The sequence below is a fragment of the Caloenas nicobarica genome, chromosome 7 (genome assembly GCF_036013445.1).
Source record: "Caloenas nicobarica isolate bCalNic1 chromosome 7, bCalNic1.hap1, whole genome shotgun sequence".
NCBI lineage: Eukaryota > Metazoa > Chordata > Aves > Columbiformes > Columbidae > Caloenas > Caloenas nicobarica.
The window spans coordinates 36,772,502-36,894,397 of record NC_088251.1 but is presented as its reverse complement, the minus strand read 5'-3'; the positions used below and the strand labels follow the sequence as shown (position 1 = coordinate 36,894,397).

The 121,896-nt window shown below is 45.1% G+C and overlaps 3 protein-coding genes across 3 annotated transcripts; 2 read left to right on the top strand and 1 right to left on the bottom strand.

The window, feature by feature from the left end:
* The first annotated feature begins 1,585 nt into the window (after positions 1–1,585).
* PAPSS2 (3'-phosphoadenosine 5'-phosphosulfate synthase 2) lies at positions 1,586–28,861 on the top strand. Its single transcript, XM_065638837.1, has 12 exons — positions 1,586–1,606; positions 15,841–15,946; positions 18,307–18,542; positions 19,219–19,357; positions 19,619–19,737; positions 19,854–19,967; positions 20,395–20,506; positions 23,792–23,997; positions 24,790–24,925; positions 25,646–25,914; positions 26,552–26,781; positions 27,177–28,861. The coding sequence occupies exons 1-12, from the start codon at positions 1,586–1,588 to the stop codon at positions 27,316–27,318; spliced, it is 1,830 nt and encodes a 609-aa protein (XP_065494909.1). The 3' UTR covers positions 27,319–28,861.
* A 1,512-nt stretch (positions 28,862–30,373) lies between these two features.
* Positions 30,374–44,986, bottom strand: ATAD1 (ATPase family AAA domain containing 1). Its single transcript, XM_065638819.1, has 10 exons — positions 44,756–44,986; positions 42,558–42,733; positions 41,777–41,875; positions 41,388–41,508; positions 39,788–39,988; positions 38,479–38,585; positions 35,589–35,678; positions 35,001–35,051; positions 32,278–32,414; positions 30,374–31,843 (listed from the first exon to the last, which is right to left on the bottom strand). Exons 2-10 carry the CDS (start codon positions 42,717–42,719, stop codon positions 31,723–31,725), a joined length of 1,089 nt encoding a protein of 362 aa, XP_065494891.1. The 5' UTR covers positions 42,720–42,733; positions 44,756–44,986; the 3' UTR covers positions 30,374–31,722.
* Positions 44,987–49,418: 4,432 nt separating this feature from the next.
* On the top strand, positions 49,419–95,682 carry PTEN (phosphatase and tensin homolog). The gene is made up of 9 exons (XM_065639137.1): positions 49,419–49,583; positions 65,236–65,320; positions 67,577–67,621; positions 72,210–72,253; positions 75,581–75,819; positions 80,658–80,799; positions 82,739–82,905; positions 90,956–91,180; positions 92,097–95,682. Exons 1-9 carry the CDS (start codon positions 49,505–49,507, stop codon positions 92,280–92,282), a joined length of 1,212 nt encoding a protein of 403 aa, XP_065495209.1. The 5' UTR covers positions 49,419–49,504; the 3' UTR covers positions 92,283–95,682.
* Positions 95,683–121,896: the final 26,214 nt, after the last annotated feature.

Here is a 121,896-nt window from a genome sequence, read left to right as displayed (position 1 = left end):
CAACCCCAACCAGCCTGGGGTTCTGTGGTTCAGTAATGGTGAAGGACATGTGGCAATCGTGTGATGAACACATACCAGGAGATGCCCACAACTCCTACGCTCAAATGAGGTTTTGTGTGTTGGACCTGGAGAGAGCTCTTGCTCTTGCGGGCATGATTAGAAAGTTCTGTCCTCCTCGCGGAGAGGCAGCACTCTTTGCATGGTTGTCCTCACAGCCTGGGGCTGCATCCACGGGTGGATGGGTGGAGGAGGCGGTCGGAGAAGTGCTGTGCTGGATTGTACCTGCATCCCCCGGTACACACAGATAACGCCATGTGCAGAATTACACACCCACAGGGGATGTTTCTTCCTTTGTCGCTTAGAAGGGTGGAAAATGCAGGTTTTTTGGCAAAACTGTCAGGCATGGGCTTCTGTTCCCCTCGCCTGCTGAGCTTTATGTGTCTTTGGACTCCTGTGTGTTTCTTTCTAACCTTCGTGGCATTTTGGCCAAACGGCTGAGGTTTGTTGCTGCTTGTTTTTAGACATTATGATGATTTTTCAACATCTTTTGTGTGGGATCCTGTTGCTCCCTGCTCTCCTCGAACACATGGCTGGTTCCTGGCTGGGAGCAGGACCCATCTTTATCTGGATGATGCTGCTTTTAACCCCGTGGGGTGCAGCTGGGCCAAACACCCTCATTTTGGCCCCAAAAGGGGCTTTTCCCTGAGGTGGAGACCGCATCTGGAATATTATGTCCAGTTCTGGGCCCCTCAGTTCCAGAAGGACAGGGAACTGCTGGAGAGAGTCCAGCGCAGCCACGAAGATGTTGAAGGGAGTGGAGCATCTCCCGTGTGAGGAAAGGCTGAGGAGCTGGGGCTCTGAGCTGGAGAAGAGGAGACTGAGGGGTGACTCGTTCATGGGGATCAATATGGAAAGGGGGAGTGTCAGGAGGATGGAGCCAGGCTCTTCTGGGTGACAACCAGTGATAGGACAAGGGGCAGTGGGTGCAAACTGGAACACAGGAGGTTCCACTTAAATTTGAGAAGAAACTTCTTCCCGGTGAGGGTAACAGAACACTGGCCCAGGCTGCCCAGGGAGGCTGTGGAGTCTCCTCCTCTGCAGACATTCCAACCCGCCTGGACACCTTCCTGTGTAACCTCATCTGGGTGTTCCTGCTCCGGCGGGGGGATTGGGCTGGATGAGTTTTCGAGGTCCCTTCCAACCCCTGACATTCTGTGACTCTGTGGGCTGCCGTGGCTGAGCCCGAACCCACGGGGGGAACCCCCAGCAGTCACCTTAAATGCAGTGTTACGTTCGTGTTGGTGATCCAGGGGACGCTGTCGCCGGGTGTTACCCGCTCGGTCGCAAGCGGCGTCTGGACCCGTGGGGGCGCCGGACCCCGCTCCGCCACGCCTTCCCCCTCGGCCCTGCGCAGCGTCCCTCGGCGCCGCTCCCCGCCCGGGGCTGCCCGGCCTCCCCTCGCCGCGGGCCGGGCAGGAGGAGGTGGCGGGGGCGGGCGCAGGGCGGGAGGGGCCGGCCCGGGGCTGCGCTACGTGTCGCGGCAGCGCTTATAGCCCGGCCCGGCGCGGCCCCGCCGCCCGTCACCATGTCGAGCCGGCAGCACACGGTAGGGCCGCGCCGCGGGGCGGGGGGCTGAGCGGCCGTGGGGGGCGTCCGGCTCCCTCTCCCGAAATCCCAGCACCGCTGTGTGATTTACGCGAGGCTGCGCCGGGGGGACGCGGGGGCTCAGGGCATCGAGCCCCGCGGGTGGCGGCAGCGGCCGGTGGGCACCGTCGCTCGTCTCTTGGGACGCACCCGTCACCTGGCAGGAGGATGCTGAACTCATCGTGGTGCTGAGGATGGACGCTCTCATGGTCCACCTGGGTGCAAACGCGCGGGCGAGGCGCGTGTCCCGCTGTCTGGGCAGCCACACGTCCGTCCGCTGTCGCTTGGGCGAGTGTGCCATCCTGCACGGCCGTGCCAGAACGCGCCGGCTTCACCGCACCGGTCCCCACCGCCCAAGCGAGGACAGAGGTTGGGTCAGCGACAAGGCTGAGCAACCGCCTCGCTTTTTGGGGTTCCCCTGCCCAGGTCCCACCTGAGGGTAGGAGCTGATGGGACAGCCGCCACCACCACCGGTCGGCTTCCAGCACTGCTGCGGGGCCGGTTTTTAAAAAATAATAAAAACCCAACACACAGCGAAGGGAAAAAAAAATAATAGCCGGAGCATAATTCAGTTAGAAATTAAAATTGCAAATTGCAGTCACAGCCAGGGAGAGTTTTCCGCTTACCAGCCACCCTCCCTTCTTGGATTTGGGATGTGAAGTCTGCGTCCCTCTGGCTGCATATTTTCCATGTTTTAAATCAGAACCATGAAAAATCTTGACATAAGTAAGTCTCCTGGGCTGCTTTTGCTGGTTGATTTTTTTTTTTTTTTTTTAACCTCATCATAAATTTTTCAGATGGATTTAATGCCTTTTGAACATACCGGTAATCTGTCCGGGTAGGAATGCAGCCAAAACCACACGTAACAAAGCGTGCCTGTGTGGCAGGGTGTTCTCGGAAACGTAAAAACCTGTGATTTAGGGATTATTTCAGGGAAGGGAGGTGCAAGACGTGAGCTGTGTATGGGAGTTTTGTTTATTGCTGTGACAGGAGAGAGACGTTGCTGAACTTCCAGAATAATCCTTCTCCTTTGCTTCCAACCTGGGCTGGAAAAATGACCTTTATAAGCAAGGTTGTGGCTGACCTTCGTACCGTGACAGGCGAAACTGATGCTATCTGCTTGACACCTGTAGGCGTGTTTTCATTTGCTTACCTGCCAGGTACGCGATAGAATGAGAAAAGGCATGATTTCACTAATTACCAGAGGTTTTGGTAATTACGATGAAAGAGCAATGACACCCCATTAGCGATCCTCCCGCTCCATCGCCAGGGAGGTGTGTCACCCAGAGCGTAGATGAAGTTCTCGCTCTCAGTGTGGTTTCAGCAGCTCCTCAGTTTCAACCGTCTCAAGCGGATATCAAACGTACGGGGTAAGGCGTTTCAGTTTGACAGAGGTCTCTTAATCAGCACAATTATTTGCTTACGCACACGGTTGATTGGGTCCGGTCTTGGTGCAGTTACACGCTGCGGTTCAGGAGGGCTGAGGCATCGGCAGCGCATCAGTGATTTTTGCCTGGCGAAGGAGCAGGCGGCAGCACAACCTGTTCCTGCAGCTGACAGCCTAAATGCTGTAACTGGAGAGGAGTTTCAACGCGGTGCTGAGCTTGCCGTGACACCTTTGGTAGCTGCAACAGCTGAGGTGGGTCTGTCGGAAAATGAAAATGGGATGCACAGAATAATTTGCCCTAATGAGATTCCTATTAATGCAGCAGATCGTCCTGTTGCCCCTTACTTAATCCCAGTATTTAATTCTCCCAGTAACATGAATTCTTACTACTTACAAAAATCCTTAGTACTAATAAAATCTCAGGTTTTAGCACTTCTTCATAGCACTGGTGATGTGTTAATCTTTCTCCCACAAACAAGGTTTTGTGAGGCTGGATGTTTCCAGCATTATTTGCTGTCTGAGAATGTGTCAAAAATGGGTTTTGCAGGTGATGTTGATCAGCTGTCAGCTTTTGAAAGGCGCGGTAGTGCTGGCTGTCGCGAGACGGACTGGCTGTGTTATTTGACTGTGCTCCTCATTTTGGAAACTGGATAATTATAAGCCCAGGATTTAAACCCCAAATTCAGCCTGAATGCTCTCTGGAATTTTAGGCTATTTTGAGGATGTTTTACTTGCACACTCATTTATTAATAGAAGTTTATGATGAGGTACAAAGAAGGAAACTTAATTTTTTTTTTTTTTTACTTCCGTGTGTATCATCCTTCAAAATGAATGTGACACCTTGATTCTGCTGAAGACCTGAGACTCGGTATGCAGGAATTGCTGGTTGGTACGGAAACGTTCTCTTGGTTTCTGCTCATGACATTGCAAGAAGCGTGAAGTCCTCTACGTGCCGGGCAGCGTCCTGCTGCTCAAAGACCTCATTGACAGAGAGCATTTATTTCTGGCCAGTTTCAGGGTTGACTTTTTGAGGAGAAGCACGGTTTTTAATGACGACCTTAAAAACGTTCCTTACACAGGCCTCCTGTGTGCCCCGTGGCGAAACCCTGCTCCCAGGAGTAAGCACACCGCGAAGCGACGGCAGCGAGTAGCGGGGAGCTGTGGGACTGCCCTTGTTTATTGTGTGGGCTCTCGCACAGCGCGGCATTCAGGGCTGAGCAGCTCCTGTAGCCCCGTCGAAACAGCGGCTCATTCTCCCGACACCTGCGGCACCGCCGGTATTTCCGCAGCTCATTCCCTCTCCCCGCCCAGCGGTGTTTTTACAACGAGCAGGAGGGTACAGACACAGCCCAGGGGAACAGCCCTGCCCTGGAAGGGCTGGTCGCTTGCTGGGGTGACTTGGCCACGTGGCTTCCATGTCCCCATGGGCGTGTGGCAAGTGCCACTTGACATGTCTCAGGAGATGGAGGTGTTGGGAACCGGCTGCCCGAGTCCTGCCCCTGGCAGTGGGTGGACATCGTCCTGGCTGGCTGCGTTCCCTCAGCTCGCTTTGGGCATCTTTAAGCTGCTGAGGGGACAACGAGAGCCCGGTACCGAAACCAGTGAGCGCTACAGCTTTGTCACCTGTCTGCGCTTGTACCAGTCTCTCCTGGGAGCTGAACGGCCTGGCGTGTGGCATCCCTCGCTGTCACCAGGAGGCTGCTTCAGTAGCCCAGTGGATCACAAAGCTGTAACTTCTGATAGTTCAGTTTTTCACAGAATCACAGAATGTCAGGGGTTAGAAGGGACCTCGAAAGCTCATCCAGCCCAATCCCCCCGCCGGAGCAGGAACACCCAGACGAGGTGACACAGGAAGGTGTCCAGGCGGGTTGGGATGTCTGCAGAGAAGGAGACTCCACAACCTCCCTGGGCAGCCTGGGCCAGGCTCTGGCACCCTCACTGGGAAGAAGTTTCTTCTCAAATTTAAGTGGAACCTCCTGTGTTCCAGTTTGCACCCATTGCCCCTTGTCCTATCATTGGTTGTCACCGAGAAGAGCCTGGCTCCATCCTTCTGACACTCGCCCTTGCCATATTGATAACCATGAATGCGGTCGCCCCTCAGTCTCCTCTTCTCCAAGCTCAAGAGCCCCAGCTCCCTCAGCCTTTCAGCTTGCATAAGGCTTAATGTGCACAGTTGCAAATGACAGGGTCTGATTTAAAGGTAATTTAACGTGTAAAAAGAATTTAGATTTTTTTTTTTTTTAAACTTATTCCAAGAGAAGGGAAAAAACCCACAAGATCAAATGACAACCCTGAGGAGATTCGCAGAGGCTTAGTTTCTTTGCCTAAAAGCTGTTCTCATAATGAAATTCTGCAGCCACAGGGCAGAGTTCGGATGGACTGAGTGATATCACTGGCTGTGCAGTAACATACGTACAGCCGCGTCAGTTTAATTGTAAAGCCACACAAGATAAAACGTTCTATTTAAAAAAAAAACAAGCCACGTGTTCATGTCCCAGTTGACAGTGCAGCAGGCAGCAGAGCCCTGATTTCAGGGAAGTGGTGTGGCTTCTCGGTTGAATTACTCAAGACACTGTTTCTGGTGTTTTATCCAGGGATTCAAAAGCCTTGGGTTTGTAGACAGGATCTATATCGTGAAACATGGTGCCTAACTCATTGCACTGTGACAGTAAAAGGTTATTGTTTTCTAGTTGCTCATTGCGTGCTCAGTATTTCTTGGTTTATTTTCTGTTGTGTTTTTTGCTTTCTGCCTCTTTTCTTCACAGATCACAGAAAGGTCAGCAGTTTATGTATCTCAATATGTTGTTATTTCGACCTCTTGTTTCCTATAGCTCTCCTCCCTTTTCTCCCTGTTTCTTTTGAAGTCCTTTGCCATTAAGAAGTTACCTTTCCAGTCTGTTACCCTCACCTTGCTGTTTCATTAGCTTGTGCTCTTTGGTGGGGCTGCCAGTGTGCCAGACGTGTGTTTATTAACCAAATTCTGCTCTGTAACAGCAGGCATGTTCAATTTGGGGAATTCAGGGAGGGAAAAAGCCAGAAAAAGTCCTTGGTGGACGTTCCCTGGTGGTGCTGGTCGGCACGGTGGGTGCCGTCTTGGGTGCTGGTTGGGACACCTAAACCTGACCATCGTTTCTTCAGCTCCGAGTCAAAGCGTTTTGAGTCAGGATGTTGATTCCTGTCCTGCTGCTGGACTCCTGGATAAATACAGCCTCATCTGGTTTTCAGGTTGCACCGATTAAATCACAGCAAGTAACAAATCTGTGCTAAAACCTGTAACTTGGGAACAGGTTTCCATCCACGCTCTCCTTGGACAGCCCCTACGCATGATTTTTAGGCCAGACGGCAGATGATTTTGAAGACCCCGTATTACCCATACATGTGCACTGCAGCTGCGGCTTTGATTTAGGCCACGGGGATTTTGTTTTTCTGAAGGGTTTTGAAGAGAAGCACCGGGATACTTGCATTATTTTACTGGGCTGATGTTGATCCTGGAGGGTGCCTTTAAATGTCCTTTAAAAATGAAAAGACCTTGCCTATCTGAAACCAGGTGTTTTAGATAAACTTGCAGCTGTACGCGCCCACAAAAGATAAGTGTTGTGCAGAGCCCATATTAATGCTCCTAACGATATGCCCTGCCTTGAACTTGTGCTTTGGTCACAGGGCTCATACACTTTGTTATCTTGAAAGTCCATTACAAGAAACACCGTGTAATTCTTGCTACTGTTAATCTACTGTTGTCGTGAGCGAGGTGACTAATGATTATCTCTGGTTTAGCTCTGAATCACAGCTGTAGGAAGTGAGAAACAGTTCCTTAATGGGCTCGCAGCTTAATAATTTCCAAGTGAAAATCGACTATCATTAACAAAAGGAGGGGTGCAAAAAAGCACGGTCACAGCATTTGGCGTGGATGTGTGTCACGAAATGGGACGCTGGGCAGTTGGGATTTTGCCCGTAGGGCTGGTAGCTCCTTCCCGGTGCTGCGTCCCGTCCCTTGCAGAGCAGTTCTTTTTCATTTACTTACAGCTTGGCTCAGGTACAACTATGCGTGTCGAAAGTTTTATCTGCCGAGTTGGTGCCAAAATGTGTTGGCCTATTTGGAGAGCAGAGCTTGAGAAAGGAGCTGGTTCGTGTACAGTTTGTTATTTTTTTTAAAACGTGGTTTCACTTTAGATACAGCACTTTGGTGGTTTGTTGAGGTTTTTTGTGCATCTTTAGAAAACCACCATTTGTACCTACATTTCCAAGACTTTCTGACCTTGAGGTCTTTGTGGCCTCTCTGTCAGAACAAAATATTTTCTTGGATATCAAACCATTTTTCAGCTTTCCATCGTGGTGCAAAAAAGCATGTCAGGCAGCAGATCATTTTTCACGCCTGCCCAGCCCTTCTGATGGGAGGAACATTTGTTTGTGTTGCCAGTGGGTGTGGGAAGAGGGAAAACCCCTCATTTTAAGAGGAGGTGGGTGCTGTTGCAGGGGGTTGAGTTGCGTGTTTGCCTCTGCCAGGGACCCTGGGCATGATGCTGGACGAGTCACCTCAACCATGGCTGGGGCAGCTCGTTGCATCTGCCCCCGTCTTTGCAAAACTGATTTGTGACCATGGGGATGGATATGAGAAATGTCGAGCTCTTGGAGGTGCGGCCTGAAGTCCAGGGGAGCTGCTCTTCAAACATGTCATTTTTATAGTGCTTAGATATTGCAGGAGCTCAAGTCTTCATCTGCTGTTTGCCTCACTCACTGCTGCTCTTCTGTGGCTGTAAAATTGGGGTTGATACCATCCTCGGAGAGATACAACTCTACAACTACCTGAAAGGAGGTTGTAGCAAGCGCCAGGACAAGAGGAAATGGCCTTAAGTTGCACCAGGGGAGGTTGAGGTTGGATCTGGGGAACAATTTCTTCCCCAAAGGGCTGTCGGGCATTGGAACAGGCTGCCCAGGGCAGTGCTGGAGTCACCATCCCTGGAGGGGTCGAACAGATGGAGATGAGGTTCTCAGGGACATGGGGTAGTGCCAGGGCTGGGTTGATGGTTGGACTTGATGATCTTAAGGGTCTCTTTGAACCAAAATGATTCTGCAATTCTATGATTCTATACTGGGAGCTTGCATGAACTTCTGAGCGACCAAGTAACAATAACCCAGGTGCACAAGTAGATGGGGCAGGAAACCTTCATGCTGGTGTCTCCAAACTCTAGCCCCTCAACTTGGCTTATGCAGCTTGTTGTGTTCAATGGTATGGTGGTGAAAACAGCCCTGCCTTCAGCCAACAGAAATATTGAGGGGCCTGAGGAGGTGCCGAGCGAGGGAAGGTCTGTTTGGCCCCATCTGTAGTTTCCAGCAGCAGCCGAGAGCTGGGACCAGGGAAGGGCTTACGGCTGGGACACCACGGTGCACTGTCTCAGCTGCCATTGATTTACAGCTGGAGGTGCCAGAGGTCTTGCCTTTTTTCCTGATAGTCCTTGATGAACTTTCCTTCCGTGAATTCATCTGAAGGACTTTTTCCAGCCAAGTGAACTTTTTGCCTGCCCAGCGGAGTTTCCATGTTTAACCGTGTCCCGTGTGGTGCTTCTGGCTGAGTTTCCCCACAGTCCTTCCTGCTGCTGCTTTTGCAAACCTTAAAAAAAATTGCTGAGGTGGACAAAGATTGACTATTGCAAAGTCAAGTGCATGGGGTTCAAGCCCCCACCAGCTTGGGCTTGCGTCCAGCTTTATTCTTTCAGGAGGCTGCCAACATGTCCTGTAGAGAAGAAGTGACACAGGAGGATTACTTCTTTTACAGAAATATATATATATATATATATTTTAAAACCTGGTAAAGCTGCTTGAAGTTGCTAGAGTTTCTCAAAAGATACAGGATTTCTTTCCTGCGAGGGATGTGATGGGCATGATAAAAACAGGTGTCTTGTCCCCATACAGTTTAGAGCCAAGATGTGCTCTGTTCAACCTGTGCTAGCTGGGAGGGTGGAAGGAGATTCTGTTTTCTTACTTAGCAGAAGATGGAGCTGGTGTCCCACCTGCCTGCTCATAGCCGTGGTTAGATGTTGGCCTCCAAGTCTGAAAACCTATTGCAAACTGAGCTAATAGGGAGACAGAACTTCTCAATTTTGCTCGCGGTAATTTGTGTTAGAGCAGCGGCGCCGGTTCGGCTTTTAAAGGTAAGTTAATGACGGTCCTGGTTTGTTCAACCGATCTCTGGAGCTCTCAAAAGGAGGGAATGGTTTTGATAACCAGCGATATTGCTCTGACACGCTGGTTCCTGGTGTTCGCTGGAGGACCCTCTGGGTCAGCCAGGCCCACGTGGCATCTCTGAACACCAGAGCTTGGGTTTTTGGTTGTATCTTACAACTGAACAAAATTCAGCTGAGCTCACAATCTCCTGACGCTATACTGCAAGTTTTCCTTTGCATGGTATTTGGTGCAGGAATCCTGTCTGTCCGTCTTGCTCGTTTTAAAGGACAAGGTGCCTGCAATGCCACGGTAAGAGACGGGACATGTACAGTGGCTTATTTGCCATACAGAGCCACCACCCGTTAATTAAATTCTTAAATCTCATATTCAAGGGAAAAAAAAAATATTACATGTAAATACAGTTCCTATCTGGACACTTTTTTGATACTGAAGTTAATGTGTAGTCAAAATGCCTACCCTTGTCCTCCTTTCCTCATCTCTGAAATCTGAGGGGCTGATACTCAGCTTACCATTTCCATAGCTCGATATTTTTCTCCAAAAGCAGGTACAGAAGCGTGGCCGTGTGCGCGGGGCGGTTTTTCCTGGCAGGGGAGCGGTGCCGTGCTGCTCTGATTCAGTCCCACGTCTCTCAGCTGATGTCGGTCACAGGCTACACAATCTTTGTGTTCTCTAACTGATCGCCGACCTTCTTGTCATGTATTTCCCTTCTACTCTGTTTTCTCAAAGGTTAAACAGACGTGCTTGTTCGCTTTCTAGGGGTGTTCAGTCCCCAAACTTACCCATGCTGCAGTGAGAACATCATTTGTGTTCCCCTCTTTTTGCAGAGTGACTGGTTTGTGCATTGAGGGTGATCCAGAGCAGCCTTTTAACAGACCCAGGGCATCAAAGCAAAGCAGTTCTCCTTTTCCAATGTCAAACCTGTTGTTTGCAAAACGAGCATAAGCCCAACTGCTGAAGCGTGTTCATTTAGGGAGGTAATTTAGCAGAACTGCTCTGAGTATAAAAAATAGGGCAACCATGGAAGGATTTCTTGTTTAAATTGTTATTTTTGGCAGTGGCTGACAAGACGCTTTGTTTGGCAAATATTTTTTGGCTATGCAGCTGTCCCATGTGATTTCTGGGATGAAGGTGGGAAGATTGTTTTTATAACATCTGTCTCAGCCTTGCAAATTCGTCCCAAAAAATGCAGGAGCACAGGATGACCCACTGGTTTTCCTGTGTTGAGGAAATTAGAGTCGGGACATCATCTAATTCAGAGATGAAGAAACACCTGATCTGGGTGCCTTCAGACAGGCAGAGTTTAACGCCCAACCTGCTGATTTGGAGTTGCACAGTCTAGAAATCAAGTGTCTGATTTGCAAGGTGACTCGAACACAAGCCTGGTTTTATCGAGGTTGGGGTTTTTTTGTATAAAACTTGATTGTGGCAACCCGAAACGTTCAAATTTATACTAAGAGAAAAATTTTTTAGCTGTGAGCAAAAATAATGTCTTGCTAAGAGCTCAAAAATTCCTTTGGGTTAAAAAAACCTCCCATCGCTGCGTCTCTCAGCTAAGGCTGAAAAGAAAAAGCAATGTTATTTCTGCTTATGTACAGGTGGCGGTAGAGGAGAAGAGTCCCAGGAAAGAGGGAGGACAACATGTTGGGTGCTGGAGAAGTCCCGCTTCTCCATCGGGACCGGTGAGCTGGGCTCCGAGTCGTGATGCTGGAGTCCTGGGAGGTGAAACGGGCAAAATTTCCAGGGTAGTTCCATCTTGGTGGGGTTTTCGCCCAGCAAGGAGCGGAGCTGATTTTGAAGCATTTACCACTTTGGTCTATTCAATGAATCGAAGTCAAGTTTGGGAAAAGTCTGTTGGTTTAGGGATACAAGAGCAAACTCGGGATTTCAGAGACTCTAAGGTTTCTCCATCGTTCTTCAATATGACCCTAATAAAATCTTTGCTTCCTCAAGCAAAACGTCCCTCTTTCCTCTCTTCCTCCTTTCCTTTTGAGTATAATTTTCTGCTTTTCTGCAGCAAATGACTCTTTTGCAGCAAATTTTTCCCCCATGTTGGTGATGGATGGACACTTTATCTTCTTGATGACATCAGCTCACGCGTTTGGAAGAGCAGCCATGGGAATTGCCCTGGCAGAAGAAAATAATTTTGTAAGGAGAAGCCCCATAAACTTAATTTTTATGCATCAGGCTCAACTGATAGGACAAAAGATTTTTTTTCTTTAGTAAGGTGGCAGGACTTGAGAGGGGATTTTAACCAATAGTTAGATTAGCCCTGCTTAAGCAGGTGTTTGACTTTGAACTTGAAAGCTTGCCTGATCATTTTATCATTTTAAAAGCCTATTTTACCATAGGCAAATATGATCAGCTGAAAACATTCCGAAATCCTCTATTTCTTTTAATTTTTATTTTTCCTCCTGAAGTGATGTCCAGGCTGCGGTGCCAAAGTAGGGCGTGTATTAAATGCTTGGCTAAAAAAAAAAAAAAAAAAGAATCGTATTCCTAATGATGTGAGATAGGCCTATAAATAAAACTGCAGCTGGGAGAGTCCTGACCCTACCGTGGCTGTTGGGTCAGGGTTTCCCTGGGGCTGTGAGATGCCAGCTGGATGCTGATGGTGTCCGTAGGAGACTGGCCCTTCTGCTGAGCGAAGGTTGGCTCGAGGATGGTGTCCATGCTGTGGGGATCTCCTGAAGATCGTGCTCAGCTCCTGTCCCTCCTCCCTCGTTGCCACCCCCGGGCTCTGGCACGTGCTTCTCACCCTGGTCCCGTTTGCTTTGCAGCCGTGGAGATACTGGCTGGAGAAACAGGTAGGTGGGGGCAGGAGATGCTGCCTCGAGTTTATACATAGTTGAGTTTCTACTGGAAGGCAGCAAATCATCCATATAATCCCTTGGGACAGCCCTAGATTTGGTTTGCCTAGTGCATTTTCTATTAATTGTCCAGTGGTTCAGCTCCAAGCAAATAGCCACCAGATATGGCACGTTGAGCTCTCAGGTGAGAGGAGAAGATGCTCCCTGATAACGCCTCTCCTGGGGGTGTTCAACTGATGTGGGCAAGCACAGCTGCTCCCTTTCAGGGCCAAATACCTCAGGAGGAGCTGAGGTTACTTTTCCAGATGCCACGAATCGAGCAGCGGTAGCTCTCAGAGCCGGGGACACTGACGGTTCCTGGTTTCCAACAAGTCTGTGGTGGACTCTGTTGTCTCAGAAGTCCCATGTCTTTATTCAGGAGGAGCACTAAGGAAAAGCCTCTGCCTGCAACCTGCTTTCACAAAGCAGAGGAGCATCTTATCCCACCAGGGCAGTGTCCAAAAAACCTTGTCCCTTTTGGAAGCCAGGCCAGGAGACACTTGGCAGGTGGCTCACTGCAGACTGATCTTAAAGCCACCTGAGATCTTGGCGTCTCCCAGTTTGTCACCCTCATGGACAGGTTCAGTGGGAGAGAAGGCCAGAACGAGAGCTGGGATTTGGCTTCTTGGGCCGCTGCAGCCTCAGCACACGGTTTGCAGCCGTGTCTTCGTTTTTTTTCCTCGTTTCCTGGATGAGGTAAGGCAGGGTGGGCTGAGGAACGAGGTCATGCAGATGTGGCCTGTTGAGCAGATTTCCAAGGAAAGGAGAACGTCCTGCTCAACCATCTGGCTGGCAGAGGTTTCTCTGCTCTTCTTTGGAGACGCTGCTGTGTCATTTATTGCCTTGTTTAGGGCTGAATTAAAGAGGTTCCTCTGCCAAACCTCACTTATTTGATCTAGACTATTGCAAAAAATGCTTCCCAGTCTCCCTAAATCTTCCCAACATTCCTGAATGAGTGTGTTGCGATGATGGTTGCGTTATCTCTTTTAAATATGATTAGTTTACAACGGCAAGGTTAAAACCACGTGAATAAAATCATCGGGAAAGTCCCACAGCTGATGAAACCCCGTCCTCTGCTTATCTCTGCCTCCCAACTTTCTCGCAGCATATGCTCTTTCTACATGAAGTCTCTCCAGGGTTTGCTCTCGAGCTGGTTTTTGGTGGTGCCCTGGCTCCGTTTGATCGTGCGTCAGCTCTGCCTTCCCAAGCCGTGTCCCAGCTGCTGGATGATCGGGTGGGAAGTTGGTGTTTCCTGCTGAACAGCCTGTTCCCGGCCCCACGAGCTGCCAGCCTGGCCGTCTGCCACGTTTCTCTTTGCCTTTCTTTGCTTTTGGCGTAGCTGGTGACGAGAAGTTGAGTCGGGGTGTGGCAGGTGGTTTCGAAGAGTTTATCAGCGAGATGAGTATCAGAGGCAGAAAAATCAGAGGGATTTGGTACCGTCCAAAGCTCCCGGCAGGCAGGAGAGGTCTGGCAGCGTTGCTGGATTGCTAAAAGCCCCCCAGTGGTGCTTTCCCAAGCTCCAAAATATGCCGGCGTGCAAAATAAGAGCTCTGAGGTGCATGCACAGTGCAGACTTACGTCGCGGCAGCGCGTCCTTTTATCATAACATAACAATCTCGTTACGTCAGCCACATACGAATGTGTTAGTTCCTGCATCTTCCCGAGGCACGGACGTTATCGTAGTTCGTCTCCTGCAGGACAGATCCAGCAGATCAACGTTTTGCGAAAGCAAGCGTGCGGCTGGAGCTCCTCCTGATGCAGAGGGCGCGAAAAGAGAGATTTGAAGCGTGCAGGTTCACTTCTCCATGCAGAAATATTGGCCTTGTCTGTTGTGGTTTGCAAACAAATTGCAAAATACCCGCTTTTATGGTTTTTTTGGAGTGCTGCACGTGAGGAGGGTGTGATCGCGGGCAGGTTTCGCTGCAGGGCTGAGGGATGGCAAGCTCTTGGGAAGGCGAGTTTGGGCACTTGTGCTTTGCTGAGGGTCCTTGGCCCCACGACAGATCATTTCAGAGCGGTGCTGGAGCTCAGCTGGGAGTAATCACAGCAGATGCACACCCATGCACCTTGGGAGAAGGGACTATTTTTGGCTGGTGCATCTTCTGTGTGTGCTCATTTAGTCCTGCTGCCGAAGCCTGAACCCCTGGGGACGAGTGAAAATTAAACCACAGTGGTGCTGCCTCACCTTTGCAAGCTCAGAATGTTCAGACTTTTGACAACCCCTTGCAAAAAACCCCACGACAACCAACCAAATAAAAAACCCCAAACACAAACCAGAACAAACCACAGAAACCAAACCTTGAGCTGCTTACTTTTTCTCTTCTGAGTCACCAAGATGTGTTGGGCTTGCTCACTTTTTCAGGATCAGATCTAGAGAGGTTTTGGGGATTTTGTTTTGCTGTGGTACCCGGGTTCTGCATTTCAGACAGCATCTCGTTCATCCCCTACACTCCAACCCCCAAATAATTGATTTTATCTTTTGAAACAACTGCAGAAGAGATGGCGAGGACCCATTCTGGTGGCTGCGGCAACGAAAATGGGAACTGAGAGTCCTGGAGCCAGAAAATACATTGCTGGGGGTGTTTGAGGCAACAGCCCTGGAAACCTTTTTGGCCCAGGACTCTCTGTCAAGTCATACGGTGCTGGCACGGGGTGGGAATTGGTCACCTCGGGCCAGAAATGGGGGAATTGCTTCTCTCTCTGGTGCAATCCCACAATTGTGGCACCGAGTTGCTGGGAGTTCGCCTTGGAGGAGAGATTTATGACCGTTACTATGATTATTTTGGACATGGGTATTCTTACCAGGATGTTAAAATGTTCTGGAGTGGGGTAGCCGTTCGGTGTGCCCACAAGCAAACCCGGATGGCGTATTTGCAGATGCAAAGAGACTAATTATGGAGGCTTTCCCTAAAATTAAATTGAAAATGGGCACGAAATTCTGTGTATAGTTATAAATCGCTGTGATGGGAAACTGGTCTCTGCTGGGATGCTGGCCTCTCTGAAAGATAATAATAAAATCAGGTGGGGAGAGGAGGGTGGTTTTTTCTCTTCTGTGGCGGAATAATTTTCACCCAGATTTCTGGGCAGGCAGAGCCCTCTGTTGCATACAGAACACTAAGTCTCCAATAGATGCTTATGCCTTTGCCGAATCATGTTAAAGCATTAATGGCCCAGCAAGCAGGGAAAAAAAAATTCAGGCTATTTTGCTAACACATTTAAAAGTGAGCTTTTACTTTATTGTCTCTCCTATTCCTCTTTTTTTTTTCCTTGCCAAATTTTTTTTCTTGGACAAATGAAAGATGATCACTTCCCTGCTGTGACTTCAAACATAGAAATATTTATATAGTGAGATGTAAATCGTGGGAAAGCCACTCTTGTACTGATGATATGAAATGGATAAACCTACGTTCGTGATCTGGCTGTGGGGGAAAATATTTATATCCTCTCTCCCTCTTGAGACTTTTCCTTTGGCTGCCTCGGTTGGAAACATAATCCTGACAATTAGTAAGGTCTTGTAGATATTTTATGTGCAACAAGTCTTTGTGGAAGTGCCGTTGCCGGAGCTGCAGCTGCAATTAGTAGCAGCCACGTTACGTTAAACACAGCGAGTAAATTACCAAAGGCATCTATTTTCTTCGCCGTTTTCCTTTTAGTACCAGTTTGCTGCCATGCAGATTTTTAATGGATTTATGTTTCTTTCCCTTACATGTCCCAGCTGAGGTTTTCCTTTCGTATGGAGACCAACGAGGTAACAAAAGTGTTTTGCTTTGTTTCCATAAGGGATCAACCAATGTGGTTTACCAAGCCCATCACGTCAGCAGGAGCAAGAGAGGACAAGTCGTCGGTACCAGGGGTGGATTTCGCGGCTGCACCGTTTGGCTGACAGGTATTTTCGGCGGGGTGTGAGCACGCAGCTCCACGTGTGACACCCGCTTGAGCACGTGAGCATGGCCCGGAGGATTTGGGGATTTGGGATCCGCGGGAGACGTCAGCATTGCTTGTGAACTGGGAATTGCAAAACGTTTCCACGTGGGAAATGCTGACACGTGGTGCTGGCACAGCAAGATGTTCTCCCTGGCAGCTGCTGGCCGTAACTAATGTTTTTATGAATTTCGTGGCTGTTATCGGGCTCCTTTGAGCATGTCAGAAGCCCTGAGGATTGCGCTTGTTGTTCCCAAGCGTGTGGCTCAAACCCAGCCAGTCCTTGGCAGTGAAACCTGCCCAGCGATGTTCTCACCTAGGTTTGCTGTGTATAAAGTCACCTTGTGGGCAGCACAGCATCGTCTTGTCTGAAGAGTAAATACTCCCAGGCAGCAGATTGCCCTGGAAGCGATTCCTTGCATGACCATTGTGGGTTTCTTACTTTATTTCTCATCTCATACACCTTCCGATGTGTTGCCCTTCTGCTTCGAAAGATAAAGTCACTGGGGATTAGGGATTGCTAGAAATGACAATTGCATTTGTTTGCTCCACTAATATTTACACAGCTCTCTCTTTTGCTGCTTGTTCAGTTGTTTCTTTGCTTTTTAAATATTGGTATTTTCTTTGATTCCTGGAGGGTGTTGAAGACACGTACTGGGAAGGGTTCCTAAAGCCATTCTGGTTTGCCTTCGTGTCAGCTTATGTGCTAGATATTGGATTAAAACACATTTCTGGTTTGTTCTCCTCTTTAATTGTGAAAAGAAGGCCAACACCTAACCACAGAGTCACAGCCTGGTTGGGGTTGAAGGGACCTCTGGAGATCACCCAGTCCAACCCACCTGCTGCAGGGTCACCAGAGCAGATCACACAGGATCATGTCCAGGCAGGTTTGAATGTCTCCAGAGAAGGAGACTCCACACCTGCTCTGGGCAGCCGGGTCCAGGCTCTGGCACCTCAAAGGAAAGAAGTTTCTCCTCATATTCAGATGGAACCTCCTGTGTTTCAGTCTGTGCCTATTGCCCCTCATCCTATCGTTGGGCACTACTGTAAGGAGTCTGGTCCATCCCCTTGACACCCATGCTGGAGATATTTATCAGCATTGATAAGATCCCTCTCAGAATCTGCTTTAATATAATTTCTGAAGCAAAAAATCCTATTCAAGGAAATTTCCTTTTTCAAATATCACTCAAAAATCTTGTATCTGAAAGGTCTGAGCTTCTCTGGCTGATGATGATTCTTTAAAATACACAGTCGTCTCCTAGCTTTCTATCAATTTAATTTTAAGAGGCTGTATGGAAGGACATTTCATGGCATGGACTATATGGATTAAATGGAAGGGCATTTGAAATGCCTGACATTGCCAGCTCAGGAGAGCCATCGGTTAGTCTGTTGTGCTACAAAACCCAAGGGAACCCCAAGGGAAAGGAGGAGTTTGGTGCTCCAGGTGCACTTGCTGATTTCCGACACCACCAGTAGCGAGCGGATGGAGCTGGGATGGGAAGCAGCCACCTTGGTTTGGATTGTTTTCTTTCTGGCTGAAGATGTGCTACTTGTCTGCATAACCATCCTGCTCCTGCTCGCACCAATCTGTGTGTGCTGCTCCTGTGTCCGTGGATGCAGAGGGGTAATCGCTGCTGGAGCCTGTCCCACCCCACACAGTTGTGGGAAGAACTTCTCCTTGGGTTCATAGAATCATAGAACAGTTTGGGTTGGAAGGGACATTCAGTGCTCGCCCAGTACCACCCCTGCCATGAGCAGGGACATCTGCACCAGCTCAGGTTGCTCAGAGCCCCGTCCAGCCTGGCCTGGGATGTCTCCAGGGATGGTTCATCCACCACCTCTCTGGGCAACCTGGGCCAGGCTCTCACCACCCTCAGGGGCAACAATTTCTTCCTCATGTCCAACCAGAGTTCAGTCTGGGAGATCAGTTGGCTGTTCAGAGGGGGAACAGGAGGAGGAAGATGCTGAGAGACGTACAGGCAACAGCGTTCTTTCAAGCATCCCCTACTCACTGGTACCTGTATGTCCCACCATGGCTCAGCAAGAGGTACTTTTGCAACACTGCTGGCTGGAACCCCTCCAGATATTGGGAGGTAGCAGCTTTTCTCACGGCATTAATTCCACCCCATCAATAAGAATTGCTGGCCATGGCTCTGTGGTGGTAACTGCTAAAATGATGAATCCAACTTCCCTACCTCATTCCTTACTTAAAGCAACTTCAGACAGAAAGAGTTTCGTTGCCAGTGTCCCAGGAGGTGTGGCGTTATGCTGCTGTTTTCAGTCTTTTGACCTCAAACCCCATCCTCACTTTTTTGTCTCCAACAGGCCTTTCTGGAGCTGGCAAGACAACCATTGGCTTTGCTCTGGAGGAGTTCCTGGTCTCTCATGGCATCCCTTGCTACTCCCTGGATGGTGACAACATTCGGCACGGCTTGAATAAAAACCTGGGTTTCTCGGCTGGGGACCGCGAGGAGAACATCCGCCGCATCGCGGAGGTGGCCAGGCTGTTCGCCGACGCTGGGCTTGTCTGCATCACTAGCTTCATTTCTCCTTTCGCAAAGGTAAACTCGCTGTGTCATATTCTGCTTTTTCTGGGCAGCCTTGATCTCATGATTGTTCGTACTGAAGAGAGTTTTACATAAAGGACTTGCTATCTATGCCATCAGGCGCTCTTTTAACTTCTTCTCTATTTTTTTGTGAAACACTGACACACAGAACTGCACGCGATGAGTACGGATTTCCGAAGGGCAGTTTGACATGACCTCTTTGAATATATTCAATATTATAAAATGATGAAAATCTGAGAGAAGTTTTAAAATCCCCCTACAGAGGCTTCTACCGTTAACTCATTAGGATGCAGAAAAGAGGCATAGAAACAATAGCTTGTCATGGTGCTGTCACTGGTCTGTTTGAAGGAGTATTGATTGTGGTTTTATGCTTCCTGAGAATACCAAGTAGCTGCTGTTATCAAGTCGATGCAAGCAGTTCCTTTTTTTGACACAGGGCAGATAATTATTCACATTCTGAAGTTCTGCTGTCCTGCTTAATGAAGAAATCTTCTTGATGTTTCAGATAGAAAAACCTGAAAACAGTTCAAAGTTGTAGATTTTTAAGTATATTTATGGGAAAGGGAAGGGAGATGAAAACCCCTGTGTCAAATTCCAGGTCATATCATGTAGTAGGAAGGTGCTTGCTGCAATTCGGACGCAGCTGATTTTCCCATCTTTCTTCGAACAGGATCGTCAAAATGCACGGAAAATCCACGAAGCAGCTGGACTTCCTTTCTTTGAAATCTTTGTAGATGCTCCTCTAAATATTTGTGAAAGTAGAGATGTGAAGGGCCTGTACAAAAAGGCAAGAGCTGGAGAGATCAAAGGTATGGAAGAGCGAGCTCCTATTTTTCTTTTTGCTTTCCAGAGCATTGGAGCATGTTGCTGGGGCTCTGCACGTGGAGCTGGGTCACCAGAGGCTCTTTGTTGTGCACAAGGGTGTCTCGTTTCCCTAATCTTGCTGTCACAAGTGTCACTTGTAGTACGCAACGTGATCAAATGCTCGCTGGTTATTTCTACAGTGCTCTTGGCTTAAGGACACCAAGTATTACAGTAAATTAATTTAATTTGGGTTTAATTGCCTGTAGGATTCACGGGGATTGACTCAGACTATGAGAAGCCCGAATCTCCTGAACTGGTGTTGAAAACGAACGTTGCATCGGTGTCTGAATGTATTCAGCAGGTTGTGGAGCTCCTCCAAACAGAAGTACGTCATTTTTATGCCACCGGCAGCTTGTAAACCTGCTTTGGATACTGACTTTTTGGTGTGCATTTAAAAAACAGCACGTTGCTTACAATTGCTGTCCTGACTCTCTCTTTCAGAACATTGTGCCTCACGGCTCGATTAAGGATGTTCTTGAGCTGTTTGTACCTGAAAATAAACTCAGCAGTGTCCGAGCCAAAGCGGAGATGCTGCCGACCGTAGAGATCACTAAGGTATCATCATGCGTGGATGCGGTTGCTGTTTATCTGCTCGAAGGGTAGAAGCTTTGACGGGGACGTTGCTGGCGGGGGCTCTGTTCCTCTGCCACCTGTGTCCTTTTGTGGCTGTGCTTTATGGCGAGGTACAGCGCGGTCCCGATCCTCAGCTGTTTTCTGCCGTGTCCCCACCTCGTGCTGTAGCAAGCCAGGGCTGTGTGTCTCCTCTGTTGCATTAGTACAGCCCACAAGCAGTTGTGCTATGAAAGTACACAAGTTTGCCTTAAAAAACCTCCAATCCCCCCCTCCCAGGGCTTTCTTCCCCTTTATGAATATCTTACATTTAAAGCAAAGCGACTGAGAGCGCTGCCGCGGCAGAAGGGAAGGCACAGCGACCTCCGAGCGTGCCCTAGTGACACGAGCGTCCTTTTGGTTTGCTTTGCAGCTGGATCTGCAGTGGGTGCAGGTGCTGAGCGAAGGCTGGGCCACTCCGCTCACCGGCTTCATGCGCGAGGCTGAATACTTGCAAGTGATCCACTTCGGCACCCTGCTGAACGGTACGAACCCCCGCGGCACCCGGGCAGCTTTTCCACTGAATGCTCGGCCCCGTTCTCCTCCTCCTTTCCTCTCACGTGTTAAATGCGAGTGGGGCTGGGAAGCCGCGCTCCGAAATGCACCAAAGGGTACGAAAGGTGACAAAGATAACCGTGCTTTGGCCAGGGCACCGGCTCACGGCTTAGACGTCTCGCGTGGCGCTGATTAAACATTTCAGCAGCCATTGTGTAGCTCTTTTCATGCTGGGTTGTACCACGGTAAATAGAAGAGCAAACCAAAAGCCAAGTAAGCACGAGGCTGCCAGGCTGGATTTGAGGTGGGAGGAGGTGGCTGTTCGTGGAAACAGGAGCAGAACCTGTTTTGACTTACTTTTTTCCCATTTTCTTGCTTATCCATTACCGTGACTTGAAATAAATCAGATTTACCTATTCATTAGCAAGATGTTAGAGGCGCTTCACCCCTGGAAAAGGCAGAGCATTCTTGCAGTGATCATCTACAGCTGAGACCAGGGCAGTGGAGATTTCTGCCCCGTTTCTCAGCTGTAGGTGCCATCACTGTGACATCGCAGGCACATGGGACACTCACTTTGGGGTCTGTAGGCCCAAGAGCGATCTGGGATCTTGGTGAGCGAATCCCTTTGAGTCTCGCCCCTCCTTCTAGAGGATCCGATGGTGGCACAGGGCGGTGACTTTCTGCTGTCACTAGGATTTGGGCACCGTCCAGCAGATGCAAAGCTCTGGACTGGTGACTTTGGACTGGAGGAGCGTCTGCATGATGGCTTCTGCTTTCGAACATGTCATAGCCTTTTACCTGCCCAGTGTGTGAACAATGTTCAGAAGTACACATCCTCGTTATCAGCCCCTCATCTGTGGTCCTTGAGCTGCCTGTTGAGGTCACGGAGGTGCCATCATGACCGTGTTGCTCTGGGGCTCTGCACTTTGCACCAGAGGCTCATCTCAGAGAGATTTGGTTTTGAGGCACTCCCCCAAACCTGTTGGTGTCACTGAGCACAACTCCTCCAGGGTCCACGGGCATACGGTTAGGGTTTGTAGAGCTCCACAGGGTCAGGGGCAAAGCCCAGGACATCTACTTTTAGTGGGGGATTAACAAGGTCTTTGTAGCAGAGGACATTAACGTCAGTCTCAAGTCCACCTCATCTCCACGGAGGTCTCCAAACTCAACATCTGTGTGGTCAGGCCTGCAGAGTGACATCTGAGCAGGAAGGAGAACATCTGAGCAAGAAGGTGAACATCCCTGTTTTGCTCGGAAGAGCTTTAGGAAGTGGTGGAGGGTTTCCATCTCAGGGGGCCGAGGCTGGGGTGCGGCATGGCCAAAGAGAGGTTTGAGGCTGCTCTTCCCAGACCCATTGGTCCAGCCTTGGGGCTGATGTTTTTGGCAGCTCCAGCTGTGCCTGGAAAGGCTGTGATCAATCGTTTGGGTGGACTTGTGCAAGTTGGTGCTCCTCTCACTCAGACTTGCAGCACTAAGTCCCAGCTTTGTGTAGGGGCACCATCACCACCGGGAAGAAAGATGAGTCTGGACTTTGGTTGTAGCATGGAGGATGTTGGTCTCTTCTCCCAAGCACCAGGATGAGAGGAAACAGCCTCAAGTTGTGCCAGGGGAGGTTGAGATTGGATCCGGGGAACAATTTCTTCCCCAAAGGGCTGTGGGGCATTGAAACAGGCTGCCCAGGGCAGTGCTGGAGTCACCATCCCTGGAGGGGTTGGACAGATGGAGATGAGGTTCTCAGGGACATGGGGCAGTGCCAGGGGTGGGTAATGGTTGGACTTGATGAGCTTGAGGGTCTCTTCCAACCAAAATAATTCTATGATTCAATGATCGCAGGCAGCGGGAACACCGCAGAGCCCAAAGCCTCGCACTGAGTGTCGCTGCCGGCTGGTGCAGCCCTTGTTGGACGGGGAGGCCGGGGCAGCGCCGCAGAGAACCACGGCCGTGCCAGCACCAGCCGGCCTGCGGTTCGGCTGGGGGGTCTGAACGGGCAGCTTTGGTTCTTGAAATGGCTCCTCTAACTGGTGCCTGTGGGTGGTAATTGTCTTAATTGTGTTTGTGTTCTCCCAGGAAGGAATCGCTCTGTAGCTGGTATGTATATAACTCTTGTTAGGTTTTACAGAAATTACTTCAATTGGTTTTTTTTCGCTATAAAGTAATTTTTTGAGATTTACAAAACAAAAAGAGAATTATTAAGTCTAGACACAACCACAGCCTATTTATGATTCAGCCGACTACAAAGTGGCATAACACACCCCACGTCCTACCAACTGATCTTCACAAAAATCCCAGTCATGTAATTTTGTAATTACCTTTACTGGAGTGATCTTTTGGGTTTTTTAACTCTGCCTCTTGTGTTTGGACATGGGGCATGGAGATCCTCAGCTTCAACATCATTTGTTGGTTCCATAATCCAGCTTTTTCCATGCTAACTTTATTGACTGATCATCGGTTAATATCATTTAAAGGTATGAAGTTGATATTGATTGGTTCCCATGTGACTATAGTTACGATTATTCATGAAGGTGCTTGAAAATTTCTGGCAGACGAATGATACCTAGTCATGAATTAAAAATAAATGAAAACATTTTAATATTTTTTTTTAATCGACATCATAGTCAAAATCCTCCAATTAAAAATCTTGAGGGTCCAAAATTATTTCAGTCTTATCAGAACAAATTGAATCAGTGATTTGTTTGTTCTTGTTTGGGAATGGAAACCCACGGGAGAGATGGATTCTGCTGTATTAATACTGGGATATCCAAGGAAGAATGGGAGGACTTAGATAAAACCAACACGACTTCAAGGTATTCAGAGACAGCACTGAAATTAGAAACCACACGTGGAGATGTAGACTTGCTGCATGCACACAGAAAATAGATTAAAAATGGACTCCGGAGAGGTGTAAAAGGACTAACAGTATAGAGATATCCAAAAGAAAAAGAAAAAGAAACAAAGCAAAGTGTGATGGTGTTTTGATGGAAGAGGCGGGCAGGGTGTGAGATGACCTGGGGAACACCAAGCCAGAGCTGTCGTAATAGAGGTGGTTCTCCTGGCAGAGCGGGAGGGGTTATGGCCAGAGTTGCATTTTCCAAGTATATTTAAATTTTTCAGAGGCTTTCCAACAAGGTAACTGGAGAAGAATGATTCTTTGCAGGGAGACGGAGAGCGCAGAATGTCGTGAAACGCCCCGGGTGTCTTTGTGACGTCCCTGGCCCGCAGGCGAGGAGCTTCCGTATTCCACTAACGTCTCTCAAATCCTCCCGGTCTCTCGCCAGACGGCATCGTCAACCTGAGCATCCCCATCGTGCTGCCCATCTCCACGGAGGACAAGGAGCGGCTGGAGGGCTGCGAGGCGCTGGCGCTCAGCTTCGCGGGTCGGAGGGTGGCTGTGCTGAGCAACCCCGAGTACTTCGAGCACAGGAAGGAGGAACGCTGCGCCCGCATCTGGGGCACCACCTGTGCCAAGCACCCCCACGTCAAAGTAAGTTTGTCCCCTTCCCGCTCTGGGAAGCCGGGAAATGCGGGCAGGGGCTGGAGAGCTGAACCTTCCCGAGGTTCTGAGGGCTGCGGGTGTCCCGGCTGCTCTCCAAGCCCAACCCCTCGCTGGGAGGCATCGCGTCCCAAGCAGGCAGGACTGAATTTTTAGGCTGGCGAGTTAATGCTGCGCTCGCTGCTTAGCGAGATCGTCGGATCACAAGCACGAGGTGAGAGGGGAAATGAGCGTGCTGCTGAGGAGCTGCTCCGCTCACCCATGCACCTTCACCACTGTGCCTCCATCCACATGGTTTTACCACCACCTTCAACGTAGCCCCCAAAGTTTTCCTGCGACGATCTCGGTGATGCTCCTAAACGCCGATGCTGCGGATCACAAACTCACACTCCTTTTAGCTACATTTTTCTCCTCAATTTGGCTGTTTCATACAAGCAGCCGGCCAGGGCATTGTGTTTTTACAGCTTATCTCTTCCCACTGACTCTCTGGCAGAATGAAGAACATCATCCCTTAGAGAGCTCCAGGTTACACCAGGTGACTTGAGGTGCCTACTTAAAAAGGCTAAAGCCGTGTTAATTCTTTTCCCCCTAGCTTCACCTAACCCTTTAAATTATTCAGCAGCAATTGCTCACCCTGCAACAAGCTTATTCCTCCTGCATATTCCCACGGGGAGGGCAGATCGTGCTGCAGGCGGAGTCAAGCCTAACGCTTTTCAAAGTAAACCAAGGGAAAATGAGATATTTTGCTGTCCCTTCTATAATGCCCGTGTGTGTAATTCACAGATGGTGATGGAGAGCGGAGACTGGCTGGTTGGTGGAGACCTCCTCGTGCTGGAGAAGATCAAATGGAATGACGGGCTGGACCAGTACCGCCTGACACCGCTCGAGCTCAAGCAGAAGTTCAGGGAGATGAATGCTGGTGAGTGCCCTGGCTTAGCACCGGTGACACAGCTCTTCTTACCCAGCCTGGCACCGGGAGATTCCTGTGATCTCTGGTTACTTGCTCTCAAGCTCCCAGCACTGGCCAGGTTGCTTCTGTTTGCTCCCAAAGCGGGACTATTTGGGCATAGCAGAAAACGTGATGTGGGGTCTCCGTAGGGGATGACGGTGCTTGTGGTGGGAAGTGTCCTGCTCGTGTCCTCCCTGGGGGGTCGGAGCTTCTCTTTCTGCACCCTGGGTGTTTAATTCTCCATGTCGATGTGCTTGGCCTTCAAGCACAGGGACAGCTCAGGTGTCTGTCCCAGCGGGGTGGCAGGTGTCGGACACCCACGCTCACTTTGGGGAGAGCGTTGGCCTTCCTGAAGGTGCCATCGAGCTTGGAGAGGTGGCAGGTCACCGATGAAGCCAGGGAACTCAGTGGAGGTGTCCAGTGGTATCTAAAAACATTGTAGGAGAGCTGCTAGGACTGAAATCGGCCCCAAAGGAACCACGCGCAATGAAAATAAACTTGGCAAAGCAATGAAGAGGTGCTGTACGTGTATGAAACTCTCATCTAAAGTATTTAAGGCCTTGCTTATGTGAAGACAGGACACACATCTAATGACATACATTATCTTACGACTCTGTCAAAATCTGTAATGTGCAAATGACATCTGCTGGTCAGCGCAAGCCCGTGACCCTCTGAACCTTTTCCTTTTAGATGCCGTCTTTGCATTTCAGCTGCGCAACCCCGTCCACAACGGGCACGCGCTGCTCATGCAGGACACGCGGCGCCAGCTTTTGGAGAGGGGTTACAAAAACCCCGTCCTTCTCCTGCACCCCCTGGGAGGATGGACCAAAGACGATGACGTCCCGCTGGAGTGGCGGATGAAGCAGCACGCGGCGGTGCTGGAGGAGCAAGTGCTGGACCCCAAGTTGACCATCGTTGCCATCTTCCCCTCTCCCATGCTCTACGCCGGCCCCACGGAGGTAACGTCACGCCTGTCGCGGGGCTGCCGGCTCCCGCACAGCCCCAGAAGCCCTGGGGAAGGGAGCCGGGAGCCATCGCCTCGCTTTTGGCTCCCTCCGTGCTGCCCCTGCAGCCATCTCCCCGCAGAGCTCAGCTCTGCGGGCCCCTGCACTGTCCGGAGAGCTGGGGAGAGCGGGGTTAGAAGCAGATGTTACCACCCTGACTTCTTTCTGCATTGGGCGGGGATGCTCATTTGTTTTCTCCCGGCAGTTTCCCTTCTGTGCGTGAACGGGTGGGTTGAAAGTGGTAGATGCTGAACCTCCTCCAAAAGAGAAAGGAGAGGGATGCGTGGGCAGCCTTCGCGGGGCTGTGTTTGCATGTTCAAAAAGCAAACCGCTACCTCCGAATTGGAACGAGACCAGTTCCCGTCCCCGGTGTTTCCCTTGAAATCCACATCCTTAGGAGAACTGCGATGTTGCATCAAGCGGTGGAAGACAAGTCTGGGCGGCCTGGTCACGATGAGAAACTGCGACAAGGCTGCTGACGTGGCTCCTTCCTTCCTTCCTTCCTTCCTGCCCGCGGAGCGCCGGGATCTCTTTTGCATCCCAGCTTTTGCGGCTGGGCCCTCAGCCCGTGCTCCTCGTGTCTCCGTTGCAGGTGCAGTGGCACTGCCGAGCTCGCATGATCGCCGGGGCCAATTTCTACATCGTGGGGCGCGACCCGGCGGGCATGCCTCACCCCGAGACCAAGAAGGATCTCTACGAGCCCACGCAGGGAGGGAAGGTCCTCAGCATGGCACCGGGCCTGACCTCGGTGGAAATCATCCCCTTCCGGGTGGCTGCGTACAATAAACTGAAGAAGGCCATGGATTTTTATGACCCCAAAAGGTAACACGGGCAGCAGCCTCGCTGTTTCTTCAGCCTCCGCAGTGCGCGCGGTTTGTGATCGCGTCTGGTTCGCAGCTTGCCAGGGGAGGGGGAGAAGCGGCCGTTGTTCTTCGGAGGGAGAGGAGCGGGGGAAGCGCCCGCGTTCCCCTCCCAGAGCGACGCCAGGTCGAGGATGGGTCATGTGAATCTAAAGATGCGCCTTTGTAGCCACCAGAAAGGATGAGAAGCGCAGCTTGGGGACAAAGTGGCCGTAGCAACACAGCCCCTCGCAGCTGGAGGAGCACGTTACCTACAAGCCCAGCTCCTGTCGGAAGAGCAGCCCCGTTGCTGCCGATCATACACGAGGCTGCGGAGCCGCACGTGCTGATTTCAGCCCTGTCTCTGTTTTGCCGCAGGCACGACGATTTCGACTTCATCTCGGGGACGCGCATGAGGAAGCTCGCTCGCGAAGGCGAAAACCCGCCAGACGGCTTCATGGCCCCCAAAGCTTGGAAAGTCCTGACCGAGTACTACCAGTCGCTGGAAAAAAAGAATTAACATTACTCCTCCTCCCTAGAAATATTGTATTAAGAGTGAGCAATGATTGATTGATTCCCTATGACACAGATCAGTTACTTGGCATTTCCAACGCTCTGGCTGAAGGTTTTCCTACCTGGGTCAGAGTTTTTTTTACTAATCAGAAATACTTTAAGCCTGGTCCTGCTCCCAGCTGAGCGCAGGGCCTCAGTTCTGGGTTAAAAACGTGTCTGTCCCCTGCAAGGAGCAGAAATGAAGAAGTGCCTTTGGCTGCCCCGTGGAGGCCGCAGCAGCCACTGAAGCGAGGAGCGGTTGCTGCTGCCGGGGTGGGAGAGGGAAAAGAGCACTCAGTGCTCGGATCCAGTCGCTGCCCTCAAGGTTGTGCCTTAGACAATTTTTGCGAAGAGACAGCAGGATTTTTTTAATACCCTTTTTTTAACAGGATGTTCTAAAATCGGCCTTGACCGCTGCCAGTTCCTTGTGGCCGAGTCGGTTGCTCACTGTTCTTCCTCCTGCGTGACCCTTCTGGTTGAAACAAAACCTGGGCCAAGTGTTCCTGAGCTCAGCTTTCCATGGGGCTCTGCCGTGGCGATCCCTGCGCTTGCTGGTGGCCCCAGGGCTTTTCCTGGGAGATCCCTGGGAAAGCTCAGGGCTGCCAGCAAAAACCGAGGATGCTGCTTCTGTGGGTGTCCTCCCTCCTACCTGGCGGGGTCAGATCCCCTTTGCCTGCGCTCCTCCCGGCTGAAAAACCAATTAAAGGCAAAACGGCAAAATAGAGGATGCCAGAAAAGTCCCGGGGTCCATCCCCGAAAATCACTGCAGCCCTTATCTTCTTCTTTTCCCCCCAACATGGACTTTGCCATCGGGCGTGAGGCTTCTCCGCTGAGGTCACAGCAGCGCAACCCAACGCCGGAGCTTCACCCAGCGCCGTCTGCGGGGGTCAGAATGTGTCATAAATGAAACGGAAACCGCATCCTCAAAGCCTTCTCCTCCTCTTGTGCTTCAGTTTTAATTCCACACAGATCTACGCTCTGCGAAAACAATCACACTTCTGCTTGTAACTTCGGATAGTGACCTACATCTCAAGCTAAAACCTGTTTTGCTGTGGCCATGGTACAGGGTGTGAAACTACCTATGCATTGGGAATATTTTTGCAAAAAGTTGTTTGTTGGAGTTTTTTTTTTAAGTATTCTGAGCAAAGAGCCCAAAGCTGTGTTATACCTCAAGAAAAATGCCGCGATGCCCAGGTGAGCAGCTGAAAGCACACGAGCAGTGGCACCTTCAATATTCAGGCCCTCTGGCAGGGACCTGGAGGACAAAAGTAATACTCCCATTTCTGATTGCAATATATTTGTCATTTTTTTGAAGTAGACAAATAGTGCTGTTGCCGCTCGTCATAAACTAATCAAACGGTTTTAAAAAAACCCACAATAAACCTGAATGGTTACAGCAAAACACAAATGTTGTATTAACCTTTTAAAGTAGTGTAGCGTACTGATTACCTCTGATTGAAATAGAGTATGTGGACTAGTTTTTTTTTTTTTGTATAGTGTATTTATTAAAGACATGAGACTGGAATTTGTACCTCAACTGATACATATGATTTAATATATTCTGAACTTGATATTCTGCTACAAGACACTCACTTTTAGTACAAATAAATATTTATACTCTCGCTTGATTATTTTTTGGGTTGATGGGTGCTGTGCCAGGGCTGCAGCAGCAGGAGCTGCCCCGGGGCCTCTCTCCTGTGGAACCCACAGCTCATGGACCTTTTTCGCTGTGTTGAACGAGTCACGTTTAACAAGTGTCACAACCACACTGGTTTTGCATCCCTGCGTTTCTCTGCTGTTTAATCACTCAGCACTCCCAAGCAGCGACCAGGGAGAAGATGCCCAAGTCGGTCTCAAAAAACTAACTGTAATTACAGAATCCAAACGTTTGCACAGTGGTGAAGGTTACAGAAAGCAGACCAACAAGAACACAGAGCAAACAAACACATTTATTTACCTGTTACGTGAGACTATCCAAAGGTTTGTGTTTGCATTGCAGCATGGGACCGGCGAGACCAGTGCTTTAAAACCCCAGGGACAATTCAGGCACAGTCTGTCCTGAGCCGTGGTGGCCGGTGACAGCCATGGCTGTTATTTGCTGGGAATGTCTTTGCCTCTTCCCACCAGAGGATTAGACCTTTAAACTCCAAGAATGACACGTTTCACACCAAACTTTGCATTACAATGTGGAGCTCAATCAACCCCTTGTGCCCCTTCACGTCTGTCCCAGGGGGTACGAGCTGCATCCGTGCACCGGCCGGGCCCTTTTCAGGTGTAACAGCTGCTGAGAGGGGCCTGGAGAACTTCAGCATCAGAGCAGGCTCAAAGGAAACTGAATCACTGGAGAACTTCATCTTCCCACAGGAGCAGCACGATTTGGGTGTTTAATTGCGAGGCTGGTCTGCGAGCTGAGGCTCTCCCTGCGCCGGCACCGGCTCACAGCATCGCTCTGCCCTGGCACCAGCGGCGTCACTCGTGGGATCAGCACCCCACAGCATAGAATCATTTTGGTTGGAAGAGACCCTCAAGGTCATCAAGTCCAACAATAACCCACCCCTGGCACTGCCCCATGTCCCTGAGAACCTCATCTCCATCTGTCCGACCCCTCCAGGGATGGTGACTCCAGCACTGCCCTGGGCAGCCTGTTCCAATGCCCCACAGCCCTTTGGGGAAGAAATTGTTCCCCAGATCCAACCTCAACCTCCCCTGGCGCAACTTGAGGCCTTTTGCTCTGGTCCTGGCGCTTGTTCCTGGGGAGCAGAGCCCGACCCCCCCCGGCTCCAAGCTCCTTTCAGGCAGTTCAGAGATCAGAAGGTCTCCCCTCAGCTCCTGTTCTCCAGCTGAACCCCCAGCTCCCTCAGCCGCTCCCATCACACTTGTGCTCCAGCCCCTTCCCCAGCTCCCTTCCCTTCTCTGGACTTTGCAGAATTCCACAGCCCGATATTTCTGCCGCACCCCATTTCCTACGTCCTTGTGGCATTGCAATACACATTTACCTCATACCCTCCCCCCCCCCCCATATCAAAAAGCCAAGTAATTATGAAATTATTAAAAAACTGCCCCATGTTTGGCACCCAAGGACATCGCAATCTTGCTCCCCATGCTCCCCTGCCCTCGAGAGCGAGCGGAGCTGTGACACAGCGCGCCAGCCCCTGCCTTTGAGCAACGCCCATTACAGATTTAAGTTCGATTAGTGCACGGTTCATAATATTAGAAGAAAAAAAAAAAATCACGTTATTGAAAACATACCGACAAGAACTTTACCAAAACGCTTTTGCCGCTTGCATTTTTAACCCCTTGCCTTTATCATTACATAACGTTACATGAATTTACGAGACCTGTTACCACCAAGTACAGCAGAACGTCGCTAAATCGCATTCAGAAACGTAAAACGCATTCCCTTCTCTTCCAATTTGCAGATCACAGTGTGTGATGGAGCAAAACGTCGCAAAACGTCCCCCCTGCGCGCACCTCGGAGCTTCGCCTGTGACAAGGAGACTGAACAGCAGCAAACCCTCGTTACGGCACAGAATAGATCAGAAAGCCACAGTTTCAGAGAGATTATAAGTGGGACTTTATGAAAAGAATAGTTAAAGATTCTACTCTAACGACTCACGGCAAGGGAAAAATAAAAATAAAACCAGCATTCATTTTAAAAGCCTCAAGAAGCAGAATTCATACAAAATAAAAATTATTCAAACATTTTTTACAGTAGTTTGCTATCTTTACTAAATGGCACTGGATTTCAAGTGGTCATGTGAAAGAAAAATCAGTAACATTTCAAGTGTTGCCTGAAAGTTATCCCAGAAGCAGGAATTTCTGTCTTCATATTTGCTGCTAAAAGGAAGAAGTAAATGTGAACCGAGTATCGGCGAATCTTCAATCTATACATCTTCCGATTTGGTTTGGTTCAGTAAGTAGAAAAGATTTTTCCATACTCGAGTTATCTACAGATTATGTCTCTATATAAAAAAAAAAAAAAAAAAAAAAAGTGTGGATATATACATTTAATACATAGACACAGGCTGGTACGTATATACACAGACTGGTGCCGGATCGTCTCCCCCTCCACCGTGCACCACCTCAGATCCTGCTTTAAGGCGACACGCAGCAGCGATTGCGGGACACGACACGGGCGATTGCTCTTGGTCTGGGCAATAATTGTTCCACTTCGCGACCTACTGTTACACTTTTCGGTGCGCGAGACGCAATTTCAATAACTTAGGATTCGTTGTATAAAAACAATTCCAGAAACAGAATTCCCTTATTCAAGGAACGTCCCCGCTCCCACCCCGTGATGTTGGGTTTTTTTTGCTAACTAACACAAGTCAAACTAAATCAGATCAGAAACTGCAAACACACTCTTGTTGTCTTAATCTAAGCTAACGTGCATCAAGACATTCTGCAGCGTGGCATCCTTGGATTTCCTCATCTTCTCAATCGCCCTCTGGAGATCCTGCTGCTGCACGGGCCGAATTTCATCTTCGTCGTGGCTTGAAAAGAACGAAAAGAAAAAAAAAGCGAGATGATGATTCAGGTGCTGTGTAACAGCCATGCAAACGACAAGAAATCACCCAAAACTGCAGCTCTGACACTAGAAACAAGCCCCTGTGCAGGCAGCTGCCACCCACAAGTAGGGGAGGTCACATCACAGCAAGCGTGCAGGCAACATCGCCTGTCGGTTCGTGCCACCTTGGAACAAAGAGTCTTATTTTCATGCTCAAAATGTGTAAAGGTGACTTACTCATTGGGTTTTTTGCTTGTATAGCGGCAATTTGCCAAGAAAAAGAGAACCTCGTGCTTTCTGTGAACCGCAGCAAGGCTTTCTAAACCTCTACAAATTTGCAAAGCAAATCAGGAAATACGAACTAAGAAGCGGGTGGTGCGTGGCACCGGGAGCATTCGCGGAGAGAACAAAGACACGTACGTCTCTTCTTCGCAGGCGGAATTCACATATTCCCTGACGCAGAGGAGCGCCGCATCCCGGCACATTTCTTTCAGATCGCTGCCTGAGAAGCCGTCAGTCTCTTTAGCGACTTCGAGGAGATCTACGTGTCTGTCCACCTGCCCCGAAACAAGAGGAAAGAGCATGAAAACACTGAAGACATTTACTTTGTTCTACACGGACAAGAAAGAGTCACCTCTAAGTATTTTACCTGTCTGTGATCTTTTCCAGTCTTCACCTTTTTTGAGAGCTAAAAGCAAATTATTTTATTAACTTACAATTTGAACCCTCCAAGTAGTTAAATTCATTAAATGAAACTGATGCTTCAGTTCATAAAACTTTCTGATTAAAAAAAAAAAAAAAAAAAAGAACAAACAGGCAACTGAAAGCAAATCATCATATTGCTATGTCCTGTTACTGACAAAGCTCCTTTGCAGTTTTGGGAACAAAAACTGGACCACAGAAATATTGACCCGTTTTCCCAAATGCCCACACCAGTTTCCTGCAATGGCACAGCTTTTTTTGGTCCAGAGCTCGATCAGACGCTGTTCACCATCTCAGTCATCTGCTGAGTTACTGAACAACTGCTCCTGCTTTGTACAACCACAAAACTGGGAACTTAAAGGTAAAATAACCCATCTAACTCTGCGCGTTACATCAGACCAAACTCTTTCCAGCAAAGACCCCACATTTATTCAGCCCGTTTGCAGAACCTCTCATAACAGCACATTTCCCAATGCATCAGTATTTCCTTTTCGAATAGTTAAAAGCCAAACTGGGCTAATAAAAGGCTGAAATTATGGGCTGACTTCTTCTAAGAGGGAAAGTATCCCATGGGGATGAATGCAAAGCCCCAGGTGGAACCTTTGCTGCTCCCAGCTGTCCCTTCATCCCACACATGACCCAAGAACGCGCCGGCATCCACCGAGCACCCTTCCAATTCCCACCGTCTCTCCTGCTGTTCCTGAAGCCCACAGGTTGCAGCGATTCTGTCCCGTTGGCTCAGCTCTTGAGCTCATACCTGAGCCCCGGCTCAAGCAGGCGGTGCTCTGGTTTGGGTCTGGGACAAGCCATCGGGCTCCCCGGGTGCGGAAACAAAGGCAAAAGCGGCCGCTGGCTCACGCCGACGTGCCTCCTACAAACGCTACAGCCTGGCTATCTTTCAAGTATTAATATTTGCTTTAAAGCGCAATCCTGCGCACAGATAGTGAAGCCAGGAACAGTCGGTCGGGGATCTGCAATGTATTTGCTCACTATGGGGCTGAAGGCCGTCAGGAACAGGACGAAGTAGCGCAGTTGGCTACGAATACACAGAAAGACGACGTGTTGTGTAACAGGTGTGAACGAGGATTCCTCTTTGAGCGAGAAAGAAGAAACACGGGGAAAACAGAGGGCATGGCTACACCTGTTGGTAAAGGACTGCCAGAAGTTTGTCACGCTGCCTGAAAATAAGCTGGGCTTGAGAGATCCAATTCCTCCTCCTCCTACGGGACAACCAACATGGGCTGATTTCCCCCCCGCCCCGAAGAATGTTATTTGTGTGGCTGTGATTTACTGCCAGACGCCCGATACACGCTGCATTCTTTCAGGGCCATATTCAGGAGCGGATTTAGGTTTCTGCTGAAGGCCTTAAGGCCAAGGTGCTGCAAATGCCGGGCCCAGCCACAGAGTCCACGTGCGTGCAAGGGCTGGGTGGCAACAGATCCTCTGGGAGCCGGTACGAAGGTTTGTTATTTGGCAAAGCTCCCTACCAGCTCTTGGAAAGAAATCTGAGTCTGAAACCGCCGCTTGCAAAAGACCTTTTAGTTTGAGATTTTCTGCGAATAGATCAGCTCTTCCCCCACAACGCCTGTGTCGTTTCATATCAGTTCCGTTTTCACGTTTATGTCTAGTATTTTGCGAGAAAGCTACCCCATATTCTGGGGTAGTGAACAATCAAAAATGACCATTTGCAAAGGAACCTCCCCAATACTCAGCCATTTGCAAGGACGAGTTGTGAGTTTTAGGTCTCTTGAAAAATCTAAGTTGGTTTTACTAATGAATGGTATTTATTAGGATAGACCTCGACCAAGAGGCACTGCAACGTTATCCTCAAAACAATTAGTGCTGCAGAGTAAATAGGGCAGGAACCTCTGATAACGCAGGTCCCGTATCCTGCCAACAGACGCTGCCAGATGTGCTCGGGTGCTGACACGAACACCACACAATATTAGTAACAATATCTGTAGTTGTTTTCCTCTAAATGAAATACGAACTATGGATCCAAGTGCAAAAAGCAACGCTGTCAAAAAACGTCATTAGTATCTCTTCTCCCTGCTTCACGTCTTAAAATTTCTTTCAGTGATCCAAGTGATTTTCAAACGCGATTCAAGTTCAGCATTTTTAAAGAGATAAATATATTATCTTGTTATATAGTAAGCAAATGGAGACAGAAGAATTAAGTAATTTTCCTCAGAGATGGTGATTCACCCCAAAATCCAAGACTGCTGCTCTGACTGAGGCTCACACTTGAACCAGTAGGTAACTCAGCTGCTTTAATTTAATGCCACACCTAAAACCACAAGAGATTCCCAAGGCATAATTAGAAATACCCTGTCAAATAAACTCCAAGATGGTAAATTATGAAACATGTTTTCTACACTCCAAACCTTGTACTCATGACAACAGTAACATAGAAAATTAACCATTAAAAGAAGTCTACTTACATTTTCATTCTTCAAAATTAGCTTCAAGATTGCTTCTCTTTGTTTCAGAGCCTTAAACAAAAGAGATTAAAGTTATTAGAGTACAAAAATAAACCAATGTAACATCTATCTCAACTGTGCATTGCATGGGTTTTCAGTCATAGTTCAGCGACACGAGCTGATCCCTCAAACGAGAGACGTGATACACACCAAGGAAACCTCTCTGACGGCAAATCGCTCGGCAAAATGAGATTTAGGGTATTCTGAATCCAGGAGCATGTGGAACTAAACATTTAGGCACAGACATTTACACCAGCTACAGGGAAAGGGAAAATGCACCGACATTTCATTTTAGTTTGCCCTAAGTGAAAGCAGCTGTCTCCAAAGATAAAAGACCCAAGGAATCAAGATCTCTGTGAGAAACTTCACCTTAAAAAACAAAGTTATACGCATGCTTCTAAAAAACTAAACCCAGATGAAAATAATACAGTGTTTCCTTGGAAAAAAAAAAATAAAACCAAGGAGAGATGTGTGTTTCCTGGCTGATAAGGCCCCCGCCTGTAGCTCTGCCATGCGGCACAGCATTCAGGCAAACCTGGCGCGACTTACGGGTTGGTTGATGTGAAAGCGGGTGGGCATTCTTCTCATGATCGCCGAGTCCAGATCCTGAGGACGGTTGGTGGCTCCCATCACGATTACCTGTAGACACCGAAAGAAAAAGCTCGTCAGCCTGGAGTCAGCTTTTGAAAACACTGTCGTATTGAAGTTTCAAACCCAAGCACGTGACTCCTCCACAATTTATCAAGAATATCGACATTTGAAGAAGTTACACGAGGTTTCTTGGTGCCGATTTCAGCAACTGGATTTAAACAAGCCGCTTAAGAGGGCGTTGGGACCACAAAGCACCGTCTGGGTGGAGAGTTTTGGGTTTTTTTTTGGTTTTTTTTTTTGGTTTTTTTTTTTTTTACACTAGACTGAAGCCTTCTGAGCCCAACTTGAAAGTTCAAACTCTAAGCAGTTACCCAAAACTTCCGCTTCTAAGTGCTGGTGATGTCTCTTTAGTTTCTGGTGGTCTGGAAGGAACTTGAAAGGAGGTGTTGTTATAAGGTATTAAAAAACTTGGCATTTTTGTGTTATGTTGAAAAAAAGAAACACAATCAGTTCAATGGGACGAGCAAACTGGCAGCTTTTGCATGCACTAAAATGTTTTTTTTGTTTGGTGTTTATTTGTTTTGGTTTTTTAGCATTAAAAGAACCTGTATGCACCGGCACACAGCAGCCCATTAGGTGTGTATGACCAAGTTCAATGCCAGGAGAGTATTTGACCTCATTCCAGTTTTTAGTTTAAGAACAAATTTACTTCCCATTCACATCAGCCTTTTATTTCTCATTTGTTACTGTAAGTTATGTACATTGCAAATACCCAGTCACGAAAAGTGAAAAATGTCAGGGAAATTAATCTCCTATCAATACAGTTTCCTGACGTGCTTCTGGTCTTTTGTCTGGAGTCACTGTTCCGCAGCTGCCCCTGGCCAGGCTGGTTTGGTGTCCCTGAGCAGAGTCACCCTGCCACCTACAGGCACAACTATATGGTGGCACATTGCTACGCAGAGAAAAAGCCAAAAGGCGCATTTTCCACCAAGGCTCCGACGCTCTTCACCTTCTAGAGAGCGTTATACACCCTTCCCTGCGCGCCAGACACAAGCTCACGGCAAGCGGCATCGCCGCACCCACCCTCTGCTCCAAGGCCCAACGTTGGACCCAAAGTCTTGTCCCCTCTGTGCTAGCGGAGCTGAGGAACCTTCCCAAAACCAGGCTCTGTGAATGTGGAACCCCCCCATGGCACACATGTGGCTTCCAGACTTGAACCATCCCTTCAAGCTCTGTTTTCCAGGCACTGTGCCCCAAGTTCCTGCTGCGCTCAAGACGACATCCTTGGCAGGTTTCACCCGAGACTGAACAAGCTTTTCAGGTGCAATCAAATAACATTCATCACAACGCTTATTTACAATTTCCTCCTAGCATTTGGAGTTTTTGTTACAGTAGCAAAAGCCAAACTCAACCCTTAATTCAAAGAGAATTTGTTTGGCAAGAATCAGAGAAGCAATCCAAAGCTCCCAAGTGATTAACAGCAGAGCCCAGCGAGCTGGCTGTCAAAACCTGAGACAATGCAAATGTCAAAGCCCTCGCTTAAAGAACGCTTCCTGAATTGCAACGACATCTTGGGCAGGAGCCTGAAACACGGTACTGAAACAAAAATTTCCCCAGAAACCTGGAGCAAGCCCTGCCGAGCGCTCCTGACCCCGCGGGGGCACACAGGTAAGAGACAGGAGTGACTCGTTCAGGCTCTACACGCTGAGCTCCAGAGGTGCGTAAGACCATTTATTGTCTTACTGCAGGGAAGGAACAATTTAACTTGGTCCAAGAAGTTGTCACTACATCAGGAAAAAAAGAATAATACATGCAAACACTGGAAGAAATGTGTCCTTGCAAGGTCATATTAGCTTCTAGTTAAGTGTTCATAGCATTGGCCTCCTGTTGATGGCAAGCAAACACTCTGCTGTAAAGCCTCTCAGTATATATATTCACTGTCTTCTAATCAGTTTTTTTAAAAAAATCAACTGGAAAAAATCTTCAAAATAAGCTTGAGAGAGGAGGAAAAGCGGGTTTTACAAAAGAAAGAATTAATGGAGGTCAGAGTGTCAGAATCCGTTCACAGAAAAATACACATTGAAAAGGCTGTAAATTTTGAAATTGGAGAAAAGGCATTCTTTTTAACGACATTAAAAGGCTTGCTCCAGGTGACAGTTCAGAATAATACCAAGCAGGCTTCCGCCTACGCTACATTCAAGTCATTGATTTCATAAATGTTTTTTGTTTATTCATTTTCACAGCACCAGCAGCTTTCGTGGTTTTTTTTTCCCTCTCCAAAATACAATAAATGTGTTGAGATTGTGGGAGGGGTATGGAAGCGTACAGGAATAACAGGATGGAAGCACAGCTCCGTTTAATAGAATGTCTTTTGATAACATCAACTTCTCTACCTTTTCAGATTAACTACAGAGTCTAGTGCTTATCTAGTGCTTTTCTGGAAACAAATCGACCAACCTCCAACTGGGATGAATACTCAGATCTTTCAATACCTTTCCTAAAATTAAAGATTCACTTCAGCTCAAGAAAATATTGTTGACAAAATGTTTTTCAAAACAGTTCAAAAATTCCCAATTTTGGCAGCTCGAACTATACAGCTATACTATTGAGACTTAAGACGCTTCTGAAAATAAGGCCTCTGAATTAAACCAAAATACCTACAAAAAAATGTCTTCTCCAGAAGAAAAATGATCTATTAATATAACTCATCTCGCTCCCATAATATACTGGTAACCACCGAGAGGTAAAGAAGCTGTTTTGGCAGTTACTACACGCAACCTGCTGTTCTCCCAAAGCACAATAATCGAGGGGGAAGAACCTCGTTATTTTTGTCATCCTTGGTACTTACTTGACAGTTATAATCGGTGTCCAGCCCATCCCACAGACTCATGAACTGAGCTTTCATCATGGCAGTAGCTTCGTGGTCAGAACTCGACCGGCTTCGTAAGAAGGAATCTGTATTAAAAGTTTCGGTAAAGCAGTTTACTTTTCTCACATGTGGACTGGTGCTATTCTCTCTCTTACAAACAATTTTTTAATAAACACTGTTGATAAATGAAAAATATTTCTTACGATGAAGAACAGAAAGGTGGAATCTCACCACATTTTTAAGCATATCTTTTAAATTACGTGACGTGAGTATGTGCCTATCGCATGCAATTGTCCCAAATCTCGGCCTCCAAATTTTCGCTTTCCTGAATTCATGGGAAGTGTAACTTTCACCTTAATTTCTCATGTAGAGATGGGAGCATTCAGGAGTCTGGCAAGCCAGAAGACAGCAAAGCACAGGAGAACAGCAAGCTGCAGGACTGATGTACGCTGCACACTTTGCTATGCAGAGTTCTAACTCTGATCATGGTTGCCTAAAGAATTGCAAACAGCTAGAAAACCACCACATTTTTCACACCAATACAAACAGATAAAAAAACATCTTCACGATGCTCCTTCATCAACCCAAACCAGGGGTGTCAAACTCATTTTCACCGGGGGCCACATCAGCCTCACGGTTGCCTTCAAAGGGCCAAATGTTATATTAGGGCTGCGTGAATGTGGGAGTAGTTACATTTATCCAAGATGCCCTAAACTGTGGAGTGAAAGCTCCACCGGGCTGTTTCTGTGCAGTTCACTCTACGACATGCCAGCGCTACCAGACGAGCAAATTTACTGGAACTGCTCAAGTTCACAAGGGCTTAAACACTCGCGTGACAAATCCAAACGCACCAAACAACTGGCACCTCTGGTGTCTTCCTAGAACTTCCCCTCCTACTTCTTCAGCCTCATTCAACTGTTATTCCTGAGCTCTCCTAAATGGGTATTTAATTTTCCACTATGTGACAGAAGCGTTGAGGTGTATTTGGTGGTGGGTTTCCTCAAGAAGTAGTTCCCTTGGCAGAAGAAAAGTTTTCCTCGTGAACCACCTCGACTCAACCAAAAACGCGCAGCACTTGTTCTACTTGTCATTTCCACCACTAACACAAGGAAGAAATACACTGGTTTTCCTAATTTGCCACCATTACTTTACAATACTATCTATATTACTAAACCTCGTTCCATTATTCCTCTTTTTAAGGAAAAGATGAATATACCCATCAACTTGAACCTACGGTTGAATGTCACTCTGATACAGTCACTTATAAAAAAAAGAGACAGATTTTTACCTATTTCGTCAATAAAAATGATGGACGGTTGGAGCTTTATAGCAAGGGAGAAGACAGCAGCAGCCAGCTTTTGAGACTCTCCGTACCATTTGTCCGTCAGCGTTGAAGGCTGGAGATTAATAAATCGACAACCCGCTTCCTTTGCCGTAGCTTTGGCGATCAGCGTTTTGCCACAGCCAGGAGGGCCGTAGAGCAGCACTCCTGAAATGTAACGGTGCACAGAAAACAGGCTTTGGTCTGAAAGACGACTGTTTTATTACCGTGACTATAAAGGTTACATAAAACTAAAACCTTATTAATTTCCTGTAAGCATTTGACAGGGCTTGTTTATAGCCAGTTACAGCCCTGCTAATAAAACTTAGCACAGAGCGGGGAGAGAAAAGAAGAAAAAAAAGAGCCCACAAACATTTTAAACAAATTACCCACAATTAAATATGACATCTCATATTATTTCTTAAATTGTCATAGTGAAAGAATTCATGGCAGTGTTTTTCTAACACAGTTTTAAAGAAAATAATTTAAAGAGCAAAAATTAAGTCAAACAAGACTGAAACACAGAGAATTACTAGGGTTTCTTTTCCGTTTATGCGACTGAGGACCACAAACATAATTACTCTGAAGCAATGACTTCCTATTAACACACAGTGTAAGCCACTAACAAAACTGGGGAGCTTGCCCTATATGGAAAGTCTGCTTTAAAAAGATAAATAAAAAATAATTTTTTCCTTCAGCTTATTAGATCATGACACTATAGTAATTTTCCAGGCAGTTTCAATTTGTGACTTAAACAGAAAGTAGCCTGGAAAAACTAAACCAGTTACAAAAGGGCTTCATTTTCCATCACTTAGTATACAAAACTGAGATGGTCACAGATACAGGCAGTAATTAATAGTTTTCAGAGAATTTTCAGCAAACAATATTCCAGGGAATGGAGCACTAAAGATAAACTTTGGCATTTTGTCCAACGTTTTCGGTTCAAATCCTGCTTGTTTGCAGTAACATGCAGCAAATACAGCTGTCAGCATTCCAGCCAAGTCCAACTTCTGTTTTACTGTTGGAAAGTTAATTTGTCACCCGCCGGTTTCCTTACTGCCTCAATCCTGTGCAACTCAACTCCAGAGAAAATCAAAGGATCTCCAGAATAAAAATGGGATCTCTGTTTCTTTGAATGACTGAATGAGTTTCTAGGACTAGAACAGAGAGATGTCTGCAGGAGGAGCTTACATTGATGTCTCACGTTTCTGTGACACCATAGAAATATTAACAAAATGTACAAAGCTGCACAGCAGAGTTATAGCTCACCTCTGCCAAAGGACAACAGGGGGTATAAGAAGAAAAAAAATCAACAATTGAGACAGTTAAAAATGCAGGTTACATAGATTAGTGCACCCAACTATAACATAAATAACCAAAAAGCAATTATCGCTTCATTTTTAAGATAAAACTTATTCACTACGACTTGATTTCATGGCAAGAGAAGGGGAAAAAACTGAGGGTTCTCCCTGGTATCAGTCCTAATGGTTGTACTTTGGACTGGTAACCCACTTCCTTCTTTTTTTTTTAAATACCAACATATAAATCCATAACATTTCCTTCATACCTTTCGGTGGCTGTAAGAGCCTGGAATTCTCAAACAAATATTTCTTCTTGATGGGCAAAATGACAGTGTCTTTCAAATCTGTAATAACATCATCTAGGCCTGCAATATCACTCCAGGTTACCTAATACAGAAAAACAGTATTAGAAATGATCACCATAGTCCCTGCAAACAAAAAACATGCACAAGCTTTAAAGTAGCGCAAGGCCTCAAAAATAAAATAGCCAAGCGATTAAACAAACTCTCCTATCGACGACACAATTCTAGTCTTAAATTACAGAAATATTTTCTATGTATTTCCATAGATACATATACACAACAATGTAATCCGGAGTCAAAAATCAAGATTTTCCACGGCTTTCATTGGAGTAACATGGAAAACAGTTTCTTACATGCATGCTAAGTGGGTCTACGAGATGTGCAGCGATACTCATTTCATATTCACTAAGCTTGACATTCTTCACTCCAATTTGCTTCATTAGCTTTTCAGCCTGGGGGAAATAAAACACCAAGAAAAATCAGAGAAAGGAATTGAATGCTTAATTCAAAAATTAGTTTTCGAAGAAGTTCTTTCTAGTTCAAAATAAGAAATGAGGCTTTTCACTTCTTCTTCTCCCCTTACCAGGGCATTTTGACTGCTACTGGAGGTGGGGGGAGAACAGAGGGAGAGGGACAAAGTGCAAGCTGTTCTTAAAAAGGCACTTGGACAGCAGCGTTCCTCTTTGTCCCGAGTCCCTGCCTCTGCCATTAATCTGCCAAAAAGCAGCAGAAAATTAAGTTATTTCTGCTCGAGGTTTTAAAAAGCAACCATGAGACTGATGAGAGCATTATTTAACGTGACTGCTGCTTAGTGAAGTTGTCAGAAGCACAAACGGCACTGGGACCGCACACCTGCAGATAATGAGAGACAATGCTGCGCTGCAGTTCAAGTTTTGCCACCACTTCAAGCGAGAAAGTTTAACTTGTTATAAAATGTAAGCACCAAAAATGCTAACAGCCTAGATCCTGAGAGTTACTAAAAAAATAATTCTAGGGTTTTTTTATTATTCCACATGCTTCGGTCAATTACTTCGTTGGTTATTGCAAGTCCAGTTTCCAGTTAGCATATTTCTCTGTATGAACAGTAATGAACGAGACAGCATTTCACAGAAATATTTATGAATAAGATCCTACCTGTTTCTGAGCTTCTACCTTCTGCTTTCTGGTCGGATCAATGGCATCAACCATCCATTTAATGGTAAAGTATGTTACAGCACCAAATATGGTTAAACGAAAAATTAATCCGACCACTTCATTCCGGCTCAGGGGACGTGAAAACGCTTCAGCATTGACCATTTTGCCTCTCAGCGCTAAGTGTAAAAAAGCACAGGGAGGGACAGAAAGAAAGATTATTTAAATATAAGACAGATATTTTATCAGCTTTAACACCATTTTATAAAAACTATTTCCCAGGCACACAGTGGGCATAAAGCTTACCATGAAGTTATAATGAAACATCGCAATGATAGCACAACCCCAATGCATAAAGCTAGGTAAGATTAAAACGTGCAGTGCTGAGTATAACAACAGTTTCATTTCCACTTTGAGTAAGCAGAGAAGAAATGGCAGCAGCAATCTGAGGCCTTATTTCTGCCTGCAAAAAGGTCCTGATTTCACTCTTCCCCCAAGAAATCTGTATGGCTTTCAGCTATACAATACCCTAATAAAGTAATAAAGATCAATTTATTTCAGCGCCAAGTTTACACTGCCATTAAAACTGGCATTTTGTGGCTGTTATTGACCCAAGAATGCTAAGTCATGGAGACAAAGATAACAACGTTATTTAAACGAGTTCTTTTCCCAAAGAGGAAGTTTAAAGGAAAGGCACCACATTCAGAAATGATCAATGACTTGTACTTGAATAAAATGAGGTTAAGAGCTGGAGCCTGCACCTGGCAGAATATTTTTTGAGTTATTAATATCCTTGAAAACTGAAAATACTAGATGTGGCACACAGCTCTCAAGGGAAAAGGTTGGCTGCTGTACGAGCCAAACCCAGCAAGTAAAGCACCTTCCAGTTAAGGGATTGTGCTGCAGAGAGAGAAAAGCTCTTATACATTGAAAAAATTCCTCATAAAAATCGGGGTGCTCTTTCTCCAGTCTTTCTCCTCAAACGGCAAGGCCTTCCGCTGGAGAACCCGCGGCGCCGTCCTCGTTCGCGGCCCCGTTTTCCCACGGCAAGGGCAAGCCCAGCGGCGGCGATGCCTTTTGGCGGCCCCCGAGGCTCCCTGGCCGCTCTCCAAGCCGAGCTGTCTGCCGGGGAAAAGCCTCCGGCCAAGGTATCCTTGAATTCCCCTCGCTCCGGCCAAGGTATCCTTGAATTCCCCTCGCTCGGCTGGCGGTCGCGCTCGGCCGACCCCGCGCTCAGCTCCAGGCAATGCCGCACCAGAGTCCGCTTAGGAGGCCTCGGCAGGCTGGGATTAGGGGAAACGCCACCATACGTTTACCGAAAGATGTCAATGGGCTCGCTTCTGTGGGGGTCACTACAGGAGTTTTTGTTTCTTTTCACCATTCTCTGCCTAGGACTTTAAAAATCAGGGCTGTCGCCGTGCATACCTGCTTGGAAATCAAAATTTGCTTACTTAGGGATCTAAGCATGTAACACAGAGATTCTGCGTGTTCTCTTAAGCCTGATTTATTAAAATAAAAGGCATATATATTTAGCGAAGGAGAAAAAAAGCTCCTAAAAAAGCCAAAAAAAAAAAAAAAAACAAAGAAAAAAGCCACTTCTTATGCGACCTTTGCCCTGAACAGCAACTGTAAGAAAAAGCTTTGACAGGCGAGAATTTTAAGCGTCACCTTTCTTCTAACCGAAGTTCCGCTCACCCTGCATGAAGTTTAGCATTTCTTTTTTGCCGGACGGATCGCTGAAATTACGAGAAGCGAACAGCGAACTCCGGGTCGGCGGGGCCGCCACCGCAGTTCGCTTTAGCTCTGCGGGCCGGCGCCAAAGGGCGAGGGAGGGAAGGGGCGAGGGGGAGCGGAGCGGGTTCCCGCTCCCCGCCCGGGGACCCCCCGCCCGGCCCCGAGCGCTCGGGCGGCAGCGGCCGCTTCCCCCTCAAGGACTCGCCCTGACCCGCCCGCGGCCCCTCACGATGGCGGCCAAGCCCCGCAGACCCCCCCTCCTCGGGAGGGCGCGGGGGGGAGGCAGGAGCGGCCCTGGCAGAGCCCCCGGCCCCGCTGAGGCGCGGCCATGGCGGCGCGGTGAGGCGAGGGCGGCACCGGAGAGGGCCGGACCCGCGGCCCGTGACCTTCCCGCCGCCCGGCAGGTACCGGAACAGCGGCGGGAAGCGGCGCCGGGCGGCCGCTCGCCGTCCCTTCGGGTCACTCACCCCTCAGGCCGCTCTCTCCCGGGTGGCGGCGCGGCGGCGGCCGCACGGGCTGAGGGAAGAGGCGGCGGCGGCGGCGGCAGCGGGAGGCCCGGCTCGGCGGCGGCGCGTCCCGCGCTTCCCCCTCCGACCGGTTCCGCCGCCCCGCACGAAGGTTCCGCCCGGCCGGGCCGCAGCCCCCGCCGCCCGGGCCCCCCGCGGCCTCCCCGCCGTCACAAGCGCTCGGAGCTGCCGCCCCGCCGGCCGCCTCCTGGTAACCGCGCTCCGGGCCCTCAGGGAAGCGGCGGCTTCTCCGAGGTCAAGAGCGGCCGTGCGGAAGAGCCCGGAGGTTTTGGTACGTCTGGGGCGTGCCAGAATGCGAATTACGGCAATGTAAAAAAATCCATCAGTGCCTTACTAAGAGATACTGGGGGAATAGTTTTGCTTTTGACTGTTGGGTACTTGGCTATTTTGGGTGAAGTTCATTCTCCGGTCAGCGCAGGCCGAGCAGGGCTTTTCCAGTGACCTGAACAGGAGCGAGGGGAGAAAAGGAGTGGTATATTATTAATAAAAATGAGGAGGTCTGTGGCGGTTTGAGGTAGGAAGGGGGTTTGCAAGACAGCGGCAACAACGAAACACCAAGACAGGGAATAATGAAATAAATAACGGAAAGCACAACATGAGAGATGGGAGAGAACAAGCTAGAGGAAAGGGGATGCCTGAGAACAGCTTCATAATTGGGCAAAAGTAGTGGATTTTCCCCAGAAACCTCTTCCGAGCTTCACCAACTTGCAGATCGACAACTTATTGAGTCAGAGGACGCGTCGTATTTTATAGCTATTTTTTTTTCCTTGGATTTGTCTACTCTCTTCTTAAAAACTTCGGGCATCTGCAGCATTTTGTAGCTAAGTCCCACAATTTAACCTCCCGCTACGACACTACCTCTCTTGTTTTGAAACTTGGTCTGACTTGGAATCGGGAATCTAGCAAAATTAACCCATTTCCACTTCCTAGTGATGTATACGGAGTCAGATGTTAGAAAGAGAGGGGCAGTTTCAGTACGCGGAGAACTTTCAGAAATGTTTTCAAAGACAGTCTGTATTTATCTATGGATAACCTCCGAGTCCAGGACCTGAAAGCAGCTTTCGTGGTTTTATTTCATACATTCGAAGTTTGGGAAAGGAACAGCATGATCTCGCTGCACACACACAAATCGATCCCAAAATAACTGCGAGCTGCCAATGTGATCGTGAAAAGAAGGCCCTGAGAGGTCTCGGGAGCAACGTTCCTAGCAGAATTCGGAAGGGATTGATGCCATTGTCCTTGGCGCTGGCAAGATACCCTCAGGAACGCCACATACCATTCTGGTCATCTGTATCGAAGAGAAATAAATAATAACACGACTGGTGGAGAAATATGTTGCTGAGATGAGGGAGAGTGGAAAGTTTGGGGAGCTCGGCTAGCTCAGCACAGTCAGATGGTGGCCAAGAGGGACATTTCTGCCAGTAAGAAAGGGTAAAAAGGGTAAATGTTGTGGAGCAGGAGCCATTTAAGGCCGATGCTGGCCCAAGAATAAATGCCTAGAAACCAGTCGCAAATATATTTAGCACGAAAATCAGAAGAAGGTTCTGGCAACAGCTTCCCGGTGGGAATAATGGTGGCAAAAGATCTTAAGAGGGAACTTGAGACATTGATGAAAAGAATTATACAATATAACATTTGCAAAGGCTGGAGGGTGCAGCAACCCAGGAAATCCCTCCACCGTATGTTCCAGTTTATTTTGAACCCTTAAAGGCAAAATGTAGCATTTCACCCTCCCTTGCCTCCTGCTCCAGCCGTCCGCAGCCGGGCTTCAGCAACCCTCTGAAAAGCTGTTTGAAGACGGAACAAGACACTGAATTTATCTTGCAATTTTGAATTCCTTTTTGCTGTTCCTCAGAGAGGAAAAGTTTTGGAAACTATTGCCTAATTTATGTATGCAAAAATTGGTATTTAATAAATCTTCTCAGACACACGGAGTACTACGTTTTATCCAGTTTTTCCTACTTGCCAGACTTGCTTATTAACCACTTCCCCATAGCATCCAGCCAATATGCAAGCCCTATTTTTCTCTAAGTTGTCCTGCTCAAATGTATTTGCTGGCCATTCCCTGGGTAATGCAATTACTGAGGAAACCACGGAGAGATTTCCCACTCGCATTCCTGTGAGAGCTGTCTTCGCTGGGGTCTGGCAGCTCTGGCTAAGTCTCTTTGGCAAAGTGTCTTTCCCTACCAGCCTCCGAAACATTTGAGGTGGACGTATGAATTAAACCCAGGTCCGTTCTTTAGGGAGATACCTGCCTGGTTGACATCAGCAGTTTTTCACGGAGAGAAGGAAAAAGGGCTGCGTGAGTTCTCCTTTTCCCATCAGGCTGGTCATTTCCATGGTGTCTATTTTCTAGTCGTATAGGAAGTGGTTTCATTTTCCTTTCGTTTCTGTTCCTTCCGGCTTTTTGGAAATGTCCATCACCCCTTTATAAAACAAATTACTGCCTTCTTGATCCCTCCGAAGGTATGTTATCTTTGACCTCCATGGGATATCCTCACATTACTCACTGTCCAACAAGAGAATGAAGACAGTGTTTTTGAGGAAGGCAAATTTATGAATTTATTGGTCTAGTATCCCTGTTTCTTCAAATGTATGACCTAGCCAGCTCTCTCCTGATCCCTTAGCAGAATGGGCAGATGCTGATTTCCGGCAGATTCCATTCACGATGCTTTACAGAAGTCATACATTCCAAGCTGCTTTAAAATTTTGCTTTGTATTACCTCAGTAGGCTAACACTCTACCTGTCTGCACACAAAAGGAAAAAAAAAAAATAATCACACACTAAAAACCCCAAAACATGCCCTATCAAACTCTGAAACTAATAACTGAGACTGCAGCCAGCGTTCACATCCAGCAGCTCAGGCCGTGACAGGCTGCCTGACCCGTCATTTCCCTGCAAATCGCTAGCAGCGGCAATTCCCAAAGACTTAAGAGTTTTCTGCACAGAGTGTGAGGTTTTCAAGAAGGAGATTTAGAGATATTTAGAGACCGCGCTTTTCCCTGTCAGGATAACTGTGATCCATGGGGGAAGGAGTGGGACAGAAAGCCCCACGCAAACAGCACAGTGTGACCCAGGGCGGCACACAAAAAATATATATATATATTAAAAAAACCAAGACGATTAAACTAAACAGTATTCCCTAAAAATGAAACAGTTTCAGAACAAATACGAGGCCTTGGTACTTATTTTAAAAACGTTCTTTAAGCCTCAACGATTGTTTGGTGGTACCTTTATCTACAGTCAGGCCGAGTAAAAGTGGAAAGTTCAATGTATCCAGGAGGCGTTCGTGTCCGCACCTCCCTCCCCTGCTCGGTGCCGGCGGCCCCGGGGCAGCAGCTGCCCGCCCCCCGCTCGCTGCCCCGGGCCCGGCGGCTGCAGGGGGCGGTAGGTGCTCACGGACGGCGGCGGGAGGGCGGGCAGCGGCTCCCAGCCGGCCCGGGCCGCTCGGCTCCACTGGAAACCCAGCCCGGCGGCGGGGAGGGGGGATTGGCGACAGCCCCGCCGATGGGGTGACCCCCTGCCCGCCTCCCCACGGGGCTCGGGGCCGCCCCGCCCCGCGCTGCGGGCCGAGCCCCGGCCTCTCGCGGGCCGCGGGAGCGCCAGGGGCCGGAGCCGGCGCGGCTCCCGCTCCCGCTCCCCTCAGGGCCGGGCCCGCTGGCGGCGGGGGGTGGGGCCCGGCCCGGCCACTTCCGCCCGCGGGGGAGGGGCCGCCGCGAGCGCAGCGGGCCGCCCACGTGACCCGCCGCAGCACCGCCGCTCGGCGCGGCGGCGTCTCTCTCTCTCGCTCACTCGCTCTCTCTCTCACACCGTGCCTCCCGTATCCCTCCGCCCGCCGCCTCCTTCCCCGCCGCGGGACGGGGGTTGGGTTGGGTCGGGTGCGGCGCGGCGAGGGGCGGGCGGGGCGACGGGTTGGAGCGAGGGAGGCGGCGGGGCGGGGCGGCGACGCGACCCGCCGGTTCGTGGGGGACTACTTTGTCTAGGCGGCGGAGGTGGCGGAGGGGGCGGGGCGGCGCTGCGTCCCCTCTCGGAAGCTGCAGCCATGATGGGAGCCTAGCGCTGGCGCGGCGCTGCTGGGCGCGGAGCAGGCCGGGGGTGATGAGCCAGGCCGCGCCGCCGGCCCGCACGCCCTGAGGAGCCGCCGCCGCTGCCGCCGCCGCTGCCGCCGCCGCCACCCCGCCGCGGAGCGCCCGCCCGGCGGCGCGGCCCCACCGCGCGGCTCCGGGCCCGCCGCCGCTACCGCCGCCGCCCCGGGCGGGGAGCGGAGCGGGGCGGAGCGGGGCCGGGCCGGGGGGGCGCCCCGCGCCGCTGTCACCATTGCTGGGGCCCGGAGCGCCGGAGAGCTGCTCTCTCCGCCTCCGCCTCGCTCGCCTCAAAGACGGCGGCGGCGGCGGCACCCTCAGGGACTCGGCCCGGCTCCGGACCCTCCCTGCTCGGCCGCCGCCGCCGCTGCTCCCGCCCCGCTCGGCGCAGCGGCGGCAGGAGGAGGAGGAGGAGGGGGCAGCCGCCGCCGCCGGGAGCCGCCGCCGCCGCGGGGGGAGGCGGGCCCGCCCGGGGCTGAGCCGCCGGCGCTGCAGGCCCCGCTCCCGGGGCCGCCCGGTGGCCGCTGGCCCGCCGCCGCCTCCCGGCCCCGCGCCCCGCCGCCCGCCCCCAGCGCGCTGTCCCGGAGCGGCCCCCGGCTGCCAGACATGACCGCCATCATCAAAGAGATCGTCAGCAGGAACAAAAGGCGATACCAGGAGGATGGCTTCGACCTGGACCTGACCTGTATCCTCCCGGCGGGGACGGGGCCCGGCACCGGGCGCTGCACGTACAGCGATTGCATCAGACCTGCGCGGCGGTTACCTAACGCCGCCGCTCCGCCGGGAGCCCGCCGGGGCTCGCCCGGGCCGCCGCGCCCTCCCCCGCCGCCTCGGCCTCCTTTTGTCCGGGCGGCCGCCGAGCCGGGGCCCGGCAGCCGGGGCGGATTAACGGGAGCTCCGTGATGGCCAAGGATTAACGTTGGCGCTCCGTGGCCCGCCTGCTGCCACCCCCGTGTCGTGGAGCTGCTCCCCCCGCCTCCCCGGCCTGGGAGCCCCTGCTTGCTCCGGAGCACCGCGGGTCTGCCACTTATCTCTGCTTGTATTGATTTTTCAGCTCATAGCAAATATGCCTGTCCTGCCGTGACTCACGTCCAGAGCACTTTGTATTTTTTTAATTTTTTTAAAAATTTTTGATTTAGTAACTCGGCTTGAATTGCAAATATAATCGTGGCAGGCCTATTGCTTTAGTCTGCGCGGCAGGAGAGGCGAAGCCCGTGTCCTCTGCCCTGATTTCCATCCATTCAGCAAAGCAGAGCCTGTGCTCAGTTGCAGTACAATGCAGCAAGGTTCTCGATGGCAAGAAGTGACAATCGCTTCTACCAAATTAAAAAAAAAAACAACTCTTTTTCCTAGCACAGTGTGTGAACCATGCTTTGACATTATCTCAGATACAGTAAACACGAGGATGTGTTACAAATGAGAGCATGTTAGGTGTTGTTGAGGAGGATTGTGAGGAGTGCAATTCTGGAGTGTGTAATTAGTGTGCAGTTACAACGGTAGAAAAGCATCGCTAGTGTATAGTTTTGGTTGCCTTTCAGACAGATGTGCTGTAGTGGCAGCGGGCAGATGTTTGGCTTCGAATCCCTTGCAGAGTTAATGGTATGTAGTGGCTGTCCCATGGGTATGGTCCTCTCTGTGGTGGAGAAAAATCGTTAGGTTTGAGAGGTTTTGGAGCAAGAAGTTTGCTTAAAAATCAGAACTGTCCTAGGAAAAATGAGTATTGACAGTAGTATTCAGAGCTTGACTTATCCCTGTAGAGAGTGCTTTCTGTTCTGCAGCAGGGTCAGGGTGAAATTTATTGTTCCTTGGAGCAATCACGCTCCTGGCATAGCAAATGTTACAGATAAATCCAGGATCAAACCCGGTAACATCTGTAACTAGTGCAGAGCTCGTGCTGTTGCATTAAGCCTTGGCCTAAAACTTTGGTGGCTTTAAAGCAGCCCGAAAGGTTCTTGACTTCAGCAAGTGGCTGCTGAGCTTTTAGTTAAAAAGCAGTGGCTCTGGTATGTAATTCCTGCATTCTATTTGTGGTACTGATAAAATATAATATTAGGCTTGTGTTCTTAGTTGTTTGCACTTGGTTGTTTCGTTGACCTGCGACTAGGGCAGCTGTAACACTGACTTAGGCCAGTGCAGCACTTAATGCTGACCTGCCAACAGAAGCTGGAGTTAAAATTTTTGATTCTCTGAGTGCCAGGAACTTCAGGGTTACAAAAAGAGTTAAATGGTGGCAAAATGATGAGGTTTTGGAAGTTGAAGAGTCTGACGTTTCAGGGATCTTTGCCCAGATGTGCCATTGGTAGGGAGAGATTTTCTGACTCAAACAGATCTTTTTAACTAGTCATCTGCTCCCAGCAAGAAAATTGGTCACTGTTGAATTTGGATTTCTCGCTTAAGGTTGCTAATGGTATGTCAAATGGAATTTATTGCTTATTTTTTACTTTTTTTGTCTTGCTAATTTTATTCTTAGCATTTTGCATTAAAAGTAGGCCACTGATCACTGGGCTTAGGCTAATTTTTTAAAAGGAGTGGCTAGCTGCAATTTTGTAATGAAGTTAACGGCATTTATTGAAAAGGTGGGTTTTTCATGATTGCAAAAGTATCTTTGGAAGAAGCTTAAGAAGCTTGTACTCCCAGGTTTTTTTGTTTTTTGTAGCTGCACATTTTGAACAGATAATTAAGGAATGAAGACTGCTGCCTGTACAGTATAATGGCTTTGCTTGAAGGCTGACATTGCTACAGAAGCAAAAGTTTAATGTTTTATCACTTTGTGCAGGCTTCTTGGAGATGTTCTTTTTGCGGGGCTTTGATGGGATTGTTGCTTGTCGTACCTGGTGGCTGGAAGATAACCTATATATTTGTTACATAGATGGAGGGCCAAACTGGGAGTTAGCTCTCCAACCACACCATGTCAGATGAAGAAAGAGAAAATTTGAAACCTAAGCACGCTGTTCGGGAAGGCACATGGGGCATGGTAGGAGAGCCGGGGTTTAAGTTCTCAAAGGTAGTTCTCGTCGTGTGCTGAAGCTTAAAATGTTGAGACTGAAACAAGCAACCATCTGCATTCCTGCTGTTGGTTAGCTTTGCTTCCCTGTGCACCCCGTGTCCTCTGTTAGAGATTACTGGTTATTTCAGGGTAGCTGCTTCTGTCAAGCTAGTAAAGAAAGGTTGACAGGAGTTGGATAGCCCAGTGATTAGGGCATTTAGCTGGGATGTGGGAGCCAGAGGTGTGAATTCCTCCTGCAGGAAGTATTTCTGTACAAGTAGTTCAGTGGTGGTGGCTCCAAAATACTCAGTCGCTGGTGATGACGACCTGAGCTCTGGGAGGTGGAGAATAAATAAAGTGAATCTACAGTGAATCCAGGTGCGGTGCCTGATCTCCAGCCTATATTCGGTCATCTGTCTTGTCTTCTACCCATTTTTGAGAGAGAGTTCGTGTCTCAGGGGGACAAAGACTTGCGGTCTGTACGTTTCGGTCACAGCTGATTCTCCCAAGGTGTGGCAGGGAATACCTGAGTGCCAAAAGGCAGGCTGGGTTGGAGCGGGAGTGCCAAAGTCCCCTTTGAGGACTGCTGTATTGAATCCTGTTAAAGCTGGTGCGGATTTATTATTATTATTATTATATATTATTATAGTAATATATGTTATTAATATGTGTGGTACAGCACATCAGGCTTGGGACTCTGGGTTCCTGACCAGTTGGTTAAGAATTCTTCCTGTGTGGATATTGTAGGATTTTAGGAAAGGGAAGCAGTGACTTCTCAAAACCAGTAGCTTTAGATACACAATGTGAAAATAGTCCCGTGTGCTAGTTAGGAAAGAAGTGTCTTTAAAAAACATACTGACGTTACTTTTCATCTAATCAAATGTTCTTTTCTCTCTGAACAATCTTTTTATACACCTCTTGGAAAAAAATATTTTGCAATTAGAAGCAGAAGGGGTTTTAAAGGTGGGGAACTTAAATCAGCTTTTTAATACTTTCAGATGGTGTATTTATTCCTGATTTCTTTGAGTTTCTATTTCATTTCTGTAATACTGGATGCAAAAGAGATGGAAAGTTTGGATTAATGGCTTTCTTCTAAGATGGCTGCGTTTCTTTATGATGCAATGACCGTTACATTTTCCGAGGCAGTATAATCTTTGATATTTCTGAAATTATGCAGCTTGGTTGCTGACCATTTTACAGCAGAGGACAGTGAAGAGGCAACTTCTTGCACGTTGCATTGATTGCTTGTGTCTTGAGAGGCTCGTGCATAACGGAGTTTAGCAAGTGGCTTAACTATTTGAGACTAAAGGGGGAAAATTCATGTAACTGCTTCTCGTGCCCGTTATAGCTTTGGTTAAGCTTTGTCTCAGATTTCCAGGCCTTCTGTTATGCATGAAAATGGCCATTTAGGCTGAGCATAGGGCAGAGCATGCCTACCCTGATGCCTAACTGAAGCATCTGTAGCTCGTGACCTACATAGTCGTATAAACTGCAGCAATATTCAGTAAAGATTAGATGCTGGGTGCAGTTTGTTTACAAGCCTTGCGTGTAGTTTTTAGCATAGAAGGTTAAAATTGCAAGTGGAAGCTTCTTAGAGTATCATACCACTTTATGTTATTTGCAGTCCTAAAGCTCTTCGCATTTTTAATGAAATTTTAAATTATGTGACTTCACTCAAAATGGCTCAGCTTCCAGGAAAAAAAATGCATTAGTGGCATGAGGTTCGTACTGCATTTAAAAATAGAGCCCGAGTTAGAAATGCCATTCGTTTGAAATATTTGGTTTCATTTTAAAATTGAAGTTTCTTAGATGTTTTGTGACAAGTTTTTCTTGTGCACAAGTGCAGTAAGGGTTTAGAAGAAATGAACTGGCAACACATTTTATTGGTGGAAAAGTATTTCTTTGTTCTGGAGTAAACGATGTTAGTTAGCAGTGGTAAGAGCCTGACAGACTCGTTTTGCTCCTGGAGCCTGGGATGGTCTTGGGTTTTGGATGAGGAGGTTAGTGCCGGTTTTGCTGTGAATTCATCAAATAAGTGTTTCAATTGACAGCAGCAAAATGGTACAGGCCGGGCAATTCTCAGAGTTTGATTCAGTTCCCTGCTTGCTGTAGGATGCATTTGATCTTGAGAAAATTAAGTCTTTCTGCACTTATCGAGGATGAAAATTTTTGAGTAGTCCAGATGGAGAAGCAAGGTGGCGATGGATGCAAGTGTGTTCATGCATTTTCTCTTCTGGGGTTAGAGACGTGCTGGATCACTTTTCCTCACAACCTAAAAAAAACCAAACCCCTTTGACACATTGCCATAGGACGTGCATATTTGTGGATAGCATTGTTTGATGGTTGAAGCCTACGCACAAAACTTATGCTGTCCGAGCAAGCGCTCTGTTGTGCAACCCTCGCTGCGTCCATCCAGAGTAACCCCAGCCCTTTCTGCCCTGCTTTATCCACTGCAGCTGCTCAAAAATGGACTTACAGACGTTTGACAAATTACAGCTCGTCTCTTTGCGCTTCCTTAAATGTAGCGCAGGCTTCCTAATGAACCTGCTCGATCTTGCATCATCAGAAATTTTTAATCAATGTGCAGCGTTGCTGGAGACTGTTTGCACAAGCTAAACATGAAGTTAAAAAATAACTGCTTGTGCGCACTTTTACATGGGCAAAAGCTGTAAACTGATGAATACAGCTAATGGGAACACCTTATAAAATCTTCTTAAACTGTGACCTTTTAGAAAAAAACACAACTGAAACTAGTCTTTGCTGAAATTTGTTTGTAAGCTTAGTTAAGTGTGTGTAATTTTCAGAACATCCAAAGCTTTGCTGTCAAACCTTAAGAAAATGCTGAATAAAGTGCAAGCTTTACTAGGACTGATACTCGTTTTAAACTCTCTTTTTCTTAAGGAAAAATCCAAGTTCATCGTCATTATCTCATATATTAAGACTGATGAGGTGTTGGCACTTGAGACCCTTGAGAAATTATCTTTGAGGCTGGTCAGTGACTTTGGTGAGGACAGTTAGGTCAGCGCTGAGGACTTCTGAAAATCCCACCCCTTAAGCTCTCGGTTTAGCTCTCGGTGTAATTGGTTGGACGTGCGTCCACACTGGGTCCAACTTGAGTCTTGAAGAAGGCTGGGGAATTTTCAAAGTGCATCTTTCTAGGAACTGGAGACAGTCAGAAAGGCCTTTCTGTCCTCAAGATAATTACATGTGACTTCCACTGACTTCATGAGACGGTCACGGCATATTTAGGGAAGAGATATAGCTTTGAGCACGGGGCGTATGCAACACTTGAAATGGCTACTATTGCCGTGGTATAATACAGGCGGAAAGATTAGTTGGCTCTTGCTGGCTGTTAGGCTGGCGATCAGTGGATTTCTTTGGGACAAAAATATGTTTTTCCTGTGCTATCCAGTGCTACACTTAATACATCTCATTTAAGGCCTTTTTTTATTCCCAAAAGGTTTTGAAGTACAGTGACTGCTGTAGAGAAGGCTGGTATTTGCTAAATGACGTGTTAAAACACTCTGTAGAGGCGTAGAGAGTTTTCTAATTTTCTTCCAGAACAGAAGTGACTGTATATTCCATTTTCTTCCTTGTAGGATGATTTGGACACCTAAATCCCTGTGCATTGCAGGGGAGGTTGGACTAGGTGACCCTTGAAAGTCCCTTCCAACCCAAACTATTCTATGATTCTGTGATCTTTTTTTGTTGAGGAAGCATTTGATATAATTTGTTCAATAATAATATGACTGCAAGAACATGTTTCATTAACACATTATGTTAAAAACCCCGTGCAAAAAAAGTAAAGCCGTGCCAAAACTAAACTTCAGAATGCAGTAACTATGAAGTTGAAATTTTATGTATAAAGTTTCTGTCTACTGAGTTGCTTTTGCCAGTTGTGAATCTCTGAATAGTTTCTTAAAGGAAATGATATTTTTAATGGATTAGTTTTGTTGCCACATTAATACTCCATAATCTGACAAATTACACCCCTGGTACCTTAGCCTGGAGTCTTCCCTTACAACACGTTTAAACAAGAAAATGGCTCTTGTGTGATGATTTAAGGGACAATAGTTGTGTTAGAACAAACTGGAAGAAAAGGGAGGGGATAGGCAGTTGAGCTGTCAAATCCCTTAATTACATTACAGACCAAAGTCGCTGTCATTAGTCATAGTGAGCTCCCTTTTAAAGCCCATCTCCTTTCTAGCTTGAGCATCCGGCGAGTAATCTGGAATTTGGAGCTACGCATGGTTTCTGTTCATTTACTCTGCTTAATGTAGGGTGGGTATTGAAGGTTAGTTATTGCGTGACTTTTTCAGAGAGGTGAATGGGATGTAGCCTGGAGTTGCGAGTAGTGATTGCTGGATATGCCTGATGCCTCATCTTAAATGTTAATATCAGGGTAGTTGTGGGCTCCTGTGATGTGCCACTCCTGTGAAGGTTTTGGGAATCAAAGTTGGACACATTTGTGCATTCATGTGAGTTACTGGGATGGTGATTTCCGGACCGCAAGAAGGGAATTTATTTTATGATATGGGAACATTCATAAGTGGCCCCACAGAGCGGGATCTTTTCTGAAAAACGAATGCTTTGTGGGTGGTTGACTCTATTTCGGGGTCAGAGATTGCTGTTAGTTTTTGAATGTATCTAAGTCCCAGATTGATATTTCAGATACAAACAAAGCCTTGTTCCCGTTTCTAATTCAAGCTAGCATCTTCTTTGCTCCTACAGTCATCTGCCTCGTTTACCGTCTCGCCTATGAGGCCCCGAAAAAAGAAGTGTTGCAGGATGGAAGTAAATAATCGTGCGATTAGGCCCTGTATTATGCTGCATAAATCTAAGTTTTCTTAATAACGATTTTTAGGCAATGTAGCTAACGTAGTGGGCTCTGTGATTCAAATGGTAATTGACTGTGCAGCTAAAAAAATTAAACTCAACTGCTCTGTGTTTGGGATGATGACTATTGCAAAAGCTGGCATTGTTCCCTTTAAAGATGAAGTCCCAGCTTCACAGCCCCAACGTGCAGCAGTGCATAAAAACTGCTTCATATCCAGTTTTTTTTATAGTGAAGTGCTTAAGAAATGTCTTTATAAACTTAATTCTGCCTTTGTGGAGCTGTGGTATAATAGCTTTTAATTGTATGATTAATTTTCTTAGAGGCCTCTGCTTAATTCATTGTGTTGCCTGGGTATATATCAGGTTGGAATTAAAGTAGTTGTGTATTTTCTGGTCTTTAATTTCTTGTGTGGGTGAGTTAGAGAAGTAATGTCCTTTTTTTGTGCTAACATAGAGAGGAGGAAAACACTAAATCTTATTAGAATGAAACTAATATTATCTACTTGGGGCTTTCTGGTTGAGAAATGGTTTATTAGGATGGCCTTATGTCTTGTTTTGCTGCTCGCCTTTATTTTCTCCTGGATCACCATCCCCATACTCCCGAATTGAGGTTTGCTAAATTCATACAAATCCTAGGTTTTTTGGCTTACATTTCATAAAGCTTTTCAGTGTGACATATTTGTCCTCCAGCCCGATAGCTATTTTCAATTCCCTTGTCTCTGAAAGTTTTGGATGTCCTTTCAGACTTGCAAAAAAAGTTGAGACTGAGCCATTTTTCACTTCCTGTCAGTAAATATCAAAGTAGTGACTCTCTGTGCTGGCTTCTTTTTACTGAATAAAATTCTTGTCTTTTTCTGTGGGTGTTTGAGGTTAGGATATGCTTAAGTACACATCGGTACTTCTTTAAAGGAGATCCTGCGAAGTGTGGTAGCGTGCTGAGAACACGTACCAGGGAGGTCCCGCATCCTGCCTTGAAAAAGTTCCTGTTCAGTTTCCTTCGTTGGTTAAAATAGGTAAATTTTTCACGTTGGGAATCTCAAACTGAGGTGTGATGGTCAAGCGTCTCGTCTACGTTGCCTCCTTCTGAGAAGTTCTGCTCGCAGACGCGTTGCTGCAGGTAGTTGGGATGCGGGGTGGGTATGATGGGATGGGATGTGGTTTCTTCCAAAGCACAGACGGAAACAAAAAACCTTCCTAACGGGACCTCTGCTTGTTTTCACCTCTAGAAATATGTTGAGATCGTACGGTTTTGTTCAGTGCTGTAGACGCAGACTTGGAAGTTCAGTAAGGACTTTGAGCCCAATATGTGATTCCTCAGTTGAAGAATTCTTCATATCAAATTTGATATGGATAATATAGTGTGCTGTTTCATCTTTCTTTTTTAATGCTGCTGTTTGCTCTCAGCTTTTTCTTAATGAGAATGGTGGTTATTTTGTGTTCTGTAATATCATCAGCTGTTAATATTTTAGAGGGATTTGCAGCTCTTCACAGCAAGCTCGTGTTTCCTTTCCTATCTGCATGCTTTCCTATCTTCATTTGTGATTCCAAACCATGTTGAAATGGAAGTTTAAGGCATCTTTTCCTCAGTCTTTGTCAGAACAAGTTCTTCTGTAGAGTAGACATCACCTTTCATGCTTCTGTTACCATTTTTAATGTTTATACTGTGAGGTTTATGAGGTCGATACTCATGTTTTGCAAAAGAAATGGTGCTCACTTATTATGTAGGTTATTTTTCCACTCTTCTTGACACTATTAGCTGTTCAGCAAAGCCTCCATATGACTGAGAGCTCCAGGACATGTTTCATATACCTCGCAGATGAAGAGTCTTGCTCTGGGAATACTTCCCAAATGCAATATAGTCGGCAGGTACAAAAGCCCCACTATGGGGTGGAGGTGGGTTGAGGATGTAGCTGGTTCTCAAGACAACCTGGCAGTATCATCTTCCAGCATCTTCCTGATTTCCTTCTTTGTGCTGTGGGAATTTTGAGGGGTTCTCCAGACCTGTTGTCAGCCCCGTGACCTCATCTGGACAGGTTTGCCTCCCAGATACGGAAGAGCTACGGTTTTGTTGTTCCTTGACTAGGTTGCTGCATTTAAATTACAAGCTGAAAGATTAAAAAAAAGAAGAAAAAAAGAATTCTGGTTGAAATATTGAACATTAAGGAGTTAAATGCGTTTCTTCTAAATCATGAAATGCTTCTCTCAACCACATCTGAGTTGGTATCTTTTCTTGTTCTTTAAGGCACAGATGGTAGAGTTGGCAAGTGCAGCTGGCTGGCTACAAGGAATCCTCCTTTGCTCCGAAGAACTTTCTTCCTGTTCATTTCCTCTATACTTCCTGATGATCCAGACTCATAGAAAAACAGTAAACTTATTTTTGCGTTTCATACTGGCTGATGGAAATGCCACCTATTAAAAAAAAAGGTATGCATGTGTACAGGCTAAAAAGTATATATGCTAAGAAACTTTTCTAGATTTGGCTGGGTATATTTTCCTTTTTTTTTTTTTTTTTTTTTTTTTTTTTGTAGGGGTGCTGTCAAGAAAGTGGCACTAATAAAAGCTTGGCCATTTGTCAGGGCTCTTAAATCTGTTTGAGGATGGAGTGTGGACACTTCTCGTAACACTCCCCTTGTAGCTTCGGGGTGTCAAGCTGTTGAACAGCAAGAATGGTGGTTCTTTTTTTTTTTTCTTCTTACTGTTGCTCTGTGGACTCGTTTAAGCTGGCGTTAAAGGGCTTGAGGTCAGCACGCTAACATTTCGTAGCCGGTAGGGCCAGATGCACCGCTAGACCGTGTGTGCGTGGTTACTGAAGTCAGAGTTCCTGAAAATTGCAGACAAATTGAAGACAACAAAGCGACTTTTCGGAGACTTCAAAGTCACGTTGTTCCTCTGCCCTTTGGTGTCGCTGTCAAATGGGACCGAGCGGTTGGCAGCTTGGCCGGCCTGTGCTGGGGGCCGCTCTCCTTCGCCCCGGGGCTCTCGACAGCCGGGAGGGCGATGGGTGACGGGTGGTGGAGCAAAACCGACAGCAGCTCGGTGTGAATGAGGAGCGGGGCTGTTTAGCAGCAGATTAAAGCAAGCGCATGCCTTGCTTGCCTGAACTGGAAGTGAAAATTTGCAATCCTGGCAGTCGTGAAGCTTTTTTCAGGCCATAGATTCGCCAATTTAAATCTGCTCTTTGTTAAATAAGATTCATATGTAGAAGCTGGAAACTGAGGGCCAGGAAAAATGGACTGTTGTCATTACATTTGCGTGTGTCGTGTTCAGGTTTGGCAGTAAGTTTTTAACTGCAGAGTGTGACTTGAACGGTGACCATCATTTGCAGCTTCAGGAACACTCAGCTTGGTTTAAATTTTAAAGAAAGATGAAGTCTCATGCCTGGTAGGGCTTCCTTAAGCCTTTGATTGTAAAGGGCTAATAGTTTTAAAGTTGTTTTTTGTTCGTGATTTAAGATCTGTTGTCAGCGTTGGGTTTAAAAATTACGGCAATATGTAAATTCTTAAGCACTGCATGCTGTAGCATGCTTAAAAAATAGGACAATTAGGTCATTTGCTTTGTTTTTCTGTCATTTGCTTTGTTTTTTTCGTGAGCAGAGGGAGGGTAAGGGATTGAACACTTTGAAATAGGACTTCATAACATGGCTTAGATATTCTAATGACTCACATTCTAGATATTGAGAATGTTGATCATTGCAGGAAAGGCAATAGCTGTCTATTTTTGCAACTTTCTTGGGGTTGTTTAAGAACTCAAGAATTGGTAAATATTTCAGTATGCTTTTTTGGACAACTGCCATTATTAGGAAAACATCTGAACTTGTGAGTTATAGGACTAACACAAGTCATTTGCTTTTACATATACATACGTAACATTCAAAGTGTGTACTGCATATTCTTTAATTTGATCCTGGCATGATGTGAGTATATAGACAGCTATTTTTGAAAGTGATTAGAACTGCTGATTTGCATAATGATACAGGATTTTCCTCATAGCAACTGGGAAGACTGACATCTTTAGCATGTGGGAATGATTTTGGGCTTTAAGAAGAATGTTTTGTTAAATCTACAAACAGCATTAGAGCAAAGGCGCTTCTGAAGTGGTGTACGGATTGTTGCTTTGGTATGTCTTCAGTATTGACGGAGCATCGCGTTTTCCTTGTGGCACTTGATAACTTAGCATAATGATTGGGTGCTTTCATTTTAAGGTTCTTGGGTATAGTGTAGTGTTGTCATTGTTCATTTGGAAGGTGAAGTTTTGTAGTTAGAAGTATGAGCTCAACTAGAAGATGACATTTCAGTGTTTTGCTGTTGTGTATCGTGAGTCTGTCTCGTGTACTCTTTTTTATTGTGATCGCTACCTAAAATCCCAGCCTCCAAGTTTTACAAGGTTGAGAAAGGAATGAGTGCTCTAAAAACTGTTGAAACCGTTTCTGGGAATGGGTTTCTTAGGAAAGAGCTGCTTTGGCAAAATGTGGCAGGGTTTATTTTATTTCATTTATTTATTTATTTATTTTAGAAAGCCCATTTCAAATTTTGGTAGTTAGGACAGTTTGGTTGACTTCGTTTTGCGTTTGTTGTAGAACTCGCTCCATAAACAGCTGAGGCTTTATTGATTTTTTTCGTTTCCCTGTCTTAAAAAAAGCTTGGAATTGATAATGAACTTGGTGCATGTTTTAAATCATCAGTTCTTCCAGATTTCTAAAATTATCAGTATTATTACCTATTTCACTCTGACTCAGAACTCTTGCTTTGAATGTAAGCCCAGCTTCCAAGCTCCTTTGTAAGAAATCTCGCCTGGGTAGCAAATATCTTCGTTTCAGCTTTGGAAATGAGTGTTAAATCAACTGAGGTGTGAAAAGCAGTGTCTGGACTGCTGAGCATGGCTGGTGACAGCAGAATTTGCTGAAGATGATGCTCAGAGGATGGTCGCTTGGCTCCGTACCCTTCCCCGCCGTAGTCACAGGCTGTCCCTGGGCAGGACCTTTTTTGTTCCCCAGCATGAGGACAAAAAACAGGTTAGTGCGGATGCAGTAACAACCATCCCCTTTGCTTGCTGCACATTTTGGGGCATCTTTTTGCAGGATAGAAGAGCTTGGTTTTTATGGCAGCTTTTTCAATTGAGTGACGAAACTGCTATTTCTGCTCAGAGATTTAGATCATCTGTGCAAACAGCTTCCACGCTGTTCTTCCATCTCTACTTTGCTCCTTGAAGCAAAGGGCATTCATCAGGTGCCTGAACCAAAAAAAGAATTTCAAAGCCACGTGCTGCTTTAGCGTGCTCGTCAGAAGCATATATTAAAAAGACATAAAATGATCTTCGCCAGCAATATCAGTGCATTTGTCATAGTTGTTGCTCGCCGCGGCCACTGTCCTTAAGGCCAGATCTGCTGCAGACAGAAGAGTGAGTCAGCAGCGGCGTGTGAATCGCATTCCAGCCTTGAGATACTTTGAGATAATAAGTAAGGTACTTCAGGATGCTTATATTTAGATGGGGGAGGAATTGACTTGCCTGTTTAAAAAACAATCACGTTTTTTCTAAAAACAGCCCACCCATCTAGGCTCACTGTTGGATCCATTTGTTTTTCAGCAACATTTCAGTTTTTGTGCTGTCAGGTTCCAAAACCACAGAGCATCCAACACTTTTATTGAATCAGCTTCAGCAAATTGATTCATACTTCCCTCCCACCGCCCCATTTGAAGTCTCTTTTTCATTTTCTTTATTTACTTGCCATATTGTGGTACACCTTTTGCAATACCAGATCTGGGTTTAAAAATGCACCTGGAATGATGGACGATTAAGGATTCAGTCGTGCTGAAAAGCAGAAACCATGTGAGCTGTGCGAGTACTGTTCCTGCATTGGTGGATTGGGGGGTTGCATATTTTGGAACTTATTTATCTCTCTCTGCCTGCATGTTTTGAGGCTTTGGTGTTTGGACGAGCCTTGCAAACTGGAAATGCTGCCGTTAAGATGTTCTGTTCCCTTTGCTCGGGATGTCTGTCTGCTTTGCTTCCATCTCGCACCAGCTGGGAATCCTGGAAAGTGTCTCGGTTCTTAGGCTCTCGCGGAGGAAAAGCCAACAGCAGAAGAAAAGCATCTGAACATAAACTGCAGGCTGAAACGCGTGAAGAAAGTGTGTAGTAAAGCCCTTGACTGCAAATAGAAATGTGAGCAAGTTAGATGGTAATTTGATGAAGTTAGAACATGTGTTTCACAGCTGATACTATAGTTTCTTCTTTATATCTCATCTGAATCTCTCCTCCTGCAGTTTAAAGCCATCGCCCTTTGTCCCATCTGGATTATTTTGCTAGGGTAATTCATCCAGCCCTGCTGCTCTGAGCGGGATGCAAAGGGAGGTGCTTTGGGGTATAAATGCTGAAACTGGCAGTAGGTAGAAATCAGGTTGATATGGGGAATAATGGAGCGTCTGAAAGTCGGGTAATTCACTGTTAATAGGCATAGAGCAGATACACGTGGGTTACACCAGTTTCTTCTGCTTATGGCAAGTATTAAGTGACAACACAGTAAATACCTTGCTAATTATATAGCAGCTTTTGTTAATTTAACAAAAAGGTGTGGACTGCTCGTGGAGTAAAATGCATTCAGAGTGAAGTTCAAAGTTTAAGATTTATGTGATTCAGTCGTATCTGAAGTTATCACAAGCTCTGCGAGTTAAACAACATGATGCTTGGTGGTGTTTTTGTCTTTTTTCCCCCCAATATAAGCTTTTTTTGGGGGGTTGGGCAAGTACCGAATCGATTGGAAACCAGACGTGAACTCCTTTCCGTATCTGTACTTAAGGCAGCTACAGATATTTATTTGGATTTCTCAAAAGCTTTCAAATTTTTTTTCATTGTCTGCTTAAATCATCTTTTGAATAGTCCAAGCAGACCAATGTCTTAATACTTGGATTACAACATAGTAAATGCTGATTTTTTTTTTTGAGAGTAGAAAACATCATTTGTGTCTATTCAGCTCATAATGTTTTCCTTAAGTCTTCCAGGTAACGAACTGTAAATGTAGAATTTGGTCCGTGCTGCTTCCCTGCGAGTCCTCAGGCTTGTGGGAATTCTGCAAGGATGGAGTAAAGTGGTTTGTATCCCACTTCAGGCTTTTCTTCCTATGCAAGTAACAGGAATATTAATATCTTAGAAGCTGCTGCAGTGTCGTCCATTCTGATGTTTACTCTTTGGAGCTTTGTTGTATTTTAACCTTAAAATGAAAAACGGTTCTTAAAATTGTGGAATAATTGAGGTTGAAAGGGACCTCTGGAAATCACCTATTTCAGCCCCCTTGTTTAAAGCAGAGCCAACTTCAAACATGTCGTGCTTTGTTCTTATTCCTTCTAAAATTAGTTTGAGGAGGAGTATGTTAATGCGGTAGGGTATGGCCTGTTTTCGAGCTGCTAGTTTCATTTCTGTTTTACTTCTCAGTGAAGCTTCTTCACTATGTTATCATTTCTAATACTGTTTAAAATTTGGGGGTACTTTATTCTCTTGAGTTCTGTTTAAAAAAAAAAAAATCCATATATCATTATAGCACCAGGAAAACAAATACCAGTATTTTTTTAGCAATTTGTTTTGAATTCCTTACTGGCTCTGGATGTAAACTTAAAATTTTCTTATTTGGCCTTTTTCCTTAGCACTAATTTGTTTCTGGTAAAAGATGCTTTTTTTAAGTTCTTTATCTCGGGTTGCTTTTGGCAAGTGAATTAGAAGTAGTGCAGAATAAGAAACGAGAATATTTTTCCAGAAGTAGGGAGTTCTTTTTTTAGCAAACAAGATATGTAATTATTTTCAGATCTGTACTTTCCCATCTATTGCAATATCTTACATTTAGGCATTCAGAGCTACCTTAGCAGCTGCTATAGTGATCTGTGGTGTAGAAGTCATGGAAAGTGATAAAAACCTTCATGTTTTTGTAGCCTTGCGTGCCTAAAATGCACTTTTTTGCTTGTTTTTGCGTGGTATACCTATTTTGAGATCAGTGGGGACCTGAGCATGGGTTTTAATTCGGAATATCTTGCAAGTTAGTCACACGAGACTATTTTCATATTAAAAATATTATAATAGTGTCCCATTGGATTTAACATGCTACTCAAATGTAGCATCTGTGCAATTCTGGTGAGACGATGTGTGATGGAACTGGGTTACTTGACTTCGCTTTTCTGGTGGATTGTTACCCATCAGCTGCCCAATAGCACAGACTTCTAATAAATTATCTGTTGAGTTGTAGGGAGATTATAGTGGCTGTGGTTGAAGTGCTGCATTTTCAAAAGTTTCCCTCCTGATTTCCACCCCCTCAACCTTTTTTTCTCAGTTTTTTGGTGAGTGTGTGTTTGTTTGTTTGTTTTTAAAGATCCCTTATTACTGCATGTATAAAACTGAATTGTTCACATATGGGAATTGATTGGAGTTGTTGCTCTGACTTTGATACAGTTAAACATTGATTAATGGCCGTTTAATGCTATTGTAGAAATTTCACGTGCTTTACGAATGTTTCCGTAACTTGCCTATTCAGATATTTATCCAAACATAATTGCTATGGGTTTTCCTGCGGAGAGGCTTGAAGGAGTATATCGGAACAACATTGATGATGTAGTAAGGTAAGGCTTTATTTTTCCTTTCCTTAACTTATTCTTTTAAATCACAAGTGTCCTTTTCTGCGCTTATTTATGTTTTGCTAAGGAAAGGTGGTGTGTTCTGACTCATAGAAATGCCAAGACTTTTGTACCTCGTAGTTGTTGCCTTGTTAGATTTCCTGAAAAATGTTGGAAGCAGCAAAAATGATATTTTCAAGAATTTTAGCCCAGGCTGCTGTTCTGAGTTATCTCAAATGCATGTAACCTGCTTTTCCAGTGTGAAAAATTGACTTGAGTAAATTGCGTTGGAGTAAAAGGAGGTTTTCTGCTTTTAGAAAGATGTCGGTCTGTGCCTCTGCTCACGGTGTGGAGAGTTTCCTCAGATAGCTGATGGCATTTCAAAATATGTTTGCCCATATCCTTTCTTCAGTTGATAAATGGACTGCTCGATAAGTTAATTCTGGTTTAAAGTAGTAAGTATAGGTGACTTTAGATAAAGTTTTTTACATCTGGCTCTGTTCAGTAATTGTGGACAAGCGAAAAAATCGGCTAAAAGTCATTATTGCTAGTGATGCTTTATAGCACGTTTTGTAAAAAAACCTGCAGGTTGTAATTTTTATGTTAAAGTTATTTCCTGTGAACCGCTGGATGCAGCTGTGGAAGGTGTACTCAGTGTTCTAGGAGCATCGTTGTAATTTGTTTAGTTAGAACTCTACCTGGAATATGTAGTGTGAGAGGTTGCATTAAAAACTATATATTACAGTAGGCAGTAGCATTGGTTTCAGTTGCTTCTGTATGAAGGAAAGTAGATTTTAATGGTTAACTATGTAGATATGTGTAAATTAGACTTTTGAAAGGGAAGGACTGTATAATTATCAGTTGTCCGCAAACACCCTGATCAAAAGGAGTAGTGATCACCTAAAAGTGTAATCAACCAAATTAAGATACGGAGAGATGTAAATTAAGTGGCTGTAGCGAGCTGGATGCTGAAGTGATGCTATGTTTGCCCCTTATTTTTAGATGAGAATAATGTACAAAATGAGATCACGCAGCATTCTGTGTGTTGCAATCTGCAGCTCCTCATCTACTACTGTCACCTTTTTATTGTGGAATTTTTTTCCAAGACCTTTTTATGCAGAAATTCAACACCTTTGAGCTCCGGAGCAATTGCTGTTGAGCTGCGATATGCCAGTGGGCTCTTTCTGAATAGCTGGTATCCTGAAGAATTGAATGTTAATGCTGTATGAGAAGTACAGGGGTGACAGGGGGAGTAATGAAATATTTTTACTGATGAAATTGGAATCTCGTCCTCCATGCTGCACAAGGAGCATGCACATCTGTTCTTATTTTAATACATTGGTTTAACCACAGAGTTCTTCTAGGTTCTTCTGGAATATTATGACTGATAACCAGAGCATGTTTTCGCTTCAGCTTTCCAGGATTTTAGCAGCTAGTGTTTCTTTTCGATTTGAACAGCATGTTCTGTCATGGCTAATTAAATTCCTTCTGGCTGATGTGCAGATACACACTGTTGATGATGTTAAGTGTAAACATTTGTATGTTATTTCTTCTTGAACATTGCCAGGTGACACATCATATATAATCACGGCAATTTTGATGAATCATGTTTGCATTTTGGCTCTCTGAGGCTTCTATGGGAAGTTTTTGTTACAAAGTGAGCTTGAAAATGAGAGGAGTGTGAAAATTATCAGAGTCTTCTTCCTCCTTTCTGAACCCGGAATATCGTCGGGTGCTGTCCTCAGACTTCAGTGACAAATAACAGCCATTTAAAAACCTCGGCATTAAAATAAATGATTCTGACTGGAGCACAAAAGTTATTTTAACTGCCCTTTTTTTTTTTTTTCACTGGAAATACCACTGTGGCAAAATATTTTGCATAGATGATTAAATTGGAAGTGCTTACTGATACCTTAGGTAATCGATGCTTTGTGCTTTAAAAATAAAACAACCCTTCCTCAGCTTAATATATTGCCGTGCAGGTATCTTAGGAATCAGTGCAGATTGGTCCGTACGATGAATACTTCAATTGCGGGTCAGATCCTGGGCTCCCCAGTTGCAGAAGTAGTTGTATACTGGCTTTTTTGCACGAGTGAGGTTTGCAACACGCTGCCTCCCTGACTTGGAGGCACCGCAGGGCCAGATGGGACTTGGAATGCACAACCGCACATGCTGGATGGTACTTTAACGAGGCTGCAAATTAAGGTCACCGTTATTGCGATGTATATTAATACATGCCTTTTTTTTTTCTTTCTATTTAAGGTTTTTGGATTCAAAGCATAAAAACCATTACAAGATATACAATCTGTAAGTATGCTCTTATAGATGTATTTTCTGAAATAATGAGTTCTAAAAATAGCTTATGAGTGAGGGTGGCTCATTGCTGTACTGAAGCAGAGCTAGAGATGTTTTGCACATTTCTTAAAACAATTAAGCCTGATTGAGAGCACTGTTACTTCATTTAGTGGAGCTGAGTGAGGTTAAATGAAATGCTGGTGTGTTTTCGTATTACTTGAATGCTTTTAAATGACTTGGCATCTCGCCCATCTGGAGCTTGTACCATGTGATTAAAAAGTGAAAAGTAATTCACAGCAGGCTTTCTGTTAATGTATTAATGTCCACAGTGAAAAAGTTGCCAAATGAATATTTTTCTTGGTTTTTTTTCTTCTTTTTTATCAAACTGCATTGGTACCCAGGTTCTGTTCGCTTCCTCATTCTTCTTGACTGTCCCTGTTTTACTTTGAAAAAGCTATTGCAGCAATTGCTAATGTGATGGTTTCTCACTCTTTTAAGTGTAACATTTTCCTCTGAAAAATTAAGTTATGCAGAAAGCTGTTCTTGTTACAGAAGGGAACTTTTTTTTTTGTCGTTCCTGTTCCTTGATCATCTTTATACATTAGCTTAGGCTAATTCATTTGTATAAGTGATTTGGTGATGTTGAAAAGTAGGTCATGGTTTTCCTACCCCTCATTTTTTCCCAGAAATCTAATTTGAAGCTTTATTGATTCTCTGAGCTGTTAAGGCTTTATTGTTTAAAAATGAATATGTTTCTATATATCTGCAGCTAATGGAAAAATTACTGTAGTATGGAAATCTAGGCAATGCATTACATTGTAATTACAATGCATTGTGGAGATACGTATCACATAGAATCTAACACCCCCTTGAAGTGACAGGTAAAAGCAGTAGGTTGCTGTGTGTTAATTCCAGGCTTGGTCACAAAGTAAGAGTTGAGTAAGACTTCTGTGCACCTTAGCAAGTAGCTTCTCGGGGAGGTGGTGCTTGAAAAGTTGCCACTTTGCTGTATGTTAGTAACCTCACTTTACTGGAGAAAAGGCAAAAACCAATTCCCCAGCTCTACAAAGGGACAAGTTTAAAGTTTTTAGGTGAGCAGAGCTGTGACAAGACGCAAGCTTTTGACATTTATGTTGCTGATACGTGTGTTTTCAGCTGTGGAAAGAACTTGTCCAGGTGTGCCAAAGGCATGTGTTGTGGGGTTTTTGTCATCTTTTCGTGTGTGTGTTTATTTTTTCTTCTTTTTTTGTCTTCAAGTTCTTCATATAAAAATTTTAGCTCTTTAGTTTTAGTGCAAGAACCCCCCATCAATTTTTGTTGTTGTTGTTGTTGCTCACTTCAAAACCATTGCAAGTGAAACTTCCTAAAATTACTGTATTCACCCTCGGATGAAAACGTTTGCAGGAGAAAACATCCTTTTAAAGTGTATGGGTCTTCTTCCTCCCTAAAACATGGATCAGATGCAAATGAAGATTCAAGTGATTACTGCACAGCTTGGAAAGCATAACTTTTAAACTGGGTATCTCTGGCTAGACAGGCCAAGTTATCACTTCATGCAGGCAAAATTTGTCCACATGTTAAGTACCTAAGTACCATTAGGTGAATTGTTGCAATATTTGGTCATGAGATGGGAAGAAATTGCAGCCTTCAGGTATTTCAGCGGACAGAATCTCATAAAATTAAGCCGATCCTTTGTAAATAATCAACCTATTGTCTGTGTTTAAGAGAAGGAGGTGGGAGTGCAGAGGAGTTACGTGATTATATTCTGAATTATTTCAAACATTTGTCATGGGGTTTGAGTTCCCTTAAGGTAGCTGTTATATGAAGTTGATAATAATGTGTGTATTGAGCAGTTTCATTTAAAAGGATGTAGAGAGATTTTTCTGAACTGATGCTTCAATGTCAGTTATGCCTCATCCTTGCATCTTGGCTTTTAACTTCCCAGTGAATGTTTGAGCAGTCAATTTAATTTTGTTCGTTTGGGTTGGTTTTCTCATGTGTGCCTTTAGCCTTTTCCTATTTTGTTAGTATTCTTTATTTTAACAAGTTCTTTCATTTGCATCTCCTGATTTCACATACCACCAAACTGTTAGCTTCCCCTGTTGTAGTAATCTCCATCTTCTCCAGTGTATTTCTTTTAACTGTCCTACAGGCAGATAGTTCAAGGAGGCTGTAATGAACAATGTGGATTTTATGTGCAAACTAGGTGTACCTTTGTGTACATGGGGTTGGGCTTTGGCACAGGCTGCCGTGGTTTTGGTCGTGTCTCCAGTGGGATCGTGGTGACGATCAGAAAGGTGCCTGGCTGCCTTTAAACTCACTTTAATCACCAGGAGGATTACAAGAACCGTGGGAACCCACACTCCTCACCCAAAATAAAAAAAAAATGTTCAGGTTTCTGAACATTTCTGGAGATCTGGCTGTATTACAGGTCTAATAGTGTTTTTTAAAAAAACACAAATGCATTCGAAATGTGAAGCAATGGAAGCATCCCCCAAAGTGTGTGTTGGTGGGATCTCTGCTGCAGATACATATGTGTTTTGTGTAATTAAACTGGGGTATGTTTTGTACAGCCTTGTCTGGAGCTCTGCATTTGCCCTGTGTTGTGTACAGCTCCCATAAGAGGGCCTAGATTGACATGACTATGTTCCATGCTCAGTTTCTATCCTTGGTATCAACAAAACTATTTTTTATCCCTGGTGGTATTCTACTTGATACTCTCTCAAACTTCAAAATTTGAAGACTTTTTTGCCCATACGTGGATTTGTTTGTTTGTTTTGAAGACTTTCGTCTGTTAGTACCCCTTTGAACTGGGTGTTTCTTTAAAAGGAAGAAGGAAACTTTCTTGGGTAAGGCACTTTGTGTTAACTGCTTTGCTTCCTAGCAGGCTCAGCTTCCAAAATTCAAATGCTGAGCTGTTTATAACAGGCTTTGCCCAGCATGGCTGGTGGCCACTCCAGGTGTGGTGATTCCGTATTGGATGTACATACTATGTCTCACCTTTCTTCTTAAGTGCTCAAATGTAGATAATGGGTCTTTTTGAGTCCCGTCTGCCAGCTTAACCTGTGCCGTATCATTTTGGACCCGGAGAAAGCAGGAGCAGTGTGATCAGAGCTGTAAAAACTGCCAGCCGTGTCCCTAGCAGAGGCTGGAGGTGAGAAGGCTCTGGAATTTGGAGGAAGGCAAGCGCCGAGCACACATGCAACCCCAGCAGAGCTGCCCCTGTCCTTGATGTGCGAGTCTGGTGGACGAGGTTTGATGCGGCGCATGTGAGGCTCCAGTTACGTGCAACAGTCATAGAAATAGGAGCCTAAAAGTTTGTGTGTCTGAAAGTGTCACGTAAGCCCCTTATGGCTCCAAAGGCTGCAGTCATAACTTATCTATTGAGGAAAGGGAAGCTCGTGCCAGTCCTGAAACTGGTGTGCCTATTTGAACCCTATGAAGAGTACAGGTTATAATTGGAACAGAAGATCTGGATGTGTTTTGCCTGCTGAAATGTCTCCCCATCGTTGTGTTTCAACCTGGAGCCCTGTTGATTCAGGGCAGGATTGTTCTCGTCTTCCTTCCTCAACTCCGTTTTCCCTGGCATCGTGTAGGGGCGCATCATTTTGCCTGCAGAGAGCAACTCCAAGGAGAATTAAACACGGTCATCCACTTCTTGCCGCCTTTCCCCTTACCCTGAGCATCTGATGGAGCTCATTCTCTTGCAGCGTGCCATTTGTATCAGAGCCCTGCTGATCGGATTGTCTCTATCTGATTACTGATGTTTGTCCCTAGGCAAGTCATCCTGCAAGACTAGTTCAGCGTGGTTTGCTGCACTACTAGCTAACTAACTAGAGTGGGACTCTTACAGAACGGTGAGACAGACATTGATGCAACTCCAGAGTCTTTGGAAATGGACCATTTTCCAGAGTCTCTGAGGGGAAAACTGCTTGACTGGCCTTTTGAGTTCACCTATTTTGAAGAACAAATGCCAAGCTGGGGAGCACTAGCACAATATCTGCTTGATACAAGTGATCTCCGTTAAAATATTCAATGGTGCTTTCAGTAGGCTCTGGTGGTCCTGTTGTGGTCCTGTAATTGAAGGAAGAATGCTTGCTTAGGTTGCACAAACTGAGCATCTTTGAAATGTCCTCGGGATCCCCATCACCCATGTTGTTGACGCATCTTGAAATGCATTTTGAGTTCAGAGTCAATTGGATGAAGGTCGTAGCCATCTAGTCTTTCTGTGTTTGTGTGGAAGGATAAAGCTGCTCGAGTGGCTAGAGGTGTTAATACTACGGTGTTAAAAAGTAATAGTGTGTTGCATTACTTGTGTGAATGTCGCCAGTGAGAGTCACACTGACTAAAACATACTGATGCACCACAGTTACCGTAGGGTAAGTAATTGTATTTCAGTAAAATAACTGATATTTTAGTGAGCAACTTTATACATCTGCAACAAAACAGTTTATCTGTACGTAACCTCTGGCTTTTAAATCATGAAGGTGACGGCTATATATGACTTTCCAATATGTTGATCTGTACATTCCAAGGTGTGACAGATGTTGGGAGTGCATCAGAGACTTGTCTTGGACTCTTGTCTATTTTTCTTTTTCAGATGTGCTGAAAGACATTACGACACCGCCAAATTTAACTGCAGAGGTATGTTTTTACTGTTCTTCTCTTCAAACTTCAGCGTTTTTGAATGAGGGTATAAAGGAGGAGCTGGTGAATAGTAATGTAGGAGATTTGGGCAAAAGAAATGATGTCAGATGGCTTTGAGTCATTGGAGGAACTTGCTATATTCTTGATGCTTTCAAAAAAAGTCTGTTGCTGACAGTTATCTAGATCAAGATCTCTAGTAAGGCACTCGGAAGTCTACTGTTGGAAAAAATTTTGCAGAATGGATTATATAGGATTTTCTGTTCAATTCAGTGTAGAAACTTTTTGTAAAATGTAGATGTGAAGCCTAGAGAAGTCTGGTTTTTATGCAGGAGCATCACTTAGAATAAAAATGGAGAATACTTAAGCCACTGTTCATATAAAACAACTTTTTGAAGATCTGGAACAAACCTTCAGTCGCTTTAAAAAAAAATAAATAAATTCCCATGCGATTCCTCTTTGAGATGAGTTGGTTCTTAGACACTTTGCAGAGCTACCAGAGCCAGTGGGGAAAGTTTAGGTGCTCCTTTTGATCAGACCTTTGGTGAGTGGTAACTCATGTACCTGTTTTGTCAGTATTCACTCCCCAGGTAATAAATAAATACAGATTTCCTTTTATTCTTTGTGTAGAGGAACATCTCTGTCCACAGTAGTAGAGCTTGGAGTTCCTCTTCATGCAATGCTTTGGAGTGCTGGGTAGATAAGAAGTGCTTGTGTGAACATAATTTGTAGGAGATGGATAAACTTTGGAGTTTCTGGCTAATACTACATCATAGCAAGGGTTCAGCTTATTATGATTATTATTATTAATCATCCTTCTAGTTGTAAAGATCGTGTTTAGAACATGACCAAAATGTAATTGGCTGCTTTAATGTCTGAATATAGAAGGACTAAAATTGTCATGTTGAAGTCATCTTCACTTCTGATCTGCTCTTGTAATGTTGAATGACAGTGTCTTGAAACCTCACTCAACACATACAAGCCAGAAAAAAAAAATATTTTAAAACTGAGCAATACTTTGGGCAAGAGTAGGAAAGGCGTAAATGGAAAGGACATACTTCTAATATATCCAGAGCATATACCTGCTTTAATTTATGCTCTTTACTACACGGGCGCTCAGATCCTTTCACTGTTAATCCCAGCCCAAAATGCTCCTTTGTGACAGCACCTTTCACAGCTCCTCCTCTGCATAGGATGACACTGTTGTGGGGAGCTACGTGTTGCATTTTTTTTCTTTTCATCCCCAAATCAATTACATTAGATAACCCAATAGTTGACTCAGGACTTCACTTAGCAGAGGAGCAACAGTTCTGCTCTAAAGTCTCTGAACTGAATAAATTTCAAAGGGAACTTCCTATGTGTAGGCTTAGCAGGAAACACGATAGTAGTTCATTATTCAACTTGAGTCCTCTTGCATCGAATTCAAAACTGAACACTAAAAGCTCTTCATCTTCTTTGGACACTTGCTTTGTGTCCAGGGTTTTTGCAGTTTCTGAAATACTTCCATGTTCGCTTTTTTTTTTCTTTGCTCCTTTATGGGATTTTTCTTGCAGTGTCTAGGAGCTTGGAGAGACTTATCAGAACCCTTCTCCTTGATGTGTGTTCCCATGTTAAGAACCAAAATCCACGGAGGACCCGCACCCTCTCAAGGACCTGTTCAAGATGAGGCAGTTTAATGTTTCCTAAGGTTGCTTTCTGACTCGGAATCTCTCTGAGCCATCACAGGGCACCCATTTCATCTGCTCCTCATTCCATCTTTGAAGACAATACCGCAAAGTTTGCCTTTGATCCCAAATCTTGGAGAGCATCTTCAGAATGCTGTTAGCCACTTGGGATTTTTCAGACCATACTTTCAGGACTACTTTGTCTCTCCTCTTCACAGGAACCTTATTGGATTTAGTTATGATAGGAGATGCTGTGGATTTGTCTGTACAACTTTGAGTCTAATAGCTTCTTTTCTTAGGCATTTATAAATAAATCGCTCCTTTCATTTACATCTGCTGCAAAAAAGCGGCATTCACTCTAAGTTCACATAAAAATATAATTTGGGGAATCTTTAGATCTTCCACGTGGAAGAATTTCTTAGTGTACATTCATTTTCACTAACCTTTGCTGCTTCTTTAATGAAAATTATTCACTTTATTGGGCTTCCCTATTTGGTCTCCTGAGAGATTAAGTGGGTGGTCAGTACTGTGAGTGAATAAACTGTCCTTGCAGTCTGAAAGACTTTGGGCTTGTGCTGCAGTGATTTAGCAGTTCCATAACTTCATCCCTCGCTTCTGCTCTCCGAGTCCTTGGGGATTCATCAAAAAGAGCCTAGCCTGTGTGACAAGGGAGCAGTACTTACAAAATGAGTACAAACACTTGCCAAAAAATGGAATGTATCCCTTTTTAGACCAGAAAAGGAAATGGTGTTTCTAGCTGAGAATTATTAAATGAACCAGAGTTATATTTATAACATCCCCAGTCTGTCAATTGAGAATTGGGGTGCGCCTTTATAAAAAGTGCTGTTCTCCTGATGAAATTAGTACAGCCCTATGTAATTGTGCCAGTCAGCCTGGTGGCATCTGTCATCTCAGGTGTTAGAGGTCTGGCTGCTTGTCTCTGCTTATGGCTTATTTTTCACTCTTCTGTGTTTTCTTTCATTTCTTGCATGCTTGCTTGAGGTTCTTTCCATCTCTAGATGGAAAAAAGTGTTTGTGTGCTTGTATATATGCATATAAGAAAAAGGCCAAAAGGTTTGACTTTAAAACCTCCAAGTATTTCAAGTGCCTTACATGAGATTTCTTTCTCGATTACAATTTTTTTTTTTTATTGCGTAAATTGGAGTTTTTTGTTTCAAAACCCCTTTGAGCAAGTTCTGAGAGTTTGTTCCCAATGTAGACCCAACTGTGTTCAGAATTTTCAGCAAAATTCCTATTGTCTGATTAGTGACTGAGGTCTGGCCCTGTTTTCTCTCAGCAGGTAGTCTAATTATTGCTGGAGTAATGGGTTTTCGCAAGGTTGTTCTTTGTGCCAGTGCACTTTTGAATTCTAGAAAATTTGTGACTTAAGATACAGAGTCTCTGCCACTCATTTCGGTAGCGATGTGAAATAGCCTCTTCATGTAGCAAGATGCTTGCTTTGGAATTACTAGATAAATGTCCGCCATGCATATGATATGCAGTACATTTCTGAGTAATATTGGAATAAAAAAAAAATTATCTATATGTAAGACGGGCGGGTTATTTGGAAAGTTAATTTTTTGCATGCTTGTCACCAAGTTGACCTGTCTGGTTTAGCTTGCTGTAATTTGAGGTTTTGATAAATGACTACTTCTCATTGCAGTTGCACAGTACCCTTTTGAAGACCATAACCCACCACAGCTAGAGCTTATCAAACCTTTTTGTGAAGATCTTGACCAATGGCTGAGTGAAGACGACAATCATGTTGCAGCAATCCACTGTAAAGCTGGAAAGGGACGAACTGGTGTAATGATATGTGCATATTTGTTGCATCGAGGCAAGTTTTTAAAGGCTCAAGAAGCCCTAGATTTCTACGGGGAAGTAAGGACCAGAGACAAGAAGGTGAGCTATTTTCTGTTCTTGTACCTGTATCTTTATGCTTTTCCCCTTGTGCTCATTTGAATAGTCAAGCCCCTTAAGAAATACTTTTCATCAGTTGTTATATCTGGTTTGATTTAGCTTTGATATCAGTGCAGCTGTGAACAAGCTTTCCTAAGGAGCAGTAGTAATTAGTCACAACACTAAACCAGTCTGTTTTTTCCATCTCCTGTTCAAGGACAGTTTCTTTTAAATAGCCCTTTAAATAGCATTCTGCTGTGTGTTGCAGCAAATGGGCAGTTGATGACTGACCTTTCTCGTTCAGCATTTTCAGCCCAAATAAGAGGATTATTCTAGCTTGTTTTGCCTGAATGGGTGAGTGGTTCATCTCCTCAGGTTCTCTTCTGTGGTGCTGTCTGGAGATGTGTAGTTGTTACAGTTGAATATCCGTACTGGAAGAGTCTGTTAGATGCCTGTTTTCAATAAAAGCCCAGAGGCTGGCTGCCCTGGGGCCTGTTTCATGAGATGCTGCCATTTATTGTAGTTTCTTGTACTTCTCCTGAGGAGAAATGGGAGGATTTCATTTTAGAGAAATGATGTTCATGGCTACAGGAGCTTTCTGTTACGCCCTTGTCAGTGGTACAGACAGACTTAGCGATAACAGTGTGTTGGACCTCTCTGGCATGGTCATGCCTCATTAATAGGAATATAACCTCCCTATATGAAATCCTCTCTAAATATAATGAGGTGTAATATTTGCATAAAGTATTAATTTCACAGCGCGTGGGCCTCTAATAAGCGGAGCTTCGTGTTTGAAGGCTCTCGAGAGCAGACGTGTCGTGTAAGGAATTTTACAATTTGGCTGTTAATTCACCGGAAGGAGCAAATAACTTAGTTTACTCTATTTACAAGATGAAGCTGTTATTCCATGTGCTGCTGAGAATATAGTTGTGGTGTAATACTTGAGTGGAGACAGCGTCAAGGTTTCCTATCAAAACTTTGTGGCTTTGTGGTAAGAGTGTAGGATAGTGGATAGGAATGAGCTGTATGCTGAACAAACAGTGTAGATTACTCCTGCTGATGGAGATTATCTAAAGAACTGGATAAAATATCCTGAAAATGACAAAAATTCACAAATAAATAGTGAAGCGTGGTGTACCTCAGTTTCCCTTTTGTAAAAAGAGGGGTGTGCTTCTGCGTGTTAGTGTGTTGAGGGTAAGGTCAGTCGGGTGTTCAGTGGTACCTCTGGCATGTTTGAGGTAAGGCAGCACTTAGTAAACAGGAATAGCAGAGTCTTGTTTAGCTTCACTGTAAATATTGTCTGTAACCACCAACTTTGTTTTAGTTTCGATGTCTCTACTGGGAGACTTGATTTTTTTTTTTTTAATTTTTTTTTTCTTTCTAGCTCTACTTCAGCATGGTTATCTTTACGTGGACAGTGGGCAGCATCTGATTCATATAGTTCTTAAAGTAGTGTTTATAAACAGGTATTCAGTGCAGGTTCTGGGAGCTTTTTCTTGCCTTGTGGCCCGTATTTCAGTGTTATGTGTCAAGTGCTGCGCTCTGATTTGACACTTCACCACACCTTTATGTAACTGACTTCCTGAACTCAAAGTAAATGAGGCATTGCAAGAGTTGTTTGCACCTAGGGACAAGAAAATGCCTTTTTTTTTTTTTTTTTTTTGTGGGACTAACATATGCATGATGAAGGAAAACTGGCTTTATTAGGTACCAAATTTTCCTCGTTTAAAGTAAGCACAAGGTGTACACTTTGTATATAGCTGCTCAGAATAGTGTAGCTAAAATCGCCGTTGCCATTAACATATGTGGCAGTGTGATTCTCGAGAGGATTTAGTCCGTGCTGGCAGGAAGCACGAGCCTAATTGCAAGAGGAAATATGACTAATTGGTCAAGAGAACAACCTCGAGTACTTCTGTAGCAAGCTTTTCCCAAGTGCCTGCTGGGGGAAGAAGCTTCACAGAGGCTTTTGCGACATCAAGTGAGAGTTGTTGTGGATGAGGCTGACAGTTCCTCGATAGTCTGTTAATGTGCTGTTGTCCTGGGAAAGGTAGTGGGGAATAAGAAAATAAGAAAAAAAACCCTGTTGTGTTTGTTTTGGGTTTTTTTCCTCCATATAAGCTGACTCTTTTGACTTCTGAAACTCATTATAGTGGGGGGAACCTATTCAGAAGAAGGTAATGGTTAACATTAGAAAGTTAAAAAAAAAAAAAAGCTAAATGGTTGTGTCACCACTACTGTAGTAGAACAGGGCTGATTTCTATTTTCTCTTTGAACCAAGGGAGACAAACTTTTCTGAAATTGTGTAAAGAACTGTAATTGTCCAGCCTGTTTTCAGAGCTGACAGAGAAGTCAACCCTCAAAAAAGTCTTCAAAAAAAGCTGCTGCTTCCGCTGTTTGATATGGTTAGCTTATCAGCTGCTTTTTCCTTAAGATGAACGCTGAAATACTACCATGAAGATGAAGACTGACAACTTACCTTCCTACAGCTGGAGAAAGTCTTTCTTTATTCCCACTTCTGCCCTGAAGGTTTTATGGTGAAGATTAGTCTTGGAAGGAAGAGTAAACTCAACAGATGGATATCAGCTGGGAGCAACACTCAAGTGCTTGAGCTCGAGACGATCCATTCAGGAGCGTTATTTGAGCATCATACTGCTGTATTTTTAGGAGCAGCTCCTAATAGTGGTGTAACTGGACATGGAAACTAGTGCTTTTGTGCGGGGAAGCCTCAGAATGGCTCTTTGAGCAGGGTAGAAATCCGCCGTCTGATGTGTCAGAGCTGAGCGGTTGTGATGCCTGTTTGTTCGCTGTGCTCAGGCGACAGCCTCCGCTAAACCTAAACTCATGCCATAAGCCTGGTCTGAGGCTGCAGCTTTGGCTTTGCTGTTACAGCAGGGCATGCTATTGAGAATGTGGGAATATTACTTCCAAAAATGCTTGTTCTTCATAATACTGCCTGTGCTACATTGAGAGGAGAACCAGGAGCAGCACCTGACGTTCTTTGTGATGTGTGCACAGCTTGGCAGGGCCCTGTGAAACTCTGACATAGGGACTAAAGAAGCTTCTCTGATGTCCATTTAAAAAATGATGATGGCGATAGATGGGAAATGTAAGCTTCTTGAGGAGAACATACTTAAAACTGCTTCCCTGTTCTTTATTTTTCTTAAGTAAAAGTAAGTGGGGATTGATTGCACCTCTTGGAATATCAGCTCGTTATGTAAGTGTTCTCCATGGGGCCAATCCTTTCCGACATGGAGAATCTCTGAGCGGAGGAGGTTGTGTTTTCCTTACGCGCGTGGCTTTCTTCTGCTTGGCAAATTGCTGACGTCTTGCTCTGGGCCTGGGATTTTCTCTGTCGTGAGGCTCAGATCCCAGGAAAGCAAACAGTAAAGCTCCCTCAAGGAGTGGGTCTAATAACTGCTGAGATGTCTTTTGAGGCAAAAATGTCGGTTTGGGCTACTTAAGCAGGTCGTACAAGTGCTGTAGGGAAAAGTCTTTTCTGTCATTTGGAGACAGCTGCAGTGGTAAGGAAACAATTACTTTTTTTGTTTTCAAATAGAGGCAGGAAGTGATAGATACTTACTAAATTAGAAGTACTCTAGCTGCTCTTAGCTTATGGCTCTTGTGAGGTGAAGCAGGTATTAAAAGGAACAGTTTGTAGAAATACTGTGTTCTAGGGTTTTTGACCAAAATGCTCATAGACTCTCATATGAAAACCTGTTGTTATCTCCAGCGTATTGCAGTTTCACATTTAGTTTTAATATGAAAGTTTACTGACACAGTTGCAAGTGTGTAGTATGGGTTGTTTATAAGCCATGTAATGCATTTTCTAGGGAATGAAATTATTTTTCATCTTTATCACTTTTGCTTGGAAATATAAGAGCTTTAAAGCTATTCCTTTTACTTGAAGTTTAAGTTGATTTAAAATCAGTGATTAAAATGTTCTTTGGTACTGTGTTCTCAAAGCAAGTGTTTACTTCAGGGTTGTAATTCAACTGAGAAGTCCTTTATTTAACAGTTTGGGCTGTTGAGCGTATGTTAATGAAACTTTTCACTTTTGATTTTTGTGAAAACGTTTGAGAAGCGGCATTTTGCAATAGAAGGTAGCACCAGTCTGGAGCAGAGTGTTAATAGCAAACATCGTTAGAATCTTTTGATTTCAGCTGCTGTCAAAATGTAATTACTGTATCAGTGCTTAAAAACGTGTATGTTCAAGTCACCTCCTGCTGAATGCCTCACACTCCCCGTCCCCCAAAAAATGCAGCAGCCTTTGCCTTGTTGCTTGAGGTGGATGTTTGCAGATACACATTTAAAGTAACTGGAAAACCAGTGTCCTGCTCATTGCGTGCTGGGGACTGGTTAGTAATTAGTCGCCTGGTGTTAGATATCGTGTGCCAACAGCTTCCTCTGAAAAGCTGTGCAAGACGAGTCCAAGGGATGTGGGCACGTGTCTAGGGAAGGGGAGAACAAGGCTGTCTTTGGGAATGGTTTGCAGCTGGATTATGTCTTTGCTTGTCCGTAAGGTGCTCAGGATGGTGCAGAATGAAGGAGTCGCTGAGGGTGGTGACGAGTTGCTGTACAGAAACGCGTGGGGCTGGGTTTCTGTGCCGTGCAGAACGTGGTGCAGCTCTCCTCTCAGCTGCTTTACTCGGCGTTTCCATGTCCCGCGTAGCTGCTGCAGACATATGCTCTGCATAAAGCACGGTGGTTTATTCCAGGTGCTTTAGCTACCTTTTCATTGGTGCTTTATTTGCTTTTAATGATTTTTTCTGAGGTAGTGGGCAGGAGCTCTACGAGTGATGCTCATAAATGATGGTTTTAACATTTGTTTTCCCTGTATTTAGGGAGTGACAATTCCCAGTCAGAGGCGCTACGTGTACTACTATAGCTACCTGTTAAAGAACCACCTGGATTACAGACCAGTGGCACTGCTGTTTCACAAGATGATGTTTGAAACAATTCCCATGTTCAGCGGCGGAACTTGCAGTAAGTACCCGACACCCCGTTATCCTCCGTTAGTTCTCGCCAGGAAACGCGGCGGCCCGTGAACTCAGTTTGGTTATGTGGCACAAAGAGGTGCATATCTTCATGGAGGAGAAGATTCGACATTCCAAAACCTGCTGGGCTAGTGCAGTCTGTCTGCTATTATAATATTATATATATTATATATTTAAAATATAATTAATATAATATTTTAATAGCATCCTCCCAGGTGTAATTAAGTTGAGGTCTGTGAAGGCTCGTATGGTTCTGTCACTACAGTTTTAAATGGGAAGTATGTAATAGTTCGAAGGTTAATGATGCCGTATATATATATTTGGATATTCCTTTTGTAGAAAGCCGCTTTTTTTAATACAGAAACTCTTGAGGAAACATGAATTGCTGAAAAACTTATGCTTAATGGCGTGCTGGCTTCAAATGCAGCAACATCATTCTTCCCATGATGTTTTTTTTAAAAGAATAGGTTCAATGGGGTAAATATCTTATTAACACTGGAATAAACTTTATGTGGAGCTTGTAAAGTATTAATAAACCTGTAAATGATTAATCTGGTTTGCTGTTACACATCCTGTTAGTAAGGAGCAGCAGATTGCTTGAAACTTTGAAGTATAAATATGAATTCATGTCTGTCCTTCTGTGGGCTGCATTACAGGGCAGTAACTGCCTAGCGTCGCGTGCTCATTTTTTGTTAGTGGAAAAAGTCTTTGTAATGGCTTTGCTATGGGACTTACCGCAATGTGTTACTAATTCCAGTGCCTCCTGTGGCTTTGATTAAAATTGCACGATTAATATGGTCGTAAGGCAGTACCTGAACACGTATCACACACAAGAAACAATCGAGCAACTTGTCAGGCTCGCTGTATTTACAGGAGGAGGACAAGCCTCTGCCAAAAAACCTTTGCCTCCAGGTTAGAGGTGCGGAGGTTGCAGATTTCTGCAATTACCACTTATTTAATGTTTTGGATAAACTGTGCTATGCTTGCAAAACCGAGCTACAAGTACAAATTGCTCGCATGAGCAGTAGGTTATTTGTCCGTACCAGACTATTTTCACAATAGGATGTTGGGGTAAACGAAAGACTTGTGAAGCACCTGAGAAGGCAGAGTAACTATCAGCTTTACATCTTTGTGTACTGCGATATTTTACATTTCTGTGGAGTTTTCAGTGATTTTCTTTTTTTCCAGAATGTGAAACCAGTGGTCTATGTTATTTCTTTAGTCATGTTATCTACTGCGACAGTAGTAATTTTACCAACAGGTGATAACTTTAGATCTGACTTTCTTGTTGTCTTCCTTCTGTTTTAAAGTCACTGAGCAGGGTTGTGCCTCTCAGGCAAAGCAAAGGGATGCCAGGGGTTCATGGCTCTAAGGATTTGAGGAATATAAGCACCGCTTTTTTGGTGGTGGTGATTTACAGGACAGACTTACGGTCTGTGTAGTCTGTCAGTGCTGGTTGGTTTGTGCATTAATGTTAAATTTTGTCTTTGTTTTAATTTGTATAACAGTTCTGTTTGTATAAGAGTAGAAATCAGTTTGTGCTGACGTGACCGCCCACTCTGCAATGGAAAGAGATGAGAGAATAAAACCCCCCAGTTACATCCATATAATATAGAGATGAGACACAATATGCAAGGAAAAGTCAAGAAGTCGTGTCTTCATATAGTCATTTCTTATTACATTAAAAAGAAACAGCAATTTTCTAGGAACCTTATGGTATCTTGAGAGTATTCCTACACAGGACAGAAATCTGTTAGGTTGTTTCAGGTAACATCTTATAAAGTTTGCCCTGTGGTGCTTAACTCTTAATAGGTGTTAATTTAACTTCCAAGATCTCATCCCTCATGACTGTGATTCTAATACTAATATTGTACTTTTTGACACTTGAAGGCATTTCTTATGAAGTGACGCTTTGTTTTGCCATGCAGATCCTCAGTTTGTGGTGTACCAGCTAAAGGTAAAGATATTCACCTCCCCTTCAGGACCCTCAAGACGTGAAGACAAGTATATGTATTTTGAATTCCCTCAACCTCTGCCAGTATGCGGTGATATTAAAGTGGAATTTTTCCACAAACAGAACAAGATGTTGAAAAAGGTTGGTTTTCTCTCGCTTTTCTGGAAAATGTTGCCAAGCCAATCCTGATGCAGGGCTGGGATGTTGGTTATTCTCCGGTGATGTGTAATCACAGTATTTAATTCTTTGATGTCTAATTTTCCCAAGGAGAGAATCGACCACAAAATGAAAGCTGGATATTTTGAGAGTTCGTGAGATTATGTACAAAGGTTGGATAAAAATTACACTGGATATGTGTTGCAGTCGTTTGGGTAGTAGTGAGTAATCTAATTGAGGAAGAAACATTCTCATTCTAAAAATAGACTTGCATACTGAGCAAGTTAACTCCAGCTGTTTTCTTCACTAGATTTTCCTAAGCTTTGAGCAGGCACAGAAGATCCTGTCTGTGCGCTGTTGGCTGATTTCTACCCATCTGTCCAATTCGGTTGAATTTCCAAAATAATCGAGTTCCTACGCACTTTGTAAAAGTATCTCTGCAATCTCTTCAGCCATCTCTCAGTTCCCAGCTGCAATGCCTTGACATGAGGCATTTAGAGAATTCGCTCAGAACTGGGAATTTTATCAGTGTCTCAGTTGTGGAAAAAAATTAATCTAGAACTTATTTTGATGCCGAAGTCAGCAAGTTCTTAAAAGATGAATGCCTAATCTCGGAGTTTCATTAGTTCTGGTGCTTGCGGAGCTAGTTTGCACCTACCAAAGTGAAAGGTGAGGATGAGACCATGTTGATTAAAGGCTGCCTTTGTATTTACTACTTAAAATTCTTTATGAATAGTTGTTCACTATTTAATGGATGTTTAAAACTTCAGAGCATTCATTGAGCGAGTCCTGTTTACAGGCAAAGCATAAAAATAAGACAATACTAGAGTGGCTTGAGAGGCAAATGTCGGTGATAACAGTCTTAGCTACACGCAAGGTTGTACCTACTAGATGTGCATGTAAGTACCCATGCACAGTATTTTGTGGGCTTGTTCATTTACAAGGTATTGTTAACTAGTTTAATGTTGTAGCTTCACTAGCTGGAAGTGTCGTGTTCTGGTTTTTGCTATGTGCTGATGTATGCAAAAATTTTAAACCAGTTTATTAATTGGAATATTTTCCTCTTCTGCCTGTTTAATGAGATGTTTTGCGTTGGTTAGTGCAGCTACATGCAATGCAGGGAACTGTACAACAGAGCATTTTAGAGGTTGAAATTTCTAGTTTAAGTCAACATTAAAATTATTCACATTAAAACTGCAGTGCACAGGAGCCAGTTCTGAGAACGGACTTCTAAAGGAGCACCCAGATACGTGCTGTGGGCAGGGAGGAGATGGAACAAAACCCAGACATTTGAGACAAGGTCCCGTTTTATCCGGTCTCTGTCCTATCTCTAAATTTGTTGTTTCTTTACCATCTTCGGTAATAGATGGATTGTGAATGGACATTGTAGGAAGCATTTTGCTCAGATGCTGGATCTCAGCTCTGTAGCACCAGGAACAAACTCCTGTATTTGTTTTACCTTTCTAGAGAGCACTGAGATCCAGTGCCAGCATAAACTGGAGCTCCTTGTTGTCATATACAATTTCTATAGTATAAATTTGGTCTTCAGGAGTGCATAGAATTGTCTGCAGAAATGCAAAGAGCGTGTTACTGTGCTGTAGTTTCATTTCAGAGTGTCATATCAGTCATGGTTTCATTTCTTAAGAATCTCTTTGTAGTTTCTGAGTACCTGGTTGTGTTTGGTTTTTGGTGTTTTTTTTTCTTTTTTGTCTATTCTTATCAAGTATCCTAACTGTTCAGGTTGTGCGGATTACAGGTAGTGCAGAGGTGTTCCTTTTCTTAGTATTTTTGTACTGCAAGGGCCAAGAAATGCTGAGAGGGTGAAAGCTCTTCTTTCCACGCCTGCAAGCTTTTTCTGAGAGATAAGAAACTGTCCCTTCACCAGACGGAAGTATTTTGTAAAGAAACCACCTTGATAGTCTGCCTCAAAGATCTGTTGAATCTCATGTCTAATTGCCCCCAACTTTGGGTAGGAATGGAGGCCAAAAGAAAATAGGTGTATGGTGTAACACAGTTCTGGTAAGACCAATTCTGTTAGCCCTAGTGTAAATGCAGACACCAACCGAGAGCATCTGGGACTGGGTCCGTGGATCCTCTCAGGTGTCAGCATGTTAATCTGTTTTATGAAACCAGTGCCGACATCTTCGTGTTGAGAATTAGTGAAATATTCTGTCTCTGACACGTGCTTTGGCACCAGAGGAGATCCTTCCACATGGTCCTTTTGACAACTTGCTACGTAAAGTGACTAAGATGGGAATAGAGCCAAGGTGAATATTTGTGGCAGAAAACCTACCTTGGCACAAAGTCGAACACATTTCTCTGTACAACTGTTTCACATCGTGCCTGTTCCTTTTCTAGATAAACTGACTGTACACAGGTTTTTCTCAAAATCCCAAAAGAGAGGGCCTTCCACTGTGGAGACTTGTCACATTTTGGAGATGGTCACCTCTATGCGGTGATCACCTAATTAATGAGGAACAGCATAATTAGGACTAACAGGATCTTACCTTTCAGAAGTTCTGGTTTATTCACGTGTGTTTATGAAAGCTGGAATTGACAGGTCTGTTGCCTGGTTCTTGCTCTTCCAAGGTTTTCTGTTAGCAGATTTGTAGGTAGCTGCTAAAGAAGTTTTCTTGCACACACTTAAAGGCATCACATATCTACCAATCTGCATTTTAACTTTCCATAAGAAACCTAATGATGTTTTAATTAAGTGTAATTCTCAATCCATTCTAAGCCTCAGGCTGGAGAATGGTTCTGTGTCATCTCTGGAGATAAAGAAAACTTCTGTGTTCTTCTGCTGGGTCTGGTTTGCTGTTTGGTACCACCAATCTCAGCTGAAGTGCTCTGTGTTCACTCACCTGTACTTGCTTTTGAATTTCTTAATCCTCTGAAGAACATCAGTGTTACCTGCAGAGCTCTCTAGTGTGCAGGGTTCTCCTCAACTTCGATCAAGCTCTCCTTGGATAAAATTATTGTGCATGAACCAAAACAAGCTTGAATGACCAAGTGACTTTAAGCACCTAGCGTTGCAGCATCAATGTGAAATTTAAAACAGTCAAGTGTCCTTTTTTTTTTTTTTTAATGGCAAAACTTAATTTAAGCAAGTTCAGTGGCTAACGAGAGCTGACCTCAGCCAAAGGATTATTGGTGCTGGGGAGATGTTGGTAAGAGGGTGACTGCTCTAAAAAAGTTACCCTGTTTTAGCTCTTCCATATTTTGTACAACCTGGCATCAGTTAGTAAGTCCCCACGTTTTGGTCTTTTCTTGTCTAATAAAGGTTTGGTTTTTTTTTTTTAATTCTTGGACCATTTTTTCAGTCTGATGTAGCTACTTCCTTTCAAGAATGAAATTCATGCTCATATGAGAACAAAATGGCTTGAGGCTTGAGTGCAGTTACGATGTCTGCATTTCTGATGGGTAGAAGTTAGTAATTTGAGTGGGGTTTTGAGCATGTTTTTTTGTTTCTCTGGTTTGTATCTCGGCTATTTTTCCATCTCAGACTGCTGCTGTGTGAAGCCTTTTTCTTCCAGTTATTGATGTTGACATGATGATCTTAAAGTATTTCAGATTATCCTTATATCACTTGGTTCGATGAGAATCTGTTTAAAAAAAATACAGAAGATCTTGTAATCTTCCTGCCTGCAGAGCCTGGAGGTAAAGGAGACCTTTTTCAAGAGTCCTTCCAGTATAGATGAGAAGGGAATGTTGGTGTGGGGTGTTTCTGTAGGAATCACTGCTGGTTTATACCCAGACTGTAGCGTGGGCAGCGCTGACAGCATTGTCTGAGATCTATACAGATGAGAAGTTCTTCTATATGGTTCAAGAGGACTTTGGGCGATTTGCTGTTTAGCAAACACTGAAAAATGAACTCTGAAAATGTCAGAAAACTTCTGATCTGAAGATGGTACAAGAAGTTCCATCGGCCATGGCTTGGGAAGGCTGTGAGGCCAGCGTGGAACAAGTTGAAGCACCATCTCCAAAACCCTTAGCTGGTACTGCAGTGCAATTATATAATAATAATATTATAATAATAAGTACCTAATAATAATAAGTGCCTGTAGAGCTCTTGGCAAAATTAAACTCTCAGGAGGATATACTAACTCCTAGCTGATGGTTTAAATGATTTTGGATTTGATCGCAGTCTTCAGTTAAAGGCAGATATTGCCTCTAGAGTGAGGTATATTTTTCTATTACTCTGAGAAATGAGAAACTGCATGGAGTAGGGATAAGTACTGTATGTCAAGACAGTGTGATTAAATCAGCGTCTGTCTCAAGTGTCTGATACTGCACTATAGATTTTATGATACAGATTTGTTTATGGGAAGAAACACATCTGTGGTTTGTGTTTTTTTTTAATTTAAGGCAGATGCCTGTGATGGAAATGAAGCAAAACATATTCAAAAAAAGCCTCTAGCTAATACTTGTTTTCAGAAGCCTACTCATTAAGTTATGTTCCTGTGAGCACTTGATCTGCTATTCTGATTTGCTGTATAAAGCCTAAGTTCAGTTCATGCCTTGATTTTGAAAATTCCTATCTTTGGCCCATATTACATCAACTTTCTTAGTTGTTCCCACTTAAATATCTTGGAGCCTGATGCTTTAGCTGAAGCTGGCTGAATTTTCACTTTGAATAATGAGTTTTGTTTTCCAGTGAAAGCAGTGACATAATTATCAGCCTTAAGAGCTAATTTTAATAAACATGACCAAGTCTACCCTCAATATGAGTGGCCACGCCATGTTCCAGTACCCTTGAACTTAGTTTGTTAAGCTAATGAAGTTAGTGTAGTGGGAAAGGAAGGAAAATAACTTGATGCTTTAAAAAGCTGGAGGGAGATAAAAGGATAAATGACCAGCTCAGCCAAGTTGCTTTGTTTAGTTTGAGTCCCTGAAGACTTCTACAAATTTATCCCCAGGAAAACAGATTAAAAGATGTCTAGTAAGAAGCTTGTCATCTGTCTTCTCCAGACTGTCAGTAGAGCTGAGTCGCCGCACTTGCTTGTTCAGGCAGGCCCTTAAGTGCCAAGTAAATCCTTCCTGGTTCTGCTCCACCTGATGAAGTTTAAGGTGAGGCATGACAAGACCATGCCTTCTGCTGGCAGTGGTTGACGTCCAGTGGCCTTGTTTGCTTTGGCACTGTGTTCCTCCAAAGCTGCTTCAGCACTGCTGGTATAAGCTGTTTTCCGTCCGTCTGCTGTTCATCAGGTTTGTCCTCTCCTCTGCTGACCTCGCTGGAGGTGTCATGGGTGGCACTGAGGACCAGCACCAAAGTGCATTGCTGCTTCTGCGTTGTGGTCCTAAAGAAGAATGGAATGTAGTATTATCGTCACCCCAGCTACAAGAGGTGGTACCTCCCTTAACTGTGGTCATGGTGTGGAAATCCACTTTCTTCTCTAAATCCTCACTGGAAGAATGTCCTCTTCAGCAGTGGTGAGACTGCAGGTGGTGTACCCACCTGCTTACAGAGCTGTTGGGTGCCGGAAACATCACTTTAGGTTTGCCCGTTCCCACTGTTTATTGCAGATGGCACCTGAACTTCAAATCCCTCCTGTTCTGTGGCTGGGAAGCTGATGCCATTAATTGTTTCTGTTTTGAGCTGAACCAGTCTTTTGGTTTGAGCAGGAGTAGCCATCTCATCTCCTTGAAGGACTAAGTATCTTTTGAGGGACTCATCATCTCAGCAGAGAATGAACCTGGACCAGGTTACTCTGAAGACATCTCTCTGGAGGTTTTGTTCACGAGACAGCAGCGGGCAGGCTGATGGCTTGTTGGATCATTACAGAAAGATAAACACTCTTGCCCAGGATGTTCATCCTCTACTTTCCAGATCCTGGGGCAGGCATTTTTAAGGCTGTTTCTGAGGTAATGTTAGCAAAGTAGAGGAGAGTGTTTAGTGTACGAGCGGTTTGGGCCTAGCAAGAGTTTGCTGCCTGCATGGATGGGCTCCAACAAGGCTTCTTCACAGATGTGGTGGCTTGAAGGGACTTGGTGGCAGTGGCAAACATCTGTTAGTCTCCCACAACAACAGTAATTACAGCCTCTTAATTTGGTAGATGAACTTGATTCCCAAAAGTGCCGGAGAGGCATGTGTTGAAGTTGGCAACTTCTTAACTACCAGAGGTGTTTCTGACTGAATTATTTAACTTTTGTCTTTGCCTATTGCACGTCCTTACAGGTTGGGAGTCTCTTAGGTGCTTGAGGAACATCTGATAGAACCGGGGTTGTTTATCCTGGAGAACAGGAGCTGAGGGGAGACCTTCTGATCTCTGAACTGCCTGAAAGGAGCTTGGAGCCAGGGGGGGTCGGGCTCTGCTCCCCAGGAACAAGCGCCAGGACCAGAGGAAACGGCCTCAAGTTGCGCCAGGGGAGGTTGAGGTTGGATCTGGGGAACAATTTCTTCCCCAAAGGGCTGTGGGGCGCTGGAACAGGCTGCCCAGGGCAGTGGTGGAGTCACCATCCCTGCAGGGGTTGGACAGACACAGAGATGAGATTCTCAGGGACATGGTTTGGTGCCAGAGTTAGGTTATGGTTGGACTCGATGATCTTAATGGTCTCTTCCAGCCCAAGTGATTCTATGATTCCACAGAAATGCACACAAGCTGGAAGTGGTTTTGTATACTTTACTTAAAATACTGAAAATGGGTCTACTGGCCTTTGGCAGAGAAGACAGGTAGAAGTTGTTTGATCAGACACTTCTGAATTCCTGGTATTTCTGTGCTTACATCTTTTTGTTAATTTGTGAGGAAGAAGAATATAAGTTAAACAGTAGTCCAGATCTTCCCTGCCCCCTTCTACATGGCCCAGGGGAATGTTGTGATATTTTGTGGGTGCCGAATTGCCTTCAGCAGGAGGGCGTCTCCCATGGTGCACACTAGAACCACTTCTGTTCCACCTCTGATTCCCCCCCCCATTTACCAGCAGTGGTGAATAGCCAGGAAAATGGGGCAAGACCTCAGTTTTCCCATAAGAAGTTGGAATTAGATCTGTCTGATAAACCAAAATAGGTCAACCAGCTCAGAAGGAATCTGTTTGTGTTCTGGTGCTGTACAATATCAAGGAATGTTAGGTTCTGGTATGTGCCAGCTTCATCACCCCTGCAGCTTGAGCAGAAATGCAGAAATACTGACTGCTGTGGGAAGACTGGCCATTTGCATTTTGGAGCTTTTGCCTGAAAACTCATTTGAGAGTGAAACAGATGGTTTCATTTGTCAAGAGGAAGTAAACGAAACTCAGTTTCAGAAGGAGAAGTGCGTAATGTGGTCGTCAGGACCAACCTGCTGATGGTAGTTGATCTCGGAAACATCAACTCTTGACTGACAAAGTATGGCAAATTAATATAATTAAACTGTTGTCTCATCAGATGACATCATCATCGTCTTCATCCTCATCTTCTCATTAAAACTTCCTGTTGAGTACAAGGACAGCAGATGCTTTCAGAGTTTGACTCTATCTTGGTACTGGTCATCAAACATCTGACTGGTAGAAACCATCTCTGTAAAGCGGTAATGAATCCACTGTCATAGGAGGCCTGTATTTGTAGGGTGGTTTTGCTCAGTTACAGCTATTTCTGTATAAAAATAAAGTGTTCTGCTATGGGGGACGGTATTCTCTATTGATAAATATTACTTAAGCTGGTTTGCACAGGTTGTTGGGTCTGGCTACTGCTTGGTGAGGTATAAGCAAAAAAAAAAGTCTCTTTATGCCTTGTGATTACAAGTTAAACACTTGTTTAATTTATTGTCATCTGCTCTTTTTTGTAGGTATGATTGTTTTAAAATCAGCTTCCCTTAAGGAGTGAATTCTGAAAGCTTAATTGGTTAAAACTGAGTTGGATTAATGCAGGGGTTTGCATATTGTCTAGGAGAATTGGTGAAAATGTCCTTGCATGCAATGTAACCAATTATGTATTGTTGTCCAGACAAGTTTTTACTGATATTACTGATTTGTTTTTGACCAGATGATGATAGTAGTCTAAGTTAATGTGCCACTAGTGAATACTAAAGCAAGCTTGTTCTTTGTGTTCTTCCTCCCCTAGGACAAAATGTTTCACTTTTGGGTAAATACATTCTTCATAGGACTGGATGAAAATTCAGACAAAGTAGAAAATGGAAGTCTAGTTGCAGATCAGGAACTTGATGGTATTTTCAGTACAGAGCGCTCAGATAATGATAAGGAATATTTAATCCTTACATTAACAAAAAACGATCTAGACAAAGCAAATAAAGACAAAGCCAACAGATATTTCTCTCCAAACTTCAAGGTCAGTATATATTATGTGTACACAAAGCTGAAAAGCTGCATGACGTTGTCTAATTTGTCTGTCTTGCCTTACGTTGGAACCATCCGAAACTGAAAATATGTAGAAATTGAATTCATGCATTAGTGTTGCCACCACTTAGCAAAGCTTCTAGATTTGTAGGTTTATCTGCTTTGGGAAGTCGATAGATGTTGAGAGACTGGGAGTAAAGGGTTTGGGTTGTTTCAGGTATTTACTAACATCATTAGAGATGAGTAGTAGGAGACCAGAGACCCAGGGAGCATCTTTCCTGTACCAGCTGCATTGCCATGAACTCTGAGCTGGACACAGTAATTCCCGAGTTGATTTGCAGAGATACTTGTGAGTTTAGCTTTGAGGAAGATGAGCCATTGCCAGCACTTGTTTTTAAAAGCGAAAAAGGCATTTTAAAGAATTTTAGCATTTTCCAACTTGCTCATTGAATACCGGTTAAACCCCAGCAGCGCTCATTTGAAGGTAATGGTCATAGCTGCTTGTTGGGATGTTGCCTGGATCAGACTTTAACACACACATCACCAGTCGCAGAGTATTTTCTTGTGCCTGTGCGCTCTTATTACAATCTCTCTGGGCTCGCAGAGGTCTAGAGGGTAGGACTGTCAAAAAGCTCAGCGTGGTGTGTCCTGCTGCTGTAACTCATGATGCCAGTGGTTGGTGCAGATATGCACAACTCCTTCAGCTGGGCTTGAAAAACCTTTGTCGGGGTGGTAGCGAGAGGCTGGCTAACCTCTGAAAAGCTCTTTTTTTCCCTTCTTTCCAGAGAGGAGCACTCGTGTGATTCAGTGTAGCAAAAGGAACCATGCTGTTAAAAGTTGCATTGTTACCTGTGCTCTGTTCAAATCCAGGTTCTCCTTTTAAATGTTGGTTTTTTTTCCTTCCCCAGGTGAAGCTATTTTTCACAAAAACGGTAGAAGAGCCATCAAATCCAGAGGCTAGCAGTTCCACTTCTGTAACACCAGATGTTAGTGACAATGAACCTGATCATTATAGATACTCTGACACCACTGACTCTGATCCAGAGAATGAACCTTTTGATGAAGATCAGCATACACAGATTACAAAAGTCTGAATATTTTTTTTATCGGAGATAAAAGAAAAAAAAAACACACAAAAAAACCCGACCACCATGAAGATTGACAAACTTGAATAAACTGAAAAAAGGACCTTTTTAAATGGCAAAAGGACATAGTGTCAGATTACCAATTATAGGAACAATTCTTTCTGACCAATCTTATTTTGCCCTATAAATCTACAGGGTTTGACACTTGTCCAGTTGGGAAAAAAAAAGGTTACGTAGTTCTGATATGTATATACCTTTTTGTGTCAAAAGGACATTAAAACTTCAATTAGGAACTATAAACGTGGCACTTTCCCATTTTATTCCAGTTTTATAAAAGTGGAGACAGACCTAATGTGTATACGTAGGAATTTTTCCTTTTGTGTTCTGTCACCAAACGAAGTTTCGAAAATACACAGGTTCACATCCTGCCCCTTTTTTTGCACTTGTGTGGCAACAGAAAAGTCTGCAGTTGGCTAAGAGATGTTTCTAGAAGGTTTTACTACATTCTAATGCATGTATCTTGGATGGGGGATGGAAAGTAATGCTCGGAAAGGAACATAGTCTGCTGGAGCTTGGCCTCTGTACCATATCCGGCTATTTACATGCACCTTTCTTTAGCATGCTACTGTAATTCATCCTGGACAATTGAAGAGTCGCCTCTGTCACTGCTTGTTGTTTGTGCATTTTCTTTTTTTCAGTGTAATGGTGCTAGAAAAGGCAGCTAGAGAGAGTGATTCTGTGTAGGGGTACAGGAGTGAACCTTCACAACATCCTAAAGACCCGCAAATGAAGGGAGAAAAAATTATTGGGGTCACAGAAAGGAAACACAGCAACAATGACTTAACCATACAAATGTGGAGGCTATAAACTAAAATATGGGCTTAAAACAAATTGTTAAAAAATTTGACAATGATTTATTATTTTTTTTTCTGAATTGTAATGGCTGCTCCATCTCCTATGTAATCGAGGCCAGTGCTAAAAGTCATATGCTATTAGTGCATACATCAGTCAACATCTTACATTTATATTGTTAGTTTTTCAATCATATTCCTGCTGTGAATACTTCATGTGCTGCCTTGCAAGCTTTTTTCTCATTAATATAAAAATATTTTGTAATGGTGCACAGGAAATTTCAATTGGAGATTCTCCAGGTTAGTGTTTGTTTTGAAGATTTATGATGCATTTATTCAATCAAACCTCTGTCAGCCGTTCCACCCCTTTGACCTTACACATTCTATTACAATGAGTTTTGCAGTTTTGCACACTTTTTAAAAAAAAAAAAAAAGTCATTAACTGTTAGGGAATTTTACTTGAATACTCAGTACCTACATTGTTTTAAAAACAGACGTTATACACGATATAGAGGGAACCAGTGTCGCAGTAAATCCTCAACGCTCTGTGTATATGAAGATGTGTACTTTTAAAAAGCAGAGTTTGCCCCAGATATATTGTTTAAACAAAACAAATTAAAACAAAAACCAAGCTGCCCAACAAATCAGATTCCTGAACTGGCAGTTTTGTATTATTTCTTCATAGAGATACAGCCAGTAGTAGGGCTTGAGATTCACCTTTGGTTTATATTAATAATTGACATGCCCAGACTGCAGGTGACTTGAGAGCACAACTACTGTTGCAGACAAAGGTCAAGTAGCTGACAAAATTGTTCTCTCTATACCATGAATCGCTGTCTCCAAATTAACACTTTTTTTTTTTAGGATGTAATACACGTTCCCACCCTTTTAATTAACTTATTGGTGCTGACATTTAAGTTCATTAGCTGTGTTCTCACCCAGATGACAACCGCATATGGAATCTGTAAGGGCCCTGTACAACAGCATTAATGGTAAGAATTTGAATGAGACAAGGCAGGACTTCCAGTAATTGCTATGGGTAAACAAAGGTATAAAGTGCTTTTTTATTTCTGGTATCTGTTGGTCAATTCTGCTCATCAGGTTCATGATTCTAACTTCTAACAAAGCTGATACATAGTTTCTGACTATAGGTTTAATTAGACTTTAATAGCTTAATGGATCAAGATTGCTGGTTCCAGCGCTCATTAATCCCACTCTTATTGACGAGCAGGACGTGGTGACCTTGGGATGTGACATTTAACTCTTACCCTTCAAATCATGTTTCACCTCGTCTGTTTTTTAACAGTTGAAAGTTGTGTTGGTTAATAAACAAAATCGTTTATGCTTTAAAAGTACTCGGATATCGACGCTGCTGCGTGTCCCACTCGGATAATAAAATTTGGATCGGTGCGGTTCCGGTATGTAACGCTGAGGGCCAGATTGGAAATCATGACGCGATGGGCTTTTGCACTGTTATTTTTCCTTTGGAATGTGAAGGTTGGAATGAGGGTTTTGATTTCTTTTTTTGAATGTTTTGATGTCTTTGAGAAGCCTTGCTTACATTTTATGGTGTAGTCATTGGAAATGAAAAAATGGCATTATATATATATTATATATATAAATATATATTATACATACTCTCCTATACTTTATTTCAGTTACCACCCCCATAGAAGTTGACAAGAATTACTATGACTGAAAGGTTTTTGAGTCCTTATTAAAACTTTATTTATGACAGTATTCATAATTAGCTTGAACTGCATTCTGTAGGTAATCTCTCCTTGAGTTTCTGGACTGTATGCTTAAACCTTTTTGGATGTGCAACAGCTTACATGTCTGAAACTACTTGAAGGCATCACTTTGGTAAGAGCTTACTGTTAGGGCCTGAAGCATCCCCTCGTCATTGGCAGCCCCACTCAAAATCTTTGCCACAGCTATTAAAGGGCAGTTGTACAAAAATCCGGATTTGTTCCTGTGGCACACATTGTAAACTGAAGTGGAGTTTACATGCAGCATCAAGCGTTTCAGCTTTCAAAAAATAAAAAAAATTTTTTTTTTAAATAGGATGCTAGTGTGCAGGTTCCATGTTTAGTCACAGCAAATGTGTGCAATATGTTAACGATGCCTGTGGTTGCCACGAAGTGCCTCGTTTACCTTTTAAATACTGTTAGAAAGTGTCGTGCATGCAGATGGATGGGGTGGAACTGTGCACTAAAAGGGGCTCCAACTGCAGCGTTTGGCAGAGCTGCCTTTCTCTGCCAGTTCAAATTTTCAGTCTGTTTTCATATAGCATATATATATATAGATACTAAAAGAAAAAAAAAAAATCAGTCTGTTAAGCAGCCTTACTCTGATTCAGCCTCTTCAAATACTATTGTGCTGTGCAACAGTGGCTCTGTGTGTAATGCTATGCACTGAGAATACACAAAAACCAAGTATGACATGTACAGGATAATGCCTCATACAAATCAGATGTCCGTTTGTTATTGTGTTTAACAACCCTTTATCTCTTAGTGTTAAAACTCCACTTAAAACTGATTAAAGTCTCATTCTTGTCACTGTGTGGGTGTTTTATTGAAGTGTTTTGAGCATGGCAGCAGTCAGCTAAAATATTCTGCTTGTGAGCTGTGAAATTTCGAGCGTGATCATTAGAGCAAAGGATGCTCCTTGTGCATCAAGGGATTTTGAGGGAACTGCAGCTTAAATCCCTTTTATGTTCAGAAGCTTTGAACAAGTGTTGGCGTTGGAAGTGCAGATTGTGTGCGGGGAGATCAAACCCTTCACCACGATGCTGTTACCGCTTTCCCAGGGAACTAAACCATTTGTCGTCTCCATGTAAGAGAACTCTTTCCAAAATGCGCATTACCTTATTTTTAGCATCGACCAGTGCATCTCCAGCAAAATGAGATGCGAGTCAAACCTGAGAAATTCTTCCCTAAAGTAGCTTTAAATGGGCAATGAGATGCATTTTTTTTCTCCAGTGGAAAAAGCGCACTGAACACGTATATTAAGTATGTAGTTTGGGATTTTTTTTTCTCTTCTCGTTGCTCATCTGTTTTCAAACTAGACTTTAAATCGGTGCTTTATGTAAAGCATACGTGGTCGTCTCTTGCGTTAGGGCTGCTCTTGAGCTTTAGGAAAGCGAGGCCGATGGATGGGCTCTATGTTTCTAGCGCTGGCGAGGGACCAGGGCGCTTTCTGCACCCCGAGAGTCCCGGCGATGCCGAATCAGGTGCCTTTAGGTAACTCGGGTTGCTCCTCGTTCCTTCTGTCTGGTGTTAACGTCAGCCCTGTGTCACATCTGGCTGAGCACCTCCCAAAAATCCTGCGTACCAAGTAGTGGTTTAGTGCTGTGGCCCGTTCTGCCCTTTGCCGCTAAGAGAAGCGGAAAGTGGTTTTGGAGCTTTCAGGGGCCGGAGCTCTTGCCGGCCGTGTCTGGCACCTCCAGGTGAATGGCACAGGTTTTTTTACACCAGTTTAACTGCCCAGTCTGTTAATACATTTCTTTTTTGGGATGCGTTTGTTTTTCATCTAGAAAAATAAAAGTGGGAAGGTGTAGGAAGGAAGGATGAGAAGCTTTAGGGAAAATAGCCTGAACAGCATTTGATAACGTTGAGTAGCTTCTATGGATATAAGGATCTATACATATGGAGAGATTCTAGTCTGAAGACGGATGACAAGTGCTGTTGCGATGTGGATATAGAAAATTCTATTTTCCTTATGCTCGTCCTGTTGACTAAAAGTCCCATGCTCCAGTCTTTAGCAGCTAAAAGCTGCTTTTATTAAAAAAAAAAATCATTTTTTTCCATTTACAGCTGTGTGTATGAGCACATAGAGCAATTGTTAATGATGTATTTTTTTTAAAAAAAAAAAAAAAAAACAACTGCAGCCAGAGTTGCACTCTTCTAAGAAGGAATTATCTTGGTAGCAGACCCCAAAAAAAGCCCAAGAAACTATCCCTGCAGGTTGAGACTATTGATACAAAGGGAGGGCAGGTCATAGAGTGAGCCCGCTTGATTTTCGGGAGATGTCTTCTCAAAAATGGAATATGAACTGCTTGCTACTTCTGTGTCTTTGGTTTTCTCTCAACCGCCCCTGCTTTCCACCTCTGTCCTCCTTGGTAGTCCTTGTCATTTTTTTCATACATTTGAAAGCATCTTGTGCTAGGCAGATGAGAAAATTCATTTGTTTTGAAATGATGTATCTACTACAATAAAAACCCATACTTGGGTGGGGGTCGTTTTTGCATTTTTGGTGTATTTTACTCCCTGTGCTTTGAGACCTTTCCTGGTTGGGCTTTTTTATGGTCTTTCATTATTTCTCTGTGTGTTTCTTCTCGTTTTCTGCTCTTCCTCTATGCCATCCAACTTTTTACCCACTGGTATCTTTGTTGCAATGTAGGACAAGTAATTATTTTCTGCCTATTTCTTTTTATTTTTGATAAAGCTTTAGTCTGAAGGCATAACAAGGAGAAATGCTTTTTAGATTGCTTTTAGAATAGCTCTGAAAAACGTCGGGGTTGTGCGAGTTCAGCAAATGTGTTCGCCTTGGTGAGCTGCTGATCTTTTTTTTTTAATTTATTATTTCTTTATTATTTAACCCGCATGCATTTATTCAGCCTAACGGCGACAATGAGTACATGGATGTGATTTGTGATGAGCAACCTCCGCAAAAAAACTTGTTAATTACCTGCCAGGCTGTGTTTTCCAGCTGCGAACGTTTCTGTATGAATTGTACTGACTACGGCAAAGCAGAAGAGGGTTTTAGCGGGTTTTATTTTTATTTTTTTGAGGATTTGTGTGCTTGATAACTTACCTTGTGTCCCATAGCTAACTAAATGGTGAAAACAGGTGGCCCTTTGCCTTCATGGGGCATCTTTTTCCTGCTTCAAAGCCTGTTCATGTAAGAGTTTTAAGTTGCTAAAAGATATTTTGGAGGCTGAAGTTTGTACTTGAAAACACCCTTTGTATAATTCAGGCTCTTTGTGGCTCTACTTTTTTTTTCTGGCCTTCAACAGGCAAGCGATAGTCTCAGGATTATGTGGGGTTTGGAAGACGAAGGGGCTGAAAACAGGTGGGAAATGCTGGATTAGGAGATTTGAGCAGGCTGGGCAGATGTCAGGGGCGCCCCGTCCTCCGTGATGCTTTCATGGCAGAAGAAGGAAAATGGGAAAGATTCTGTAATGGAAATACGCACACGCACGAACATTTAAAATGGAAGTTAATGAGTTCGAGGACAAGAAGGCAAAGTCTGTGACATAAAGCAGGATTTGGTGATGGGTGGAGGCATGGAACTTGTGAGACAAGGGGTGACGGCACATGTTTAGACAGATTTGCTGAGGTTTTGCGAAGATGGTGTAAAACAGCTGACGAGAGGTGTCTGAGAGGCATCTGGAGGGCTGAGTTCAGGCGGGAGGTGAGTTTGGGAGGTCGGCTTGGGGACTGTTTGCTTTAATGGCATTTGAAACTACGGAAACGGGGCGGCTGGTGCCTATAGACCGCGGGTAGGACCACAGCCAGCTGAGGAAGACGTTGCCATTTGCGTCGGAGGATGGTGGAGAGCCCACGTAAAGATCGTGCAGCTGCGAAAGTCAACTGATAACATCCTCTCGCAAGCAAAAAGGAGAGCTACCCTTCTCTGAATACTTGGGAAAGACTTGGCTTTTTCATAAGGTTTCTGGATAGACGGTCAAGTTGCTCTGGTATGTTATTTTTTTTTAATTTTTTTTACCATCTCGAAGGCTCGGTATTGCTCAGATCTGACTTGCAGGTGGGCTGCTGGGACGTGGTGGAGAGGGCTGAGCGCCTGATGGCCTCCTGGATGAACCGCAGCCCCACGCCGGAGGAGAGGATGGGGAGCGCTGAACTGAGAAATACAGAGAAATAATGAAAAGCAGAAGAGGAAGGAGGCGCTTCTGCCAGCTTGGGATTATTTTAACCCCAGAGGGTTGTTCCATCCTCTTGGCTCTTCTGTGCGGAAAGGAAGGAAAGGCTTTGTACAAGAACCCAAGCTCACAGCTCGTGTATTTGTGTCCTGTTTTATGGACCTGGAAAGCCGCTTCTTGCAATGTGTCCCCAGTGATGTCCTCACTTCATGTTGAGCGTAGAGGGATGAGACCTGGTGCCGTACAGCCTGCTTTCCTTCAGTGGTAAATATTTTGCTACTTGATTATTTCTTCATGTGTTGCTAACTTTCGCTTACCATTTGGCTTCTGATGTCTTCTTCAAAGGCCTCCTTTTGAACTATGTGCTTCTTGCAGGAGTTTCCTCTTCTCACTGGTGGCACTCCAACGTCTCTTCATGCCCTGGAGGCTTCTCCACACTCCAGAACGATGGGTGGTCATTTCCCACACCTTCAACGAGAGCTTAAGCTCCGAATCTTATTGCTTGAATGCACTGAAAGTCACCCCATGACCGGTGCTGCCAAGTCACCCCTGAGCATCCCTTGTGCTGATTTACCTTCTGCAAATGTTCTTTGGGAGGCGTCTGCTGTTCTTGTTTAGCAGTTGGCACGTGGCCAGAGCAACGGAGGTCTTGGGCTCCCGAGGTGGCTGTGTAGTCCCCTCATGAAGCCTTGCTCCTGAGCGTGGCGCCCCCTGTATTGGTTTTGTCATGGGGATTTTGCCTCCAACATTGCTGCTTCACTTCTGCTCCCTGTGCTGGAGACACCAAGCTTTGGGACTGGGAGTTAAGGTGCTGTGAACCATTCCTCCGAGCCCTGCTTTCCTCCTAAGTTTGGTGAAGAGTCTTCTGCTTTGAGTCCATCTGAGGTCTGTCTGCCCACCAAAGTCCGTTCACTGGTTCCAGCTTCTTGACTCATCCTCCCTTGAAGCAGGTGAAGGGATGGCACCCAGGGGTGAAGCCCATGTGTCCTTTTCTGGTTGTGGCTATGCTGTAGCGCTCCAGGGAATGCCCTTGCTTCCTCTGAAGCAACCCAAAGCAAAGAAGGAAGATGCTGCAAGGAACAAGCTTTGCCTTCTCCGTCTCTGCAGCTCCATCTGGTGAACTAACATTCCAGGAGGGTAAGACCTGGAGATCTTATTGTAGGGGAATAAGGTGAGACCTGCCAAACTCTTATGTTCACATACAATAAAAACCTCCTTGTTTGATGAAAACCTTGGCTTTGGCAGAGCGTCTCTTGACTGATACTTGGAAGGCGATTTGATGCTGGTGGTGGAACTATGGATTACTTCATGCCAGCCTGTTGACGTTGTCCCGTGGTGCCCAGCTGCCGCATTAACCAAACAGGGAGAAGGGGATCCTCTCTGCTTTGCTACAAAGGACTCAGATGGGTGTAAACAACATCAGCTTCTCTGCGGCTGATTTGCCCAGCTCCTCCGCTGTCCCCATGGATGACGGCAGGATTGCAGCACAGCCAGGAGTCAGGGCCTCTGCGTTAATTCGTGACTTTGGTGGAGGTCCCAGTCTGTGATCATGAGCTGAACCGGTTTGCTTGCTCAGACTGTACTTTGCAGAGATTTTCCCTTCCGACTGACCCTCATCCCTCTTCTTCCCTGTCCTCACAGAAAAAAAAAAAAAAAAAAAACAAACCTTTGGAGTAGGAAATCTTGATTATTTTGGCTCAGACAAGTGAAAGGGCACGACTTCAGGTCCCTCTGGGGAGGCAGGGCCCATTCGTTAGGGATTTTACATGTTCCGCAACACCAGGGGATGGATGGGTGGACGCAGTCCTGCGCATACGAACTCCCCGTGGTGGTGATTTCGTTTGGTGCTCGCAGCCGGGTCTTGCCGAGGAGACGCGAAGATGTGGTGCGAGGAGGTGGATGTACCTTGGAACCACTTCTGTTGGCCAAAGAGGGCATTGACTGAGCATTAGACAGTCTTCTGAGAGCGGTTTGGGACCCTGATTTGGTAACTGCACCTTCATCTAGATGCTATGGTGTGGGCTGGCCAAGAAGTATTTTCCAAAAATGTTCAAGGTGTGGTTTTGACGTATTAGTGGCAGCAACCTGGCGTTCTCACGCAGATGCTTGTCTACCTTTTGAAGAGTGTATTTTTCTAACCAAGTTCATGACCTTTTTTTTTTGGATGAAACACTGTGCCCAGTTCATCTGATGCATGACTATAGCTGAACTTTTAATAAATCAGCCCACTCCCAGCAGCAGTTGTGTAGGAGCTGGTTTGGTCTTGCAGAGTTTCAGACCCAGAACGGGTAGTCAATGGGTTGGCTGTTTCTCCGGTGCTTTCAGTTCGATGCTTCCTTCTCACTTGTTACCTGCAGCTTTTGGTGATTTCTCCCCGTAACACTGCTGGTAAGATGACTCATGGCAGAAGTTGGCTTGCTGCTACTTGTCGCTTCCTTTCAACAAAACCATTGGTGTTTGGCTCATTTGCACATCTGTTTGTTGGGCTGGAGTGATTTATTTCAAATTGTGCACGTTCATGCACAGCAAAGCTTAAGTGCTGTCCAATTCCTCTCTCGCCTGTCTCCACGTGGAGCACTTCCTTAATGAAGAATTAAGGGACCTTAGGGACCAGATGCAACTCGGTGATGGAAATAGTTGCACAATAGTGCGTTTGATTAAGGCCTTGTGACTCCTCCAAAAAGTTGAAGTCCTTCAGACAAAGCAAGCTTGACTTAATTGCAGGGAGGATGGGAAGGTGAGATAACTGTAGGTGGAAGGGGGATAAGCACACTGAATGTCCACATTAATGCATATCTGAAGGAAAACCTGCAATGCAAGAATTGGATAGCCCATTGCCAACTACTTGCTTTGGATGGTTGGAGGTGTTGGTTGGGTTTTTTTCTTTTAGCTCAGCATCTTGCCGTAAAGCCTTGAAATATAAGAAGTAGCCGTTTTGAATGTACATCTGTGTAACCGTACAACCGTTTGGGGTTTCTGGCTTGTTGAAATGGGTGTCCTGCCTCTGTGGCTGGAGGTGACTGTTCAGGGATGAGTAAGAACAGGGTATGCGCATACGAGACCAGTTCGTAACCAAAACCAGTTGGTGGCCAGGGACTTCCTGAGCCCGATGTGGTTTGTCGCTTTAGCAACCTTTGATACATTCATCTGCAAAGCCCAGGTCCAGTTTCCCATCGAATTGATGTATAAACTCTTTGCATCCACTGCATCTTTGTACAAAGGTCCTACAACCTTTTGGGTGAAGTGAGGAAACATCTCCTGAACTTCAGTTGATCACTTCTAGTCCTTGCGTTGGAAAAAACAGGGGAAGGTCAGTCCTTCCTCCTCCTTTCTTTGCCATTTTGCCTCTGGCAAAGACGTCTCTTCTCCGGGCTGAAGACTTCTGGTCTGAACTTCACACAAGCCTTGCAGAAGAAAGAAGCCTCTGAAGTTCTGCACCATGGCAGAAGCATCCTTTTAGGAGCGATTTGCACAGCAACTGTATTTCACTTTATCACCTACCGTGCAGCTGTGACCGCTGGACCTGTGCAGAGTTTGCATTTCCCAAGAGATCACGCAGTTTTGCGTCATCCTCTTTGTGACTTGGGCGCTGGGGGGGGATGTAATTAGCGACAGTTTCATGGGGAGACGGGCACGGGTGGTTTTCCCTTGGGGTTTACGTGGCAGAAGTCCTGCGTGTGCAGTTGCCATAGGTCCACCCTGTGCCCTGGCTGCCTATCAATGCAGGCGGTGCGGTATTATTGCTGAAATGCTTTTCCTATCTGGCCCGTGTGTTGAATTTTAAATCATAAGATCAAAGTCAGCAGTTTCTATCTCAACACGTGTTTCCTCTTTTTTTTTTTTTTTAATCGAAGCCCATTAAGTAGTTGAATTGGGAGACAGTTGCTCTTCAATAAGCATTTTGAATTAATGAGCTGGTTTAGCAGTGCTTATGCCCTAATAATGCTTTTTTTATCTCATGTGAGAGTCAGTCCTCACCTGTTTTCTCCCTCTGCTGCATTTGTGAGATGACCCAGGCTTTTATTCCCAACCAGTCTTTACTTGCCTGGGGCCATCAGGTGCTGCTTTGGCACCTTGCGGGCGGCCGGGAAAGGGTTAATCCCCCTTGCGGCATTGCAGGCTTAAATAAGAGTGTAGGCTTAAATAAGGGTGGTGGTTGTGCTCTAATCTCGGCTGCCAGGGCTCCATCAAAGCCCCAGCGGGGGTTTTGCAGCCTCTCGGCTACTCCGTGTCCATACAGGTGCCCGATGTGCATGAGCATCAACCGGCTACAGCCCCTGGGTGCTTTGGTCTCGCCAGGGCTGCAGCTTGGGTTTTTGGTTTTTTTGGTTTTTTTTTTTTTTTTTCCATTTGCTGCTGAAAGTCGCCTTTTTATCTTATCTGTGGTCTTTCACCGCGAGCTGATGTGGTCCCTGCTCTGATTTGCGCTGCGCGGTGCGTTGGACCTGCCATGCTTGGCGCGGGCTGCTGCAGAACAGCTGCGATCTCAGAAAGTCTGCTTTTCTGTAGCTTTTCCTCCTCCTTCATTGCACAAAGAGGCTCTACTTTTATTTATTTCTGCAATGTATGCAGTAGCTGCTGTTCTTGCTTTCCTTGCGTTGATACGTATCTCTTTTAGGGTTGGAAAAAACAGCCACGATCCTGTGCCCTGACCTCCTCAGGCTCCCTCGGTTGCAGCCGTATCCTCAATTTGAGCTCATTGCATCTTTTAGAAGATTTTTTTTTTTTTTTTTTCAATGCGAAGTGTGCTGATATTGGACCATTTGAGCCTGGAGATGGCAATCATCTGGCTTCCATCTAAGGGCTTTTATCATGGGAACCTCTACCAAAGCTTGTGACCGTACCCAGCACCTGCGGACCTCAACCAGTGTAAACCGCGTGCCGATCCACAGCGAAACATAGAGCTGTAGTAAATACCAACAGCCTGGTTCTCCTCCGTGGATGTGGCCGTTCAGCACAGGGTTTGTCCTTGGTGCAGCAGCAGAGACCAAATAATGAAACCGCTTCCAGCTGTTGCTGCTACATGTCGAGCATCTCCTGTCGCAGGGCGCGTGCTCCCTCTCAACTTGCTCATCTTCCTCCTCATTTTCTTATTTAGCTGGGTTCCTGGTAATGCATTATTATTATTATTATTATTATTATTATTATTATTATTATTATTATTATTATTATTATTATTATTTTCTTTGCATCTCTATCATTTGCTGAAAGAGCAGTCTGAAACCCATCTGTTCTGCACTGGGCTCGTGTGTGTTTGGGCTTTGCCCGTTGTTGCCCAGGGATTTTTTGGCTGTTTGAATTAAATGTGGAATAACCTGACCCTTGTATGCCATACAGATGGGAATACCTTTCTCGCAGCTCCGTCAGGGTTTGGGTATGGGTCAAAAGAGCAGGAGATGCTTAGATAAGGTGGTATCTTCCTCCACCAGGCTGTCAGAGTCGCTCACAGGGCTGAGATGCCAATGGTTTCCACTCCCATCAAAAATTAGAGGGTTAAAAATCCCCACGCTCTGTCTATATTGGGACAATCAAATAAAACACGAGGCATTTTCAGGTTTTGGCATCCTCCCGTGGATGCTGTGGATGGAGCATCCTGTGTGCAACGGCGTGAGGATGCTGGTGCCTTGGGTTCAACTCTTGTGTTGGGTGCAATCAAGACCAAAACCTGATGTTTCTCCTCTCTGTCATGATTTGGAAAGATTTCCCACCTGTTCAATTTAATAGCAGTGAGCTTCCAGGCTGCACTGTAAAATTTGCCCACAAGTCTATTTAATAGCATAAAAAATTATTTCCCCCTCCATAAATGGATAAATAGGGTGTTTTCACCTCCAAAAGACCCTAGGCAGAGGGTTGTGTTCGTTTACCCACCTAGCTGTCAAGAAAGCTTTGGCTTTCTCAAAAACATATTATTTGCATTATTTGCATTGTTTGCATTTGATGGACTCAGGTCCATCAAAGGACCTGAGCGTTTTAGTTTCAGATGCAAATAATTTAGTATCAGTGTGCTACATGCTGCTGGCTCAGGTTTTCTGACGCTACGTTGGATTATTGAAGTCACCAGTAAAATTTCCGAGCATGCAAGTCTGCTTCAAGGTGATCAGGTATTTAAGCGTAACTGAAGGTCAATGAAACTCAGGATTCGCCCTTCTTTTCCCTCTCAGAAAAGAGCCTGAAGACCCCTAAAGTACTCCAGATGTCTCTCAAAACAGAGCTCCCTGTTTGCCTTGATGTAACTAAAACCCACGTTGTTAAACAGATTAGACTGAGACGTCTTCTGGCAAAATGCAAATTTGGTGATTTGTGACAGAACAGAATGGAATGGAAGAGAATGGAATGGATAGAATAGAATATTTTCAGTCGGAAGGGACCTACCATGATCAAATTAGGTATTAGACTCCTTGAAAATTTCCCTGAATTTCTCCTCTCTACAAACATTTCTTCAATTATATGTGTTTTCACAATCATGTGTAATTTTATTCACTATTGTATGTATGATCACTATTATATATAACTTCTATGCATACAGTCACGTGAAATAATTTTCTTATAGGAAATAAAAAATGCAGACCTTGCTAAAAATATCAGTGTTGATTATTGGGCATATAGTGATGGCAGGGTAAGGGCTTGTGCTCTAAATGGGGTCAGATTTTATTCAGGAGATGTTTCTTCTTTAAAAAAAAATATTAAGTCACTCTTGAGCTCAGCAACACTTTCTCATGGAGCAATATGTGGAAACAGGCTTGTCGCTTCTGATTTTATTCTGCGTAGTGGGTGCAAGAGGGATGCCGAATGCTTTCCCGCATTGGAGCAGCTTTGGGATGTCGCAGACTGTGCTGGTGTCTGTTAGACGTCTTCTGACCAATGCTATTTGTCTGAATTCCCAGGAATGCTGCTTGTTCTTCGGAGCGGAAAAATGTTCTATTTTTGGCCATGACAACTTTTTTTTTTTTTTTTTTCCCTGGGGGAAAAAAAAAGTTTTAAACAAAGCATGTCATGGATTCATGTGTGTGTAGGTCTTAATAGTGTGTAGTGGGGATGGAGCGAGCTTTGCAAGTAAGCTTCAGACAGATGCATGAGGAAGCTATTAATGCTCTACTTGCAACTTAAGGTGAAGAAAATGCTTCATTAAGTGGATGATCATGGAGACCCTGGTGTGTTGGAGGCTAACTGGGGTATGTGGGAAAATGCCTCTTTGACCAAAAAAAAAAAAAAAAAAAATTAAACAAATTGAGTAAATAAACATAGAAGCCTATGTCTCAAGATTGGAAAAAAAAGCAAACCAAACCAAAACCGAGATATGTGGTGGATCAAAGATTAACGTCATTCAGGAGCTTAAGGAAGCCCTGGATGAGCAAAAGGCCGGCAATGGAGCTAATGTCAGAAAAAAAAAAAAAGTCATTTTGGGGTTGGCAGCTCAAGGCTGGAGGTGGCTCCAGCCATCCCTCCAGTTCCTGGTGGTGGTGTTGGCTGGTGGTGGGGCTCCTCGTGCCCTCCCACCCAGCTGGTGGGGTCCACCAAGAGCGGTGACCTACTCCGAGGTGTCAGAGAGGTGTTCCCTGCTTCCGAAATGGTCAACCGTTTGGGCTTATTGCGGGTTATTGATCAAAAGGTTGGTTGTGCGTGGCTCCATGTGTGATGTTCTCTGAGTGAAGAAGTGTTTCCTAATGTCTAGCCTGAACCGGTGGATGATGATCTGGGGTTGCGGCCCCTCGTGTCGTGTCTTGCTTCCAGAAAGGGTTCGGCCCCTCCGTCCCCTCCGTCCCCTCCGTCCCTGCCCACGCCACCCTTGAGAGCTGCTCTCAGATGCTTCCCCGTGGCCAGACCCAACAAACCCTTTGCATTGCAAACCCCACATTTCATGTGCATTTACACAGCTTTGACCTTTGCGGGTGAAATGGAGTTAGACACCAACGGTAACGTTATCAGGAAGAAGGAGGAGGCTGGCTTCTAGGCGATGGCTTAGAGAAGAGTTTCGTTGACTTGAGTTTTTGCTGGCTCCTTCTCCTGTCATAGGTGACGCCGTGTGTTACAAGATTTTTATGGGATCATTATAGCCCTTTTTACCTCATTTTTAAACAAAAGCAGCAACTGGAGAATCTCAAATATATTCGGAGTTGGTGATGAATGAGCCCCAAACTGCTTTCCTTTAGAAACTGCACTGCAAAGGCTCTGGTTTGAGATCTCTCTGAAATACTTTGAAGTAGTACTAAAGCAGGAAGTTAATTAGACCTGCTTTGATATCTTACAGCGTGTTTTAACAGCTGCTTCGGAGGCAGCTCGAACAGTTAAGAGCCAGCATGGTTTAGTGGTTGTCCCGAGAGCCTGCCGTTGCCCCGACCAAAATGCCTCTGCGTGTCATGGCCACAGCTGGTTGTTTTCTTTCCGAAGAGCTCAAACGCGCTTGCATGGGGACTTGGGAAAATAAAATGGCCAAACCTCATTGGACTGCTGCTTTTTGTAATGTTTTCTAAGTAATAATAATAAAATCCCTTGATGCTGTGGTGTCGCAGCCACGGTCTGAAATTTCCCTGTTCCTCACTTCTGCTTTCAGTTGTCTTTCTCCCGAGTTCTCCAGCAGGCTAACATTTTCCATGGCTTGTTTGCATTTAAATGACTTCCCTGGATATTTTAAAATGAAATCATGGCAGTGAAGAAGTCTGAGCTGTCTCTTCTTGGTAAAGAACCCCTATACAGCCCAAAAGCAAAGGTTTTTGACCCTGTTGGTCCACCTTCTTGGAGGAAAGCCCTTGTGCTTGCTGGCAAACACAAATTGAAGTCTTGTACTGTGATGATTAGTGGTTGGGTTTGGGCAGTGTGTTCTGTCATGGAAAAAAATTGACCCTTCTGACGTTTTTCCTCACCGAAGCTGTAGCTTCGATAACTTTTATCCTCCTTTCTTGTCTTTTGACTGAACTTTAATCTTATTACTCGATTTTTGTTTGTTGTAGTTTTGATTGAACGAGTGGTGCTTTGGAGTTGCACACTACACATCAAGTCCTACTCTTAGTCTTATTCCTTGAAGCCCATCACCATGTCAGACAAGGAGGAAGGAACGGAGAAATCTCGCATGTTATTTAACATGCATGTGCAAATCCTCGTATCACCTCTCTCTTGTGCTTCCTTCCCATGGTTTTAGGTGAAACGAGAATGCAGCGTTAAGGCTGGAGAAGGCAAAAAGTCCCAGGTCAGCCTTTCTGCCCTACAAGGCAGTTTCTCGTTATGACTGCATCCTTCTGGGCAGCGTGACAGTCTTTGCCGTAAACATAATGAGACCGGCTGCACCTTTTCCTAGAACGACAATTGCTCAGGGGCAGCATTTTACCCCAGTGTGGGGGTTCAGCCTTGCAGAGCAGCTCCGGTGGTTCCCTCCGTTGTGTTCTGCCCACGTTGGGTTGATCTTAAGGAAGGTCAATGTCTGAGTATAGAATTTTAATTTTTTTTTTTTTTTTTTTGACTGGAGAGTAAAATAAATAAAATTGAGAAAAGGGAGGGAGTTCTAGCTTGCATAGCTGCAACCTATCTCTTTTAACTTAATGCATGTGTACCTAAAATGGGGGGAAACGTATATTGATCACACAGTAGGGCTGAAAGCTCCCTTAATTACGGGAGGTGGGGAGATACCAGGGCTTTTTTGTTACTCATTGTTCCTCCTCTTTTTGCTTTGCATGAACTTTTAGGAAAACATCCCACCAGGGCTGAGCTGTAAACACTGGGCATGTCGGTGGGGGCTGTAAATCTGTGGGGCTCTGCTGCAGTCAGTCCGGTTAACAGCTGTGGGAGGACCTGGCCTTGCAGAATCACCCGTGCACAGGACCAAAGCCCTGGGGAGGATGAGCAGCCTTGGTGTGTTTCTTCTGGAGGTGCATTTCAAGGCAAAGCTGGAGGACAAGTCCCACCAAAGCCCTGTTGCACCTCCCGAGCATCTCTGCTTTCCCTGCCGGGATCAGCATCGCTGCTGCTACCCCTTGGCCCTGGACCTGCCGCCTCCTGCGATGGCTCCAGCAACATCTGCTTTGTCCATTAGCCACTCTCCTGGCCTCCAGCCCTCCCCTTTGCTGCTGTTGATTAACAGCAACTTCCTTCCCAACCTGAACACGTGCGCTGAATGTGTCGGTCGTCTTGAAGTATTGGGGGGGAGGGTGTGGGTGTGTGCACACATAAATATGTAAATAGCATGGACTGGTTTCCCTGTTAGGCATCTTCTTGGAAAGGGCTGTGGGGCATTGGAACAGGCTGCCCAGGGCAGTGGTGGAGTCACCATCCCTGGAGGGGTTGGACAGACGGAGATGAGGTTCTCAGGGACATGGGGTAGTGCCAGGGGTGGGTTATTGTTGGACTCAATGATCTTGAGGGTCTCTTCCAACCTCAATGATCTTATGATTCTATGATCTTGGGAACCCTTCTGCTCACTCTGAGGCTGGGATTGCCTTTCAGCTGCTTCCCCTCCTCGGTTATTCCTGAAGCCATGAATACTTGCACCTAATTTAAAACATGCCAAAGCTGAGGCGTGAGGCTGGTGTTAACTACTTGTGCTTGTGAGCCGTCTATCTGGTTAGCTTCAGTAACCAAATCGATGATTAGGCGAGGTTTTGGGGAGGACTGCGATATCTTTGTATTTTGCCTGATACAGGGCTACACAGGTGCTTCTTTTGGGGTCAAAATCAATGCTTTTCTTGCAAAAGTCAATGGAGGTGTCTACAGGTGTCTCCAGTTGGAGGGGCTTCAGCCAACGCACTACAGGGTATGGGGAGAAAAGACCAAGAAGATGAAATAGCTTGTAGCTGATCCTGGTCAGCTTGTACCTGATGACTGGTAAAAGCTACCACTGCTGTTCTGCAATCTTTGAACTTGCTATTGATTATTAATTCTATTCGTTGTGCTATTTGTATTTTGCGGGAATCGTCACTGGTTTCTCCTGCCATGGAAAACTGATGTCTGTGTTACAGTTCATAGAACACTGACTTGTCTTTCTGGAAAGAAAGGGAAGTTGTTCAAGTGTGACTGTGTTTGGGGTTTTTTGGTTTGTGCTGTTTGTTTGTTTTTTAAATATAAATGATCCTTTGCACCTTTATTTTTTTTTTTCACCCAATATCCCAGATATGAGACCCTTTAAAGCTCTAGAAAAACAGTTGCCTTCAAACATTTTTTCAATTAGCACGTTGTAGTTCCCTGTCTTTGGGTGCCAACGCTACCAAGATGTTGGTGCATTGTCCATCACTACAAGATGAATGTGTAGGTGATGATACATTGACTTGTGGGGAAGACAAAGCCCATCAAAGAAGGGAATAGCTCCTGTGAGAAGTGCTAGACACGGGATAGCCTGGGTTTGTGGGACATCAGCTGCTTTCCTATTGAATGGACATTCCATTGGTTTAATGCAGGATGTGGCTGCATCAGGCTGTCTCCAAAAGAAGAGACTAAGAGGAAGTCATGCCTCCGTGTAGCACAGCATCGTGACGTGGAGGCAAACCAAAGCACTTGGGAACACGAAGGGATAATTTGGTGAAGTGTCTAGTGGAGGAAAGAGGATGTGGCTTAGGATCAGAGAATTATTTAGGTCAGAAGAGCCTTCTGGGGGTCTCTAGTCCAATCTTTACCCAAAGCGAGGCCAGCTGTGCCAACACTACCAGCTTCTGCCTGCCAATGGCATGACTGAAATCAGGTGGGATGGCTTTCCTGGGATGTCAGGCTGCTGAGTTCAAAGACTTGCTCAGGAAGGTGCTTGGCCTCCAGGATCCTTCCTCTTGCAAATGCTGTCTGTCACTAAGCCACTGAAAATGTGGAGCGGGACGGGGCAGATGGTCTTGAATGCCTAAAGGTCAATGTCCTTCCAGGAAAAAAAAAAAAAAAAAGGCATAATGGTGTTTAGCTCATGCTTGAGAACAAACACAAAACTGCACTGGCTGTTGAAATTGCCATCTGCAATAGAGGGAAAGGGAAGAGCGTGTTTACCATGGCAGGCTTGAGGGTGATGCAGGCCGTCAAATTATAAAATACTCTTGGATTTGCTAAATGTTGTAGATGGTAACTCCACCTCGGAAAGTCTCATGGTGCAGATGAAATCTATCATTGACTCAACACAAAATGAAACTGTGCATCGGTGTAGGAATTGGCTGCTGTTTGGTCTCAGTTTGTCAAGACTTGCTTCAAGGATGTTTTACCAGATGCTCCAAAACCTGGAACCCAGTAAGGAAGGCTGCACTGGAGAAAAAGCCAAGTTGGCAGAGAGGGAAGTGCAGAGAGTTTGGCTTCCATTTGAAGTGGAAATGAAACCAAGCCTCGAAATAGTCTGCAAGAGGTGGAAATAGCAAACAGAGAGCCATGGGTGTCAATGAGATGTTAGGAGTTGTTAAAAACTGGCAAGGAAGTGGATATAAATGAGAAGGAATTTTGGACCAGTGGAATTAAAAGGAGAAGACAAATGCCACCGTCTCCCCTTCACGCTGCCGGTGTCACCATTAGGAAACCTCAGCCTTCAGGTGGAGTCGATTCACAGTGGATGAGGTTAAATGGTTAGGATTAGTCCTTAGAAGATAAATTACATTGGGGTGGATTGACCAGGAAGGTGTTAGACCTTCTTAAAGCCAGAAAAATCTCCCTTGGGACGCTGTGCTGGTGGGGGAGAGGCATGGTGGGCAAACGCCCTCCCCTGTCGCTGTTTGAATGAAAAGCAGCCACCACAATGCCTTTGGCTTTTGGACAAGTAGATCCTGACAGCTCTGCAGAAGCCTGAGGAGCTTGAAGAGCTGCTGAGAGCTACCAAAACCCATTATTGAGGAATAGCGTAATTAATACCGCTTGGTGGGCAATCATGGAAAAACACCTAGTCCAGCGTTTTCTGCTCATGATTGGCAAGTTTTAAATGTTGAATCTGACAGAGATTAAATACATTTGACTCTCTTTAAGGCATTGCATGTGTCCTGCATGTCCTGCAAAACAGACTGAATAGGAGACGTCTAAACATGTACATGGAACACATTAACGGGATTAAAACTGGCTGGTGAGTCTGGACATCCCTCTAAGTGGAAATAATCGAAGGGTGCAATTCCCATAGCGAGGGTCTGCCCTGGATTGATTCTTGGCCATGTGCTATTTTTTAAATTCAAAAAAAAAAAAAAAGCCATTTTGGTGGTATTTGCATTACACTTCTGTGCCGCTCTGTGGGGAAAAGCCTTGCCAGTGTAGTTTTCATGTTTTTATGAGCTTTCATGCTGATGAGCTTTTTCCAGCGCTGGCCCTGGTCCCTGGACCCGTTTGGTTGTAGTGCCGGGTTGGCCAGGCTGTGTTCCAGCCCTGTGTTGCACAATGGCTGTGGGTCCTCGGCTGCTGCTCAGACTCCCCATCCCCACGTGCAGCTTGTTCCCGCATCCTTGCACCGGTGGTGGTGGTGGTTGCTGCTTTTTTACCTCGCTTTGGCAAAGGGTTGTTTTGGAACGACCAATAAAATAAAATTTTAAAAAAGCACTCTACAGAGGTAGTCCTGTAGACAAGAGCTTGCATGCGAATAAAATTAAGATAACGCTCGGAAAAGCCAAGTAATGCCGAATTTGGGTAAATCCTGCTGAAGCTGCCTGGTTCCTCTGCTGCCACTGCTGAGGCTGGCTGTGGAGCTGAATAACAGCCTTGGTAGCAAGCCAACCAGACGCTATTCTTAAAGTAAAAAGACAAAAAAAAGCACATTAGGATCAAATATCTGCTAGTGGCCTTGGTGTCACAGGCTGAGGTTGCAGCACAGCGGGGACCAAAGCAGAGGCTGCAGCTCTCCGCTGTCTGCAGGTACCACTTTGGCTGAAAACCCCGTGAGAAACCTCTTGCGTGACAGCCCAGCCACGTCCTGCCACCTGTGCAAGGAGGGATGGTGCAGGTGGCAGGAGTGTGCTGGGTCATTGGCTCTGGGACTGTAAATGAGCACTGATGATGGGGAATTAAAATTTAAAAAAGCCCATATGGTGGAATGGATGGCCTCAGCTGAACTTCCAACTGGTGGTTGTTAAGGCCAAATTCCCACTTGCACATCAACTTTCAATAGATGCTGAACAAACGTTTTTGAGTAGACCACAGTTTTCATGACTGTTTTGAGGGGGGAAAAAAAAAAAAAAAGCAGGATCTGCCATGACATCATCCTGGATAAAGTTTAGTGATGGAAAATCTTGGGAAGGAAGGGATCTTTAGGGCCAACGTTGCACCTACAGCAGGTTGCTCAAGTGAGTTGGGGCAGTCCTGAGGATGGAGAACACCCACCCCTTGGGGACCTGTCCTTGGGACACCCCACTTGCATGGGGAAGATCACGCTTTCCCGTGCAGTGCTTGGTGCGCCTGGTAAAGAAATCAAGAAGCACAACTGTCAACACTTACATTTGTGTCTTAAATTCCTTAAACAGTCTAAAAGTCTTGGTTAAATCAGGTCTCCCTTTGAAAAATCAAACCCTACTTGTCAGGTGACGGAGTATGACCTTGTTGAACCGTGATGCCCTAAGAGCAACCAAACCACTAACAGTGGACATGTGGTTATTTTTGGATGTGGAGTTCCTATTATTTGGTTTGTTCTCGGTTTTTCTTGAGCAAGCTTGGCCGTGGAGATCTGTGGTTTCTTTTCTGGATTTTATAATGGGGACCAAATTGAGACACCTGAAGCATCAGCATGGTTTGCTACTTGACTCAACAGACCTCCGAAAAATCTTCTCCTCAGAGGGAATCTGGGGGAAGGCAAAGGCTGTTACCTTTTAAGGTAACAGGCACAGTATTTTGAAATGGGTGTACGGAAATCCTCCCTGCAATATGTATTTCTTTTCCACAAAATCCAGGGAATGTATATATGCATTTTTGGTGTGTTTTCCAGAGGTGATTGCAAGCGTTTGTGCACAGCTGCAAAGACGAGATGCCGCGTGCAGGCTGACTCAAAGCACCGAGGTTTGAATGATTGATTTTATTTAGAAAGTTTCAAATCCACTCACTTTCCAACTGTGCTGCTTGTGCTCATTTATTAACTTCCTTCTCCACCTCATTTACTGTGCGTCAGATGTTCACACCCAGGAAACGTGTGCTTGCATAACTGAAACTTTTGCAACTTGAATGTTCAGTGGTAAATTCAGCTTCTAGTTTTCTTTTTCTTTTTTTTTCTTTTTTTTTTTTTTTTTCCGAAATTGTACTGTGCAGCCTCTGCCGCGTGTGCAGATCTGTAGTACTAGTGTGCTATTAATTCCTAGGGCTGAGTAAAACAGACCCACTCTCTTCCTCTGGCAGGTGATAAAAGCTCTGAAAACCAGCTCTGTGTAGCATGGGAATTGGCTGGTTTTTGAGGGGGGAGGGAGGCAAACAAAGCATTTTGAGCGAAAATGTGAAGCAATGGCTGCACAGATAAGAGCCAGGTCTGCTCCAGTTTTCATTCTTGAATTCACTTGTTTCATTTGGGGGATCAGCATTGTCTAAGTACCACAGATAAATACCTGTGGCAGCCAAGTTCTCATTTGAAGATCACTCATTGCACGCTATATTAGAAAAAAATAACTATTAAGTCTATATTTTTAATAATACTCAGGGAATTATCTTGTCACATACCCATAGTTTCAGTATGAGGGTTTCATTGTTTGGAGGGCGCAAGTAAAGGAGGAATGTGCTTTGCATCCTGTAAAAGCATTACTGGTTCTGATCTTTAATTTGCAGCTCCCGTTTTCCAGGAGATGTCTGCCCTTGCTCCTGTGTGCAGGAGCAGGGATTAGATTCCCCCGGGGATCTACTCCCCAGCAGGGATCTACCTCCCCGCGGGGATCTTGCCCCGCTGTTCCCAGCATCGCTCCGTGCTCTCCCAGCTCCTCACGCTGCAGGATCTCCACCCTGGGCTCCACAACAGGGTCAAGTTCTGCATTTGCACAAGTGATGTCCCCCACGCAGCCAGCTGAGCTACTGGGTCTTGGGAGACGGTGACTGCACTGACGCTGCCGAACTGCTTGTTTTTGACTTGTCGGAGTGTCGCGTACCCAAGCACTAAGGGAAAAACCCTCAGTATTGCGTATGCAGACATGAGGGGGTGAAGAGCCTTGTCTGAGTGTTTTGACGAGACAAACGTTACTTTAGCTGCATATCATAGAATCATAGACTAGTTTGGGTTGGAAGGGACCTTTAAAGGTCATTGAAGTGACTTAACTTCGAGCTGATAAATGTGGGGGTTTAGTGCAAGGAGGGTAAGGGGGCTTTGCTTCCACCTCTTGGTGAAGAGGGAGAACAGCTACAGAGCCACAGCACCTGGTCAAGCAGATGCTCACCTGGAGACCTTGAGCTGTCCACAGAGAAGGGGAAAAGGTGGGCTCAGACCATGGAGTCCTGGCACAGGTCATCCAGAAACCAAGGGGGATCTTTGCTCTCCTTTGCCGCTTGGCTGGAAAACGCCACGGCTGCTCTGGTCCTTTGGTAGGACCAAAGACTCATACTGAGTCCATCTTGGGGCACCCAGGCTGGAATTTGCTCTTGTCTGAGTGGGATTAGCAGGTTGTAAGGGAAGGTATCGTTTGCCTGTGGATGTAGGGAAAGAAGAAATGCTCTGTTGTCTAGGCTAGGCTCCCACTATGGGAGCTCCAGAGAGCCACCAGGCAGGACAACCTCTGCTCCAGAGTTAGCATGGGGAGCATCAGCTGTTCTTCTGATGGAGACCTGATATTGCACTGTCTCGGGCAGCGTATGGAGAGAGAGGCTGTTTGAATGATGCTCTTGCCATCTGCTGCAAGGTTGACGTGTTGGTTTCCTATGGAATCCTCGCTAGTCCAGGGAGCAGAGCAGATGCTCCACTGTGGACCTAACTCATTTTGAGACAGTTACAGTTCTCGCACACTGTAAGAGCAAAATTATTTCCAGATTAAGCATACATACCTGAGGTGTTATTTAGAGCATGCAATTCATTGCTTTTCAGTCGATTGCAATCTAAAAAGAAGAGATGCATGTAAAGATATGAGGTGAGACGGGTTAAGATTGCAATCTAGCAAGGTGCTGAAACGTGTGCAGTGATGAGAGAATTATATGGACTCAACTGGCTTCTGTATTTAATAGATGTGCAGATACAGCTGTCCTGAAAGGGAAGCACTGACTCGCAAGAATCCTCCTTTTGAGTAAGCAAAGCTGCTATAACAAAATCCTGTAATGATACACGCAGGCTTGTACCTACCATACATCACACACACTGTCATTGTCTCAAACATGTGACGTTCCGGAATGACCCCTGTGATGAACTGTGGTCCTAAATTAGCAGTAACAAATCACAGATGGTTCAATATCAGCACTTTGCTTAGCAAAGCAGTGCGTGTGTTGCCTGCATATGTAGCATGCTGAAGGCCCTATCTGAAACCACAAAACAGAACAGCTCTGAAATGAAATTTGTGCCCTGGCCAAAAATGTGGAAAGAGGAGCTCGTCGGACCTTCCCTTAGGTTGTTCGGGGTGCAACACTGGGTTTGCTGCATGGTGAGTAAATGCCACATTGGGAAGCAATGTAAAGGTTCAGTGGTGGAATCAGAAATACGATTTATGACCCGGGTTTGGGTGAGAATGTGTTACTGGTTGTGTGGATAAAGCATCTCCATCACCAGGGAAATATATCCCCTGAAACAGCAGGATGACCAGTGAGAAAACAATTTGGTGTGATTTCCCAACCGGAAGGTTCAGAGCCTGGTGGGATCAACGGAGCTTTGCAGGTGACAGCAGAGCCTAAGGGTTCGCAGAAGTGCCGTCACAAGCTTGGATGGGAAACTGGAAGTCGGATCACGAGCAAAAAGGGTTTGGGAACTCCTGCTCTGCGGCTGGTGGCGGCGGTCAGCGCCCTCGCAACGTGCAAATCCCTCCAAGGCAACGTCTTAACCATCAGGTCGTGCTACCTCGCCAAGGTCAGTAACTTAGACACAACCACAAGCCTCGAGAAGGGGGATCCTGGACTGGGAAGAAAAGGAGAGAGTTGCGTCCCAGATCAGGTAGTAAACCAAAGGTGGAAAACCCAGGTTCAAGTCCATGAGCTGAATTATAGCAGAAATTTAAGTCCGCGTGTCCTCCCAGAAGGTTTCCAAGCACCGGGATGCTGTTTATTCCTACAGAATTCTACGAAAAGCTTCAGTTTTAAGAAATCTAAGTTTTTTCCGGAAACGTTTTGTTATGGAAAATGTTCAAAAGAACCTGAAACTATAAGCTTGCTAAGAAAAAGTGTGTATTATTTCCAGCATGGTGGGACTTCCCACAAGCATTCAGTGAGTTGTTTTGATGCGTTTGTTAGCCTGTGGCCGTGTTCTAACCACTCAGGTCTGCTGGGCCCTCGTTCTCCTGGCTAGTGTGGAGGTTTATGGACTGCCCTTGTCCTCCTCACCATGAGGGTTTCATACACAACCTATGTGGTCTCCCAGTTCTCCTACTTTCGGCTTTTATTGGAGTAGAGAAAATGGCAGCTCGCTCCAAAGAGATCACACCTCTTGCTGATGCTATCTGGCGTTTTCACGTTGTTGTCATTTCTCAAGCTCATTTTTGTGGTCTGGCGCAAGCACGTGTCAGGGCATCTGAGTTTTGGTGCACCACAGGCATCACCTGCTTCTGAACCGCCGCTAGCTGGAGGAAAGTGTTTAAAATGCAAAAGACCTAAACAGCTAGAGAGGAAAGCATGTTACTCGGAAATCAGAGGGAGCCACCCATTTGCCTTTTGGGTGAAGAATGGGGATTTTCAGTATTTGGTCTGGATGTGGCTGGGTGGTGTTACAAGCTGGGCTTTGGTCCCGGGGAAATCAGCTTTGAGCTAATCAGCTCTACAAAACCTCCATATTTATTTGGTACTTTTTTTTTTTTTTCCCTATCCTTTTCTTTTTGTTTGATAGTGGGTTTTGGTTTTGTTTTGGTCGTTGGGGTTTTTTTGGTGTTTCGTTTGTTGGTGGTGGGGTTTGGTTTCGTTTGGTTTGGTTTGGTCTTCCCAACTTCCTTCGGTGTCCATAGCAGAAAGAACAGCCTTTACAGCAGCTGCCGAGGGAGCGAGACGTGCAGCGGAGGGAACACCACGTTCCTCCTGCGGCATGGAGCTTGGCTCCGGGGGTGCTCGCTTCAGGTGGCGACATGTGTGGTGTAGGTGCCACGAATGACTCACGGATGACTGCAATGCTTGAGATTTCTTGCAAGGGGTTGATCTAAGGTGAAGAGAGAGAGAGAGAGAGAGAGAGAGGAAGGAGGGGTCTTACACGACTCTGTAGACTTGTTCTTCGAGGTTGATGTAGAAGTCATTTGCCTGTGAATTTCTCCCTCTGGCAAAGCCGAGCCTTACAGCAAAATATTCTCAGGAGTTCTAAACTGGTAAAAGCCAAGATGACCAACACGTTCAGCAAACTGGACATTTCCTACAGTGTGTTTGAATGCAAATAAAGTCTTTATATAATGTCCCAAACTGCTGTGGAAACTGTTCCAAAACTGGAATTAAGCTTGTGCAGCCTACAACTGCTTCCACAGGAACTTATTTAGGTCTACGGGAGTGCTGCCTTCAAGCTTGCTCTGTCCTCTGCTGCCCATATCTCTTTTGGAGCACCAGAAGAGCTGGCTGTGGTTCCTGTAGTTGTCAGCATTATTTCCATCTTGTTTCAGAAGTATAGCTTGGCCTTGTGCAATTGGGATGGATGGATGGATGGATTGAAGAAATGCCAAAATGATGCACATTTGCTATCAAATACAATTTTTAGACCTTACTGCTTATCACTAGCCCGGACACATAACCATGGTTGTAATCACATGGGTGCTACAACAGATGAGACAAAGGCTTAAGACTATATTGGTGGAATTTCTTTAACCTGATGTCAGCAATACTAAGCTATGGATGGGCAATCTGTGAGTCCATTTGAAAAACATGAGCAAAGAAAATGACACAAAAGATCAAGGTTCCCCTGTGTCCTGGTGCAAAAGCTTTGGAGATGCCAGAGGTTGAAGCAGCCCTGCATTTCTTAAGGTCTAAAATTCACATCTACCTCTGGTAGCTTGGACTTAACCTTAATATATGCAACTGCTTTGGCATGTTACACTAAGGCTCTATCTGGATGGTGTTGCAACGTCCTTTGGGCTGCGAGAGAAGACAGCACTTGAAATATGCATGTTTGAGCAAGTTCAATGCAGCTTGCCTTTGCTGGAGCCTGACTTCCTTCCTTGGACGAAGCCAGAGATTTGTGGGCTCTAATAATGTGGCAGCTAACCAACTTGGCATATAGAAATGAGAAGGGCGCGTCCCTGTTCCAGTTGCATAAAATGTCAAGAGCGTGTGGAGAGTAGATGAAGGTAGAAGGAAGGCATAGTTTATTTTCTTTCCTGCTAAGTGCATTGTGTTTCTTGTTGCTGAGAATGATTTCATAATTGCAAGCATATGCTGAAAATTTCTGGGTATCAGCAGAGAGTTGAGGTCTGGACCCGTGGCATTTAGAGGGGGGAAACTTGTGGCAAAATATCTTGACATTTTCACGCAAAGAGCAAAGGAAATAGGCATTGATTATGGTCACTGGTGTCATTGGTTTCCTGCGTGAATTTGTCCCAACCTTTCCTCTGACAGACACTGTGGTCACCTCTGCTCTTGTGGTCAGCTACCATGGAGCTGGTATGGGATGGATGTTCATCACCGCCAGCCACATGGTGACCTGCTTGGCCCACGGTGATCTCCAAGAACAAAACATGGGCTGTTCTTTGTTTTCCAGCTTTTTGACAAACTCAGGGTCATGTTTTTGAGCTGCACCCTGTAGCCATGTGGACTAGATGTTTTCTTCTGACAGCAAGGAGAATGGATACTGGTGTAACTACTGGTTTTCAGGAGCGGAGGCTTTAAAACAAATCATCAGAAGTTACAAAACTCGTTGTAAAACTGAGAGTTCGTGTTTCACTCGTTACTGTTCTTCCAAATGTAAGACCAGAGAGCATTTCCACATCATTGTGACAGTGCTCTTCCCCATGAGGAAAAAATGCCTTTGGTCTGTTGGGAATGACAAACAATGCTGGCAAATGGAAAGTCAACAAGGCTAAAATCAAAATGCTTGTATTTATAATTGCTTTTACCATGGTCCCTGGAAGGCTCCCACTGCAGATGCAGGGTCTTGTAGGGTTAGGTGCTGTGCAGAAATAGAACAGAGCATAATCCCAGTCCCAAAGGGTTTGAGCTATGTGGGACTCCTCCACTGGCCAGACTGACACTGACACACTTGGAGTCCGTGTCATAGCCATACTGGTTTTAATTGGAAAAAAAAAAGAAGAAATAGACTTTTTTTCAATTGCAAATTAAATTTCTTCCGTCTTGTCAATGGCTCTTGGATGGCCACTGTGGAAAGATCCCTTTGGTGAGACAAAAAGCCTACAAAAATAACAGAAATGAACGTCTGCAGCTGAAGAGCTTGGCTGAGACTTGAAAAGTTTGCTTTGGGTGGGAGCCAGGTCCTGCTGAGGTCTGCAGGAGTTTTGCTCTTGGCCTCGGTGGGGCCAAGCTTTCACCCCTGGAGATCATGTCCTGAGGAAGAATTCAGTCTAAAATAATCTTCAAAACTTGTATTGCTTGACTCACAGCCTAGCCTTTTTTTGGAGACCGAGTGGCGTTGTGTTTCTGATTGACTCAGATTGCTCCCCTCAGCATCTTCCAGGGGTGAGCTCTCAACAAAGGGCCAAGCACAAGGGAGCATCAGGTGTGGACAGGCCTGCTGCTGGGTTCCTACACCAACAGCTTCTTTGATTGTATGACCAGAAGGACTTCTGGGGTGTCTGCTTAGGCTGTATATTTTTGGTGGGAGATATGCCTTGGAGCCCCAGAACATGAGAGAGCCACACTGTGGTCATGGCCAAGGTCTGGAGCGTGGTATCTCTGGGAGATCCCTTCCTCCCTTCTGCAGATGTCCTTTTGGTCAAGCAACTTTTTGAAAGGGGAAAAGAGAAATGGTAAATAATCCCTACTACGTGTGCATGGACTTCCTGATTGTTTTCCCATTCTTGTTCAGGACATAGTGTCAGGAAAAGAAACTTGTTCAATTTAGAGCCCTGAAAATCCTGGAGATGCAAGGCCAGGTTTTTCCCTTGGTATTAAGACCTTCTCTAGTATCACACTTAAGCGGTATGTAATTATCAGGATTCACAGCAGACTCTGAAATATTTTTTTTCAAGAAGTTCCCTTTTGAAAACCTTGAAAGCTGTTTAAGACAGAGGTTTACAGTGTGTAGGCTCCATTCTGTTGCACTTGGAGTTGTCCATGGAGTGCATGATTTAGACTTGAAAAAAAATTAATCTGTGAATCAGTGACTGCAATATGGGGTTATCAAACATCAAGAGGCTCCTTCAAATCTCCGCCGAGTCATGCTCTCTAAAAAGTGTGTGTTTGTGTGTGGAAGAATAAGATGAATAAAAGGAAATCTGAGCGCTTAAAAAAAAATTATTTTATTTTTAGAAAAATTATTTCTTTTAGCTAGGACAGCTTTCATTTTCTTTGCTCTAAAATAAAGCAATGATATGGTCCTGCTGTGCCTCAGGCTGTCCGCTTAAAATAAAGGGCGGACCAAAAAGACGGACCATCTGGCAGCCTGTGCAGTGGGAGCGTGCCAGTGCAGTTTGACGTGTAAGAGCATCCTTTGGACGTATTTTTGAACACTGGTCAGTCCACTGAGGTTTGGTTTTTTTCGTGTCTTGAGTTGATGGCAACTTCTCAGAGGCTTTTGCTTTGTGTTCTAGTCTTGGTCGCTTCCTTCCTATTTCATTACAGGCTGAAAGGGAATGCCAGGACATGGCAGCTTATCTTCCCCCCCTGTGTCTGGCACAAAAACCACCTCCTCAGAGGGTGAAAGAAATGCATTTTCTCTCAGGTTTGGGGTTTTGTTTTGGTGCTGTTTCCCTGGTGGATTTCCTCAACAACCAGGGCAGCACTTTGCATAGAT

What these genes read in the sequence shown, in the direction of transcription:
- PAPSS2 (XM_065638837.1), top strand. Translation starts at nt 1,586, where the DNA reads ATGTCGAGCCGGCAGCACACG. An exon ending in AAGAGCTGGAGAGATCAAAG is followed by an intron (nt 19,358 to 19,618) that starts GTATGGAAGAGC and finishes AATTGCCTGTAG; the next exon opens with GATTCACGGGGATTGACTCA. An exon ending in CTTCGGCACCCTGCTGAACG is followed by an intron (nt 20,507 to 23,791) that starts GTACGAACCCCC and finishes GTCTCTCGCCAG; the next exon opens with ACGGCATCGTCAACCTGAGC.
- ATAD1 (XM_065638819.1), bottom strand. Translation starts at nt 42,719, where the DNA reads ATGGTCAATGCTGAAGCGTTTTCACGTCCCCTGAGCCGGAATGAAGTG. An exon ending in GCTCTTACAGCCACCGAAAG is followed by an intron (nt 39,989 to 41,387) that starts GTATGAAGGAAA and finishes GTTACATTTCAG; the next exon opens with GAGTGCTGCTCTACGGCCCT. An exon ending in CATTTTTATTGACGAAATAG is followed by an intron (nt 38,586 to 39,787) that starts GTAAAAATCTGT and finishes CTTTTAATACAG; the next exon opens with ATTCCTTCTTACGAAGCCGG.
- PTEN (XM_065639137.1), top strand. Translation starts at nt 49,505, where the DNA reads ATGACCGCCATCATCAAAGAGATCGTCAGCAGGAACAAAAGGCGATAC. An exon ending in CATTACAAGATATACAATCT is followed by an intron (nt 67,622 to 72,209) that starts GTAAGTATGCTC and finishes TTTCTTTTTCAG; the next exon opens with ATGTGCTGAAAGACATTACG. An exon ending in CGCCAAATTTAACTGCAGAG is followed by an intron (nt 72,254 to 75,580) that starts GTATGTTTTTAC and finishes TTCTCATTGCAG; the next exon opens with TTGCACAGTACCCTTTTGAA.